Source organism: Epargyreus clarus, unplaced genomic scaffold, assembly GCF_041222505.1.
Source record: "Epargyreus clarus isolate Ecla_fem2 unplaced genomic scaffold, WU_Ecla_fem_2.2 ptg000027l, whole genome shotgun sequence".
NCBI lineage: Eukaryota > Metazoa > Arthropoda > Insecta > Lepidoptera > Hesperiidae > Epargyreus > Epargyreus clarus.
In genome coordinates, this window is record NW_027332234.1 from 7,062,364 (window position 1) to 7,206,542 (window position 144,179).

The 144,179-nt window shown below is 35.0% G+C and overlaps 8 protein-coding genes across 9 annotated transcripts; 5 read left to right on the forward strand and 3 right to left on the reverse strand.

Annotated features, from left to right (window-relative positions):
- Window positions 1-9,652: 9,652 nt before the first annotated feature.
- LOC140754080 (uncharacterized) lies at window positions 9,653-20,299 on the forward strand. Its single transcript, XM_073088993.1, has 10 exons — window positions 9,653-9,791; window positions 9,955-10,088; window positions 10,163-10,996; window positions 11,087-11,259; window positions 11,528-12,563; window positions 17,355-17,484; window positions 17,795-17,928; window positions 18,006-18,839; window positions 18,927-19,099; window positions 19,203-20,299. The coding sequence occupies exons 1-10, from the start codon at window positions 9,713-9,715 to the stop codon at window positions 20,239-20,241; spliced, it is 4,566 nt and encodes a 1,521-aa protein (XP_072945094.1). The 5' UTR covers window positions 9,653-9,712; the 3' UTR covers window positions 20,242-20,299.
- A 4,895-nt stretch (window positions 20,300-25,194) lies between these two features.
- LOC140753981 (basic juvenile hormone-suppressible protein 2-like) lies at window positions 25,195-28,881 on the forward strand. Its single transcript, XM_073088867.1, has 5 exons — window positions 25,195-25,305; window positions 26,040-26,173; window positions 26,255-27,088; window positions 27,175-27,347; window positions 27,759-28,881. The coding sequence occupies exons 1-5, from the start codon at window positions 25,227-25,229 to the stop codon at window positions 28,780-28,782; spliced, it is 2,244 nt and encodes a 747-aa protein (XP_072944968.1). The 5' UTR covers window positions 25,195-25,226; the 3' UTR covers window positions 28,783-28,881.
- Window positions 28,882-36,373: 7,492 nt separating this feature from the next.
- LOC140753989 (arylphorin subunit alpha) lies at window positions 36,374-40,395 on the forward strand. The gene is made up of 5 exons (XM_073088883.1): window positions 36,374-36,473; window positions 36,904-37,037; window positions 37,626-38,414; window positions 38,500-38,624; window positions 38,752-40,395. Exons 1-5 carry the CDS (start codon window positions 36,374-36,376, stop codon window positions 40,211-40,213), a joined length of 2,610 nt encoding a protein of 869 aa, XP_072944984.1. The 3' UTR covers window positions 40,214-40,395.
- An 8,625-nt stretch (window positions 40,396-49,020) lies between these two features.
- Window positions 49,021-56,053, forward strand: TpnC25D (Troponin C at 25D). The gene is made up of 5 exons (XM_073088882.1): window positions 49,021-49,177; window positions 49,605-49,776; window positions 52,636-52,738; window positions 54,417-54,565; window positions 55,699-56,053. The coding sequence occupies exons 1-5, from the start codon at window positions 49,175-49,177 to the stop codon at window positions 55,725-55,727; spliced, it is 456 nt and encodes a 151-aa protein (XP_072944983.1). The 5' UTR covers window positions 49,021-49,174; the 3' UTR covers window positions 55,728-56,053.
- Window positions 56,054-58,743: 2,690 nt separating this feature from the next.
- On the forward strand, window positions 58,744-61,861 carry LOC140753984 (arylphorin subunit alpha). 2 transcript variants are annotated; one of them, XM_073088877.1, is made up of 5 exons: window positions 58,746-58,937; window positions 59,289-59,401; window positions 59,694-60,506; window positions 60,591-60,736; window positions 60,891-61,861. In XM_073088877.1, the coding sequence occupies exons 1-5, from the start codon at window positions 58,841-58,843 to the stop codon at window positions 61,744-61,746; spliced, it is 2,025 nt and encodes a 674-aa protein (XP_072944978.1). In that variant the 5' UTR covers window positions 58,746-58,840; the 3' UTR covers window positions 61,747-61,861. The 2 variants fall into 2 exon arrangements, with proteins under 2 accessions (XP_072944979.1, XP_072944978.1); XM_073088878.1 differs by lacking the exon at window positions 59,289-59,401 and having other exon boundaries at window positions 58,744-58,937.
- A 187-nt stretch (window positions 61,862-62,048) lies between these two features.
- On the reverse strand, window positions 62,049-66,957 carry LOC140753983 (arylphorin subunit alpha-like). Its single transcript, XM_073088876.1, has 5 exons — window positions 66,798-66,957; window positions 65,534-65,667; window positions 63,801-64,628; window positions 63,127-63,290; window positions 62,049-63,036 (listed from the first exon to the last, which is right to left on the reverse strand). The coding sequence occupies exons 1-5, from the start codon at window positions 66,904-66,906 to the stop codon at window positions 62,145-62,147; spliced, it is 2,127 nt and encodes a 708-aa protein (XP_072944977.1). The 5' UTR covers window positions 66,907-66,957; the 3' UTR covers window positions 62,049-62,144.
- Window positions 66,958-74,718: 7,761 nt separating this feature from the next.
- Window positions 74,719-93,478, reverse strand: LOC140754081 (uncharacterized). The gene is made up of 13 exons (XM_073088994.1): window positions 93,320-93,478; window positions 92,451-92,584; window positions 91,075-91,896; window positions 90,687-90,856; window positions 90,359-90,612; window positions 90,062-90,274; window positions 89,799-89,981; window positions 89,439-89,698; window positions 77,468-77,603; window positions 76,973-77,106; window positions 76,057-76,884; window positions 75,809-75,972; window positions 74,719-75,722 (listed from the first exon to the last, which is right to left on the reverse strand). The coding sequence occupies exons 1-13, from the start codon at window positions 93,405-93,407 to the stop codon at window positions 74,828-74,830; spliced, it is 4,281 nt and encodes a 1,426-aa protein (XP_072945095.1). The 5' UTR covers window positions 93,408-93,478; the 3' UTR covers window positions 74,719-74,827.
- A 4,328-nt stretch (window positions 93,479-97,806) lies between these two features.
- On the reverse strand, window positions 97,807-102,845 carry LOC140753991 (acidic juvenile hormone-suppressible protein 1). The gene is made up of 8 exons (XM_073088886.1): window positions 102,713-102,845; window positions 100,967-101,103; window positions 100,044-100,865; window positions 99,618-99,787; window positions 99,285-99,538; window positions 98,992-99,204; window positions 98,723-98,905; window positions 97,807-98,640 (listed from the first exon to the last, which is right to left on the reverse strand). The coding sequence occupies exons 1-8, from the start codon at window positions 102,798-102,800 to the stop codon at window positions 98,360-98,362; spliced, it is 2,148 nt and encodes a 715-aa protein (XP_072944987.1). The 5' UTR covers window positions 102,801-102,845; the 3' UTR covers window positions 97,807-98,359.
- Window positions 102,846-144,179: the final 41,334 nt, after the last annotated feature.

Consider the following 144,179-nt stretch of genomic DNA (forward strand, 5'->3'; position numbering starts at 1 on the left):
ATCTCACAAATTAATTAGTCTTGCCAACCCTTGATTACTAATTAGAACATAATACAATCAATAACACAAATGGATGCTCCATTTCACGCTTATGTTCCTTAATGAATAAGTAATTACCGACACTCTCTATCAATTAATATCGGACTCCTCGTAAATGGGTTAAATCGAATTTGGAACATCTAATGAACGCTACAGTCAGCGAGAAATGAGATTAAGTACATCTTAGGTCTAGAATAAATGAATCTTGAAGGGTTATTAAATGTCATGAATTTTGAAATATTTATCAAAGGAACCTGTTATAAAAAGACAATACTCTAATTCTCCGTTCAAACTCGATAAATGTTTTGGTAGTAACCGAGTATGTTAGATCGAGCTATTAAGATAAATCTGTAGTAAGATTGTACAAATTAAGAAATAAAAACATTTTTAACATATTTAAGAATCTTTGATAGCGTGATGCAGGAAACCGTCTGGTGTCGCCATCTCTTGTCAAGTAGCTGAAGATCGCCGTATGAAGACAACCTAACCTAATTAATGCATAATTCCTACTCATTTACGTTTCATGCTTATATGTATTTCCGTAAAATTGTTCTGTTCCTAGATTCGTTGCGTTTGGAATTCTACCTACCTTTTTTATTTATCCTCGCTATTTGAAACCCCTAATACAACATTTGTGCACAATAAAGCACAAGGTATCCAATATTAATGCATACAGGACAGTCGTAAAATGTCTGTAAAAGTCTTCCAATTTGACGCGGAAATGAGAGGACGTGAGGGTAAGGGTACCCACTTTTCGGCACTATACGGTTTCATCGCATTGTTTATATTACATTGCGTGAAATTAAAAAACGTACCTTTGTTGCTCCACACCAAACCAGCATTGAATATGTCGCTCATGGATTTCGTCAGCTTAGGGTGTTTTTCCTACATATGTTTGTCAGCAGGCAATGAAAAACATTACCAACTATTTCAGCAATAAAACAAGGGTATTTGCACTGTAGGCTAAAAGTAATGTTACCGATGTTATCAACTACACAGGACACAGCCAAAAACATTTTACTAATATAAAAGTAACAGAAGTTTTTGTAGTAGCAGAAATAGTAAATGCAACTGATAAGCTAAATATAATAACCAAAGATAAGTTAAATAACCAAATCATGCTAAATGACGATGGTTTGAAAATAGTGTAGCATCGCCATTTTTTGAATTATATTCATGGGAGGAAAATATTAGAAATAAATGTTAGAAATTTTTAAACAAAATACTTTTGTTGTTGACGTTGTTCCAGATGTACATGTTAGGATATTACGAGCAAATTTATGGGCAAAATTCTCCCGAAAGCTTAGCAATTCATAACAGAAATGGCAGATCGTGAAACCACGTAGAGCCAGGAAGCTAATTTCACAAATATTCATATTACGTCAAACGTTTCGAAGAACTTCGAAAATGTTAGAAGTGCTTGAGAGAGTTATGATAATTTTATTAAATAGTACAGAATTATATATTTTTTTATATTTAAACGATGTTTTAAAGAGTATTTGAGGAAAAAAGCTTAAATCAAAGTACTTAATGATATTAATAACATTTCTGCCAATTAACAACGATGTAGTGTTAGAAATATATTCAAATTATTTAATAGTATTATTTCAATGTGTTATTTTTAAAATAACAAGTGCTAATTTATATAGTCACTGGCTGTATGCGTTACACGATTGTGGGCATTAGCATAAAAAAAAAAGAAAAATAACGCTCTTGACGTTAAAGTTGAATTTTACGCGGAAATAAAAAAGTTGTAAATTGGATCAAGAAATAGTTTAATTAGTAAAAACGCACCACTTACCATAAATATGGTGGACTGCTTGCTCGTTTGCTACTATTAACAATAAAGAAGAAAAATAAAAATACAAACTATGAACTCAAACTTTAGTGCTGAAGTTTATAATTTAATCAACTTGAAATGTACATAAAATTCAAGAGTCGACGAGCCGGAAGAATCAACTTTTCAGTTTGCAAACTTCTTGAATAACTACTTAACTTCATTTTCTAAATACCACAATAGTGAAAAGTTATAAGTGCCTTATAAAAAACTTTGAGACAACGGGTAATTAGGTAAAAAATATGATTTTTTAAAATTAATTATTTTAAATAGTAATTTTGAGGAATACTTATATTAAGAACACAAAGAAGCTATTGTATAGAATTGATATTCGGCCTATTACACTGATGATTCAAGATTCGAATTCCTGAAACACACATCTTTGAAATCATATGCATTGCCCGTATTAACAATCAATTATCTACCAATTATGAAGGTTCAGAAGTCTGCAAACAAAGTTCACGAAATTGGCCATATACAATCTCTTGTCAAATATGAAAGGATACCCGTGCCCAGCAATGGAACAATGGAATCCCAATGATAGTGATGTATCTGACTTCTTAACCAAATTAGAAATAACCAACCTTTACAGTAAAAGTAAAAACTTATATATTGGATTACATAGCAGGTAACACATAAAATCAATTTAACACATCAATCAATCAATTAAACCATTGACACGTTTGCAATGAACGTCAAAACTTTTCTCATCCTTTGTGACAGAAGATCTTTTATTACTTGCTTCGTTGGGTCTTGGAAATTGATTAACAACGTCTAGAAAATGTTTCATCGTTAAATATTTCTTTATAACCCAATTTTACCTTATAAATAAATTAAACGTGACACAACTAACTTTTTTTTATAATATAGGAGTAGCAGACGAGCATGCCGTCCACCTGATGGTACCGCCCATGGACATCTATAATCAACCCCAGATAGGATTAGATATTCCTCCGTGAGGTCGGCCTCAGATGCGCCGCTACCCCTGAGGACTAAGCTGGAACGCCTCGGAATAGTCCGTCTCCCTTACCACACCCTTCAAACCGGAACACAGCAGCGCCCAACACTGCTGTTATTAGGCAGAAATAGGTGTAGCGGTGATGCCGCCGGAGTCGAACCACAAAGGGTTATAAAGTTGTTGTTAACGATAAAATATAATGAATTGTAATTGAGAACAATTCACCTTATACTTCGGTGAATATACATTTTACATTTGAGTTTAATTTCGACCAATCTGCCAATTTATTTATTAACCACCTTCAGTTTAATCTAGTTTGATATATTCGTCTATTAATAATTTAAAAGCAAATATTCTGAATATAGGGTTGTATTCATTTATTATAATAAATTCTCTATGAGTTGTGGTCATGCGGTTTTAATCCTACAGACCATTCTCTATCAAATTACATTAACAAGTCTATTAAGAATACTGACATACAAAATTGGTTAACCCTTATTAAACAAGGTTTAGGTATAATCCTAGCCAAATACAATTAATATTGTAATGAGAATTATATTATGATTTAACTCTAAAGTTACAATCGCGAAAAATAAGAAACAATATTTTTTTACCAATTGTTCAGTACAATGATTTAAAATCTTTGGTAGATTCGTTTAATAATAACAAAACAATTAAAAAAGTCTATTTGCTTAATATAACTTAAGTACTATTTTGAAAATTCTAAATGAGGTGTCTAATTATAGTTATGTCAATAACCTTCTCTATATTGTGACATTGAACTTGTCGGTCTTGCGTGACTGTGTGACCACGCATATAAAATTTTCACTCCTATATTTTTTATAGCATACATTAAGTATGTATAATTTCAGTAATATACAAAGCATAGTGAAGATTTAAAAAAAAATAAACCCATCTTGAGACCTATTATTCAATGCCTTACAAAGACCTAGTGGATCAAATAAATGTCTGTTTTACGATCACAATGACCTTTCCACTTCAATATAATTCGGTTTAATGATACGGTGGGTTAAAGGTGAACATTATTTTTGCATTAACTACTGTGTTGCTAAGTACGTCACACTAGATGTGACCTCCGACCCGCGATATTGGCTCAACGATTTGCTGCAATTTTATCCACGTTTTTATCTCGAAACTATGCAAGTATCTGTACTGACCTTTTTTGAAGGTGCATGTTATTATTTACTCATAGATATGATGTTTTAATTATTATTTTATTTAATGGGAGTATGGTCGGATCTATCTTAAAATTTATTCTAAATTTTATTATTTTACGCATAGTTTTTAGAGGGGGGACACTTATTCGAGGCGTTCCAAGTTAGTCCTTAGGTATAGCAACGCATCTATCACCGATCTCAGGTAGGTCTCTAATCTTATCTGGAAATTATTACAGTCCATAGGCGACAGTTGCTACTTTAATTTTGAAAAAATGCATGATGGTCGTAAATACAGAAAGTCGTAAAATAAATATGCGTTATAGGCAGGATTACACTTGGCACATTTTCGTTGTCCAAAATTGTTTTTTTTTTATAATATAAGAGTAGCAGACGAGCATGCAGTCCACCTGATGGTAAGTGGCTACTGCCGCCCATGGACATCTGTAATCAACCCCAGATAGGATTAGATATTCCTACCTGAGGTCGGCCACAGATGCGCCGCTACCCCTGAGGACTAAGCTGGAACGCCTCGGAAAAGTCTGTCTCCCTTACCACACCCTTCAAACCGGAACACAGCAGCGCTTAACACTGCTGTTATTAGGTAGAAATAGGTGTGGCGGTGGTGCCGCCGGAGTCGAACCACAAAGGGTTCTACCACCTTTTAAAAATAATACTTCACGTTTTATGTAGTAAATGTCCAACTACTTAACATTTAGTAAAACGTTATAATTTAATGCGTTTTAATTTAATACGTGTTATAATTTAACATTATTATTTGTGTCATTATAAATTAACATTAACATTAACATTAAAATTAAATGTTAAAAATATAAGTCACACTATTTATATCATCACCGATATAAATAATAACATAGATATCGGATATAATTTAAATACTTTCAACTTTGACACTTCCCGAGAATCTAATTCGAAGTTTATAACTAAATTCAACTTGAAATATTTAATAGCCGAAGCCACGTAATTTCCAAGGCGTAACTCCTAAAATGTAAATGGCCAAATAATTACTTTGTTCCACAATTTGACGTCATTCAGGGACCACTGTTGAAATCGAGATAATTATTAATAGAGAGACTTTCGAATTTCAAAAATAGGTTATAATGTGGCTCAATTGTGTAAAATTATTGATTTACTGAATTCCGGTTATACTAACATAGAACTGAAACAAAATACGATGGTTCAAACGCTAACTTTTAATGTAATGTATTTAAATAAGTTTAATATTTCTTGAATGTCGAAGACAGTTTTACACCTCAAAACTCTTAAAAGTTTTAAAAAAATCCAGTTACTCTCTAATTTATATAAAGTTGTTGTGAAGAACGTAGAAAGTCAAACATAACAACAAAGTTCGAATAACGAGTGTATATTACACACATGTTCAAATTTACTTATTCGTAAATGAGGCATACGTTTTTCGCAATTTTTTCTTAGTGTCCCAAAAACAACCAAGAGGCGAAAATGCTTTGTTTTAGGAAAAACGGGAAAGGAAAATTATAGCAACAAAATTGCGGGGATAAACATTTCAGAGACTATTTAGTCTTCACGTCCGCACTTGTCGACTAATAGGGTATGGCTGACTATAAGGGACGGCGGAATTAAACTTCAATTTAGTAACAAACATGTCATGTGTAGTAGTGACCATTTAACATCAAACAAAAAGTACGTCATCTACTGCTCCCCTAATAATTTAATTAAATATATTGATATGAACTGAGTGTAAATTTATTAAATTAGTAAAGATGATTCGAATAAACCTTCATAGCTACCTATTTCCGATTCCGATTTGAACGGTCACGGGAAAACATGGCATTCCAACGTAAACATCAGAATTGGTAGCACATCTGTGACCACTCATAATAGGTAGAAGTCAAATCTCGTCTGGAGTTGATTATAGATGTCCATGGTGTGCACTAGTCCCTAGCAATGAGGCGGATTGCATGATCGTTAAGCACTTTTACATTATTATATAAAAATATAACTTTTCTGATAAATTCCAAATAACCTTATTGACATTAAGAAATTCGAGTTAAGTAATTAGTCCCCTTATCTCGTCTCCCCGGTTAACGAACGAATATCTTTTAATACCACGTATATAATGAGCCATTTATTGTCATTTGACTTTGCAGCAAAGGTACGCTTAATTATAACTGACAAGACCATAATTATTTGCGAAACTAGCTAAGCATTTTGTTCTGTTTAGGGTAAAATAAAGGCAATATATATTCATTAAGATCGCTATTCTATTAGTAATACTATCTTGCAGTCATTACTAAATTATTAAGAACCCATTGATTACCTTTATAAACCTTTAAGAACATTTTGTTTGATGATTTCCTTCGACGTTATGACGATTGATAATCATTTTTTACAACGTACATAACTTTGAAAAATCAGAGGCACCTGCCTGGGATTCGAACCTTGGTCGCCTCGACTGAGAGGTAAAGTTTCAATTACTGTAATGTTACAACAGTTACGGTTGATACCCTAGTAATTGAAACTGTTTTTTACAAGCTTTCATTATTATTTTTTTATATAATATAGGAGTAGCAGACGAGCATGCAGTTCACCTGATAGTAAGTGGCTACTGCCGCCCATGGACACCTGTAATCAACATCAGATAGGATTAGATATTCCTGGCTGAGGTCGGCCATAGATGCCCCGCTACGACTGAGGACTAAGCTGGAACGCCTCGGAGAAGTATGTCTCCCTTACCACACCCTTCAAACCAGAACACAGCAGCGTTAAACACTGCTGTTATGAGGCAGAAATAGGTGTACCGGTGGTGCCACTGGAGTCGAACCACAAACGGTTGTCACCTGCCTCAAAATTTTATTTGGTAAATAGAAATTAGATAGGATGATTTTAACAAAAGCAGTAAGCGTACTCACAAAACACCAATTATATTATTTGTACGTTTGCAATAAATTTTAAATAATAAGCACAGAAATACACTACAATTTTATCATACATACAAGTTCTTATCCAGCTCGCTTAACTTACAAGGGAACTACATAATAAATACCTAGTAACGTACCCATTTTGCATGCATAGTCGAGGTTTCCTTGCAGTTTATAAGGTTTTAAACTTTACGTGGTGCCATGTGCTTTTAAATCGGCTGTAATTTTATGCATGAGATGAGATGGCTCGGCTGATTCAACATATCTCTGAAGCACTCCAAATGCATTACTTCGCGCTCGTAATTCTGCCATTTTCTAAAAACATGATCTCGAGGGATATCACTTCGGTCTTATTTTGTGGGTTAAAGGAGTGAAGTTAATGTGTGGTCTTGACCTATTTTGTGCGTAATGGAATGATTGTACGAGTGTGATGTGTGCCTACTATTAAATATCCATGGGTGTCTGTAATCAACCTTAAATGCAATTGGAGTCCTAGCTGAGGCTGGTGCCAGTTGCTACTGAGGTTTTGTAGTGATGAGAAATCTTCAAAAGGTACCTGAGGCCGTGGGAGCGACGCCGGGTTATGTGGGTCTTTACCGCACTAAAACCCCCCCGTCCTCGGCGTTTGGTGGAGAACTCCGGGATCTCCAATGGAACACAACCGGAGTCTTCCTAACGCGATGCCCCTATCGGGCTAGCAGTGACAGCCTAGTGGTTTGAAATTCAGCCTCTAAATCTGGGATCAGGTTTGAATCCCTGGTATTTTTGATTTTTCAAAACTATGTGCGTATAAAAATAATTTATCTTTAATTATTTAAATAAAAAATGTTTACGTGAACCTACCCGCGTTTGGTCAGCGTCGTAGACTGTGGACTGAACCCCCTCACTCTCAGATGAAACCCGTGCCCAGCAATGGGACAATAATAGGTAAACAGAAATTACACATATGTAATGTTGTCATCTTATGCACATTGTTGTTATTTACTTACTGGTGGCGTATATTTACTTAATTTTCATACACTACAAATCTAAAAACTGTAGATCACATCAAATAATGCCTAAAATCATACCAATATTTTGTTTAAAAAATCGAACAACTGATAACTTTTATTGACATATTATTATTTTGATTATAAACACCTATTCTAGAAACATAACCTTTATCGCCATGTCGCTATCGCTACGAAAATATTTTCTGTTGATGTCATTGAGGTGATCGGTAACTTTTGATTCTTACATTGTTGCAATTGTTTATAATAAAGTTGTTTTATAATTATTGTGATTTGTTGCCAAGCGATTATTATCCCACTGCTGGGCACGGATCTCTCAAGTGATTAGGTCGTATTATCGCTGACCGAGTGCGTGTTATCTTCACATACCTTTCAGAACTTTTTTAAACTTTCGTGTGTGTGTTTTCTCACAAGGTTTTCCATCATTGTAGAGCAAGTAAAATAACAATCTATCAATTACACTATATCACAAATACATATATTAAAATTATTTTTACAATGACAGTCGCGTGTTGTAGATCTTTTGAGCACAAACAGACATACATACAATATCCACGTTTAAACATTATTCAGGTATCCTACTAGTGAAACAAACTTAGCAGTAGCAATAGTATTTCGTAGTAGTAGTAGTACTTTTCATTAACCACAAATGTATTGAGTACTCTATTCATTATCTCCCTACTGCTGCCATTTGTTGATATTGTTTTTATACGATACTATGATTCATAATGTTCCCGATAGATCTATATAATTACGTATGTTGCGAATCACGGGACGAACACTACTCAATACATTTGTGGGTAATGAAAACCACAAGACCAATTCTGTTGGATAATAATAGCCTTAAATTACACTTCTCCCACACATACAAATGGTGATTATGGTGTTTGACAAAACCATGTCTATGGGGAACGTATACGCAGGAATGTTGAAAGAACTGTTGAAAAACCCTGTGTCTATATTGTTTGGCATATTTAACCTTTTTCTTCTATTTTTTTACCTTCATTCATCTTCTACCTTCAAAAGGTACCCGGTGCCGCTGCGCGCTGCGTAAAGGATCCCGGGATCTCCAAAGGAGTCCTCTTAGCGCGTTGCCCTGTCGGGCTCCGCCCAGGTGAGCATCACGCTCGCCATATCGTCTGGTGTAAACGACGGTACGCGACCACACATAACGCAATATACGTACGCAGAATACGTAAACGAATACCAAAACAGTCATATTTGTCGAAACGTAAAAACTCCTGGTAAGGGTACTGGTCCCGAAACTACAGGGATAAGGCACATTTAACCTAAGATATTCGTTGTAAAAGTTTTGGTTCTTCTCAAATAATCGCAAACCATAGCGGTGGCAATTCATGGTAATATCGACTATGATCGAAACTAGATAAATAATAACTCTATACATTCACAGTAAAAAATAATAAGACTAACAACTCACGGAGCAGTTTTCAGCTACCTATGATCTCGCGCAACCACAAAACACGTAAATGATAAAACTGTAGGTAAATAATAGATATGTGAATAGTTATATGTGACTTCTATTATTCCGAGTCCACCCGCGGGTGAAAGCCGCTTCGTGAGTACTTAGCCTTATACACAATCTTTTCTTCAGTGCATCAAACTTATCAACTGACAATGTATGAGACCATTACCCTTGTTATAATTTAGATAAAAATATAAGTTTAATAAGGTCAGGAATAGTGCAACATTGCAAGTATAAATTGACCGGGCTCTCTTTGTAGGGCCAGTTGGGCTCTTCACTGGATGACGGCAACATGAAGGGAATACTATTGCTGGTGCTCGGCTTGGCGGCTATGGCCGCCGCACGGCCTGAATATGATGACCAATTCTTCAGTAAGATATTTTTTTATTTTAATTAATGATAATAATTGGATAAAAAACAATAACTAACTTGAAACTGGCAAGCTATTGTAAGAAGTCTACAAGCAACCAACAATAACGTAATTTATAGAAATTCAGTACGTACTTTACGAATAAAGTATTTTTCTTTCTTCAGTCAACATGGACGTGAAACAAAGGCAAATGTTCGTCATGAAACTGCTCAACCATGTCATAGAGCCCGTGATGTACAAAGATATCGAGGACATTGGCAAGAACTACAAGATCGAAGAAAACACCCACTTCTACACCGTAAGTTTTAAATGAGGAGTCGAACATGGGCTACATTGATATAAGCATTTCTTACGATATTTTTTTTCTTACAGAAAACCGATGTAGTGAAATCCTTCATCAATAACTTCAAGATGGGTATGTTGCCTCGTGGTGAGGTGTTTACTCTTCATGTTGACCGCCAGATGAAGGAAGTCATTACAATGTTCCACATGCTGTATTACGCTAAGGACTTCACCACCTTCATCAAGACCGCCTGCTGGATGCGTCTTTACATGAACGAAGGCATGTTTGTCTACGCTTTCACTGTAGCAGTCAGACACCGTGAAGATTGCAAAGGTCTCATTCTGCCTCCTCCCTACGAGATCTATCCATACTACTTCGTCCGTGCCGATGTCATTCAAAAGGCTTACTTATTGAAAATGAAGAAAGGTTTGCTTGATATTAAGCTCTGCGATTTCTATGGCATCAAGAAGACTGATAACAATGTATTCGTAATCGATGAGAACATTTTCGACCGCCGAGTTTACCTTAATGACGAAGACAGACTGAGGTACTTCACAGAAGATATTGATCTTAACACCTACTACTATTACTTCCATATTGACTATCCATTCTGGATGCGCGACGAGATGTTCGACAAGCTTAAGTTCAGGCGTTGGGAACTGAACATGTACATGTACCAACAAATCCTAGCCAGATATTACTTGGAGCGTCTTTCCAATGACATGGGTGAGATTGCAGACATTGCTTGGAACAAACCGATTCACCACGGATACTGGCCTTGGTTAATGCTGCACAACGGTGTGCATTTACCTGTGAGGTTCAACAATTATGTCATTACTGACAAGTACAATACCGGAGTTATTAATCTTATTCAAAGTTATGAATATATCATCAAGGAAGCTATCGTTAAAGGATATGTTGAGGTACACATATTCACCTGTATTTTTGTAGTATTGTTTTTAATGTATTACTTTTTATAATTAACAATAACATATTTTTTTTCATCCGAACAGATTAATGGCCTCAGACTGGAACTTTACAAACCAGAAGATGTGGAAACCCTTGGTAAACTGATTTATGGCACATTCGACAAGGTTGACATAACGAAATTCCGCTATGATGCCTACCGCTACCTTCTCGTTTTGATGAAATCAGTTTTGGGATTAAACACATTTACAAATGACAAGTAAGTTTTTATGATAGGATTAAGGTCCATAGGACATAAACAAATACAGCAAAAGGACGCTGCCAGCGTTGGGCACTATGCCATAAGAAAAATTTTGGACGACGTCTTTATTTTATAAGCTGAATTTTATTACTATTTATATTTTAATTTAATAATTATTATTATTTAAATTTAATTTCTTTTAGTATTATAAAAATATTTTTTTTTATAAATTTAAGTAAATAAGTACATAGTACGTCAATTAACTTTTTCATATTTTTTTTTTTAGATATTTCGTCGTACCTAGTGTGTTAGATAACTACCAGACAGCTCTTCGTGACCCAGTCTTCTACATGCTACAGAAACGTCTCTACTATTACTTCCTGCTCTTCCAATTCCGACTTCCTACCTACACTAAAGATGACTTCTATTTCCCCGGAGTCAAAATTGATAACATCGTAGTTGACAAGTTAGTTACTTACTTCGATGACTACCTGATGGACATGACCAATGCAGTGACACTTACTCAGGATGAACTTAAGAAGACGACGTCTGACATGCTCTTCTACGTTCGTAAACGCCGTCTGAATCACTATCCATTCAAAATCACACTTGATGTTACATCTGACAAGGCTGTTGACTGTGTTGTAAGAATCTTCTTGGGACCGAAATATGATAACTACCGTCGTTTGATCGACCTCCACGTTAACCGTGTCAACTTTGTTGAACTGGACTCCTTCCTTTACAAACTTAACACCGGAAAGAATACGATTATCAGAAACTCCATTGATATGCACAACTTAGTCCGCGATCGTATGATGACTCGTGACCTCTGGAAGAAGTTGAGCTCCGTAACCGACATGAAAGACATGTTATTCAAGGACTTAAGGAACTACCACACTGGTTTCCCTACAAGACTGCTGCTTCCTAAAGGTCGTGTTGGTGGTATGGACTTTATGATGTACTTCATTATTACTCCGCTGAAGTTAGTCGACAACGTTGACATGTCGATCCTGGACACGACTCGCAAAGATTTCTTAGTTGACTTTAGGTCCACTGTTCTCCTCGACAAGATGCCTCTCGGTTTTCCATTCGACCGTCCCATCAACTTCTCTTACTTCTTCACACCTAACATGAAATTTGTGGACGTGATGATCTACCACAAGTCACAAGTATGTGATATGAAGACTCGTTGGGACCGCTACGTAATGAAGAACTATTACAACTACATGTACAATATGACGCCCATCAGTACCGACATGAACTATATGGTGGATGTCGACATTAATGCCAAGGTTGACAGGGATGTCCATCTTTATGACTTCTAATAGTTAATCTTTGTAAATATTGTCTAATTACTTATTTGTGGACATAAAATACTCTTATTCCTATCGATGATCTAAGACAGACTCATGCATGAAAGTAAAACATGAATGTATTTATTAAAATGTTTACTTTTCTATTGCTTTGATTGCAATGATTGAATAGCATTAAATAAAATGATTCTACATATGACTTTTATGTACTTAACCCTTCTAAACGTGGTACTAGGATATTGTCCTATAAAAATGCTTATAACTGCAGTCCTAAAGACTGCTTCTGCTTCTTTAGACTTTTAGTCTTGTAATTTGAAAATGTATAATATGCATATTTGAAAAGTTATTTTCTTTTGACTCTACTCATACACGTTGTGATGTTTATACTTTTTGAAATATAATTTTTAATGTTCTTGAGAGTAATTAAATTATACAATGAAAATACCATCACAATTTGTTAAGATTACTTCTAAAGAATAGAAAACAATTATAAAAAAATACTTCAAATTTTCTTGCAGCGCCCACTTAAACAATTTAAAGAATATTTCATACAATTGAATTCCACAGATTAGTAAAGCTCACTCATTCCTAACAAAAAAATGTTACCAGTTTTGACAATTGAAATTGTCACTGTAATCTATTTTCGTGTTTGAATAATATTTAAAATATGTAGTTTTTAAATCATTTACGAATGAAACTATATTTCTCCGCACTTTTTCTTCAATTTCGTGTTTTTGCACCACCTATCGGCACATATCGGCATTGTTCCGCGTAAATTACACCATGACAGCCACTAAATGGCTAACACATTTGTCAGTCGTTTAAACCATTTAAAGGAAGCCATCCTTCAATTACAAGGCGATGAGATATCTATACTTATCTATGTAAATTCACATTTTTTTTTTTGAGAATAATATAATACCTATCTCCTTTTAATGGAATTTAGCAATCGAATAATAAAAAGTAATTAAACGAAAAAGTCTTTCTTGTTCCGTGGGCCTCCTCTTAAGTACGGTAGTACTCTTAAGTTAAGTTAAGTAAGTTAAGCACTTCTACCCTTTTATCACAACTACATAAATAACGACACACTACACTACACACAACAACGTGATCATCAGCAACCCATTACTGTTCCACTGCTGGGTACGGGTCTCCTCTCATAATGAGAAGGATTAGGCCATAGTCCACCGCGCTGGCCAAGTGCGTATTCCTCACGATGTTTTCCTTCACCGTTTAGCAAGTGATAAATAATTTATAATACGCACATAACTTTGAAAAACCAGAGGTCTGGGATTTGAACCTCGGTCCCCTCGATCGAGAGGCTGAGTTTCTTAGCCACTAGGCTATCACTGCTACGACGTGATACTATACCACAATTAATATTTGTATATTACAACGAGAAAAATAGTCTATTGTCTCGTAGTATAACAACGCAAGCGACTCTAAATAGAACAGATTAGTTTTAATTGAAATTTTATTAATAAGCGGTAATTTTAGTAACAAATGATTCTGTAATCTGTGTACTGCGCCCTTTTTTTTGTTCACGAGGGGGAAATCTTCAAAAGGTACCCGATGTACTGCGACCTACCATAGCATTAGAGTCCTACGTCAGCCACAGCGGCATCGCTAACTCTGGGGATTACGGAAGAACCGCACCGCCACACCTATTTCTGTCTAATAACGACAGTGCTAAACGCTACTGTGTTCCGTTTTGAAGTGTGTGGTAAGGGATACATACTTTTCCGAGGCGTTCCAGCTTAGTCCTCAGGGGTAGCGGCGCATGTGTGGCCGACTTCAGGTAGGAATATCTAATTCTATCTGGGGTTGATTACAGATGTCCATGGGCGGCAGTAGCCACTTACCATCAGGTGGACTGCATGCTCGTCTGCTACTCCTAAATTATGAAAAAGACGATATAGGTATTTATTCGAAGCGTCCCAAGTTAGTTCTAAGGGTGTGGTCGATGGCAGTAGTAGTAGTAGTAGAGGTCCATGGATTTATCATCAGGCGACTGCACGCTCGATTGCTACTTATGAATTAAAAATATACCTATGTAACTGCCTTACCTACTAGCGAATATAACAGAAATATCTTTTTTCCAAACACTTATGTAGTCTGAAAGCGATATAGCTACTGTAACTCCACAAACTTTGTAACGTATTTTTCTTTTACAAGTATGTTTTTCTTTTCAGTCAGTTCACACTGTTAGCGCGCTCCCGATTTACGCTTAGGTGGTTTTTGTTGTATTTTGTTGGTTTACTACCGAGTTTATACTAATATTCTAGTTTTACGCATACATGCAATCTTATATATAAAATTCTCGTGTCACAATGTTAGTAACCGTACTCCTCCGAAACGGCTTTACTGATTTTCACCAAATTGTATATGCATATTCAGTAGGTCTGAGAATCGGCTACTATCTATTTTTCATACCCCTAAGTTATAAGGGTTGTTCACCCTTTTAACATATTTTATATGTGGCAAAACAACGTTTGCCGGGTCAGCTAGTAATACGAGTAGCTATAATGGTTCAAAAGAAACAGCATTTCAAGAAAATACAACCGAGCGCCTTGTAATTGAAAGAAGCCACAAATAGCCGACACAGACATATAAAATGGAAGACTGTTTTCCATTACGTCTCCGACTGTCATGGTGTAATTTACACGGAACAATGCCGACATGTGCAGATAAGTGGTGCAAAAACAACACGAAATGGAAGGAAAAGTACGGAGAAATATCGTTTCAGTGGTAAATGCTCTTGAAACAAGATTTTTTTTTAATATTTATCAAACACGAAAATAGATGACAGTAACAATTCAATTGTCAAAGCTGGTTACATTTTTTTGTTAGGAGTGAGTAATCTTTACTAATCTATGCCTAACTATAGCAAATTTTATCTATGTAATAGCCCCTGTACTTCTCAAATCAAAGGAGATTATGTTCCAGCTGCGTCTTACAAACGAAGAGCGTCACACAACGGGGAGTTTTATCCCAAAATTATATAGGACTCCATCCTTAAGTACAGAAATGTTGCTACACTGGAGAACTAAGTTGAAACGTACAAGTGTCTACCACACCCAAATAACAGAATACAATAATTACTAACGCGACTTTTCTAAGGCACAAATATAAAATTGCGACGATGTTAGTTCCCGAGTCGAACCAGAAGGAAATATACCTCACATGCCTATAAATAATAAAATGTATATAATGTACCTACTTACAACACTCAATGAGATTTCCAATTAGTCCTCAGGGATGGTACTTTGCGATAAACTCTAGATCTTTATACCTAAATTTGAAAACTAACTTTTATTGTCAAAACATAGAAAATAACGGTCTTATAGGTAATAATAAATACCAATGCAATCATAAACATAACTTGTAAAAAAAAACTCGCGACTCAGTTCTTATACGGTAAAAACTTGTGAGATCCATGTTATACCAAGTCGTTGAATTTACTCCGTTCCTACTTAAAGGACCTTCTGTCTTAATTTATTACGTAAGTAGCTAACCTATAATCGTCACAATTTAATAGGCCCATTTTGACACATGCCATCCTAATGTCATAAAAATTTTGAACTAACTTTGTATGAACGTATAACACATAATTGGAAAGTCAAATACTTCTAAACATACTATTACGACATAATTTATTAGCAAGAATAATTAGTAAAATCTATAAATAAAACAATTTATCATACATCAAAAAGTATCATAGGGCATTGCAATGTTATATGAGTCGGGTAATTTAGCACTTTACAACAATTTACGGCTGCGGCTCAAACCATTCGGAAGAAGCCATAATCGATTAACTTTCAAATAATCGAGACTTAAAATTACCAATAATTGTTTTTTTATCGCTTTTTCATCATAACAACAATAACATAATAGAGACATTGTTTCTTAGTGAATGTTAAAATGAAAAAAATAAATACAGGTTACGATAGCACGGACATGCTTTATTTAATCTTCTGAATTTGATTAAATTTTTAAATTACGAAATAATTTATATTCATTTCCCTTTTTATTAAATCTTAAGATCATTTAAATAAATTCTAAACAAATATTCTGTTTACAAAATGTTAAGTAATCTATACAGTACGATATGGTGTTGTAATCGATTTGTAGTAAAAATCGGTTTCTTTGGTTATCGATTTGTGTGGCACATGCTTAGTGTCGTGGCGATGGCATGTGACAAAATGTGTATTAAATTGTGACGACTATAACAGCATGTAACGGCGACCATATCAAAATTGAAACTACTTTATGTAAATAGATTGACTTGGCAATTATACTTTTTGCACTGCCCAACAATTTTCTCGTTTGTTGTTTGAATTAAATCATCGTCATTAACCCCTGACATCGTCATAACCATGACATGGCTATGGGTATAAGTCTCCTATAACAATAAAAAGAATTTCGTTCATAATTCGACCTTAAGAACATTATTATATAGAAGTTGCACAGCTCACGAATTTTTTCTTTGCCGTTTATAATAATAGCAATTTATAATTATAGTTGAGGACCTGAGATTTGAAGCTAAGAGTACTTGAATGAGATATAAAATATAATTTAAAAAATCTCTTAAATTACTTACCTAGATAGTTGATTCGTTATTTTTAGTAACTAAAATACGTAGTCTTCTTCATATCAATAAAATGTAATCTATGAATGTACAATGTATCTATCATGCAACTATGTATAAAAACTTTGACCCTTATTACAATTTAATCAAAATAACAACATACTTTCGAAGAGGTCAAGCTAAATACCTTCAAGATTTCAGGTATAAATTAGGCGTCATTTCTTCACTGGAAGCAGTTGGGATCTTCACTGGATGACTGCAACATGAAGGCGATCCTATTCTTGGTGCTTGGCTTGGCGGCTTTCGCCGCTGCACGGCCTGAATATGACGATCACTTTATCGGTAAGAAAACATTAATTTTACTTGTCTTATGACCGTTATTAAAAACCAATCCATCCTATGTTAAAAGCTAAGTACTAGAAAATGTCTATTTTCGATTATTAGAGGGAAACACTTTTGATTTGTTATTTATAACGGGTCTAAGTACTCTCTATTTATTACCTTAGATTTGGATTTATAAGCATTTTAAAATAAAGGCTTTATTTCAAATTACTCTTAAGTGGAATAGGAATCATTTTATTATTTTTATATAACGAAATACACATACAGTACAGTAAGTAGCATAATTATAAATACCTTTTGCTATTTTTAGTCAACATGGACGTCAAACAAAGGCAGATTTTCATCTTAAAGCTGCTAAACCATGTGCTAGAACCTGTGATGTACAAGGACGTTGAGGAAATTGGCAAGAACTACAAGATTGAAGAGAACATGAATTATTACACTGTGAGTCAAAAATATCTAAAGCAGTACGTAATTCACTGTTACATGTCTTTGACAAAAACACTTTTTGTACTTTTCAGAAAACCGATGTAGTTAAAACTTTCATCAATTGCTTCAAGATTGGTATGTTACCTCGTGGTGAGGTGTTCACTCTCCATGTCGATCGCCAGCTGAGAGAAGTTGTTACCATATTCCACATGTTGTATTACGCAAAGGACTTCACCACCTTTATCAAAACAGCTTGCTGGATGCGCCTTTACGTGAACGAGGGCATGTTTGTCTATGCTCTCACTCTAGCAGTCAGGCACCGTGAAGATTGTAGAGGTATCATCCTGCCTCCTCCTTACGAAATCTACCCGTACTTCTTTGTCCGAGCCGACGTGATCAAAAAGGCCTACTTATTGAAAATGAAGAGAGGCCTCCTTGATGTAAAACTCTGTGACTTCTACGGAATCAAGAAGACCGAAAACAACGTTTATGTTATTGACGAAAACATCTACGATCGCCGTGTTTACCTTAACGACGAAGACAGGCTTAGGTACTTCACAGAAGATATTGATCTTAATACATACTACTATTACTTCCATGTTGATTATCCATTCTGGATGCACGATGACATGTTCGACAAGCTTAAGTACAGGCGCTGGGAACTGAATCTGTACGTGTACCAACAGATCCTTGCCAGATATTACTTGGAACGTCTTTCAAATGGAATGGGTGATATTCATAATATCGTTTGGGACAAACCTGTTCAAAAGGGATACTGGCCTTGGTTAATGTTGCACAACGGTGTCCATCTGCCCGTAAGGTTCAACAACTATGTTCTTGTTCGCGACAACAACGTTGGAATTATCAATCTCATTCATAGTTATGAGACAATAATCAGGGAAGCCATCGTTAAAGGATATGTTGAGGTAAAAAAAAATTTCGTTACTTCCTATTTTCAATAACTGTTTTATTCAAATTATAAATAATGACACAAATATATTTTATCCAAACAGATTAATGGTCTACGCCTGCAACTTTTTAAACCAGATGACGTTGAAGTACTTGGTAAATTAATTTATGGCGCAGTTGACAAAGTTGACATTACTAAGTTCCGCTACGATGCCTACCGCTACTTGCTGGTCTTGCTGAAATCTGTTCTTGGATTAAATACTTGGACTCATGATAAGTAAGTTTCTGCATTTATTAAATAAAATAATTTGGTCTCTAGTGGAATATTAGGGATTTTTTTCCATATAATATAATTAATATATTTTTTTGTTTTACCATAGGTACTTCGTCGTACCTTCTATTTTGGACAACTACCAGACTGCGCTCCGTGACCCCATCTTCTATCAACTGCAGAAACGACTTTGCTACATTTTGATGCTCTTCAAACTCCGCCTTCCTATGTACACGAGAGAGGAACTTTACTTCCCCGGAGTTAAGATCGATAATGTTGTAGTCGACAAACTTGTCACTTACTTCGACGACTACTTGATGGACATGACCAACGCTGTTATGCTTACTGATGATGAATTAAAGAAGACGACTTCTGATATGCTCTTCTTTGTACGCAAACGCCGTCTGAATCACTATCCATTCAAGATCAATATTGACGTTACATCGGACAAGACTCTTGATTGTGTAGTAAGATTGTTCTTAGGGCCAAAATACGATCACGTCGGTCGCTTAATTGACCTCAACCTTAATCGTGTCAACTTCGTGGAATTGGACTCCTTCCTTTATAAACTAAACACCGGAAAGAACACTATTGTGCGGGACTCGATTGACATGCACAACTTGGTTCGTGATCGCATCATGACTCGTGATCTCTGGAAGAAGGTTTCTTCTATTACTGATATGAAGGATCTGCTCAGTAAGGACTTGAGGAACTACCACACTGGTTTCCCCACTAGGCTGCTGCTGCCTAAGGGTCAGGTTGGTGGTATGAAGTTTATGCTGTACGTCATTGTCACGCCACTGAAATTAGTCGACAACGTTGATTTGTCGATTCTGGACACGACCCGCAAAGACTTCTTCGTCGATTTCAGATCTACCGTTCTGCTTGATAAGATGCCTCTCGGTTTTCCATTCGACCGTAAGATTGACGTTACTAAGTTCTTTACACCCAACATGAAATTCGTCGACGTGGTGATCTTCCACAAGAAACAAGTATGTGACATGAAGACTCGTTGGGACCGCTATGTACTAAAGAACTACAACTTAGTTAACGTGACTCCTATCGACGTTGACACAAACTACATGGTGGATGTTGACATTAACACCAAAATGGACAGGAATGTTAACCTTTACGATGTAAATTATTAACCTATGTTTTGACTTAACATTGTTATCTTTATTTTGATTGTTGACTTTAGGTAAATCATGCATGCAATAAAAAAATTAAAAAATAACACGATTTTTTTAATATCCCACTTACATGAATTTCTTTCTTTTGCAAGAATTTGCACAGTTACAGTAGCTTGGCAGCATTTTAAAATTATTTTTTTGTTAATAATCGCTAAGTATGTGCCATATTTGACTTTCCAATTATGCGTTATACGTTCATACAAAGTTAGTTCAAAAATTTTATGACATTAGGATGGCATGTGTCAAAATGGGCCTATTAAATTGTGACGATTTTAAACGAATTTCTTAGTTATCCAACCTTTAGCAAATAGATATACAAAAAAATAAAACCGGCTATGTCACTACAAAGAAAAATATAATTCAAGTAAATGTTGATTTCGTACACAGTTCTGAAGTCGCGTATTACCTGAGATGTTGTTGATGCTGCTGATGCTAGATTGGTTACAACTACATATTCTAATATTAAACCTTCTTCTGCCTTCTAATAACACTGTTAAGCGCCACTATGTTCTGTTTTAAAAGATGTGATAAGGGAGACACTTCAACTAGGCGTTTTAACTTAGTCCTTGGGGGAGCAATGAGCTGAATTAAGACTAATCCTATCTGGGGTTGATTACAGATTTGTATGCAATGGCCACTAACCATTAGATGGACTTCATGCTTGTTTGCCACTTCTTTATACCAAAAACAAATCTGCACCATACATCTACTATAGCGTAGACATTACTTGCAACACAACCTCATATCTATATACTTATCCGAATTAAGTGTTTCATTTCGATATTTTATCTAAAACTACTCGTATATAGTTTTACATACATACGTATTATGTACTTGCTCTAAATAAAAATATTATTACAGAGTAATACAAGGCGATAATTTTTTATTCGAATATACTAGTTATATATCTAAAGTTACTACTACTAAGTACTCAATAGTAGCATTTAGGCTTTAGCCTAACTACATAAGGACGATCATAATGACTCGCTTAGCATAAAAGTAAATTAAAAATTCTTATATTACTAAAGGAAAAGTTAAAATGAAACTACAGTAAAAGAAGCACTAAATGAAATTAAAAACTAGTTGCGATTAGAGCCTTCGGTGTATCAGATGAGCAGTCAACTTGATGGTAAGGGGTTGCTGCCGCCCATGAGCATCTATAATCAACCCCAGATAAAATTTCTACCTGAGGTCGATCATGGACGCGCCGCTACCTCTAAGAAAAAAGCTAGAACGCCTCGGAAAAGTATGTCTCCCTTACCACACCCTTGAAACCAAACCTCAACATTGCCTAACACTGATGTTATTATGTGTGTGTTATATTAATATGTTATAGCTGTGGTGGTCATATCGCCGGAGTCGAACCAGCATACTCAGATAGCAAAGTTATGTAGTAGACTTAGTTCTGCAGCCTATGCGGTAAAGAAGATTAGACATCTTACCGATATACCAACCGCTAGGCTTGTTTACTTTACTTTCATAGCATTATGTCTTACGGTATTCTGCTGTGGGGTAATGCTGCTAGTATAGATGTCATTTTTATACTACAAAAAACGCGCAATTAGAGCCATTTATAGTCTTCTCCCCCGTGAGTCCTTACGGGAACTGTTTAAATCTATAAATATTTTGACAGTGCCTAGTCAATATATTTATAAAATATCTTATATGCTCGTAAAAATTATTCTTCTTTGGAAAAAAAATATAATAGGCATAGTCATAATACTAGAAATAAAGATAAATTGGCCATACCTCAATTTAGATTAAGCAAGGTGTGTAATTATTTTATGGGGAACTGTATTCGTTTCTACAATAAAATACCAAAAGACATTATGGATATATCCGAGAAAAGGTTTAAATCTACTATAAAATTAACTTTATGTAAAAAAGCTTATTATAATGTAAATCAGTACTTAAATGATAAATCCGTATGGTATGACAACTCCAGCTCTAACATCAATAATTAATTATATGTACCACTATGTAAAATTGTATATTATTTACCCTTTAAAAGATGCAAAAATGCACACGTATGGAGTTTCTTGCGCCGCTTCTTCACCATAGCGAAATACCTTCCGAAGCGGTGGTAGTTTGTTGACTTTCAAATAGTATTCTATATGAATCAATTTTGAATAAATGAGATTAAAATTTGAATTGAATTTGAATTCATTTTTTACAAGTCAATCAAGCAGTCATTTCAGAAATTGTGGAGATTATTAAAACAATCACAAGGTAAATTGCTTAAATATATTTATACGGAAAAGATTTTTGTCATAGTGACATAATTAACATTAGTACGTATAGGTTAAAATTATGCATTACTCTTACTCTGGTTCCTTGTTTTCGGAGATAGATTGCCTTATACCATCCATTTCAATGGACTAATGTAGGTAGAAGTAGGTTAATATTGTCCGTAGGGTACAATGAGTAATAAAAAGTTTGACAGTAAAATCATTTGAGGCACATAAGAGCTTTTTCTCCTACTAAAAGTAAAAACATTGATGGTCGTTTAACTCGGCTTTTTATTCTGAGGATAAGAGATATTCCAGCCATCCTTCTATGAATGTCTAAAGTTATTTGTCAATTAGAAACTAAGTGTATCTGAAACTAAGTATATGATGAAGTCAACCGGTTTACATTTCATCGTGTGGTTTCAATGGCATAAACCCGTCTTACCTAAGAGGAGACCCTTGCCCATATGTGGGTTTGATAATCTGGTAATTATGGATACTTAAAAACCCAAATATAAAGTTTTACCCAAAATATATTAATGATATCAAGCTACAAGAACATAGTAATAATTTTAATAGATTGTGGATCATTTCTCGAATAGAGAGTCAGAACAGTGTAAGTAAAATTATGTGTGGTACGTATACACTTTACGACGTTACGTCGACACCTTAAGTTCGAATAATTAGCATTTATAATTGAATGGGCTGCATCTTTAGGGAGCCTTTCCACCGAAGATGAATGGTGTGGCGAGGTCAAAGCTTAAAGCTAAGTAAGATGTGCTATGAATATACTTATGTACCGGTCGCGGTCTTTACCTTGCATCCGTAGCCCAAATTCTTAACTCACATTCAATTTACTCCGTACAAAAATACAGCTTAACTATCAAGGCTAAGCTAAGCTAAAATATGTAAATAGCAATCATATTGGTGTATTTGAAACACATCCATAGCTGAAGGTGGTAGAGGCCTTTGTGGTATTCGACTCCGGCGACACCATCGGCACACCTATTTATACTTTATAACAGCAGTTTTAAGCGCTACTGCGTTCTGGTTTAAACAGTGTGTAAGGGAGACATATTTTCTGGAGGCATACAAACTTAGTCCTCAGGGGTGGCGGCGTATCTGTGGCCGACGTTGGATAGGAATCTAATCATATCTGGAGTTGATTACAGTTGTCCATGGGCAGCAGCAGTCACTTACTATCAGGTGGACTACATGCTCGTCTACTACCCTTATATTACAAAAAGCCTTGCTACTTCGCACATCTCTGGTGGAAAGGCTTCCTTAATATCACACACTACCCAGCTGTAGCGCAGAACAAGAGCTTATATCATATCTCCAGGGAATTTATACTACACAAACAATAAACACACTAAACAAACCTAGACGTGGCTGCGTGGGTGTTATATCTCTTGAGGGAAAATTATTATTATAGTGGGAAATCCTTGTATAATGTGTATTGTAGACACTGTTAACGTTAAATAAAATTTCGGTTTACATCGTGATTATTTTCGTTTATATGGCTTGAATAAATTTGAGACTATTTGTATTAGTGGGAATCGAACTCGGATCGCAATAAGCGCAGTCTTATATGGTGAATGCTGCTACAGGGGTAGAGAAATATGATAGTAAAAGATATATACTAGTACTTATATAATAAAATATAGTAGAATTCTTTGACGGCTTTTTTACGATTCCATACCCAGAGGGTAAAAACGGATTACTGTCCGTCCATTTGACACAGGACTCTATCACTTAAACCGATAGACAGACACTTGATTTTTTTACAGGGCTTAGCGTCTAAAATATATTCGTATGGTATAGTGGTAATAATAAAAATAAACATAAATGAAGCTCCTCATACAGGAAACTGTATTTTGTATTTTTCGGTTTAGCTATTGTACCACAAGAAGCAGTCGATTTAAATTTTCACATCACCATAAACCCATTTCAGTCCCTATTGGATGATTCTCCTCTCTGATTGATAAGGGTTTACCTAGTTAACCTCATATTTGCCTTTAACCACATTGTTTAGACTGTTTCGTTATGCCTTAAATGATGGAATCGTAATAGGAAGACAGTTTATACAGGGTATTCAAATTCAAATTCATGTTCTTTATTGCTCGTGCTTATTATCATAGGTCTTACAAATTAAATATAGTGCAAGCATGCATCCTGCTAGGGTATTGCAATATAATATTTACAATTTTATTTTTTAACACCGAAATATCTTTATCATTATTAAACAAATATTTTTAAATTAATAGTAATAATTATATCAATTGTAACAGAGTTAAGATAGTATAGCAACTTAGCCTTAGAACTTGATTCTATGACTGCCATTACTCTAGTTTTGCCCGCTTATTTCTTTATTATAGCATATAGACGTTCAAACTATACCTTTTTGATATTTCTAGAAACAATTTAATTGTTTAAGAGATAAGATTGATTAATCAATGACAGGTCAATAACAAAAATTGGCTAATTGGATGTTATTACAATTAAAAATAATATGTAACTATCAAAGGTGATAGCCAGATAGCATACAGTGTAAGCTCGTTATGATTGCAACAATGTATTTTTGCCCTTGCATTATGTATTTTAGCTTATCGTTAAAAGAAAATAATTTCGCTGGGGTCAATTAGGGTCAATATTTCGTGTATATAAGGCCAGTTATGAGTGGAGAAAATAGTTTGACTCTGGCTGGCTGGCAAGATGAAGGCGATTCTGTTCTTGGTCCTCGGCTTAGCGGCCTTCGCTGCCGCTATTCCCGAGTATGACGATAATTTTATCGGTAAGACTTTTAATTTTATTTACATTTACTTGTATTGAATAGTCATTTCTTTGTTAAAATTTCCGATGTTTTCTTTTCAGCTAAGTAATATAGCAAAGTCATTTATTTATTTATTAAATATATATTGTATACGTCACTTAAAAAACAATCAATATACAAATTGTATCGAATTAGGCATTTTGCTTCAGAAAATTAAATAATTTTATTTTGTGTTTATTGTTATCGTTAATAATTTAAACTTTAAGCCCCCTCCGAATTTTAACTCCTGATCAAAGTTCGCTCATACTTTATCGTATTTGGAAGTGCATAGTGACAAAAGGAGTACAAAAAATATCTTTAAAAGGTGCAATGCAGTTTCTATTTAAAGACTTAATTTAGTGCAGTGGTTGGCAACCGACGGCCTGCAAATTCTACTAAATTATGTATAATAATATTTTAAATATCCGCTCATATTATTTCCAATTATGAAAATCTTGCCGACCCTCTTTTCGGTCAACCAGTTTACCACAATTAGATAATTATGTAGTCATTTTGCCGAAATTGGTGCAACAAGTTCGTTACATAAAATGTAAACACCAAATAAAATAATGGCCAGGGATAATTTCTTTTTGTAGTAATTAATTCAATTAATTTTGACTTATTAAATGTTCGTTCGTTATCCTTATTATAACTTCTATCATTATTTTGTATAGCAATATATTACACTTGTATTAAGAATAACTTTTAATCCATAGTCAACATGGACGTGAAGCAAAGGCAAATTTTCATCCTGAAACTGCTGAATCACGTCATGGAACCGGTGATGTACAAAGAGATTGAAGAAATCGGCAAGAACTTCAATATTGAAAACCATCTTGACTTCTACACCGTAAGTTTGAAATGACAAATGCAAATACACCTATATAAAATGTAATGTATTGTATTATACCTATATATTTTTTCTTTTCAGAAAACCGATGTAGTCAAGACCTTCATCAATTGGTTCAAGATAGGTTTCTTGCCTCGTGGTGAGGTGTTCACTCTCAATGTTGATCGTCAGCTGAAGGAAGTAATTACGGTGTTCCACATGCTGTATTATGCCAAGGACTTCACCACCTTCATCAAAACCGCCTGCTGGATGCGTCTTTACTTGAACGAAGGCATGTTTGTCTACGCTCTCACTGTAGCAGTCAGACACCGCGAAGATTGCAAAGGTATCATTCTGCCTCCTCCCTATGAAATCTATCCATACTACTTCGTCCGCGCCGATGTTATCCAAAGGGCGTATTTATTGAAAATGAAGAGAGGTCTCCTTGATGTGAAACTCTGTGACTTCTACGGAATCAAGAAGACAGACAACAATGTATTTATCATTGATGAAAACATTTACGATCGTCGAGTTTATCTTAATGACGAGGACAGACTTAGATACTTCACCGAAGATATTGATCTCAACACGTACTACTACTACTTCCACGTCGACTATCCATTCTGGATGCGCGATGACATCTTTGGCAAGCTTAAGATGAGACGTTGGGAACTGAACCTGTACATGTACCAGCAAATTCTTGCCAGGTATTACTTGGAGCGTCTCTCCGTCGGCTTGGGCGATATTAATTACTTCACCTGGAACAAACCTGTACGCAAGGGATACTGGCCCTGGTTAATGCTGCATAATGGTGTCTATCTGCCTGTAAGACTCAACAACTACGTCGTAGTACGTGACCAAAATGTTGGAATTATTAACCTTATTGAAACTTACGAAACTATCATCAGAGACGCTATCATTAAGGGATACGTTGAGGTAAGTTATTGCGATAAGTGTATTTTCCCTTCAGGTTTTTGCCATTTTTTGATAATGATTTAATAAATTCTTTTCACTTTCAACAGATTAACGGACTCAGACTGGAACTATTCAAACCAGAGGACGTGGAAGTTTTGGGTAAACTGATTTACGGCAAAGTTGACAAGTTCGACTTAAACAAGGTCCACGTCGATTCCTACCGTTACCTGCTTATCCTTCTGAAGTCAGTTGTTGGATTGAATACATGGTTGTCAGATAAGTAAGTTTGAAACAGCAAAATATTTAGTTTAACTGTATGACAATTACGTATTAAAATCATAACAAAATTACGATCAACAATGGACTTGCATTATTCGATATAACTTAATTTTATTCTATTAATACTTATTTTATATATTATTACTAGCTGACCCGGCAAACGTTGTGTTGCCATATAAATAAAAATGTTAAGGGTGAACAACCCTTATTACTTAGGGGTATGAAAAATAGATAGTAGCCGATCCATACACCTACTGAATACGCATATAAAAGTTGGTGAAAATCGGTAAAGTCGTTTCGGAGGAGTACGGTAACTAACATTGTGACGCGAGAATTTTATATATAAGAGATTAATGCTTTTTGTATATATCTGTATTAGGCATTGAGTTTATTTTACGTTCTTCGTCCACAGATACTTCGTTGCACCCACAGTTTTGGACAGCTACCAGACTGCTCTTCGTGACCCCATCTTCTACCAATTGCAGAAACGTTTATGCTACATGTTCTTCCTCTTCAAGCTTCGTCTTCCTAGCTACACCAGGGAGGAACTGTACTTCCCAGGAGTCAAGATCGACAATGTTGTTGTTGACAAGCTTGTCACTTACTTCGATGACTACCTGATGGACATGACCAACGCGATTACGCTAACTGAGGATGAACATAAGAAGACAACTTCCGACATGATCTTCTTTGTACGCAAACGCCGTCTGAATCACCAACCATTCAAGGTCACGTTTGACATCGTTTCTGACAAGACCGTCGACTGTGTAGTGAGAGTATTCTTGGGACCGAAATATGACTACCTTGGCCGCTTACTCGATATCAACATCAACCGTGTCAACTTTGTTGAATTGGACTCCTTCTTATACAAACTGAATACTGGAAAGAACACTATTGTGAGGAATTCCATTGACATGCACAACTTAGTCCGCGACCGCATGATGACCAGGGATCTCTGGAAGAAGTTTGATTCCATTACCGACATGAGAGACCTGTGGTTTAAGGACTTGAGGAACTATCACACTGGTTTCCCCACAAGACTGCTGTTGCCTAGAGGTCGCGTTGGTGGTATGAACTTCATGATGTATGTCATTGTCACCCCTCTGAAGTTAGTCGACAACGTTGACATTTCAATCCTGGACACGACCCGCAAAGATTTCTTCGTCGACTTCAGGCACACTGTTCTTCTGGACAAGATGCCTCTCGGCTTCCCCTTCGACCGTACCATTGACGTTACCAAGTTCTTCACCCCGAACATGAAGTTCTTCGATGTGATGATCTTCCACAAGACCCAGGTGTGTGATATGAAGACGCGTTGGGACCGCTACGTGCTGAAGAACTACAACGTGCTCAACATGACCCCAATCGGGAACTATATGATGGATGTGGATATCAACTCGAAAGTTGATAGAGACGTCAATGTGTTCGACATGTAAACCAAGGATTAATTAGTTTATTGATAATATGAGTAAGGTTTAAGGTTCATTATGTTCAAGCAATAATCTTTTTTTTTTAAATAAATGAATTTATATTTATTTTTGTATTTTCATTTAAACCGAATGATCTGTTATGACTATATAACATTCCATACAATTAGATTTCATCTACTAAAAAAATATTAAATTTATAAAATTAAACGTACTATGATACATAATTAACTCGTTAGTTTATTTACATTTAATGTTTTATAAGCTAATATTACATTCTAATTAACCTTGCAGTAGATTATCTAATAAAATATTAGTCAAAACTTCATATACCATAGGTAGTCATACCACACCATACTTCACAGCGCATATCATAACATTATTAAAATTAGACAATACATTTGAAAAAAATAATAAAATATATTATTAAACAGCATCAAATTTCAATTACAAGAATAATACCAAACGGAGTAATAATATGCCAAGTATTTTTAACAGCCAGCCAACCTCTTATTTTGTTCACTGTTTTTATTCTCTTATTATTTTCTCTATTATAATTATTATTAACTTTTATTGAAAATGTAAGTGTAGAACCCGCTGTGGTTCACCTCCGGCGGCACCACTTCCTTTACCATGTCCATGGGCGGCAGTAACAACTTACCAAGAGGTGGACTGCATGCTCCTCGGCTACTCCTATATTATTAAACAAAAAAAAAACAATAAAAAGTCATCTAAAATCATGAGACGCTCAAAAATATCGTTACAAATATTATTAATTAAAGTTAGACACCTAACATTTACTTTAATTGCTTTTTGGAGTTTATTGGAGTTTACTCCTTAAGAAACGATTTGAGTTATAAGGCCCGGTACGGAAATTTTATGAGGAGTAAAATCAAGTGTAACACGAAAAGTTGAGGCGTAACGTAGAAAGAGACAAACATATATATCCACACTGTTCGAATTCGGAGAGAGGTGAGGGGGCTGAGGGGTTGTTACTAACCACACTTGAATAAAAAACACACTTACATGTTCCACTGAATATACAGGGTGAATTTTTAAAACGGGCCTTCAGGGCCAAATCCAAAACTATAAGGATTAGCGAAAAATGCTGAAAGGAGTTACGAGGCCGATTTTGATTAAAACTATAACTGCATCATTATTTTTTTTAAATAACTTTTTCCCTAGCCGGGAATCGAACGAGTTCATTTTGAAAAAAAAATGCACCTCTATATTATTCCACTATCTGATAGTGTTGCTTATAAGGATCAAAATCTGGAAAGTAATGATAAATGACAAACTAAAGGAAAAGCCTCAATTTTAAGAAAATACATATTTTTTCATATTAATTTGGCAGTTAAGTTCCCGCCATTCATTAATTTAAACATTTCGTGTATTAACATTTTTTTTGGCTCAATGTTTCTAATCATTCGATATGGACGTTTTGTTTCCCAATAATTTATATTTTTATGTTCGACTTAGCTAAGGTTATTTTTAGGACCATTAAAATAGATTTACTTGCTATGGGCGGGGTTTCGTTTAATACAGATGTAAAGTTGACAATTTGCGAGAATTACTTTTTAAAGTCAAATTCGAGTGATTCAAAGCCGAGTGATTGCTAAAAAAAGAGATATAGAAAATCATATTTAACGTTGAAACGAAGTTGTAAACAACAAACAATAAGAATTTACTATTTATTCAGTTATCTATTTTCATTAAAAAAATAAATCCTAAAAACGGCGGTAACTTATTTGCCAAACTATTACTTTCTTATACTAAGCCGTATGTCATAGTCATAACATCGAATAATTAGTTGATTAACCAACAAATTCTTCAATGGTATGACTTATGTCTGTTTCTAAAGAATTATACATAAATCATTTGTTATGTATAATCCTTAAGGATTAGTATGCCAATGTATGGAAAAATACGTATTTTCTTCAAAACTTTCCTTTTCCTTTAATTTGTCACAAAAATTACTTCTCAGAATTTGATCCTTATAAGCGACACTATCAGATAGTGGAATAATATAGAGGTGTCATTTTTTTCAAAATGAACTCGTTCGATTCCCGGCTAAGGAAAAAAATATTTTAAAAAACTAATGATGTAGTTTTAGTTTTTATCAAAATCGGTCTCGTAACTCCTTTCAGCATTTTTCGCTAATCCTTATAGTTTCGGATTTGGACCTGAAGGCCCGTTTTAAAAATTCACCCTGTATATTAATAAATTTACAAGGGGCCTCTTATAGTATCTACGAAAGGTTCTCAACAGCGTGATTCAACGGCTGTTTTAGCAGCGCCATCTAGTTTAATATTACGGAACTATCATATACAAATTATTTGAATATTGAACACACACTTTACGCGCAACACCAGTGAAGTCACTGAATAGAAATGTCATAATTTTATTTTTTTGTACTAGTGACGTGAAGGAATGCGTTGTATCGGTAAAATAGGTTCATAGACTACATATTAAAAGTATTTTTAGCCACAAATAAAACATAGATAATTTAAAATAAGCCAAATACGAATATATTAATGATCCATTACAATCCCTCCTTTTTATTACAATCATCATATCCTCTCAAAAAGGAAGTAGCGTTTTTAACCAAAATATGAATCAAGAGTGCTTTTATTAATGTAAAATACAGTAAGTTCAAATCCCATATGAAAGTAATTATTACAATAAAAATAATTAGCAATATATAAACCATTAAAACCTCATTAACTAATTTGTTTACATTTTTGCATAAATTAAGTTATAGGTTTGATCATTTATAAACACTGTGAAAAATATGAACATTGGCGCCATAATATGATTAACAATCTTTTAAGAACGTTTTTAAAGAAGAGTAACATATAAAATCAGTAAGCAATTGAATAAGATATAATATTAGCAAAATAAGTTTTTAACATAAAGAGGCTTTTGTAAGTTACTGATATATTAATTTAACTTATAAAAATGGATGCATTATTGATCAGCACCATCTATCAACGATAAACGGGCAAAATTAAAACAGTATTATTTAATATTTATTACAGAATTATTGCTAATGAATTATGTTCAAAATAAGTTATATAAAATTAGCAATACGTTTTAAATGAATTCTAGAATTATAAAACATTCAGATACAATCCAAATTACATATAATAACATGTTTATTGAGTCTCATATAAATTGCATCCGTAAATTGCAACAAGGATATTTTATAGATGGCAAAGAAATTATAATTATTAAGTTTTAAGTTATAAAACGTTTAACATTGTTTTAAATATAAATAATTATATTATATTAAAATTTACTTTAATATAAACAATTATATTAAGTTACCATTATAATATTTGGAACCAAAATACATAGATTGATAAACTTGCAAACTTAAAATTTATAAAACTTGCCACTAGATGGCGCTATTATACCCATGCGCCCATATATACATCTATATACAACGTACATAAACAGCAACCTAACCATCAAGTTTTAATGTTTTGATTTTAAAGTTTTCTTGTACTTCTATGCATTGATACGTGTATTTTTTATGTACTATTAAACAAATCATCAAGTGATTAAAGTTGAAAAAATATTTGAAAATATTCAAGAAATTGATTTAGATGATAATGAAGAAGAATCCAAAAAACACATGGATGCGGTTAATTGGTATTTTCTATTCGATATATATCATAATCATCGTTCGTAAGGAGTAAACTCCAATCGTGCGTCGTAGCTGACACACACACACTTTTTTTATTTATTTTCTTATTTTATTTTTAATAATAAATTAAATGATGAAACCACTGATATACCTAATTAAGAAGTAGACAAATATTTTACTTTATTTACGAGTGATCCATCCTCATTATTTATTACTTTTAAGAAATGTATTACACACGTAATACGTCAAAAACTATTTACTTTAAGCCATAGATTAGTAAAGATACTTCGCCGCCTTGAAATAGAATGTAGCCGCAAATGGCTTATTATAGTAAGTTCTTTTTTTGAATTCTTGACAAATAAAAACATTTTTAGAGAAAATTTACGAATCAATAACTAATACTGCGTAATTTTCATGATAATTAAATAATTTATAATAATAATTTCAAAGATTTTAGGGACATTTTAGCACGGAGACGTGGCAAAACTTTTTTACGCAACTGTTTCAATTCTCAAAACTGGGCACATTTTCTTGTTAGGATTGAGTAATCTTTACTAATCTATGCTTTAAGCTTAGTGAGGTGATTATCCAGCAGCATACTCTGGAATGATTGTTATTTTATAAATATATTGTTAACTAGATTTATTTTAAATATATTTTTGTAATTATTTGATTAAATTATTACCTACAGACATTGTTTTATTATTTTAATCGTAAATAAATATATATAACTCAAAGGTGACCTATCAACGCACAGTTCAAACCACTGGACGGATCAAGCTGAAATTTGCCATGCAGGTAGATGTTATGAATTAGGCATCCGCTAAGAAAGAATTTTGATCAATTCTACCCCCAAGGGGATAAAATAGGGGATGAAAGTTTGTATAAATCTTCTTAGTTAATAATATTACTTCGTAACGCGAGCGAAGCCGCGGGCAAAAGCTCGTCGTGAATAAATTTAATAAAAGAAAAATGAGGCCATTAACTATTGGCTGCAATTGTTTTTGCTGCAAAATAACTGTCGGTAAAACCCTTCGTGATACATCCTCTACAATATCTATTATTGTTGTAACTGATGTCATAGGCGCTGCTTCTTGCTGCAGCTATTCAACTAACTCTGCAAGGGTTACAAAGTTTTCTAGCGGAACTCTAATAAAGCGTCAATCCTATTACAATTTTATTGTTCACGGGCGACAGTGACCACTTAGGAACCTGCTCCTGGAAGTATATTTTATGATCATTTGAATCTATGATTGTTTTACAATAGGATAAGAATAGGATCTTTGAAAAGCGACTTCGAATTTCAGTAAAGGCGGCAGTTCATAGCGCTCTCTCAAGTCAAAGTCACTGGCTGAAGTTTCACGCCGTAGATGGCAGATGTGAACAGATACAAATTCCCTTCGCCAAATTATTTGGCAAACTACATTGTTTGTCGACGGCGTCAGACTACCTAATATAAACGAGTCCTTATACTATATAATTTAATGTTCAAAAGGAAACACAGATGGCGCTTCTAACAAGTTTGCAAAAATAATCCGCCAGAGGGCACCCGTTTCACACTTTTAATTGAAAGTGAAGAGAAGTGATGGTTTGATAATCGAATAAAAAACACTTCTAAATACTTATATATACATGCAGAAACTAAGTCATACTGTAAAATAACTCCCATTGGTCCAACTTAGTAATAAGAATGAGAATCATAGCGCCATCTATTGCACGTTTAATAAAGTGCACACGTAGGCACCAAGCTAAACAATATCTCAGGGATTGTACAGATGGCAGTTGTAACAATAATATAATCTAACATACTGATGTACGGTTTCCTTTTTGTATTCGCAGTAATTCTTATAAAATATTATATATTTTTATTATCAAAACTAGAATTATAAGGCTTTTTATTTTATTTTATTTATTTATTATTGACAAAACAGAATCAATTGCATTCGCGGTAGGTATACACTAAAAATACTATAGCGATAGCGGTACTATAGCGGTATACACTAAATAATAGGTAGAAACTGATATAGCCGACTGATAACATACCATCTCTACATCTTTTTAAAGTATGAAGAAGTTCTTGTGTTTAGGTAGCAGGTATGGAATATGGATGCCTGGCTTATGCGACCAAGTTAGTCCATAGGTGTTGCAATGTATCTGTGATTGGGTTTAGGTGACACCCTGTTCTAGGTATATGGTTGTTGTGTGATATGTTGGTTGATTACAGATGTGTTTACTATCCTATAAAAAAGGATTGTAGTTATTTACTTCTAGCTATAATAATTAAAGTGGCTCAAATATTCAAAATCTGAGGACAATAAAAGCAGTGATAGCCTAAGTGCCTAATGGTTTAGAGACTCGGCCTCTCGAACGAGGGGTCCGAGTTTCAAAACCTAGGCCTCTAGACCTAGACCTCTGATTTGTCAACGTTATGTGCGTATTAGAAATTAATTATCACTTACTTTTAACGTTGAAGGAAAACATCGTAAGGAAAACTGCATACCTGAGAGATTCTCAAATGTATGTGAAGTCTACCAATACGCATTTGGCCAGTACGGTAGACTATGACCTAATCCTTCTCATTCTGAGAAGAAACCTTTACCCAATAGTGGGACAATAATGGGTTGATTACATGACGAGGACAATAGTTAGTGCCGGTATTATTATGTTCTGTATACTTTTCCAAGGCGTTCCAACTTACTTCTCAGGAGTAGCGGCGAATCTGTTGTCGACGTCGGATAGGAATATCTAATATTATCTGGAGTTGATTACAGACGTCCATGGGCGGCAGTAGCCACCTACCATCAGGTGCACTGTATGCTCGTCTGCTACTCCTATATTGTAAAAAGAAAAAAACGCCTAAGACATCTTAAGGCATAATTGGTGTCGTAATGCATATGTTGTTATGTCTTTCAATGCTCATAGCTCATTAACCTTTTAAGTAAACAATTAGGTATGATATGGTATGGTACCTAATTATTTACAAGTGAATTTTTACTTAATCAATCGCAATAATTCAAATTACAATAACAACAATGTCAGCCAAATATATATTTATCTATAAAAATAATTGTTTTAAACTGTATTGTGTATTACAATATACATGAACTATAGAGTCGTACCTACTAAATAAGATCTAGACTTTAGATAAATGTTGTAAGTTTCCGTTTGTAACTACTATCTAATAAAATGAAATATATTAGGTTAAAACAGTTCCTAGCGATTGAAACTCAGCTAGTCGAATCCAAGGTTCGAATCCCAGCCACATATTATTACTTAAGTATCAGTATATAACGGTGATGGAAATCATTGTGAGGAAAGCTACATGCCAGAGGTACCTTTAGAAAAAGTTGCTCAAAGACGATTGACGTATACGAATTCGCACTTGACTAGTGCTGTGGACCATGGCCCTCTCTGAGAGGAGACCCGTGCTCAGCAGTGGGATAGTAATTACAGTCGAAAACCTACAGTTCTCCATTTAATAAATTCGACGTAATCTTCTATATATTATAAAAAAATGAATGTTTGTCTATTACCTTTATAGAATTGTAAACTATGCATATGATTATGTTATGATCTTTAGCAATGTGCATGAGCCCATGAAGATTTCTTACTTGGTACGACCAATTCTCGGCAGATGATGCCAATGTAATTCCAATTTTTCAGTTACACTTACATGTAGTTATGTTATTTTTATTATTGCGAGCGAAGCCGCGGTCACTTCTAGTTCTTAAAACACAAAGGAATATTATTAGGAATGAGGATGATTGACCGAATAAACTTGTGTCATTTCACATGTAACAGTTGTGTCACAGAATCATAACAAAGTAATAAATGGGCGTTCAACTGTTTTATCTGCTACCGAATAGCATAATTATAATGGCTTTGAACTTGCTACCAAAAATTATATAAATTGCAGTATTTTCTACCAAATTTTGCAGTTAGTGTGCAGAAATGAAGACGTTAACACTTCTATTGCTTACGGCGTTAGCCGCAGGCGCTAAGGGATACCTCATTAAGGTTCCCACTTCACCCGTGATTCAACCAAGGATTGGTAAATATTTTTTCTAACATATTTAAGTATTTACTGTTTATCCTCAAAATGTGTTTTACTGTATTTTTTCGCGATTTAACTTTAAATTTAATGGTTATGGGAAAGCATACCTTAGGTTACAAATTAATCGAGATAGCATTCGTTTGAGCAATTTTTAATGAACCAAATAGAATTATATTAGAGTAGAAATATTTCTATCCAATAATGTTTAATCTCAAGTTGTACCTACCTTTTAAAATACACTCTCATTTTACTAAGGAAAATAAAACGGAATAAATGTACTTCCCAATTAACTACTTACCCATTTTGTTTGTCTTTAATACCAAATATTGAGAATAAAAACAAAAATTGGTTAGGTGTTCTATTTTAACATATTAATTGTTGTAGTATTGTAACATATTAATTGTTCTTGTAATGTAATTTTTTACAGCTCCAGTAGGTTGGGTTCATGTACAGAAGTTAATTTTACCACTTTTTGAAAATGTGTGCGAAGAGAGTAAGAACCCCATAGTTGTCAGACTAAGTCAGGAATTCAAGCTGGACATGTCAAATGGCAATTATTTGGTAATATTTATACTGTTATATTATTTACTTTTATAACACCTGAAGCATATAATAAAAAATCACTAATCGTGATTCACTGAACTCTCATTTAATCATTTACAACAGTATCCAACGATAATAGTTCTACTTAAGCTGATTATGTATAAGTTTCTAATAGCTATGTTGGAAAATTGTATGTTTGGTTGATTATATCCGTTTAGTTATGTCGGCTCCATTTCTTGTTGCCTATTACCATCAAGTGGATTCCATCTTCAACTCATTACGGGGCTTCTCTCAGAAAAAAATGACCTTTGAATATTTCTTGGGTATGCAGGTTATCTCACGATGTTATCCTTCGCTGCTTAAGCAACTGATAATTAATTTCTAATACGCACATAACTGAAAAATTAGAGGTGTGTGCCTGGGATTTGAACCTAGGACCCCTCGATAAAGAAGCCCAGCTTCTTAACCACTAGGCTATCACTGCCATCAGTTGGATTATATATTGCAATCAATATACATGTATTATAATATTTGCCCAAATGTCTCCTAATTATTATGAAATACATTACACACATATAATATTTACTCATATATTACCTTTTTCAGAAGCCAGAAGTCATCACGAATTTACAAGCTTTGAAAACTGGTAAAGGATTACTCCCTAAGGGTGAAATATTTACTGAATATAACATGGATCACGTAAACGAGCTAAGAATAATATATGAATTGTTTTACAACGCAAAAGATTTTGATACATTTTACAAAGCAGCGTGTTGGGCTCGGCAGAATATTAATTGTGGTTTGTTCGTCGATGCTTTGTACTCAGCAATTCTGAGCAGAAAAGATATGGAAAGAGTATCTGTACCTGCACCGTATGAAATACTACCTAATTATTTCATACGAAAAGATTTTATTATCAAAGCCTCTACGTTAATTGCCGGTGACGAAGTCAGTCCATCTGATTACATCCGCAACGACGGAAATTCATATATTCTAGATGTCAATTACACTACCAACGTTTACGATAATACTGATGAATCGAAATTGGTTTATTTCTACGAAGATATTGGCCTTAACTCCTATTACTACTTAACAAAGCTCAAAATGTCTTCCTGGATTAATACAAACCCTATAAATAATAAGTATGGCGAATATTTATACTTCCTCATAAAACAACTCATGGCAAGATATAATTTAGAGAGATATTCATATGGATTACCAGAATTAGAGGGTATTAATTGGGACTATATAAATACACTTCCCTATGACCCAATGCTAGTTTATTCTGATGGAAATGACTTCAGCCATCGGGAATTCACGCATTTAGAAGGAAACGAGAAATTGACATTATTACAAAATATTGAAAACAATATTGCAACCATTGTTGCACATATGGTATGTATGGTAAACAACTACAATTTAATATAATACAAGTGAAAACATAAAAATGATAACTATTTTTAAGTTCAAATATTTTCAGAGAGATGGTGGATACAACAAATCAGAAATACTTAAACATTTAATGGAAATACTGATTACAAGTGACAAAAGTTACGAGAACTTAGCTCTGCAAATCTTGAGTGAAGATACCATCGTTAATAAAAGGTATCACTAATACTTTTAATAATAATAGTAAAACTTTTTTTATACAAATTTTAAGTATATTTTGTGCCTTTGAATGGCAGTTGATATTATTATAAATACTTATATTTATACTATCTGTTTATTGCAGACCACCAACAGTATTGGGACATTATATGACGATTCTTCGAGATCCAGTATTTTGGGCCATAAATAAAAAAATGGTAGATATAGTAGATAATGCTCTGAAAGTATTACCTGGTTATACAAGAAATGAGCTGTATTTCCCTGGAGTCGAAGTTTTAAATGTTGACGTGAAGAAAATGATGACGGCATTTGAGAGTTTTGATTTTGACGTTACGGATGCGTTGGAAACAGGCGAAAATGACACAAAGTTCAAAGTCAAAATAAGTCAGTCAAGGCTTAATCATAAACCATTTTCAATCAAAGTTAATATTTCATCGTTAGTAACTCAAAAAGGATTATTGAAGATATATTTAGGACCGAAAGTATTGCCTGGTGAACATGTAGTTAAGAAAAATTTGTTCATGCTACTAGACTGCTCTGAAGTTAACCTTAAAGTCGGAGGTAACATAATCACAAGGACATCAGCCGATATGGGTGATAGTTCAGACGATTTATTATCACTATATACAATTAAAAAGAAAATAGAAGATGCTGAGTTTGGGCTTAATGCTCTAACCCTCAAACTGATTGATGAACAGATCAAATTCCCATCGCGATTGGTAATACCAAAAGGTTTACCCGAGGGACTACCATTACAAATATTTGTTTTTATTGTGCCTTTTGTTAAAGCTATCGGAGGACGTATGATAAACGCTGAAGTTAATAAGGATGCATTACTCTCTCCTGGTTATCCTCTTGATTTAGACATTGAAGTTCGGGAGCTATTTGACTTACCAAATGCGTTAGTCAAAGATATTGTCGTAACACATAAAGGTAGTAACGATAAAACAAATTACGCAAACACGTACGGACCTAAGTCATGGCAAAATAGTGAGTATAATACTCCCAATGAACCTGTTATTTTATCTTTAGCAGCTCGTCCTGATTTTACGTTAAGAAAAGAACCGATTGATTACAAATCTAAAAAAGGCCAGTATGGAAAAAAAGAAGATTATGCGGCTAAAAGAGACTTCAAGTACAAGAAAGATTATACAAAAGAAGTAGATAAAACCGTAGCAACTAATAATGATAATTATATTACAAAGGTAACTACCGATAAAGTAATTACAATTATCCCCGATGACAATATCAATACAAATAAAGACAATTTTGAATATGTAGTAAATACTGATATGCATATAGATGGCAGCAACACGTTTTCGTTAGATAAAAAAATACAGGATAAAGACAATAATGAAGAATTTTCTATTGATATCACAAGGGATAAGAAAATAGTTCCAGATGAGTCGTTAGAAAATTCTAACGAAATAAATTATTATAACAAAGTTGATAAAGAAAAACACATTGATATATCTAAACCTACCAATTGGCCCACAACCACGAAGCCTACGACAATAAAACGGTTTTTTAGTATTTATGATATTCTTCCTGATTATTTCGAATCCAACGAAAAAGTCTATGAATAAAACTAATTATTAAAAGTAGAATGCTAATTAAATTAAGTGTAGTTAATTTGTTGATTAATTTTGTTATAAGTTAAAGTTAATAACACTTTTTAAACTATTGTTAAATAATATATTACAACTGTTATTATTTTTAATGTAATTAACCTAAGAAGTAAAAAGAATAAACAGATGAGGAGAAATAATTGTATTATTTATTAAATTTAAAAACAATAAAAGGTTTTAAGCCAAACAGTTCCGGTATTGCAGCATCGTTCATTCAAAGTCAATTGGGATTTCATTGATCTTAAAACATTAACGTTAATACGAAATCCACCACCGATGGATCTTATTGCTATTTCACTCGATTTTCTATCATTATTTTTGGAACAGTTCCAAATATTTTACAACGATGTTACGCTTTCCCTATTTTCATCGTGGAAAATTTAAAAACCATCGCTCACTACTGTGACAACGGCTAGAATACAAACAGAAATATTTTTACAGCTGATTACAAGGTTCCTCTCAGTATACCCGTCATTACCATATAAAATAGTCGTAAACTTCTTTTGTTCTAATATTTACCTGTTTCGTGTTGCTTTTATGTTGTCTTTGTTTGTTTTATCTCGACAGGCTCATAAAGTTTACTCCAAATAAATAATAATAATCTTAGCTTTAGTCACATATTTCATCCTGCTATTAACTATTCACCTCTACTTTCATATTTTGTATTAATTACAAAAATCAAATATAGAAACTGATGCATAAAGTACAATGCGAACACTATAGTGTTAAGGATTATTATAAATTTAGTTCACAAGCAGAGTCACAATTAAATCAAACCAGTATTGCATTACCGTTTCATTATTTCATTTACTCACAAGAAAGTGCGCAAATTATAACTTTTCATAGTATGCCTCGTATAATAAACCGTGATCCTAATACCGTAGAAACTTTAGTAGGAAAATAACTAAGTAAATTAACATTAAACTAATTTTATCTGAACCCTACTACTACTACTACTACTACTACTACTACTACTACTACTACTACTACTACTACTACTACTACTACTACTACTACTACTACTACTACTACTACTACTACTACTACTACTACTACTACTACTACTACCCAGCACTGGGACAATAATGGGTTGATGATGATGAACTTTATCATGAAAGTAACATTAAAATAATTATTAATTGAAGACCTTTTGCACAATTACACGATGTAAACACAACTTCATAATCATTAGCAACTCCACTATTCAAATCGTAAGCCACGTGCTTCAACTCAAATTAATTTATCTTTATGATAAGTCTGTTATGTGTGAGGCGTGTATTTCGTTAGTAAACGGATGTATAAATCGACATGAAATATGAAAACAATCTAGTATCTATAGAATCGACATAATTTATTTATTATTTACGGGTAACATCGAATTTAAAGAGGTTAATAGTTTTATAGGATTATAGGTCACTATAGGGATCTTGGATACGCCATCATAAATTTCATAGTTAAATTTGGCATCCAGGCTATATTCCGTTAGAAATAAGTACATTAAATACTTTTATTTAAGCTGTGCGGATAGATTACTTATTCGCAAGAAACAAATCACTTGATTTAATCAAATGAGAGGGTGTTATATCACAAATTTGTGATAGATATATGTTATTATGGACATAGTAATAATGCATGAGAAATGGACGATGACTTAGATGTGATTGCAACGACTTGAGATATTCTTAACATTTGAGGTAATACCGTGTGTCATTTGTTTATAATTTGAAAGATAGTTGGCTCCTCAAACTGAACGCAACACGCATATTTTGTATTAATTAGGATAGCTAGGAAGCAATAATTCATATTGTCGTCAGAATTCTTGTAATCTGGTCCAAAATTCACATTCCGTCTGAAGCTAGTTACGAGGCTACGACAGGCAGATGGACGGATGTCAAAAATGTGGGAATATAACGAAATAAAATCAATTTCAAACTAAGAATTGTATCATTTCTCAGAAATGATAACAGTATTTCAGCTGTTTTAACTGTAATCGAAATAAATGTACGTCACGTCTGCCGAAGATTTTGTAAACAGTAATTTCTTATTTCCTGGACGAGTTTATAAAATATTTATAATGTATTGAAATATTTCATCAGAAGGAGTAGTGCGGTTACGGTTTTACGTCTTTGAAAACTAGTTTTAACATTCATCTAGAAGTTAATTTTTATAATAGAACATAATAACTACTCATGTTACGAGGTTTAATTTTACTGGAACTATATTTAGACTATTGATAAAATAATATAAGTAAATCAATCCAGTAAGTTTCTGTGATTGAATAAAAACACGTTTTACTTTTATTATTTTTCTTAAGCGTTAAATTTACTTGATATTTCATTGTGTCTAAGTGTAATGTTTAGTTTTCACCCAAAGTTAGTATGAAGTGTTTATAATATCGTTAATACTTTTTTACTTTAATACGTCTTAGCTTTAAGACTTTTTTGTATAAAAAGTCCAACTTATGGTTGGATTTATAATAATGTATAAGTAAATATTCAAATGTAATTCCACGTGAATCATGGATAAGGCATTATACATATGTCATGTTTAAATGGTGTATTATTTACATACCAAGTACGTCTAAATAGAAAACAATTTTTGCCTTAGAACGAAGTTTGAATATTGCCTTGTGTAATTATCTCTGTTACCACACTCTCCATACCACTAAAAGTCAACTCTACGCTATTATTAGCATATGGACAGTTTTACTACCTTACTCTAACTAAATATTGATTCTAACATCAATACTGATTCAATTATTTCCACAAAACTATCTTTATAAATTAATAATTCACTATAAACCCAATGAAAATCATATATACGTGAAATGAAATTTAATCGGTCATTTCATAAACCTCTTAAGTCACATTTTTTCCAACATGCTTTTTTGGCTGAAAATGGTTCCTTAAAGGGAGATGCGTATTCTGGGTAAAAACTACGTAAGACGATGTATTCCTTCCTCTTTTAACAATAATAAAAAAGACGATTTAAAAGAAGTTCAAGATAGCATTCTGGAAGAGCATATGCCATTTAATAACAACATTTTTAGCTGGTCAACTGCAAATGTTTAAGATAATCCAGATGAAAATGATGGAGAATATGACTACCTATGTACCATAAAGGCATTAAAACATGAAAAATTAATACATGTAAAATGTTAACCAGATTATTTTTAAGTGTAATGTTCCATTATAAGCATAAAAATATGATTACTACGATTGTTTTGGTTAAATTTTATACCAGTATCCCTATTTCTCGCTAAAGCAACTTAAGCCACGAACTATTTTTCATTATTTCTATTAAAAACTGTAAAGGGTATTCGCTATTTTAATACTAAATTAAACATAAAAAAGTCCTTTAAAACTCATTTGTTTGAGTATGAAACACTTTTTATTGATTCCTAAAAAATTCAAATTGTATGACTTAAGAGATTTTTAAAATGACCGATTCAATTATATTTCCACTTCATTGACAACGATGATTCAGAGTATGCAGAAAACATTACTTTTGGCTATGAAAGCCAATTATTTTCGGTTTTGGAATGGAATATCGCTGTAAATTACTCAGCTGTCGGTTATGCATCGTCTAATAGATTTAATAAGCTCCGGTGTCTAGTGGAGACTGGCTAAAATGTATTATGCACTAGATCTAAACTAGCTACTCCACCCGAAGTCCATTCCTATTTATCAATGGTATAAATATAAGTATTACAAAATTATTCTTGGATGTACTTTACGCCCAGTGGTCGAAATTCCATAATTATAAAATTTGTATTTTTATTGATAACACAAAAAAGTTCTTGTCTTCACTCTATATTCAATTCTAATTTTTTGTAGAGAATTTAATTTCCTACAAGATTATGAAAACAGAAATTAGAAAAAAAATCGAGATTTACATTGAAAATTAAAAAAAGGTTTTTTTTTCATTTTTTTGCAATGCATTTTAAATGGGAAAGGGGACCCCCCCCCCCCCTAATGCGCCAGCTCAATTTTAAGATATCAAGCTCAAATTTTAGGTTTTTTTTGGCTATCAAAGTAACTTTGTACATGTATTTACTCAAATAGAAACTTTTTTTTCTGACTCAGTCTAGTGCACAAATGACTTTAACCCATAAGGAAATTACCGTCCATCTGCAATGCCCATCAATATCTAGACATCTTGAAAGCCGATTCTGTCTTCAGTAAACAAACATATAGACGAGCCCAAATGCATTGTTAAATATAAACATTTCAGCTGCGATATTTTGGATTCAGGGCCAATCGCTGCATTGACCCACACCTTGATGGCCAGCGTTTGATGGCGACCATTTGATATGATATATAGCGATAGAGTCATCAACTGATTATAAGATCATACTCTTGAACGAATTTATTAATAAAATCTGACTTTATTGTAATGAATAGCCTATTAAATGAAATGTTGCCAATATTAGCTACTTATTTAATTTTCCTTTTGACTTACTCCTTACTAACGTATACAATTAACTTAAAATGTCCAGTTTAGCTTTACCATACTTTGATATAATGTATGAAAACTGTAAGCCTTTGTCGATGTCGTTATCTGATTAATTTTTCAAGCACACGACTTATAGTGACAAAGTTTTTAATGGCTTTGATTTCTTCAAAAACAAACCCCAATCGAACAGCAAGAGAATTGCATTTTTTTCAACATAGTTGGTATTCGATAAGATATCCCCTTAACTTTACGTTTAAAAAGTAATTGAGCGTTATTCTTAATTCGAAAAGCGTAATAATTCGCTTTATATAATTTAATTATTCAAAAAAATAATTAAATAATTCAAAAATCAAGTGTTATGCAATTAATCTTAACAGTCACAATATTTTAATTACAATTCCGCTAGAAATCATTGAAGGTGCGCCAATATAGATAAATGTATGTAATTTTTATTTATTGCTAATTTATTTTTATATATGCGTCCGTTTTTAAATTATTTTGCTTATTGACAACATCCTATTGTTAACACTGTCATGGTTACCGATTTGTAGTTGTCCAGTATAATGGACTATACCTACCTAATCTCATTATTAGTGGCAACCCATGGCCAATAGTGACGTTTTAATTCATTTAGTTAGTCTAAATCAGTTAAAATTAGTCGAATTTTAGTTGAAGAAATGTATAACGCCTCGCATACACTTTTTCAACTATAATTACTAAAAGTTTACACAATGGCAAAATACTCTCAAAATAACTGAAGGGATTCTGTACATAACTATCGTGTGACCGTTACAACAAGTGCCAACAATTTTACGGCCGATCGTGAAGGAGACTGGCATAAATTAGGAATAGAGTAATTACTGACTTATTACTACTTATTTCCATTTATATTTTATTAAATTTTCCTTTATTTGTCAATTTGAACAGCAAACAGAACTTTACGGTATGATGTCTTGAGACGTGTATGGTCATTATTAATCTTTAACTGATGATTGGTATTGCCTGGACGTTTGGTGATACAGTACTTTCCTGTACAATCGAGGCAGTATTATCGTCACGTCTATCCTTATAGCCCAATGGGATCGGGAATAGCTGTTTATTACCTGTATCTGGATTAGATACTCTGAGCTTGATTTAAGCAACATTGCAATCATTTATTTCAAAGCGCAAGTGAGAAATTTTTGTTCATTATTTGTTTATAAATTTATTTTTATAAAAGTGAGTTTTTTCCTAAGTTCCAAGTGTTGCAAAAGTACCTACTTACTTTTGAATGCGACAATTTTATCTATATAACCAAATATAATAGCTGCCAACGTGTCACATTTTAAAACAGAATAAAATTTTAATAATATAATTAAACAAAGAACTTAAAAACCAAATAAAACTGACATTTATAACTCAATAAAATTCAAAATTACTCTACATACAGCGTAGGTAATAGGCAATTAACAGAACATCTTAAACATTCAATCACATTAGAAATGGACGTCAAATTAATAAAACCTCACAAACAGTTACAAGATGCTCCGACGAATCGATATAAATAACATATAACTCATAGTCTTCATGAGTGTAAATCAGAAATAGTTTTAGGATGTGAGAAGCCAAGGTATTCCGCATATCAACTGTAATGGCCGCTGGATTAAGCACCTTACACATAACGTGCTGGATCTGATAGTAAATGTCGTATTAAAAGTAAAAAGACATTCGCATCAATAATGTTATTAGATGTTCTCTATATCTCTGTTTTTCTTTTCAGATTATTTTACAACTGACTTATTTCAAAACTGACTTTTAAGGAAATATCAGCTTAAAGAATCCTTTCACTCCGTAAATACAATTTTATTGTTTAATTTTGATTAGTTAACGGGCGGTAGAATTTACTCACTATACATTTTTTTAGTTTTTACCGCCTGTTAACTAATCAAAATTTAACACTAAGTAGAATTTACTTACTATACCGCCCGGTAACTCTTGTAGTCTCAATGTAAATATTTCTTGAAGTCTTTGATATACCAACTAAGTTAGAACACCTAGTGTATTCTGTCTTACCATAGCCCCTAAACCAGATCACTAAACCGCTTATATTGCGTGACTGTACAAAGCCTATGATGGCTTCTACTACCCTTGGCTTTTTATTTAAATAAATTCTAGTCACTTTTTAATAAAAATAATGAACGACAATAAATTGGCTGCTGTGGCAAACTTCATTCTTTATTTATGCACATATCCCTCATTTTATTTTTTCAATGTACAATATTTATTCTCAAATTTTCCTCTCTGCTTATTTGATCAAATACGTAACGAACATAGCTCCAACATACACATTCAGAAAAAGTCCTTTGAGTACCTACTGTAACAAAAGAGTTAATAAATTATAGTTTACCCTTAATAAAAGCAAAACATAAAAATGGTAACTATCCTCTAAAATGTATATATGAAATAGAATGTCAGAATTTGAAATAAATAATACTTTCCACTGTAGTTTTTTTCGAAACTCAAAGAACGTTAACACAACGAATCTGCAGATATACGAAAAACAAAACACAAAAACAACTGCAAATAAAAAGTGACCTACTTCCCGTAACTTATCCCACGTGAGACTGGAACGCGACGGCATATCACTCATTGTGGCGTTCGCATAGAACACAAAAATTATAGCCGATCACATTCTATATCCGAGGCTCGGAACGTATAACCCGTTTCACGCGCTCAGTTGCTAGTTAATGACGCATACCAAAAACAGTTTCCGAATGCTTCCCTAATCCGCGATAAGCTTGTCGTCTATAAGCGATTGTTTGGTCGCTTTACAAATCAGCAGCTAGTATTTATGGCTGTTATTATTTATCAATTTACCCAATGTTGTGCCTAACAAAGTCGATAAAGTCTACCGGGTTTTGACAATTCCTGAGTACTAGAAATAATATGCTTTGAATATAATAGTCTCAAAAAGAAAATTATTTTTGATTGAAAATTAATGTCATTATAAACCACACTTGATCTCTCGCAATACCTTTCTACACCAATTAAGGTCCAATCAGTTTGTATACTCTAGACAAAATATGCTATGTGAGAAGTGTAATATTAAAGAACAATCTAAAAATCTCAAGCGATTTTTAGAGATAACTTTGACAATATCTTCTAGATTATTTTCTCTGTTTTATAAAACCCCGATCTGGCGTCTATTTCATTAATACATAAAATAAAAGACGCAATCTTAATTATAATTAAGACAAATTTTACGTCGTTCTAAATATTATTACCTAAAACTTCAAATAAAAACATTCCCAACTCTATTGTTAGGTAGGTATTAAATTTAATTAAAGTAAATGAAAATTGCGTACTAAACTAAATGTTCCCTTACTAACTGATTACAAATAAGACTCCTGTGACACTTAAATATAGTACCAATTCATTCATCGAAATGAATACTAGATCTTATGACTATGACTAATTAGATATAGTTTCGCTACGTCGATATCTGTCTGTTCTGGACGGTGGCATCGTAATATTTTTGTTGGATTGTCGTGTGACGACTTCAAAGGAATTTCCTGTTCTCAATCTGGATATTGCTTAATATGCTCATGCGCTTCTGCTTTTGATATTTATTTTCGACACCAAAACATGTTTCATTTCAGTTGTAATCAAGGATTCGATTAACTATGATTAAACGTTGCACTTGTAAACGGCCTTACATGTATCATTGTTTTAATTACGTAAACGGCCATGTCTAAATAAAACGACAACAATAATAATAAATAGACATTTTGTCGACTATTAATAGTTTTAAACACATTATTCTGTGTTTAACCGTATTCTAGGGACAACTTTGCTATGATTATTACACTTAAGCTTAGCTATTTCAGAGTTTCAGGTGAACAATATTGTTTTATATGATAAAAAAAACCAAGGATAGTTTCATAATTAAACATAAAATATAGAAGATAAGAAAAAAAAATTTCAAGTATGAAGCAGGTACATAATTATGCATGTAATTATACTAGGGAAATTGAAGATTGACGATCTAAAGAGGACCGCTGAAAACCACTGAACTTTTGGTACAAGGTTAGGTATCCAACAGTAGACGTTAAAAGGCATTAAAACAAACAGATAAATAAAAGAAAATTAAACCTTACATACGAAGCACTTACAAAAACCATGGATTGTATATAAAAAATGTAATATTGCGTATAAGAAATCTAAAAAAAAAGAGGCGATAAAACTGACACAGTGCTTCCTACATCGTTTATATTTCGAACGATTGACGTTTCAAATGACGACGCCCGTGAAACGTCACGACACGTGGCGGGAAAAAGCTTAGTTGTGGTTTTTGCTTATTTTCGTATTTCGTTTCGTGCGAGGAATGCTCTATAAATAAGGGTGGCTCGGGAATATCGGATCCAGTGTAACAACACTCGCACTCCGATTCGGTTCTTGTTACAACAGAAAACTTCAACAAACAACATGGTGAGAATGCTTCTAGTGCTATTAAAGTGTGAAGTGACGTGGAAGTGACGGAAATCTATGTTCGATTATGTGCTACATACAAGGACTTCGCGTTACATTTAAGAACATGCGGATTTTTTAAGAAAAATATAAATAGTTTCATAAAGTGACGAAAAATTAATTTGTTATAGATTTCTTTAAAAATACGGCAGCTATTTCAATAGATCACATTCGTTATTTCAAGATAAGAATTTAAAAAAAATGTAATATTAATAAATATAAGTTTTAAATTAACATTTGATTGAGATAATTTAATTATCGTAAAAAAATGCATTTTTTTCTTCATATATACAATACATATTATATATTAATCATCGCTTATTTATCATTAAATTAAGATCAGTAATTATCTTAAAACATCGAGTTTAAATCATTTTTTGACTTCTAGGACTCTGATGATGAACAGAAGATGGCCATGCTCCGCAAGGCCTTCCAGATGTTCGACACCACCAAGTGTGGTTACATCGACGTCCTCAAAATCTCAACCATCCTGAACACCATGGGTCAGCTGTTTGATGACTCTGAACTTCAGGCCCTTATTGATGAAAATGACCCAGAAGGTAATTGAGAATTTACGTAACGTTAGACATACATATTTCAAAACGGAGGGAAAAAGTACGAACTGAGTTGTGTTGGCTCAAACTTGCTAATTTTTATATATTTTTTTATAATATAGGGGTAGCAGACAGGCATGCAGTCCACCTGATGGTAAGTGGCTACCGCCGCCCATGGACATCCGTAATCAACCCCAAATAGGATGAGATATTCGTACCTAAGGTCGGCAACAGATGCACTGCGTCACCTGAGAACTTAACTGGAACGACTTCGAAAAGTATGTCTCCCTTACCACACTCTTCAAACAAGAACACAACAGCGTTTAATACTGCTGTAACGAAACAGACATAGGTGTGACGGTGGTGCCGCCGGAGTCGAATCACAAGGAGGTTCCGTATTCGACTGCTATGTATAAATATATGGAAATTTGTATACTCGCGAACTTCTCAAAATCTGAACCAATTTGGATGTTTTGTTATGTTATGATTTTCATGATACTGCATTTTAATTTGGAGTTAAAAATGAATAGCTGACGTAGTTCTAGATAATGGTTTAGATTCTCATAAGTTTCGCCCCCCCTCTCTCTCTCTCTCTCATAAGATTACATGAGCAAATGAAGCGTTTGCTCATGTGTCGCGTATGTTTATGAAACTAAAAGACAAAAAAAAAATTCTCAAGTAGGACTAGAACACTGATTCAAATTATATATGCAGTAGCCATAATTTGCCATATATAACCTTTATTGCCAATATGTACTTTATTACCAATCACCACAATATTTTTCTCTTCATCAATTGATGTTTGATTATTTATTAACTCAAGACCTAATTACCTCAAGTTGTTTACTGGTAAAATATCATATTAAATTACTTAGATAATTGGCACCACTAACTACATTCTGTAGTATCTTATAACTTATTTTACTTTTAATGTTTCCTATTTCTTTTGGTCTACGAAAAAACTGGAATGTGAATTTTCGTTATAATTTCGCAACATTTTCTTGGCACAAACATGAACTCGTTTGTCATCATCACTTACATTTCGGAAACCGGGACGTTGAAATATTGACATCTTGTGTAGGTTCTAACAAGTGTTTTCATTATTATTTAAACAAACAGTGATAAGAACATTAAAACTTAAAATTTCTACCACTACGTACGATTTATCTTTCTGGTAGTGATAAACAACTGGTTGCTGTTCCACTGCTGGGCACAGGTCTTCTCTCAGACTGAAAAGTATTAGTCCATAATCTATCGCGCCGGCCAAGTGCGTATTGGTAGACTTCACATTCCTTTGAAAACTTGTTTTTTAAGATTTCTCAGGTATGCAGGTTCCTCACGATGTTTTACTTCATCGTTTAAACAAGTGATAATTAATTTCTAAAACTCAAATAATTTTGAAAAATCAGAGGTGTATCTGAGATATGAACCTCGTTCTCCTCGATCAAGAGGCCGAGTTTCTTAACCACTATGCTATCACTGCTTGGAGCAATATGATTATTTAAATCCATATTGCATTTGAATCCTCCATCGCGTATTTGGTATACATCTTTATTAAGAATGCTGTTATAGGGGCAATGTGCGTATTCTTTTACCCATATTACTTTGTACTGACGTGTATCTGATGTCACTTTTTATTAGTAATGACGTTACACGAAGAACAAAAAATCGTCATTCTAAGACTGAATTCATGACGTGATCTACTATAAACCGTGAACATTATCATTCTGATTAAAGATCGTGCTAACCACTAGGACAGTAATATTAAGTATCTACGAACAAACATTTAAATCTTATAGTTTTGAATGTATACCGCTTCATGAAAACATCAAAAAATATCCCGTATAAAAACCGCTTACAAAATGCAAATGAACATCAATAAAATTAACCTCAAACTGCGGAACGTACCATAAAATCTCGTCCTCGTAAATTTGAGTAGACGCATTAATCATCAAATTTAACAGAAAACACACGTGGCAAACCGAAGACACTCGAGATATGTGAGAATATTTTTACACGTCGCGCTTGGCATAATGAGGCTATTTCTGTTCGACTCCCTCGGATTCCAACTCTGAAATATTGTCCTATCCTTGTTTTGCATTTCTAGTTAAAATATTATTTCAATACAAGAACTGCTCATCTTGCATCTGATTATAAATCGTAGTTTTTAAATAGTTCAAGAACGTCCCAGAAAACTATTGTGTTAGATATAATTATAATCATATTCTTCAACATTTTAATGTTAATCTTTAATTATAAAAATAAATAAGAACATTAGCACAGATTGTGTTAAATGGCAGTTATAATATTTTTATACCAAAATACAACGAAATATAATTAAGTACAATAAAAACTTACAAATGGCAAAATTCCAGACTGTAGATTAGATCAAATCTATTAAGAACTCAACTCGTTTTTTCTGATATGTCATGGAATACCAAATACATAATTATGCCATACCATCTTTCAGACCAAAAACCTACCTCATAACAGCAGTGTTAAACGCTGCTGAGTCCTGGTTTGAAGGGTGTGGTAAGGGAGACATACTTTACCGAGGCGTTCCAGCTTAATCCTCAGGGTAGCGGCACATTTGGCCGACCTCAGATAGGAATATCTTATCTTATTGGAGTTGATTACGAATGTCCATGGTCGGCAATAGTCACTTATCATTAGATGGTCCGCATGCTCGTCTGCTACTCCTGTATTATAAAAAAAACAACGGCAAGAGCAAGTAATAGGTTATATTGTATTAACTCAACAATTACATTGTCATGTTCATCGCAAATACCTGGAGAAACCCCATTTTCCTTGTCTTAATACTTACAAAAACTAACTTTAGTAAAACACTTTCATTCTCATTTTTAGGTACCGGCAAAATCAACTTCGATGGATTCTGCAATATCGCGTCTCACTTCTTGGAGGAGGAAGATGCTGAAGCCATGCAACAGGAACTGAAGGAAGCTTTTAGGTACGAGATTTTTTTAAGATTTAAATTTGTAGTTGCATAAGTACGTATTTCAAATAGTTTGTTGTGTATCTTAAACGAATGCACCTAAGATTATAAATGCTTGGCTAGCAATTGTAACAAAAATAAGTATTGTTGTGCAAAGAAGATTTATTTTTGTAATATATCAGACGAGCTTGCAGTCCACCTGATGGTAAGTGGCTCCTGCCGCCCATGGACATCTGTAATCAACATCAAATCGGATTATCACTGCTTTTATGAGGCAGAAATAGGTGTGGCGGTAGTTTCGCCGGATTCGAACCACATAGGGTTCAACCACCTTTGAAACACAGACAACATAAAACTGCTGCTTTCAAACGATATAGAACGTTAATTGAACTGGAAATAGCGTCAATGGGGGGTCAATAAATTTAATTGTTATCCATATATTGGCTCCCCGTGCCGCTTCAGAGAGTTGCAAATTAAAGTTTGTAGAACATCTAATTGACAATAGATCAAAGTTAAACATCATTAGAAATAAAAAGAAAAGTGACCTACTCATGTTTGAATATAAATAATAAAATAAATATGCATCGAAATTCTTCATTTAGTAACGTATTCATCCAATGACTCACACCAAAAATCTGCATTATACATCTATATGATATCGTCATTTATATGTAGTCACATTCTTCGTTGCTTCAAATATAAGTCACTTAGCAATGTTACTCCGTAGATACTAAATCTCAATATGGAAAACGACGTAATCGCGAATATGTGCAATGTAAACTTATATGATAAATGTCATCCCGCTAGTGATAAATGTGGTCCACAACGCCACATTGATCCCGCATGCAATATCGCACATCGCCGGGAAACCATTACAGCTGCTATAATTTATCATTAGCGAAATCCCACATACTACAATTTTGCTAGAATTCGCAACATTTTCTTCATTTGATTTATATTAAATGAACATGTTAATGCAAAAATTAATTACCTTGTTCGTGGGAGTGTGCAATAAACAGACTATAATTTAGAATGTTTTCCAAAAATACTGATTTGATAGTTGAAGTTCAGAATTACGTCTACGCTTATTAGTGCTTTACAGCAGCAGCGGTAGTGTTGCGTTGTAAGGTTTGAAGTGTGCTGACTATAACTTAGCCCATAAATTAGTATGATATCCATAACGTACCTAAGAGATGTTAATGATACGTGTGTATTTTTTTCACTTACAAAAGATTCAACTCTTGAGATCTCCCTGGATTGAATACTAAATATAACGGTATATTTGGATACATTTTTTTTAACTTTCTCATTCTTTATAAAGGTGGTAGAACCCTTTGTAGTTCGACTCCGGCGGCACCACCGCCACACCTATTTCCGCCTCATAATAGCAGTATTAAGCGCTGCTGTATTCTGGTTTGAAGGATGTGGTAAGGGAGACATACTTTTCTAAGGCGTTCCAGCCTAGTCCTCAGGGGTAGCGCATCTGTGGCCGACGTCAGACTATCTGACCCTATCTGGGGTTGATTAGGGATGTCAATGGGCGCCAGTAGCCACTTACTATTAGGTGGACTACATGCTCGTCTACCATTCCTATAATATAAAAAAAAGAAAACCCCTTCCCGAGCCCACTATTGTATTGTCCATATATCTGTATGATACTTACGGTTCTCTAACGTTACAAATATATTTCCAGATTATACGATCGTGAAGGCAACGGCTACATCACCACCTCGACCCTGAAGGAGATCCTCGCGGCCCTTGACGACAAGCTCAGCAACTCCGATCTGGACGGCATCATCGCTGAGATCGATACCGACGGCTCCGGAACCGTCGACTTCGATGGTATGTACCATGCTTACAATATACAGGGTGAATTTTTCAAATTAGCCTTCAGGGCCTAATCCGAATTTATTAGAATTAGCGAAAAGTGCTGAAAAGAGTTACGAGGCCAAAAATATTTTGATAAATACTAAAACTGCATCATTTGTTTTTTAAAATCTGGAGGCACGGCAGTGCCTCCGCCAAGTCGAGCCAAAGCCAAAAATAGCGGCACGGCCGTAGCATTCTTTTCTCGAAGCAATTCGGCCCATTTTTGACCCCTATCTTTTTCCCTAGCCAGGTATCGAATGACTTCATTTAAAAAAAAATCCCATATTATTTCAGAAACGTTAGTAACGTTGGAATTTTACCTTATTTTACAATTATTTAGTGATCAATATTTTGTGCGAAAAACATTTTGTTACACAGAAGCTATAAAATTACATTACAATTTTAATGTTAAGAAACAATCAAGTTTTACAAATGATTTCTTTTACACAAACAATAATTATGTGCTGCCTTTCTTAATCTCCCTGTTCTTCATAGTTGAATGGAAAAACTCTCTAAATATTTTCAGCTGCCTCAACACACATAGAAAAACGACGTTTACGAAATAGAAAGAGGGGTGTTATAAGTTTGTAGCGACTTCCCACTACTCGTCAATAGATGGCGCTGTTGAATCACGCTATCGAAGTTTTCTAAACATATGGCATATATACAAGCTCCGAACTGAGACTATTGGAGCACGGCCGCTCCCCGGGCATGATCACCTAGCCCGGCGGGAGATTATACTATATTAACATGTATTGTATACCAGTATCTGTATATCTATGGTTTGACGACCCGCGTGGCGGAGCGGTCACCATACCGGTCTGACGCGAAAAGAGTTCCAGGTTCGATCCCCGGCCAGACAGATATCTGAATGATGAATTAAGATATCTGCTGTGGGCCCAGGTATTTGTGTATTAGTCTTTGTGTGTGTCCATGGTACCCACGATACGGGGAATCCTAGTGTGGGCCTGTGAGTGTAGAAAGCGTTTATTTAAATATTTATGGATATGTGTATCTATATGTCATCGTAGTTCTCAAACCAATGAACGGATTTGATTTTTTTTTATTATTTACAAATAGTGAAATACATTTTCTCTTTGTTTCAGAATTCATGGAAATGATGACTGGCGACTAAACCAAATAATGTCTATAATATAGTATTATACTTAATTACATTTAGAAACTATTTTTTTGTATACATTTAGGAGTTGTAAGACTTCGTTAGTACAAAATCAGTGCGGTATTAGCATGGTTGTTAGAATATGTTAACTTTATATACTAATATACTATCTTATAGATAGATACTTAATAACAATGTGAAATCCGTTCCATTGAATTATTTCCGGAATAATTCAGAAGCAACGAATTATAGACAATTATATGCTAATATTTATAACGCATTGTATTATATTTGGGAAGTATTATTTCAATACAATATTATATACGTTACATCCGTTATCATTTTGTTTAGTTTTTATTTATTCTCCATTCTATTGATGTGAAAAATAATGTACCTTTTTTATAATTTAGGAGTAGCAGACGAGCATGCAGTCCACCTGATGGTAAGTAGCTACTGCCGCCCATAGACATCTGTAATGAACCCCAGATAGGCTAATCCTATATATTCTTACCTGAGGTCGGTCACAGATGCGCCGCTACCCCTGAGAACTAAGCTGGAACGCCTCAGAAAAGAATGTCTCTCTTACCACACCCTTCAAAACGGAACACAGCAGCGCCGAACAATGCTGTTATTAGGCAGAAATAGGTGTGGCGGTGATGCCGCCTGAGTCGAACCACCAAGAGTTCTACCACCTTCAACCTACACAAGAATATTTTATATTTCTATTGATACCTACGACAAGAATATTTTATATTTCTATTGATACCTACGACAAGAATATTTTATATTTCTATTGATACCTACTACAAGAATATTTTATATTTCTATTGATACCACTGATGGCTGAGTTCAAAAGCCTCATATGAAGGGTCTCTATTTTACTACACGTGCCAAAGAACAACATATCAGAACTACAAAAAAGATATGATTATTTTTGGTGTATTGAAACCACTCTAAATATCTTATTTTAAAAATTAGCATATCCTCTCTAATATTTCGTCATATTTCAACTAATTACCAATTATATTCGAAAGATACGAAGCTTTACCAGGCGATCTTTGTAATAGACTCCTTTGTACGGAACTCTAAAAACAAAGAGATTAACTTCATATTAGTCGTGTGCATTAACCCGACTGTGTGTGCTGCTTGGTCAGTGGCCTGTAATGAGATGAATTAGTTCAAACTAGATTTGCTTTGTCTTCAAGGCAAAGGAAACGCAATTTGAGACAAATGGTTAAAACATACGTGCATACTTCATAAACATATAGATACAAACACATTCACGCCTAACAACATTAGTGCAGTCTTCATCAAATTAGGACTAGTTAGAGATGATTAAAAATTAAGCTACGACGCTATCCACGCAAGTTTTAATACATTGACATGAATATGTCTAACAGAGTATTGTAAATATGCATCTCAATTTTGAAATTAAAAAGTTTGGAAAACCCAAAAGTGCACGACTCATAATGCTCATTTAATTATGAAATATAAAAAAAAAAAAAAAAAAAACTTAAGTCGTTCAAAATTAATTGCCGAAAAAACAGCTGTAGGAAGAAGGTACTGCACAAGCGCCCCTGGTGGAATAAATGTACATAATATCTATAGATATACATACAGTCTTGTAGTTTTCGTTTTTTATTAATTGCAATTAAACGACACTGAATTAATTAATCATTCGCATTCAGTGACCTACAATCGTCGATAAGAATTTTTTTAAATTTTTTTTAACTTAAATGATGAATTTTTTCACAAGTTACAATGTTTTCAGGTTTCACACATGACGGACAGGAAAATTTTTTGACCTATTTTGGTGTTTTTTTCCAATTCTATTGCAGTAAATCAATTTTTAAAAAGTATGGAATTAATCTCCATTAAATTATCTCGACAATAGTATGCAAAATATCTTGATTCCGTGAACTATCAAGGCTATAATAATAAAAATAGCCACCAAAATGAAGCGAAAAAAATTTTTCGATCGTAAAGCACTCTTTGATGCTTCGCATCATGAGTCGTACAATAAAATACATTTTTAGGAAGTTGATTCAAGTTGAATGTCAACATCTCCAACCGCTTTCAAGGGTGTTTCGCTAGGGAGAAGAAGCGGCGCAAGAACCTCCATATTCATTTTACAAAATTTAATTTCACTGGTTGAAAATAAGTTAAATATGCTGAAAATAAATATTTCTTACTCTTATTATTAACGAGCGATAGTAATCACTCAGAACAAACGTGAATATTGAGTGAACAAATAATCCTCTAACAATCTATTTGTATGTAATAGATCAGATCCTCTAAGCTGAGCAACAGAAATGCAAGGCGCAGTTACAAAACCCGGTAGTGCAATGTATTTTTAGTTCCATCAATCTATTACAGTAGGTACATCGCTGACGTTATTGTATGATTTATTAAATGTAGTATGTATTTCTAGGATGACTCCTGTAACGACTAAATTACCTCCCGACCAAAATTAGCCGTGTTCTGGAGTTACAATTGGAAAATTATCCAATTGCATTTTGCTTCCCGTGAAGAATGTACTAGTAGCAAAAAAAATGTTTATATTTTTTATTAATCTTGATGAAGTTACTATTTCACTCTAAAATTTTGAATTACACATATCATAAAATATTTACATACCATACCTAATAACTAGCATTTTTTGTTTCTTATAGCAATCCTATATCATCAAAATTAAATAAAAGTAACCTTCGTAAACCAAATTAAATGAGTTAATTCATTTTGGTCAAGTGTGATCTGTCTCATCGTTTAACAATCCTAGATCTATGTCATTGACGTTAAAATTAGTTGATTTTATTATCATGCATTCCATTTACTTAAAAATACCGAATCTTTTTCAATACAAAAGTATAAATAATAATACAATACTTTTATTTTAAAAAATGAGAGTACACACATGTATTTCATAAAAATATATAAAACCTTCAATAGTGAAATAAAAAATGAACTGACTGTACGTGAATATACAAGTACATTGAAGATTATTCCCATTAAAGCGACCCCAGGATCTCAATTGAACGGAGAGAAACAGAGACACGTTGAGGTACATAAATGCGTCTTTACTATAACTTTATTTAGTTTGTCATAGCATATGCGTATGTTATGACGTTATGAAATTGTGCTCAAAAATGTTTTTGTATTTATTGTTCCTGGGAAGTGCTCTTTCTGCACCCGGGGATGAGTTTCGTGGTTTTACCAATGAGGAAGGTAGGTTAATCACTATTAAAGTTTTACCGTCTTCAGTATTAGCAATAAATTCATAAGTTCGTTCATTTAATTCAGTCAAAACTTACTTATTATATTTGTGAAAGACATCGTCCTTAATACCTGACACTCCTGCTGGAAATATTGTGAAATTTTTAAATCATACTTATCTATTATCAAAGTCTCTCTTCACTAGCACGTTTCTATTGTTTTCTAACCGACGGCTGCTTATAATGAAAATTAAATACTGCTGAATTGAATTTAATAATACCAGAGTATTTTGGAGTTTCTGTTCGCGCTGTTGAATATGTAATGAATTGTTACATGCTTAATTATATTATGTTAACTTTCCAGCAATATCGTTCACCGATGAAGCTCATGTTAGATATATAGTTCCTGGATATTCATCACTGAAGATGCAAAATCAAGCTAAATTTGGCAATTACTTACCAGATTTATCAAACACGGTATTATAAAGTATTATTATGCATGTCATTGGCTGCGTTTGCTCAAAATTAGCAAATTAATAGTGAAAATAATCTTATTTTTTAATCTTAAATAAGATACTATATTGCTACCATACTGGATTTTACTAAATAGGAAATTAATAAATTGTTGTTAAAATAATAAGTATTACGTAACTAAAATGACGGTGGGATGTTTTTTGTCATATGTTAGATGTTTTCAAACCTTCATTTTGACTGTATACGTCGTTCTAGTTCCATTAAGGATCATTTAATTTAGTGTTGAATTTTACAGAACAAAATTGACTACAGGCGTCTCAATAAGCTCATAGAAGAAGGTCATATAATCAAGCAACTCACATTTAACATATATGACGACAATATGAGAAATGCTGCAATTTCCTTATTTCGTTTACTGAACGACTATGACGATAATGATTTCATGAAGCTACGGGAATGGGCTATTGAAAACGTCAACACTCACATGTTTGACTACGTATGGCGTTTAATTAATTTGTATAAAAATGATATAACAATTAAGGAACAAGAACCTCCTTTTGTCACAAAACCTAACTATTTCATAAATACCGAAACGATCAGAAAAGCTCTTCAACTGAAACTCAAAGATGGACAATTTAGCAGTCTAGAAGGAAAAGTAAATCAATACTTCAAGATAAATGATAATATTGCTATCAATACAAACTATTCTGGATGGAATTTACCTAGCAATGGTTGTGAAGAACAACTTGACTATTTTAGAGAAGACATTGCACTCAACAGTTATAATTATGGAGTGCATTTCATGCATCCGTTTTGGATGAGTAATGATGAATTAGACGTATTCAACGGTAGACACGCTGAACATTATTATTACATCCATCAGCAGCTCTTAGCTAGATACAATTTAGAAAAACAACATTTGAAAGAGAAAAATGTCAGCATGACTCCAAATTGTGTGAGCGATTACAATCCTTACTTGACGTACGATAATGGCCTTCCATTTCCTATAAGATCTTCAGTGCTGGGTGATTGGAATGACAACCAAGCTCGTATTAAATCTATAGATATTGCGATTAAGGAATGTATTTCTAGGGGAGTGATATTTATGGTAAGCATAAACTTATATACATATTATGTACACATGAATACTGTATGTAATACTTTTTACGTAACTCTTGTTTTATTTTTAAAGGAGAATGGAACTAAGATATCAATGACTGAAGACAACTATGTAGATCTTCTAACAAAACTCATACGAGCAAATTTTGATGGAGTTAGAAATGCTAAAATGATTAAATCTGTTTTTGGTTATGGTGGCAATGGCTACACAATTGAAGGGTAAGAAGATTATATTTTGTACAATATTCATATTTTGTGACAAAGTGTAACAAATATATTGTGTTAATTTTACTTTTAATATCTTTAATAATAACTTTGTAAGATAATAGTTATATCGGTCATAATATGTATTAAATAAACTTATATTTTTCAGCTACAACCCTGCACCTTCATTGCTTCATCACCCAGAAACATCTCTCCGGGATCCAATTTATTGGTATCTGATTCAGTTTCTTCTCAATTACTTTACTGAATATTCTACCTCTCTAAAACCATTCGACCTATCACCACATCTGACGACTGAATTCAAGATAATTGAAAGCGATTTTACAAAGATTACAACATATTTTGATTATTACCAAGTGAATATAAATAAAGCAATTGAAGACGAACAATTTAATTATAAAGGAACACCATTAACTTTCACCGCAAGACAGAAGAGACTCAAACATTTGCCTTTCACTTTAAACTTTACCGTGGAATCTAAAACTACTAGAAACTCTATTGTAAGGTTATTCCTGGGACCACCGTGTAGTGAAGCAAATTGTTGGAATCAGTCACACAGATTCTTTGAACTAGACTCTTTTATGTATGGACTTGTTGAGGGCATAAATATTATATCTTGGTCTCCTGAAACATCACCGAGATTCTCTTTTGACGACTATTTTAATTTGGAATTAAAAACAACAAAGAAAAACAAGTTCAACTTATTCAAGTTTCCAGAAAATATGCTGATTCCGCGTGGTTCTGAAAACGGCATGCATCTGACTTTGTTTATAATGATTACACCTGCTGATAATATTAGTCAAACTGATTTTATCGTAGACAGAATTATGTACAGACATTTCTCCAACGAAGTGGATACTAAACCACTTGGATTTCCATTCCATAGAAAAGTTAACTTTCCTGAAGGGGCCGATTATAACAATTGTAATTTTTTCAACATTACTATCTTCCATAAGAAAGGTACTGTTGATAACAGTGGCTTTTTCTCTCCCCATTTGTATTAGTTAATTTATTAAAAGTAGATGATATTATGTAGTTAAATTAGAATTGATGTATTTCAATGCGAAATGTTAATTTGATATTTGTTATTTTTTAATAAAATGTATATTAAATATTTTATTTATCGATATTTCTTATAACGTAACACATTTTCTTATAATATTTTCTTGACTGACACAAATAACTATTAAATTATATACTGAATTTTACTTCAAATCAATGAAATGTAATAATTTCTATTTACTCTTATATAAATACCTGTTGTGCATGAAGTATTGAGGGTATAAATATTTATAAACCAAAGAAATATTATATTAATAAATATTTATTTTGCTTCATGTTATACATTGACATTCTAAAATAGATACTATACATTATACAGTGGCATTTGATCGCTCTTTACTTAATGCTTATTAACTTCATTTTGATGAGAAATGTAAGTATAATCATTGTATTTATAGATGTGGTCTTGACCTTCATAGAAGATCTTTACGTCCTCGTAGAACATATTCGGTTGCCTAAAGTGAGGCTCATAAATCGGACGGTCAAATGGATAGCCCAAAGGTTTGTTGTCAGTGAAGTAATCCCTGGCGTAATCTTGTTTCTCCGTCGGTGGCACATATGGGTAGACCACAACGAACAGCTGGTATGGGAAACCATCCTTGGTACCTCTTGGCAACATAAGCCTTCTGGGCATGTAATCATGCTTCTTGGACATGTCGATGGGGATTTTACCTTCTTCAACATACTTCATAACCTCAAGTACCGGCAGGGAGTCTTCCTTGTAGATGTAGAAGTCAGTAGAGGCACGTTCAATCTTGTTCTGACCAGGAGTAAGCTTATGTACAGACCAGTCAAGTTCGACGAAGTACTTCCAGCTTTCCTCGATGCTAATGGGGTAACCATTGCTGTCATATTTAGGTCCCAAGAACAGTTTGACTACGGCTTCACCTTCAATATCAGATTTGACGTCAACAGTAACAGTGAAAGTTTTGTGGTTCAGACGTGGTTGACGGATCTTGTATATTGGGAATTTGTTAGATTTGTATTCATCCACCGTGTAGTAGATACCGTTCGACACGTCAAAGTCGAAGTAATCGAAGTAGGTCACCATTTTATCAACATGTACATTATTGATCTTCACTCCTGTGTAATGAAGTTCCTCGTAAGGATGAGGTGTAACATATTGTTTGTATTCATAAATGTAGGTCATAATCTTATTGTAAATCTGGTAGAAGAGAGGATCGCGCAACGAAGTTTGGTAGAAGCTGAGAGCAGTTGATTGGAACATGTACCTGTAAGATAAATAAATTAAAATTAGTGACTTTACCTTAAAAACTGTAGGCTCAGAATGTTTTTATTACGGTATCTTATTAAGTACGTACTTATCAACTGGTTCACTGGCAGCGCCTAAAACGTGACGGGCTGTAACTTCGTATGAATGATGGTACTTCTTAGGATGGACCTTGTAAATGTCATAGTTCGCTTGCCAATAATCACCAACAAAGTTGATAGACTTGTAGTCACGGAAATCTACATCTTGATTATACTGAAAGGAAAGAACAAAATATTAATATTTGATTTTCATAATATAAATTTATTATTGTATATCACTTTTAAATATTATATCTAATAACAGCAGTGTTAGCTGCTGCTGTGTTCCGTTTTTAAGGGTGTGGTAAGAGAGACAGACTTTTCCGAGGCGTTCCAACTTAGTCCTCAGGGGTAGCAGCGCATCTGTGGCCGACCTCAGATAGGAATATCTGATCGTATCTGGGGTTGATTACAGATTTTCATGGGCGGTACTAGCCACTTACCATCAGGTGGACTGCATGCTCGTCTGCTACTGATATATTATAAAAAAAAATCTATAAATGAAATTGGTAGAATAAGAGTAATTTATGGGAGGCATTTTAACTAAGTCCTCAGGAGTAGCAATGAATTTGTGCTCGACCTCAGGTAATACTCTAGTCTTATCTATGCTGTATTACGTATTTCCGTGGGCGGCAATATTCACTTACCTATTCTTCTATAATATAAGAAATAAGTTTTTACTTACTGCCTTGAAGTGACTCTTTTCAAGATACTGGATGAAAGTCTTCTCATACGTGTCTAAGAACTGTAACTCGTTGATGTGCTTTTTGTATGGGATTTGGTAGTCATTAGGCCTTTGTGCTAATGGATAATGGTAAACTAATGGAGGATAGTACCCAGTCTTAATCGGATACCTCCAAGAGAATTCAGGGATTTCACCCAATCCATTGGAAAGACGCTCCAGGTAGTAGCGGGCCAAGAGTTGCTGATAGAAGTAGTAGTAAGCCTCTCCACGACGCTCCTTCATTACTGGGTATTCGTCGCCGTCCATCCAGAATGGGAAGTAGGCATGGAAGTAGTAGTAGTAAGCGTTTAATCCAACATCTTCAGTGAAGTACGAAAGTTTGTATTCGTCATTGGGGTAACTAAGAGCATCAGAGTAGTTAGCGTAAAATACGTAAGCGTTAGATTCTTCAATAACACCATGTCGGCGAGCATTCTCTTTGTCGAAAAGACTGTTCTGCATTCTTGCGCGGAAAATTTTAAACCACTCTGGTGAGTTGACAAAGAATTGGGGATAAAGTTCATATGGTGCTGGAAGAACGATGCCCTGTGTATCTGGGCGGTGGATCACGGCAATGTAGTAAGCGTATAAGAATGTGCCTTCATTCATATAGACGCGGGCAGCTGCAGCAGTTTTGTAGAAGGTTTCGAAGTCCTTAGCATAGAAGAACAGGTGGAACAGAGCAATTGCTTCCTGCTTGTGCTTCTCATAGAAGATGGTGAACGGATAGTTCCTGGGAAGGAATCCAGTCTTCTTTAATGTAAAGAACTCTTCTACGGCCTTTTTGTTCTGTAAATTAAATATTAGTGTAAAATTATAATTTCTTTACTAACATTACACAACATAAGCAAATAATGGGTTGCTGAAAATCGACATCTCAACCTAAGAATGCAATACTCGACTCCTAGGCTGTCTATTCTTTTTTAATTATTTGCGTAAGTATTATAAATTTATTATTATGGGCTTTAGCGGTAAAGGTAAAAATCGTAAGTGAAGCTTCTTTATTTTATGAGGATTAGGTATCTGAAATCTACCAATCCACGATTAGCCAATGTGGTAATCTATATTCCTATCATTCTGAAAGGAGACCCGTGCGCAATAGTGGCAGTTATGAATTAATGATAGTACATTTAGTGTACCTGCTTAAATAAAAGTTGGCTTTTATGATCTCTTATTGCTACACTGAACTATTGCGTACTTTAATAAACTCAGCAACCGAAGCCCCAGTACAAGTGATTATATTTTAACCCCCGACGTAAAAAGAGCGGTATTATAAAGTTTAATGTGTGTATGTGTGACTCTGTGTATCTATTTGTATTCTCTCAAAGGGGTGGACGGATTTAAATGCGGTTTTTATTTCAAATCGTGTGTAATCGCGAGTGTTACGAGCTATGCTTGAAAAGAACTTGATCAGCCATTTGAAGATTATCAGCTTTTTTCATGTAAATCCGGGAATATCGTTCGCATGAAATGATTTTTAAAACGCTTATCTAGTTCCTTTAAACATTTCTTGTATATATAATCTGAATCTAGTAAAGGGTTTAAACGATTTTCATAAAATTTAATATTAAGGAGGTTTTTGGGACGATAAATTAATCAAGCTAGGTTTCATCTTTAGAAAACGTCATTTTACATTTTTAAACAAATACCGAGCAAATATAGGTCATCCATGTGCTATGTACCTAATTACTTACGGTATAATTGTCAATGTGAGCTTCAACGTCATACTCCGTGGCAATTTTGTAATATTCTGCATTGTGGTCTACTTGCGTAGGAACGTGGAAGAGAGAGAAGACTTTTTTCTGTTTCAGCACAAAATCGGCATCAACTGAAAACAATTAATTATATATGTAACTATTTACTCTAACGATAAATCAAATTACTGTAGTGTCATTTTATAAATGTAATAATTTTCAAATAGAACTTTGAGTTGACATGTCTTTCTTTTAGGAGACCTTTCAATTTGGTCCTCAAGGGATCCTACACGTCAATACGACTTCAGGTAGGACTTCAGTGCTATCTGGGGTTATATACAAACGTCCACTGGGCGGCAGTGACCTCTTAGAATCAGGTGGACTGCACGCTCCTTTACAATTTTATTATGAAACTAGTAGTGCCCGCGGCTTCGCCCGCGTTTTAATAAAAGTAACATGACATACGTATAACTGAAAATTTGCGCCACTGTCGAAAATTAGTTGTACCAATTCAGAAACCTTCAGAACCTCAGAAAGCTCATACACAAAAACCTTAACTAACAAGGACTAAATTGTGAATCTAAACCATTCTCAAGTCCCCTTGAACACACACAACAAATTTTATCAAAATCAGTCCAATCGTTTAGGAGGAGTTCAGTGACATACACACGCACATAAGAAATATATATATAAAGATATACATACATACACAGGACACTATACCAAGCACCAGCGCTAAGACTGTGCTCATCTTTATCTCCGGACAGTATACCTTCATCAACCCACACACAACTAGTAACCTATCTGTGGTTGACCCAAAATAAGTTTCCAATGCCGTTACAAATGTCTATGGCAGTGGTCGTTAACCATCAGGTGGTTACACACTTCACACTCGTCATCTCTATCTTCATCATCAGCTCATCATCTACTATATACATAAAAAATGAATGTTTGTCCGTATGTCCTTTATATAATCGTAAACTATGTATATGATCTTATGCAAAGTTGTTATGCATGAGCTCACGAAGGTTTATGAGTTGGTACGACCAATTTTCGACAGATGGTGCCACTGTCATTGCAAAGAATGTACAAATTTTCAGTTATATGTGTGTCATGTATTTTTTTTTTTGAAACGCGTTCGAAGCCGCGGGCGTTACTAGTTATAAATATAAAAAATATGACAGCATTCCGAAATGGAGATTTATAATTTCAGAACTCACCCATTTCCGATGTCATTATAAAAAAAAAAGATGTTTAAACTCACCAGTCTTAGTTTGATATGTGTGCGTGTGGGGCACCGCCGTAGCGAGCGCCACGAGGCCGGCCAGCACCAAGACAGCCCTCATCTTCACCTCCGGACAGTAACTGTACATCTATCAACCCCGCCCTCACTTTTATACAATCCTTATCACCTTATCAGTCTTCTGGAAGATTTACAGCTATAGGTATATTTTGAAATTTCTCTGTATCAACGTTTTTGACCTTTCACACAATTAAAAATGTTTTTAGTGGTCTAATTGATCAACATAAATTATCTAGCCTATCAACGTGTTATCTCCTACCTCATTAAAAAGTTTAAACAAACAAACGGGATTATTATTTAGTAGACTTTGTAGGTGATATAACTTATCGAGGTTTGATAACGGTGGCAACTGCCTACCTGTTTTTAACTTATTTATTTGCGAATAATAAATATACCTACTTAAGGTCCGAGAAAATTTGAGTAATTTATTAGTTACAAAATACAAACTTCACAATATTTATTGCCTTATTATTTTGATAAATTGAAAAATATATAATACTGGTAGTAATATTTAAATAAATAAAACTATTAATTCATCAATTAACAATACACAAACACAATATTTAGTTATAAGAAACAATTCAATAATTCGTACATATTATAATAAATATATATATATATATATATTAAAAATATATTTAAAAATATAATTATTTAATTAATTATAATAACAAGCTTTTTAAGGTTCCATACCAAAGCGTAAAAAGTTTTAAGAACAAGCTTTTTAAAATTCCGTACCAAAACGTAAAAAGTTATAATAACAATCTTTTTAAGGTTCTGTAGCAAAGCGTAAAAAGTTTTAAGAACAAGCTTTTTAAGGTTCCGTACCAAAGCGTAAAAGTTTCAATAACAAGCTTTTTAATGTTCCGTACCAAAGCGTAAAAAGTCTAAATAACAAGCTTTTTAAAGTTCCGTACCAAAGCATATAAAGTTTTAATAACAAGCTTGTAAGGTCCCGTACCAAAACGTGTATCTACACACTAGATTTTTTTCCATACTATGCAGTATAATGATAAAAAAATTTAAATATCAATTTAGGGGTGATCCCATAAAATAAAGCGGTATTTTTAAACCGTAATACGAGTAGATAGTAAGTGTATGTATAATACCTAGTTTAAGAGCTACTCTAATAAGTAATAACAAACGAACAATACGAAGGAATAACAAACAAAAAAGCAGTAATAGCCTAGTGATTAAGGAACTCGGCCTCTTGATCGAGGGGCCCGAGTTTCAAATCCCGAGCACGCACCTCAGACTTTTCAAAAGATATGTGCGTATTAGTAATTAATTATCACTCACCTTAATGGTGAATGAAAACACGTGAGGAAACCCGCACAGTTACCTGAGAAATCTTAAAAAAAAGTTTTTGAAGGTGTGTGAAGCCTGCCAAATCGCACTTGGCCAGCGCGGTGGACTATGGCCTAATCCTTCACATTCTTAGAGAAAACCCATGCCCAATAGTGGGACAGTAATGGTTTTATAATGATAATGATGATGATGATAATGATGATGATGATGATAATAAAAAACACTCTAAAAAAATTTTAAAAATATACAGCGATAAATATTTAATGGTGGTTCGAAACAGACGGGAGATAGTACGAATACTTCCCAGAATTTGATCCTTATAAGCGACACTATCAGATAGCGGAATAATATAGAGGGTGTATTTTTTTCAAAATGAACTCGTTCGATTCCCGGCTAAGGAAAAAGTTATTTTAAAAAACTAATGATTCAGTTTTAGTTTTTATCAAAATCGGCCTCGTAACTTTCAGCATTTTTCGCCAATCCTTATAGTTTCGGATTTGGCCCTGAAGGCCTTGAAAAATTCACCCCGTATATTCCTAATTGAGATTAGCCATAGATACACCCCTGAGGACTAAGCTGGAACGCATACTGTATATATATATGTACGAGTATAATGATTAACAACTTATTTCTGCCCAATAAAAATAGTGTTAGGGGCTGCTGTGGTCTGGTTGGAAGGGTATGATAAAGGAGACATACTTTCAGTAGTCAGGTAGGTACTCAAATCACTACTCAGGTAGGAATTCAATCTTATCTGAGGTTGATTACAGATGTCAATGCATTGATGGATCAAGCAGGAATATAAGAATTTCGCTTTAAGTCTTGTACGTCCTGTAAAATCACAAGTGAAATTACTTGGAATTATCGAAATGATTTTAGTCGGTGTGACCGCATCCATATGCGATATTAGCACGTACTAATCAATCCTATGTTAAAACAAAACGTTTTGTATCAATGCTGGACACTTGTCATTGCTACACCTGGATTTAGTTGGAACCTTGGAACGGAATTAATACGGCCGATATTATGCTTAAAGAGGTATGGCAGTATAATCATTAGGTTAGTCTGTACGAAGAAATAAAGGACGAAATCCTTATATGATCATTAACATTAACAATCCTATCAGGGTCCGGAGACAGACACATGTCTCTCCGTGCGTCTGTCACAGCCAAATGCACCTAAACCTAAACAACTGGACCAAACGAGCTGAAATTTGGTGTTCATAGTAAATGAAAACCGTTAAGAAGGCTACGTTCTTAAAAGAAAACTCATAAACTTACATTATCCGTTAGTTTTGGGAACTGAGCGTCGAGGAAAGAATCGAAAAGACTACTTACGCGACCGGATTAATAATTTAATTTAATTTTTTCACAAACTTGTAACAAAATATATATGACAGGTAGAGTCACTTTCCGCGATGGGGGTGAACTGTTCCCATGGCGGACGACCACTTGCACAAGCGACGCGCCTCGTCAGCGTTGACCGTTCCGCGAAGGCACGATGCAGCATAAGCACCGTGTAGGGCTGCACGATGCAGCCTTAACGTGTAGGGCTGTCCTTTACACGTAACTAGTTGGTAAAAGTGTTTTCCTACACATTACTTATAGAAGAAATGTTTATATAGTGTTAATTTTGTATGGAACCCTATTCCACGTGGGATAACTCGCTACTTCCCCTACATTTTTCTCCTTAATGGACCCACTCAATTAATCTGAGCATTTAACAAAATATCTGACTAACTGTCTAGTGTCTACAGTTTTATTTAGTAGCACATTGTAGCGCACCTACGTTGATAGTTATACCACAGTATAACTATCAACTATCAGGATCAGTAGGACTACCATGAGTTTACAAAAGTATTACTCGCTAGCGACTGCGTAAAATAAATGTATGAAAAATTGTACAGCGCCTCTGGTGGTTACTCATAGAACTAAAATCCGTAGTGACGTAACTCGATACGTAAAAAACCTATCGAAATCAAATCGCTAGCGAATGTCATTATGATCTATTGCCATACAAATTCGGTCCCATGAGTCATTAATTTGACAGATGTTGTCAAGAAATACCGTAACGATAGTTATGTTATTCACTAGCAAAATGACAATAGTTTTCTATTAACCATTTCTATAGTGGCGTTTCTATGCCAACTCATGGTAATGCTACAGGATCTATACAGTATTTTAACTCGGCCCTGTCCTTGAATCATATACCTACAGGAGCGCTGGGCAAGGTTACGCGTTAGGGCTGCCCGCCTATAATATTTTAATTACATCTGCATACTGGACTTTCTTTTTAATTTTTTTATTGTAAATGTTGTATTTATTATTTAAACAAATTAATATTATGGTAAATTATATAGGAAGTGTAGAATGAAAATGCTTGTTATGTTTTTTTAAATTGTATATATTACGTAATAAAAAAGTATTCTTATAATTGGGTACTTGACAGTTATATCAATAAAATATAAAATATGTTCAGTATGATAGCTTAAAAGTAAACATAAATTATGCAATAAATAGTTTAATTTTAATACATTCTAAGTATTTTAATTTTCATAAAAGAAATTTTCATATTTTTATCTGTAGATTGCAAATTCCAAAACGGCGAAGGTGCTGCTTCAAATGTCATGTGACGTCACCTCACTAATACAAAACCCGACAAATAATAATTAATTCATTTGCTGTTACAACTTCATTTTACTTTTTATTAAGATAGTGAAAATAATATTTATTGTGAATTTAAAAAATCGTTTTGAACTGTTCAGTAGATTAGTTGTTTACATTGCATTTATAATCGCAACAATACTAGTCTCCTTAAATAATGCAGTCGTTAAAATTTAGTAAATAATTTGGTGTCTTATTAAGTATTTTGTACAATTTACTGTTAATATTTATTAACTGAAAAATATTTACAATTATAATTAAATTTACAGAAAATTAAAAATAATAAATTAAACTATAAATATAAAATAAATTTGCTGTTAGTTAGTAAATTTATGTTGTGAACCGAAATGAAGCCACACTATATTAAAGCTATATAAAAAACTAACATTAGCAAATCTGCATTAAAGAAAAATAACTTTTCCGAATTTCTGAAAAATCAAGGTAATTGTTATCTAAACTTTTATTATTTCGTTAACTACGATGACGTATTTGTGGTAACTTTGAATATGATATGCAAATATGCAACTGTCATTACCTATATTTCTATTATTATTCATACAACCTGTACAGTACACAACCATTTTATAAGTGAGATCTAATTATTTACACTTTTATGAATATCTATTTACAGATTACTTCACTTAAAACAATTAAATAAAAACATAAATACGACGCGTGCGTTATGTAATATTTAGTGCGAGAGTAATAGAAGCTGTAATTTGGTCAAAGAAATCGTTTTTTTCCTATTAATTCAGAAGAGGGATAACCTCAAATAATAAACACTAACACCTATCTACTGAACCAAATTTACAACAATCATACGTATTTTTTTGTAATATCAAATTATATTAATTTAAACTAATCTAATTTAGACTTTATCACTCATAAGGTAAAGAACAATCATCTTAACGGTATAGCAACGTAGCAGGTAGATTTCGAACGCGGCGCGCGAACGCCACTGTCAACGCTATTTTATCACTAAATTATTCACATTTAACATGATACGAGTATATGTGGGTCCCTAGTAGGTGACAGGTTGACTGACATTTTATTTTAGTTGAAATTTACCTACCTAGTAGTAGTAGTACCTAGTAGATTACGTATCTAGAATTAACATAAAAATTTAAAAAAATACGTGTGGCACTCGGAGATTGCCGCGGTAAAGCTATTGCATTGCATTTTTTATCAACTTATGCAAATTGCAAGCGTGATATTTCAAAAAGTCATTAACCCGTCAACTGGGGTGTGCGCCCGGGGCGCACAGATCGCTACCAAAAAGTATTACCGCTGTGCCGGTCGGAGTGGGGGGTGTTAGGTTTTTTTCGTTACGGAATTTCTGGATTCGGTCTCCACGCTCAAGGCCCGCGATGGAAGCTATGCAATAGCTTAAAAACATCAACATTTAAATTCCTTAAACGTAAGTTAAGCAACGGTGGGTGCGGACGAAAATTGGAAAGGTGACCAAGGCAAGTGGCAAAAACATATTAAAATATCAGTCGTAATGTACATTAAAATTATTAAAACGTACGTAAAGCAATGGTAGGCTCGGTCGAAAGTCGGATGACAAAAATGTATTAAAATAACAGTTGTAATCAACATTCAAATTACTAAAACGTAAGTTAAGCAACGTTGGTCGAGGTCGGATGTTGGATGGGTGACCGCTAGTGACAAAAACATTAAAATAACAGTTGTAATCAACATTCAAATTACTAAAACGTAAGTTAAGCAACGTTGGTCGAGGTCGGATGTTGGATGGGTGACCGCTAGTGACAAAAACATTAAAATAACAGTTGTAATCAACATTCAAATTACTAAAACGTAAGTTAAGCAACGTTGGTCGAGGTCGGATGTTGGATGGGTGACCGCTAGTGACAAAAACATTAAAATAACAGTTGTAATCAACATTCAAATTACTAAAACGTAAGTTAAGCAACGTTGGTCGAGGTCGGATGTTGGATGGGTGACCGCTAGTGACAAAAACATTAAAATAACAGTTGTAATCAACATTCAAATTACTAAAACGTAAGTTAAGCAACGTTGGTCGAGGTCGGATGTTGGATGGGTGACCGCTTGTGACAAAAAACATTAATATAACAGTTGTAATCAACATTTAAATTACTAAAACGTAAGTTAAGCAATGGAGGGCACGGCCGACAGTAGGATGGGTGACCGCTAGTGGCATAAACATATTAAACATCAGTCTTAATCAACATTGTTGTTAAAAATAAAATTTAAAAAAAATGTGTATTACTGCCATCTGTTTTCAAGTTGACGAATTAAGGTGTTAGGAATTTTCGTTACGGAATTTCTCGATTCGGTCGCCGCACTCAAAGCCCGGAGATCCCGGAGTTCTCCAACAAGCGTTGAGGACGGCCACCGGGGGGGTTTTAGTGCGGTAAAAATCCCACACAACCCGGCGTCGCTCCCACGTCGTCGGGTACCTTGCGTTTCGTGCGTTTGTATGAAGATAGAATCCTGTATAGATATTTGTACCGTGGTTATACATTGCCATTTAAATTTTTTATTGTTTCTCTAAATTTGACTTTCTTTCTGTAATAGTCCTTAATTTCTCATTTCCTAAATACTTTTTCTTAATATTATTCATTCAGAGTATCTACTGTGATTGGTAATTGCAAATGAGTATGCAGTCCGCCTAATCCAAGTGGCTACTGCCATAGACATGTGTAACTAATCAAGATTAGATTCGTACCTGACGTTGACAACGTTGCGTTGCTACCCCAGACGACTAGGTTGAAACGCTTGTCCCGGGACTAGAATAGGGCTACTGTATCACCTGCTTGTCATAAAAGGCGACTAAAAGGGAGCTTTCGGGGTTGCGGGCGACAAGAGTGGGTGCAAAAACCGTCCAGCTAACAACCCCGGGTTGGACGGCGGTGTGTGTGGCCGCATAGTGTCGTAAAAGCCAGGTGTGCGGGAGGAGCGTAAACTGCTCCCCCCAGGGAAAAGCCCGATAGGGGTCGCGCTCGGAAGACTCCCGTTGTATTACATCGGAGATCCCGGAGTTCTCCAACAAGCGCTGAGGACGGCCACCCTGGGGTTTTAGTGCGGTAAAAATCCCACATAACCCGGCGTCGCTCCCACGTCGTCGGGTACCTTTTGAAGGTTTCCCCTCGTAAAAAGAAAAGTTTGAAACGCTTCGGATAAGTATGTGTCCCTTACTACACTACATTATTAGGCAGAAGTAGGTATTTTCTTAATAATATTGAGTCGACGAGCAGACGAGCATGCAGTCCTCCAGATGGTAAGTGGCTACTGCCGTCCATGGTAATTTGTAATCAATCCCAGATAGGATAGATATTCCTACCTCAGGTTGGCCACAAATGCGCCGCTACCCTTGAAGACTAAGCGTGAACGCCTTGGTAAAGTATGTCTTTCTTACCACACCCTTCGAATCAGAACACAGGAGCGCTTAACCCTACTGTTAATAGACAGAAATAGGTGTGGCGGTGGTGCTGGAGTCGAACCGCAAAGGGTGCTACCACCTTTAACACACATTTATACCATTTTTACATTTTGTGGTTTGTTGAAAGATGCAATGTAAATGGTTCCAACATCTGGAGGTGGTGGCTGACTTAATAAAAAATATTTTATAATATTCAGGAATAAATTATGTGTTTACTTAGGCAATACTTTGGTAGTTTACAGATGATATAATTAACCAAGCATTCATTTAATGATTTATCTTCTATTTCTATGAATAAATGAATTTAAATCTAAACTTTCAAACGTAAATTATCAGTTTATCATTATGAAGTATTGCTTAAATAACATGTAAATAACTGTAATGATTTGCTTTGTGAAATAAATAATTCTGTACGAGATACGATTAATCAAGACAGTTCTGAGTATTATTAAACTCAACAAGTAACGGGGTATAGAATAAAAATAAGTTGTTTAATAAATTATTAATTTATTTATTTAAATATATATAAGCAATATAACATTTAAACTGAGAATCATAATATACAAGTTATGTCCGTTAATTATTTCTCTCTCCTCTTAATGTTTAGTGACTTCATTGTAGTGAGGAGTGTAGTTAGGAACGTTGTATTTGTACACGAACTCCTCGCCCTCATGGTGAACCAAAACATCTTCGAAGAACATGTTAGGCTGCTTGAAGTAAGGCTCGTATACAGGGCGGTCGAACGGATAGCCCAAAGGCCTGTTGTCTACGAAGTAGTCCCTCACATATGTCACCTGTTTCTCAGGCGCCGGCTGGTATGGGTACACAATAACGAACAGCTGGTATGGGAAACCATCCTTGGTACCTCTTGGCAACATAAGCCTTCTGGGCATGAAGTCGTGCTTTTTAGACATGTCGATGGGGATCTTGCCTTGCTCAACATACTTCAGAACTTCAACTGTTGGCATTGAGTCCTCCTTGTAAACGAAGAAGTCAGTGGAATGACGATCGACCTTGTTTTGGCCAGGAGTCAGCTTGTGTACGAACCAGTCTAGTTCAACGAAGTACTTCCAGTTCTCCTCGAGGCTGATAGGGTAGCCATTGCTGTCGTATTTAGGACCCAAGAAGAACTTGAATACGGCTTCACATTCAATGTCGGACTTAACATCAACAGTCACAGTGAAAGGCCTGTGGTTAAGACGTGGTTGACGGACCTTGAAGAATGGGAAGTTGCTAGACTTGTATTGTTCTTCTCTGTAGTAAATACCGTTTGAAATATCGAAGTCGTAGTGTTCGAAGTAAGTCACCAGCTTTTCGACTTTAACGTCGTTGATCTTAACTCCAACGAAATGAAGAGTATCCTGAGTGTAAGGTGTAACATACTGTTTGTACTCATACAAGTATCCAAGAATCTTGTTGTACAGTTGGTAGAAGACTGGGTCACGCAGTGAGGTTTGGTAGAAGCTGAGTGCGGTGGGCATGAAGGTGTATCTGAGATATAAGAATTTATGATTAATTATAAGATTCTTACCTCCAGCAATATAGTACGAATATTCTATTTATTTTTAAATACTTACGTGTCAACTGGTTCGGGGGCAGCACCAAGAACGTGACGGGCAGTGACTTCGTAGGAGTGGTGGTACTTCTTGGGGTGGACCTTGTATAAGTCATAGTTCGCTTGCCAGTAGTCACCGACGAAGTTGATGGACTTGGAGTTATGTAGGTCAACTTCCTGGTTGTACTGAAAAATGAATATACGCAAATTAGTATTACATGTATAAGTGTCAAAGAGTAACATAACTTTAACTTATTTGATAATACTTACAGCCTTGAAGTGGCCCTTCTCGAGGTATTGGATGAAAGTCTTCTCATAAGTGTCCAGGAACTGTAATTCCATGATGTGCTTCTTGTATGGAATTTGGAAGTCATTTGGCCTCTGAGCGAAGGGGTATCGGTAAACCATAGGTGGGTAGTAACCAGTCTTGATCGGGTATCTCCAAGAGAATTCAGGGATTTCACCAACGCTATTGGAAAGACGTTCCAGGTAGTAGCGAGCCAAAAGTTGTTGGTAGAAGTAGTAGTACGCCTCTCCACGACGCTCCTTCATTACGGGGTATTCGTCGCCGTCCATCCAGAATGGGAAGTAAGCATGGAAGTAATAGTAGTAGGCGTTCAAACCAATGTCCTCCGTGAAGTATGAAAGTTTGTACTCTTCGTTGGGGTAAACAAGGGCGTCAGAGTAGTTGGAGTAGTATACGAAGTAGTTATCTTCCGTTACAATACCGAATTGTTTAGCTTGATCCTTGTCGAATATACCACCTTGCATTTGGCCACGGTATGCCCTGTGCCATACTTGTGCGTTGGCGAATAACTCTGGGTAAATTTCGTAAGGAGCTGGGAGGACAATACCCTGGGTGTCTGGACGATGAACGACGGCAATGTAGTACGCATACAGGAAAACACCTTCGTTGATGTGTACTCGGGCATACGCAGCTGTCTTGTAGAAGGTTTCAAAGTCCTTAGCATAGAAGAACAAGTGGAACAAGGCGATGGCTTCTTGCTTTTGCTTCTCGTAGAAGATGGAGAAAGGATAGTTCTTTGGCATGAAACCAAGCTTGTACAGAGTAAAGAACTCCTGGACTGCTTTCTGGTTCTGTAATGAAATGTGATTTGGTTAATTTGCTAACAAACAGATCTCCAAATTCGTTATTTAAGTTTATTTAGAACGCAGTATAACTTACAGTGTAGTTCTCAATGTGAGCTTCAATGTTGTACTCTGTGCCAATCTTGTAGTATTCCGCGTGCACGTTCACTTGAGTAGGGACGAAGAAGAGAGATAGAACTTTCTTCTGCTTCGTTACGAACTCAGGCTCAACTGTGAACAAAACGGTTTTTTAAAGATAGATCATTTTAATAGAAATTTTTGTTATTTAATAATTGAGGAAACAGTACACTAAATTTTATGGTGGTAAAGATTTTCCCAGGCACTTCGACTGCAGGGACACCACCGCCATTATGATTGCCTGTTAAGCGGTACTTTGCGGTTAAGAGCATGTCTTTTAGCATGAACAATGAGGCATTCCAACTTGTTTCTCAAGAGTAGCATCGCTACTATGGCCGAGTTGAGAACGCCAGTACGAAAAGATTATACACGTCAACCATGTGACCATCAGGTGGATTGTAAGTCATTTGCACTTTTTAATAAAAGACAATAAAAATGGTCTAAAGTTACTTACCAGGCTTCGTTTTGTGGGTGTACTCGGTGTGAGTGGGCACCGCCGCGGCGAGAGCCACCAGGCTCGCCAAAATCAAGACAGTCTTCATCGTGGCCAGACTAGACAGTAACTGTACCTTTTTGGACTCCCAACCCGACTATTTATACTATACCGTTGCACCTTATCACTTGAACATTTCTTAATAATATTATAAGATTTCTTTGTATCAGCGTGACCTTTCGTATCACGTTGTCTATAGGTTAATTAATCGAATCTGTTATCTCAGAGTCACCTTACTTAAAAATATTCCTATATCTTACGATCTGTTTCGAATCTTTTATATTTTCGGAATGTTTCTACGTATCAGTCTCTTATTTTTTCTTTCTAAGTTCCTTCATAATACTATTATTTTTTATGTTGATTACAATGTAATGAAATAAATAAGATAATGTGTGGTAAGGGAGACATACTTTTCCGAGGCGTTCCAGCTTAGTTCAAGGGCAGCGAAGCATCTTTGACCGACCTCAGGAAATAATTTAATCTGGGGTTAATTTAAAATGTACTGCATGCTCGTCTGCTACTCCTGTATTAAAAAAATCTCTATATTTTCTTTGAGCCCTTAAATTCCACAATAAACTTCACTTTACCCGTTTTTTATACGAAATTGCCGAAACACACACACGAACGAGCACACAGTCTAACCACGAAAGGTTCTCACTTTTCACAGTGGTACACATTGGTGCACATGATTGCATAGGATATAGGTATATCAACATCAACAGTTTCTATATGTTATGTTATGTAAACAACCACTTGGTATTTTTTTTTTTAAATTCCACCCAAAACGGAATAACATACCTAGATGTAAGGTTTTGTGTACATCCGCTATAAAGTTATACATGACTTTTGATTAGAAATAAAATTAATGTGTTCTATCGTGTTTGGAAATTCCACTTTCTAAAATGGGGGTTGGTGAACCTTTGTATTATTTATTATTTATTTTACAAATTTACGTCTAAGAAGAAGCGGATAAATGCTAGTAAGTTTATTAAATGCTGCCGTCCACCTCCTTGATTGAACCCAACATCATACAAAAAACCCTTTGAGAGCAACATAAATACTGATTTTAAGGATGTTACCCCTACTTACAAGAGGTATCCCGACTTAGTCATCGGGAGTAACGGGAATACCAAAACATATGTAGCTAAGCTCAATTCTGTTTGAAGTTTTTTAGACTTGTCGATAGACAGTGACCATCTATCACATATTTACATAATATAATTGAACCACTAAGATTTAAAGCAGTGATAACCTAGGGGTTGGAACTCGACATCTCAATCTAATGGTACGAGGTTTAATTATCTAATTACAAAATATGAGTCACTTTCTATTATCTAATTAAAAATATCTATGTAATTAGAAAAAAAAACCTTTGATATCACATTTGTGGTTAAAGATCATTTATTCTCAAAAGAATTGGTTACAATTCACTTAAATGAGAACTTAAGATTAAATACATTCATAAGTAATGAGCATGAGGGTAGACTGCAAAAATTATGTGGATTTTACTTATAAACAACACTGCGACGGCGGTATAGACGGAATCTGTTAACAAAAGGTAACGTAGCGATAGTGCCGGCTGGATGCGACTTCATGTTAAAGTTAGAAAGGTGAGCGTAGTCGTTTATTTTTGTTTGTTTTATTTTAATTTAATTTTAATTTTAATGCATTTTAATTTGTTATTTGTACAGAAGTGTTATTAAATGTTATGTTATGTTTATTTTAATGTATCATTATTATTATTTTATTTAAATTATTTCAGGTAAGTTAGGTTAGTGTTCAGGTAAGAGGTAAGTGTATTTTTTTTTTTTTATTTAGTTTATTGACGGTGGATGTTCATTGACACTTCTACATAATATTGTATATAGTTTTATTACATTTATGTGTTCTTTAATATATTTTATTTTATGTATTCGTTTTTATTTTTTTTATGTTATTGATTGTTTTTAGCTTTTTAAAATTGTATGATATTTGATTAGAAAATATTTATCAACTTCTTAAAGGGTGAAGGATAATGTGGTGAGGAAAATAACATGCATATGAGTTCTTTATACAATTAAATTCTCAAGTCTGAAGCCTGTTTTTCTTATAACGAGGGGGAACCCTTCAAATGGTACCCGGTGCCGCGGGAACAACACAGGATTACGTGGGATTCTTAGCTGCACTAAAACCCCCCGGTAGCTGATGCTCTGCGTAAAGGACTCCAAGACGTCCAAAGGAACGCAACCGTTGTCCTCTTAGCGCGTTGCCCCGTCGGTCTCCGCCCAAGTGAGCTTGACGCTCGCCACATCGTCTAGTGTACACGACGGTACGCAACCACACCTACTGCCTTCCTTCGCGGGGTCGCTGGTAAAGCGATTCCAGCCACTATTGCCGCTCGCAACCCCAGAATTGGAAAGTCTACCAATCCGCACTCATCTACTGGACTATGGACTGTGGACTATGGCCTAGAAAAGAGGTAGCAGTGTGTTGTCGACGGTATATATAGAACTAGCAGGTATTGTGTTAGTTTTATTATTTAAATCAGTATTCAATCTATTTGTACTATGCAACATAGCTTACGATTACATTTATTTTATCGTAGAAGCTTTCACTGTAATAATACAATGAGTTTGTACCGATGAGTTTATTAAACATCAAAGTTAATTGTGCTGTCTGAGTTGCAATTATGTCCCCCTGCTGGGCATGGATGTCTTTCCTCTATTGTTAGAGGCGTGGAACATTCTGCCCGTGAGGCCTCCGATAAGGTTTAACGACTGCTATCCAATGACAGCAACCGGGACCGATGACTCAACGTACCCTGGAAAGCACTGAAATACACAGGAAACGTAGCTACGTTTCCTAGCGGTCACCCATCCAACTCCCGACCGCGCCTGATGTCATTTAACTTTGTAAATGGGTTGGGACAAGCCTCTGGACCATGCGCACTATCACGTTGCTGTAATAATGTAATATAAATTGAATGTAACATTGTATAATGTATGTCACATTCAATTTTATAAATTAAATATTTATTAGTATATATCATTAAATAGGTTAGTAACGAAATAAATAACGCTTTTTATACTCATAAACCAAAACTGGTATTTTTCCAGTGTCGTTGATATAAAGACGAATACACGAGAAAGAAGAAAGAAAAGAAAAATCGTCATTTCGATATCTGGCCGGGGATCGAACCCGGAACCTATTGCGTATCAGACCGGTAAAATGACCGTTTCGCCACGCGCGTTGGCAATAGTTATCACACCGAACACTATCATACATTGAAACAAACTGTGCGAGTTAACTTTTAACGTTTACGATTAATGTCTATTTTGTACGTTTACGTTGTACGTTTTTCGTTGTACTTTTACGATTTACGTTTACGTTGAACAACCATCAATGTGCCCCTGCTAACCAGCAATCACCTCTTGAAGTAAGGACTTATAGTCGTCACAATTTAATAGGCTTATTTTGACATATGCCATCGCTAGGCACTAAGCAAGTGATATAAATCGATAACCAAAAAAAAAAAACGATTTTTACGACAAATCGATTACAACCCCACGTCGTATATATTGTAAAGTAAGAATATTTATTAAATATTTTTTCTAAATCATCTAAATATTTAATAAAAAGGAGAAAAGAAAATAAACTCTAGTGTAATTTAAAAATTTAATCATGTTATAAGATTAAATAAAGCATCGCTCGTAAACTGTATTTTTTTCGTTTTATCATACACTAAGAAACACAGTCTTGATTATTTTATTCTTTTTATAGTGAAAAAGGGATAAATAATTCATTATTGGTAATTCTAAGTTTCGATTATAACAAAGTTAATCGATTATGGTATCTTCCGAATGCTTTGAAGCCGCAAGCTCTAGCCTAGGTCTAGCCGTCACGTGGTCGTGGTCTAGCCGTCACGTGGTCGTAAACTGCCTACTACAAAGTTACTTTAAAAAATTAATGACATTAGGATGGCATGTGTCCAAAATAGGCCTATTAAATTGTGACAACTGGTTGTAGTACAATTGGTTGTAGTCCAAGAAGTTGGCTAAGCGTGGATTGCATCTGTTTAAAGAACTGAATCTTAAGCGTGTAGCTGCAATGAAAGAATAAGTGTTTTTTTTTTTTATAATAGTACCAGACGAGCGTGCAGTCCACCGATGGTAAGTGGCTACTGCCGTCCATGGAAATCTGTAAACAACCTCAGATAATATTCGATTTTGATCTGAGGTCAGCCACACCCCTCGCCGCTAACCCTGAGGACTAAGTCGGTATGCCTGGGGAAAGTATATTACGCTTGCCACACCTACAAAACAGAATACAGCAGGGTTTAACAATGTAGTTATTAGGCAGAAATAAGTGTAAGTGATGCGGTGGAGTCGCCGGTTTTAAATCAAAAATAATTCTACCACTTTTAAAATAATTTCTATTTTTTTTTACTTATATTTATAATGATAGACCGATACTACAGTGTCATTTGTAACGTTTATATTGTAAGGTCACATTTATTATTTATACGTTATTGCGTAAGTTTAACATTATAAAAATAAATAAAATTAAAATAAGTTTAAAACCTTTCACTCGAAAAATAATGCTGGCCACATATTGAAATTGGCTGTAACGCTGTATTCGTGATTTAAAAAAAAAACAAAAGTGGATTATGGCGAGAAACGGCAGATGTCAAGGACGATGTTTGTGGAGGTCATGGAATTAATTAAAAATAACTAGCTGGATTCAAGTCTGGATTGGAGATACCCCCAACAATATATATTTTTTATCATATAGGAGTAGCAGACGTGCATGCAGTCCACATGATGGTAAGGGGCTACCGCTATCCATGGACCCTGTATCTGTATCTGTAATTAACCCTAGATAGGATTAGATATTCCTACCTGGCAGTGTAGGGCGTAGTTAACTACAATTTGTAATCTGGTTACTAACTACGATTGAAAGTAGTTAACTACAATGTAATCATAACTACATGTAGTTAACTACTTTTAATCGTAGCATAACTTTAGTTAAGTAATCAAACTACATGATGTAATTATTAATTTGCTTGCTGCAATTTAGTAGTTATCACTACTGATTATTTGAATTCTGTGGACTTATATTTTGCAATGAAATAAAACATGGAATAAGAGTACAGCCTGTACACTGTACAACCACCCGAATTAAAACCCGAAGGTGTAGGTTCGATTCCCGCCTATGATCTGTTTGGTAGTAGAACTTAGCGCTGCACTCTCGCTCTAACAGGCTCTTAACTAACTACCTAGCAAACGACAAGTAGATACCTACATGAATGGCTCGCGCACGTGTATGGGATTTTTAAAGACCCAACATCATTTTAAATATGTATTTGTGAAAAGTAATAATGTAATCGTGATTACAACTACAATTAGTAGTTAGTAATCAAAATGTTTAACTACTTTTTACGATTACTTTTTGGAATATGTAGTTATAATTACTGATTACTATATGTAATCGTAGTTAGTAATCAGTAGTTAGATTTCATATTGCCCAACACTCCTGAGGTCAGCCACTGACGCGCCGCTACCCCTGACGACAAAGCTGGAACGCCTCGAAAAAGTACCCTTGCCACACCTTTCAAACCAGAACACAGCAGCGCTTAACACTGCTGTTAGGCAGAAATAGGTGTGGCGATGGTGCCATTGGAGTCAAACCACAAGAAACCTTTAGTTGTATAATTTTAGAAGGGAAGCGAATAATGAAAATGATTTTACTCCCTAAAAAAAATTGATAATTGAATTATTTCATTACGGTACCTCATTAGATTCCTAAGCCATTTTATTATTATATTACCAAAAATGAAATATCAAACACATCAACAATTCGTACATAGCGACAGACAATAACATCTAAAATTTCCAGTAGGAATTATTATTTTTTTATAGAGATAACCTCTTATCGTAACCAAGCACGGGGTATTGGGTTATCATGGTCAGTCATGGTCACGGCCAAACTTTCTGTTTATATATGTCTGGGTGACATTGAATATTATCGATATTTTATTTTTATATCACTGACATTTAATTATCAAATATGGTACTGGATGTCCGGAATGCTATCAATTTTATTCATATTTCATGACCTCAAAATGCATTTTGTCTATATTTTTGCCTGAACGCGAACAAAATTGTTATTCGAGCGTATTTATGTATGTACCTACTGTACATGGATGCATGTCTCAATCTTTTGCTTGCCCAATCACAATCGGCTTGACGGATTGAATGTCCCAGCGGACGCTTCCTAGGGAGCACCGCTAGCAACTTTTTTCCCCACTAAGAGGTCGCCATCCGACGAAGGTTGTGGAGTTCCCGAGGACTTAAGCCAACACCCACTGTGTTTAGTTCTTTTTTTTATAATATAGGAGTAGCAGACGAGCATACAGACCTCCTGATGGTAAGTGGCTACTGCTGCCCATGGACATCTGTTACCAATCCCAGATAGGATTAGTTATTCCTACCTGAGGTAGGCCACAGATGCGCTACCCCTGAGGACTAAACTGGAACGTCTCGGAAAAATCTGTCTCCCTTACCACACCCTTGAAAGCGGAACACAGCATTGCCGAATACTGCTGTTATAAGAAAGAAATAGGTGTGGCGGTGGTGCCGCCAGAGTCGAACTACAAAGGATTCTACCACATTCAAGGTTTAGGTTTAGTGGGTTAGACATTCCTTAAGGATGAGTCCCGGTCACCCGTCGGGGCGCTAGTGTAAGTGCATGAACATTAACTCCCTTTTCGTTATCAGGGTAGTCTTTTTATTGTCTGGGTGCAAAAAATGACAAATTGTAACACATCGGTGTCGATGAATTCGCATAAATTGTGGAAGTGGCACAGGCCACATTTCTTTCCTTTTCTATTTATTATCTTTACACGTTTTGTAAAGCCACAATCATTCCCATACAAGAATTTATCTCATTTACACACCGAAGTTATATCGCCATTTCCAATATTCATTTTTGAACAAGAGAGTTATAATAAAAACAAAAACCTGAATGCTTAAAAATATAGGCTACGTCCAATGCATCCTCATAAGTTAAATTCCCAAAAGTTATGTCGTGCAAAAGTATAACATATTTAACATGTCATGCATACATAGGTTACATACATACGTTCGAAAAATATTTCCCATCGCAGTGGGGTAATGAAGGTACAAATTTCGTATTTATTTCGTTGTGAATTCTACTTTCGAAATTATAAAACGATCTTTGAACTCATTGAAGGAAAAAGTTAAAACTGCGTATTCTCAGCAATGATATATTGTACTAGTTTATTATGTCTGTGATTCTCAGATAGTTTCGTTTTATCCTATTATGCAATATAATTTTTTTGAGTAGACTTGGATCGACAAATCGGACAATAGAAATAGGGGGAAGTGCTAAGAAGTAGGCTCATAAGCAGCTATAGCTTTGTGGTTAAGAAACTCTGGCTCTCATTCCGCCCAGATTCAAATACAAAGCACGCGCCTCTGAATTTTTAAGCGACTTCAAAAAGTCGTCAAAAGGTTATCAATTCGGCCGGGATCTTTTTTTTTATGAAATTACGACGAATACTCCGCCGTTAGTGGACCGATTTTAATAATTCTTTTTTTATTGTATAGAGACGAGCTGGAAGTTGGTACCATTTAAATATGGTTAGGATCCATCGATGGGTTCTGGAGAAAATGAGGGGAAGTCCTTCACCAATGTAAATATAACAGCCATAACTTCGTCGTCTATGAACATATTTTAATGCCTTTAATTTCGTGTGTGTACAATTGCTACAAGTTGGTCCCATTTAAATATGATGAGGATCAGAGTGGGTTCTGGAGACTAAATATGTAACTCCTCAGTCGATGGGTATAATTGAGTTTTGTTTGAAGATATTTGGTGTAGGTTCTAATGAAATTGCAAAACCAGTTTATCATTGACTATTTAAGGGTCTGATAATGTGGCTCGGAGACAAAATATGTAACTCCTCAACCGATGGGAATAATTGAGTTTTGTTTGAAGATATCAATGTTAACTCAGACCTTACCTTCATTCATGATCACGTTTTTACAATTTTATATTGCATTCATATAAATGTTAGTATGTCATCACTAAAAAGGGTGAAAAATTTTTTTAACAAAAATACAACCGACTTCTATGTCACTACAAAGTAAAAAATAATTCAAATAAATGTTGATTTAGTACATATTTCTGAAGTCGGCACTCATATTAGACACGCTGTTTACATCATTATCCAACGAATTATATTGAACAAAGTAAGTAATTATACATTACAAAGAAAACGTAATGGCATTTTCTTACACTTTATTAATATAGGTTTAAAATGGGTATTAACAATTTAAAAAACTTATAAACTACTAGCTGACCCGGCAAACGTTGTGTTGCCATATAAATAAAAAAATGTTAAGGGTGAGCAACCCTTATCACTTAGGGGTATGAAAAATAGATAGTAGCCGATTCTCAGACTTACTGAATATGCATATAAAATTTGGTGAAAATCGGTAAAGCTGTTTCGGAGAAGTACGGTAACTAACATTGTGACACGAGAATTTTATATAGGTATAAGATTTTTATGTGTATTTTTATTGCAGACTTGATTAATCGGCATGCTTCGTAAATATGTGCATCATAATAAATATTGAGGATTTTTCTTATTTGAAGAAATAAGTAGTCTTGAATTTCGATTCTAAAATCGAACTAAGTAGTATTTTTATAGCAGGTACTTATTATAATTCATTGTAAAATACACAATTTTACACGTCTTGTTATCTAACAAAATATGAAATGTCTTTAGAAATTCTCCTATAAGACCTATAAGATGTTTTATAATATAGAAGACCATTACGTTAGAAAATAAATTACCAATTGGTAAGTTTTAGTTCTAATACGACCAATGATAGAAAATATATTTTGTCAACGGCAGACACGTTTAATTATTATCATAGTTATCAAAACATAATATATTAATAAAATAAAACAAACATTTAACCTGATTTTATCAAATCAACTGAATAAACGAAGTTACTGTATTTCGACAAAATTACATTATTCAACAGCTTAAACTTGCGCCATCTATCGCTTGGCAGAGGAACCATTCAATAGTAGTAGTGTTGTAAGCTCCTTGTAATTTGGTTGCAGTATTACAGATGTCGCTGTAGGTCTCCATCAAAGATTATCGCTAGTTTTATATTAACTTTATTGAAAATTTAATTAATATATTCATACAACTATACTTATTATAAGACTGAAATAAGCTTCTCTAAACATACAAGAAACTATTGAACAAGCATGATAAATTTAGTTTGAAAATTACTTCATAGATGGCGCAACGTGTCTTAAATGAAAGACCATTTACTGAAACCCGTTTGTCTATGCGCCTTTAAACACAAAACTCTACGGTAAACCACTTTTGACTCACGTGAAGTTTTACTGTATCAAATAATATGAAATAAACAGAGCACAGAGCACACTATTATTATACACATAAACTACAACTACACTACAAATTTGCAGTCAGTTGAAGGTGTTCAACTCAGGTTCGAAATCAAGATTTTTAATTTTCAAGTAACACGAACTTATGGTATCCCTCTTATTTTTTATTTTTCGAAGATCATTTTAGGCGCTACTTTATTTTTAATGTAGGTACGTGCCTACATTAAATATAAAGTAGGTCCATGATTGAAGTTGGTAGAGCCCTTTGTGGTTCGATTCCGGTGGCACCACCGCCACACCTATTTCTGCGTCACGACAGCAGTGTTAAACAGCTTAGTCCTCACGTGAAGCGGCGCATTTGTGCCCGACCTCAGGTAGGAATACCTGATCCTATCTGGGATTGGTAACAGATGTCCATGGGCAGCAGTAGCCACTAATCATCAGGTGGATTGTATGCTCGTCTGCTCCTCCTATATTATAATAAAATGACATCCTTGCCTTATCATTTATCCCAGTAAAAACACCCTAATTACTAAATTGCATCCCTTATTTATGTATTTTCAATATTAATGACTAATGGTAACATTTTCTCCTGGTATGAAATGACAGTCTCCAGATTCAACATTCGTTCCTGTTGCCAACTCATTTTTTTTTTTTATAATATAAGAATAGCTGACGAGCATGCAGTGATGGTAAGTGGCTACTGCCGCCCATGGACATCTATAATCAACCCCATATAGGATCAGATATTCCTACCGGAGTTCGGCCACAGAAGCGCCGCAACCCCTGAGGACTAAGCTGGAACGCCTCGGAAAAGTCTGTCTCCCTTACCTAGCGCCTAACACTGCTGTTATTGGGTAGAAATAGGTGTGGCGGTGGCGCCGCCGGAGTCGAACCACAAAGGGTTCTGCCACCTTAAAAATACATTATTTATAAGTTGATTAGGTATATTATATTATGCGTTGTTACGATTGTTATGACGGTCTTCATACCTTTGAAGACTAAGATGCGGCACACGACGCTTTGTTACACATTTTAAATAATAATTACGCCACCGTAAAAGCTTCTATGCCTTTGGGTAGAAATAGGTGAAAGTAGTGATATCGCAAAAAAACAGAAATCGTTGCGCCTTAAATAAACATACTTGTAAATTACGTTTATCCGTGTTTATTTTTATTAATATTTGCAATAATGCATTTTGCTAACTTAAAAATGAACCATAAAGTAAGTAGGTATATATAAGTAAGAGACATACATACATAAATACAAACATACATAATTAACGCACTTTAATAATAAGTATACCTATTGGATTTGGAGACAGCTCTTCTTTAATAATAAGGTAAAACTTTCTTTATAATCGTGACAGTCAATATGAAAACTACTTAAAATCAGGTGATGAAATGTATCCTGAAGATATTTTTCTTGGACAAAGGAGTATCAGATGTGCATGCAATCCACCTGATGGTATGTGGCTACTCCCGCCCATGGACATCTGAAATTAACCCCAGATAGGTTTAGATTCCTATCTGAGGTCGGCCACAGATACGCCTGAGGACTAAGCTGGAACGAATGTATTTATTTCCTTTACCAGCTTTTTCGTTAAACTAACGTAAATAACTACAATCATGTATCTAAATACATAATAACTATATGTAAATAACCGCCTTCTTAAGCGGTAATCAAATAAGTACAATAAGCTTTACAATCGACCTTTTACTATGTTCTACTAAAAATATTTTAATTAGGTATGCAAAGCAACTTAAATATAATCCTTACGTTTCCATAATAAGGTATAATATTATTATGTGAATTGTGAAATTCAACCCATACCATTAAAAATAGTCTTAAATTATTAAGGTAAAATTTAGACATTTCAAGAAAAAAAAACAGATTTATCATGAAATATATTTATTTATTAAATATCATATAATAACATATATCATATAATAATATATAGTAGAGTAACTTTACAGGTGTATCGACGTGAGATCTATGTAGCTGATTGATGTGTGGTTGTTCACAAACTATTTAACATTTGGTTTTGCAAACAGACACAAGGCAATGAATAAAAACTGTGATCAGGTACTAACTAAAGTTTGATATACAATACAGACAATACATAACTGTTTTAAATGATCGTGGAAGATAAATCACTTAGAATATATAGTATAATAATGAAATTACAACAAAATTAAAATTTTGTCGTCAAAAGTTTCCCTTTTTTTCGTTATATGGAATGGTTATTTAAAGAATAGTTATTACAAATGTGAAATAAGCTGCGAGCTTTATTAGTTAATCTACTGTTGTAATGCGAAGGAAAGATTGCTGTATATATTATATTCTATACGTAAGTTAAATATGAAATACTACGTAATATATGGCACATAACAACAATGAAATAGATACAATGCTAACATACATATTCTTGGATAGACTACATAACACTTAGAATAGCAATATCTGGTAACACTTTTAAGCAGTCAGGGTCACTAGCCTATTAATGGAAGGGGTTGTACATCTCAGGAATAGGCTTGTGGTAAATGGTGACATCCTGGAAGTGGATGTTGTCGAGTTTGTCCACCTGCCATTGGTAAAGGGGTCTGTCGAGTGGGAAGTCAAGTGGATAGTTGGTCATACGACGAGCGCCGGTGCCAAGGCCGAAGGTGTTCTCTGGGTTAGCACCAGTACCATAGGGACCCTCAGGAGCAACATACTCGTGGATATAAGACATCAATACGAAGGGCATACCACCAACACGACCTACAAATAAAATTTGTAATTAGACACCAATCGAAAAACATATTTTTAGAACTTCCCTTACCAGATTTAAATTAGAGATCTATATCAATTCTTAACATACCCTTAGGAAGCATAAGATGACGAGGATATCCAAGCATGGTTTCAGATCTATCCCAAACGAACTCTCCATGTCCGTGGTACGCATCGAAAGCTTTTTGGTATACTTTGACAGCTGGGGTCCATTTGTCAATCATGAACTCATTCTCGTTGGATTCACGCTTGATTACGCACTCTCCTGCTGACACTGAAATTAGTATTACACATTTATTCATCACATTATTCGGCTAATATTCAATTATCAGAATTATTGTATGTGTTCCTTACATTCATAGACAAATTCGTCTAACTGGAAGAAGTTATCCGTGTTCAAGTGAAGAGGAATTTCAACGCCATTGCTGTCGTACTTAGGGGCCAAGAAGTACCTAACAACAACGGTCTTAGCAACGTTGCTCTTGACGTGCATACGGATATTGAAAGGCTTGTGGTTTAGCACTGGTTGTTGTACTAAAACTCTGACGTCGTCAGTCACGGTCTTTGCTGCGAAAGATGACAAATAAGGTAAGTCGTAGACAAATTCGATAATACTAATAAATCAATTAAGAGTAACAAACATTTGCTTACTTTCTTCTAAAGTCAAATGAAGGTGATTTGTAACGTTGACATAAACGTTCTCGAAGTAAGTGACCAGCTTGTCAACCTCAACCTTTTCAATTTTTACAGAAGGCAACGCTAATTCCTCGTGTTTGTAACTGGGAAGGTAAGATGCCCACAACTTGAAGAGTTTCATCACATGTTTACATATCATGTAGAAAGCGGGATCACGGAGGGTGCTCTGGTAATGTTCCAGAACTGAAGGTACTACGAGCGGAACTTGCCTGTAAAATAAAAAAAAATGAAACATACACAACAGTAAGATATGGCATTATTTTTGAGAATTTACTATAAGTACCCGTTTATGTAGCGTTGAGATGGTCCTAAGGAATTTCCTAGTACAGTTTTCCACAGTCCAATGAAGTCAGGGTAATATTGTGGGTTCGGAGAGTCAACATTGGCATCGATTAACAACCCAAGGATATCTATAGACTCAGGAGTACGGATGTTGATAAATTTACCTGATTTCTGAAAACAAAAATACTTATAAGTAAGTCGTTCCTTAATATAAAAAATATATGGTTACAAAATAATGATATTCCATATATAATTTAATGCTAATTTGTACAATACCAATATTTAAATAGTTGAATCAATAATTTGTTCCACACATAGAGAAATACAATTATTTAATTATTCAATGGATAATATAAAGTGTTTCACATGAAAATAAATTAAATACTTACGTCAATTATGTAACCTAAGTCAATAGCATTACGAATACGACGCTCGACATCTTTAATCTTGGTCATATAATCGATGAAAATGGGCTGACGCAGGCTGAAGTGATTTGGTCTGCTCGGGAACGGTATTCCATTGTGGTACACTAAGCCACCTCTGTATCCTTGCTGGACTAGATCATAATCAAGTTCAGGGATCTCACCGAGACCATTAGACAGTCTATCCATGTAATAATGACTCAAGATTTGCTTGTGAAGGTACCACCAGTTTTCTCCACGTTTATACTTAGCAAGTGGGCCCGTAGCACCATTGAGCCAGAAGGGGTAAGTGAGGTGGAAGTTGTAGTAAGCAGTGTTTAGATGGAAGTCGTGGGTGAAGTATGAGACAGGGAATTCTTTGTTGTAGTAAGGCCAGACAGTTTCATTCCACTTGATGACAATGTTATCTTCCCAAACGTAAGTGTTTGGGTAGTGTTCTAACATACGTGGTCCGTGAGTGTTAAGTCTTTGCGCTGTGTTCATAATTTCACCATTGAAGAAGAACGAGGGGAAGACCTCGTAAATAGGTGGGATGACAATTCCTTGCGTTTCAGGGTGGAAGAGAGTAACGATAGCTAACACGTAGACAAAAAGACCCTCGTTGACACGGTTCCTCAAATATACAACGGTTTTGTATAACGTATCATAGTCCTTAATAGAATATAACACTTTGAAAAGGGTCACAGCTTCAAATTGCTGTTCTGGCTGGAATAGCGCGAAAGGAACTCCTCGCGGTAAAAGCCGACCACGTAACATCAGGTCCAAGTAAGTCTTGACAGCCTCCAAGTTCTGTAATAAATTCATAATTCATTACTATTCATTATTGTTTGTACTTCCATACTGATATATGAAGTACTGATTTTTCTGACGTCTTGATAGACACGGAAAGATACCCATACTTGGCAATTACCACACTCTATTGTAGTAAATTGGATAAGTAACGATAGAAAAGTAATAGATATGTGATAAATGTCACTAAATGTAAACGTCATCAACCCATTATTGTCCCAATATTGTGCACGGGCTCCTCTCAGAATAAGATGGGTTAGGCCATAGTCCAGCGTGCTGGCCAAGTGCGGGCCAAGCGCGTACTTCATATACCTTGAGATTTTTTTTCACATAAAAATCTCTCAGGTATGCAGGTTTCCTCACGATGTTTTCCTTCACCGTTTTAAGCAAGTTATAATTAATTTCTTATACGCACATAACTTTGAAAAATCAGTAGTGCGTGCCTAGGATTTGAACCTCGAACCCCTCGTTCGAGAGGCCGAGTTTTTGAACCATTAGGCTCTCATTGCATTTAAAACACAGATAACAAAACTAAGAACAAATTTAAAACGTACATTGCAGTGATCGTAAATCTTGTCGAGGCTCCATGTTTCCGAGATTTGTTTGTATTCAGGCTCATGAGTTGGCTCGTGGATGTGGTAGTAGAGACCAAGAATGTCCATCTGCTTCTTAAGGAACACCTTGTCCGCTGTAAAATAATGTGAATTATTAAAGTGAACATATTGTCATTATTATATACAATTAAAGAAGTAGCAGACGAGCCCGCCTGTGTTAAGTGGCTGCTGCCCATGGACATCTGCAATCAAACCCAGGCAAGTAGATTCCCACCTGAGGTGGGCTACACTACTTCTGGGGTATAAGCTAGAATGCCTCGGAAAAGTACGTTTCCCTTACCACACCCTTCAAACCTAACACAGAAACGCTTAACACCGGTGTTATTAGGTAGAAAGAAGTGTAACGCTTCTAAGGTCGAAGCAAGGATTTTAATCCTTTTTAGGCGCTGATAACAAATGTATACCTCTAGCGGTGGCCGAGTGTCAACTCCCAGGCAAGGCGAGTGTCAAATCCCTCCTCAGATTTACATTATTATTCATAATTATATATCTTATATATATATAATTCTCAAGTCACAATGTTAGTTACCGTATTCCTCCGAAACGGCTTTACCGATTTTCACCAAAATATGCAAATTCAGTAGGTCTGTGTATCGGCTACTATCAATTTTTCATACCCCTAAGTGATAAGGTTTGTTCACCCTTAACATTTTTTTATTTATATGACAACACAACGTTTGCCGGGTCAGCTTGTAATTATGTATGATGATGACATACATAATTAATATTAATATATAATTACGTAAAACTGCTATACATATATATACTCAAAAAAAACTAGTTTAAAGCAATAGATAAATGAAACTTACCAACTATTGTGCGGGGAACATATTTGATGGGGTCTGCGAACCCGCCCACGGCGAGTAGGGCCAGGGCTACCAACACCACCCGAGTCATGGTCACTAGTAGCCATATGTTGTGAATAACGCTCTATTTATACCTGAATTTAGGGCCAAAACAATCAATAAGTTATCTTAGGTCAGCGAAAGGCACACAACTATTGTGATAATTTCTTTATTTTTTTATTAATTAATGAATTCTAGATGTATTAAGTACATAATTGGATAGGGTTTAAAGATAACGCATTTAAACATGTAGGTTAACAAACAAAACAAACGCTTTCTACACTCACAGCCCCACACTAGGATTCCCTGTGTCGTGGGTGCCATGGACACACATAGACAAATACACAAACACCCAGACCCAGAAACAGAAATCTAAAATCATCATTCAGATATCTGTCTGGCCGGGGATCGAACCCGGGATCCTTTGCGCGTCAGACCGGTATGGTGACCGCTCCGCCACGCGGGTCGTCGGTTAAGTTTATAATGTCCCTGTAGCACTACCATGAGTTTACAAAAGTATTACTCGCTAGCGACTGCGTAAAATAAATGTATGAAAAATTGTACAGCGCCTCTGGTGGTTACTCGTAGAACTAAATTCCGTAGTGTGAGCCACTCGTAACGTAAAAAACCTATCGAAATCAAATCGCTAGCGAATGTCATTATGATCTATTGCCATACAAATTCGGTCCCATGAGTCATTAATTTGACAGACGTTGTCAAGAAATACCGTAACGATAGTAGTTATGTTATTCACTAGCAAAATGACAATAGTTTTCTATTTACAATTTCTATAGTGGCGTTTCTATGCCAACTCATGGTAGTGCTACTGTAGTACCGGGACCAGAATAGTAGGGCTACGGTATCCTCTGCCTGTCGTAAGAGGCGACTAAAAGGGGCTTCCGGGGTTGCGGGCGGCAAGAGTGGGAGCTCAAACCGTCCAGCAAGTTACCCCGAGAAGGACAGCGATTTGTGTGGTCGCATATAGCTGTACCTAGTACCTACATAGACCTCGACCAACGTTGCTTAACTTACGTTTTAGTAATTTGAATGTTGATTACAACTGCTATTTTAATGTTTTTGTCACTAGCGGTCACTCATCCAACATCCGACCTCGACCAACGTTGCTTTACTTACGTTTTAGTAATTTGAATGTTGATTACAACCGTTATTTTAATGTTTTTGTCACTACCGGTCACCCATCCAACATCCGACCTCGACCAACGTTGCTTAACTTACGTTTTAGTAATTTGAATGTTGATTACAACTGTTATTTTAATGTTTTTGTCACTACCGGTCACCCATCCAACATCCGACCTCGACCAACGTTGCTTAACTTACGTTTTAGTAATTTGAATGTTGATTACAACTGTTATTTTAATATATTTTTGTCACTAGCGGTCACCCATCCGACTTTCGACCGAGCCCACCATTGCTTAACGTACGTTTTAATAATTTTAATGTACATTACGACTGATAGGTTAATATGTTTTTGCCACTGGCGGTCACCCATCCAATTTTCGTCCGCACCCACCGTTGCTTAACTTACGTTTAAGGAATTTAATTTTTTTGAAATATCACGCTTGCAATTTGCATAAGTTGATAAAAAATACTATGCAATAGCTTTACCGCGGCAGTCTCCGAGTGCCACAAGTATTTTTTTTATAATAGTTTTTTTATAATATAGGAATAGCAGAAGGGCATGCATTCCACCTGATGGTAAGTGGGTACTGCCGCCCATGGACATCCGTAATCAACCCGAGATAGGATTAGATATACCTACCTGAGGTCGGATAGAGATACGCCACTACCCCTGAGGACTAAGGTTGAATGCCTCGGAAAAGTATGTCTCCCTTTCCCCTACCACACCCTTTAAACCCGAACACAGCAGCGCTTAACACTGCTGTTATAAGCCAGAAATAGATGTGACGGTGGTGTCGCCGGAGTCGAACCACAAAGGGTTCTACCACCTTTAAACATTTCACATAGGTACCATTGAGATTTTTTAAGATTCTCTCGGGTATGCAGGTTAAACGAGTGATAATTATTTTCTAAGACGCAAATAACTTTGAAAAGTCAGAAACTTGCCTGTGATATGAACCTCGGACCCATCGATCGAATTCAACCACTAGGCTATCACTATTTACACTACTCGTATTATTTTATTATACTATACAAACAAGACGGTATCGATATCACAATATAATATGCGTACATGATTATTATTATTCTATAAAAATCAACTGTAAATGGATACAACCATTACATACACAATATTTTATGTACCTTACACAAATAAGCTCCTCCTCCGTAACGAAACACCTTGTGAAGTAGCAGTATATTAGAAGGTAGTAGAAAATAAATGTGTAAATATCTACTTTGAATATGTTTGACTAATTTTTGCCCGCGGCTTCGCCCGCGTTTAAAAGAAAATAATATAAAATACTAACATACATAAAACTGAAAATTCGTACCTTCATTGGAATTATAGTGGCGCCATCTGGCGAAACTTGGTCGTACCAACTCTGGAACCTTCGCGGGCTCATGGACAACAACTTTGCTAAAGATCATCACTTGATCAAATACATAGTTTACGAATCAATCCTTCCTAATATCGATTAAAATAATCGATTTTTTTGGTCCAAAATTTGGATGTTAGTTCGCCATCCCTAGTTCCCGTGGGATTTCCGGGATAAAACCTATCCTATGTCCTTTCTCGGGTCGCAGACTACCTTTGTACAAAATTTCATTAAAATCGGTTTAAGTGGTTTAGGCGTGAAGAAGAGACAACCAGACAGACAGACAGACAGAGTTACTATCGGATTTATAATATTAAAGTAAGGATTTGAGTTATTGACTTGGTTGTATAGTATAATATAATATGTAAAGGCAGTAGAACCTTTCAGGGATCGACTCCAGGGGTACCCTCGCCATACTTAAAGCGGTAGTGTTCAAAGCTCCTGTATTCTGATCAAAATTCTTTCTTAATTTTGAATTACTAAAGTCAATCGTAATTTTTAGAGTTCCGTACTCAAAGGGTAAAAACGGAACCCTGTTACGAAGACTCCATTGTCTGTCCGTCTGGTATAGGGCTCTACCTCTTGAAACGTAATATAGACACATGAAATTTTTATAGAGGATGCATAACGGTGGCCGCTTTAACAACAAGTACTAAAAATAAAATAAAGTCAATATCTATAATGATAGATACAATGTCAGAAAATAGTTATAGATGGCATATCTATCGGTAGTGGTAGACTTGACTAGATGCGTTGTTTTATACAACTAAGTATTGTTGGAAATAATAAAATGAATAAAATAAGAACAAAATAATGAACATTTGGTGGTACGGAAGCCTCCATGTGCGAGTTTGACTCATACTTAGCCAATTATTTCGTTATTTTTGTCACTACAATTTTCTTTTATTGCGTTGGGTAAACAAAATTACGCACTATTTATCTGTAAATCGATAAAACTGTGAAAAATACCAACAATATTGTCCCTTGCTACCGCCATATTGAAAAATACAAATATAATGCATAATCTGTGACTTACAAGGAGTGTTCAACAACAAGAATAATGAGTTTCCGTACCTACAGGGTAGGACAAAAAGGAACTAAATTTAAGTAATTTGCCTTAATATTATTAATATAATTAAGTAAGTCGAGTGACACCGTTTAGTCTACTAAACTGCTACTACTAAATTTAACTAGTTGGCTGCCACATATACACCAATAATACGTTCACTCAACAGCAACAGACAGCCTAGGAACTGGTTAAAATTCAGCCTCTCATCAAGTGGTCAGAGGTACAAATCCCAGCTTCAATTTTTCAAAGTTGTCCTTATTATAAATTAATTATTACCGGTTTATTATATATATTAGGCCATCGATTTGCATCGATCGGTGGCGGATTTCAGCCTAATCCCTTTCATTTTGAAAGGAGATCTACAACTATAATCTTTTATTTTATATTATAACGATACCAACTAAATAAAATATTATCCTTTTTATGTGAAATTCTTAAAACCTTGGATTAAAAGATAATAGAACTCTCCCTAGATCCATTTCTGCGTCTTGACTATAATACATGTATTTATAACACTGTTGTTGTATTCGATGCTTATATTGTTAGCATACAATTTTTGAACAGTGTTAGAAAATATAATACGTATTATATTTTGTAAGGGTAACAAGTTGAAGCATCGACTTCAAAATAAATCCTGGGTGTACGAAATGTAGAGGTAATCATTTCTGATTTTAATGCTGACGCTAATATTCATTTAGGTACTCATATGTATCCATAATACTATATGGCTTCGACTTCTTATGAAACAATTGTGATATCTAAAGCTTCTTCAACCATCCTGTCGGATTCCACTAATTTCAATTACCATTGAATTCATTAGTTTAAAACTTTTATTAAAATATTCAGGACTGAATGAAAGATTTAAATATATCATAAAATATTTATTAAATATTACACATAATAACGCACAGATAGTTGAAATAAGGATCATGTATGTGAGATATTACTGACATATGGTTTCGAATTATTTAGTTTGGTCTTAGGTGCAGAAGTTAACATACTGAGAACATAATTATATTGAAGGTAATTGAAAACAATACCATGGACTGTCTTTAAATCTACACAACCCGGAAACTAGTTTCGTGAAAGAAACGTAAATCACTATGAATAAATACACACACAATTAAAATACATACTCTTTGGTAGGCTACAAAAATCTCTTGAGACAATAATAGTATATGTTTTTCAAATTCAATATTTATTATTTATTCAAGGTTGATTCATATACATATAACTCTTCGTGAACGTCAAGAAACTAACACCGCTTCGGAAGGTTTTTTGCTATGGAGAAGAAGCGGTGAAAGAAACTCCACATGACTTTAATATTGTACATAATAATACATATATGTTGTAAGCTATATACAATTTACTATTATACGATTACACCATTACTGAAGGTTATTAGAAAATCGCAGAATATCAGGCTCTTGAGCTTAATAATTGAAAGGGATACTTCATCTCAGGAATAGGCTTGTGGAAAATGTTCACATCCTGGATGTGCATGTTTTCGAGGTTGTCGACCTGCCATTGTCCAAGAGGCCGATCAAGTGGGAAGCCAAGTGGATAGTTGGTCATACGGCGAGAACCGGTGCCTAAGCCGAAAACGTTCTTTGGGTTAAGACCTGTGCCGTATGGGTCCTTGGGAGCAACGTACTCGTGAATGTAAGCCATCAACACGAAGGGCATACCACCAACGCGACCTATGAATAAAATATTTCATTACAAGTTATTCAATAACAATAATTTCAATACCAATAGATTAATATTATATCTTAAACTAACCCTTAGGAAGCAAGAGACGGCGTGGATATCCAATGAAGAATTCAGATCCATCCAAAACGAAGTCTCGCTTTCCGTTGTATGCATCTAAAGCCCTTTGGTAGACTTGAGTAAATGTTCTCCATCCATCAACCATGTATATATTCTCGTTGGATTGTCGCTTGATTACGCATTCACCTGCAGGCACTGTAATAGACAGTAACAGTTAGCATTATAGATGTTATGAAAATACTAAAGTTCGTTACGTATAAATAATTATTATATTTCCTTACATTCATAGGTGAATTGATCTAACTGGAAGAAGTTGTGTGTGTTCAGGTGAAGAGGAATTTCAACTCCATTGCCATCGTACTTAGGGGCCAAGAAGTACCTAACAACGACATTCTTAGCAACGTTACTCTTAACGTGCATACGGATTTCGAAAGGCTTGTGGTTCAGGACTGCTTGCTGTACAAGAACTTTGACGTCGCCAGTCTTAATGTTTGCTGCAAGAGATGTAATTGATAGGTTTAATACAATCCGTTCATATGCAAAGCACATAAAGTTATAAACATCATTAGCTTACTTTGTTCTGATGTCGTGTAAACGTGATTCGAAACGTTCACAAAAACGTTTTCGAAGTAAGTGACCAGCTTGTCAACCTCAACCTTTTCAATTTTAACAGAAGGCACCGCTAAGTCCTCGTGTTTGTAACGGGGAAGGTAAGATGACCACATGTTAAAGAGTTTCATCACACGCTTCCAAATCATATAGAAAGCGGGATCACGAAGGGCGGTTTGGTAATTTTCCAAAACAGAAGGAACGACGAGCGGAACGTGGCTGCAAATTATAAAATTGACATGAAATATACACAAAAATAAGACAACAGCATTTTGTTTTGAGAATTCACTATAAGTACCCATTTATGTATCTTTGCGATGGCACTAAGGAGTTTCCTAATACGGTTTTCCATAGTCCAATGAAGTCGTGGTAGAATTGTGGGTTAGGAGAGTCAACATTGGCTTCAATTAACCTTCCGAAAAGATCAAAGGAATCTACGTTACGAATATCAATACGTTCGCCATTGGTCTGAAAACAAAAAATAAACACTTGAAATCAATAACAATATTTAATAAGATTACGCAAAATACAACAAGAAATGTACTTTTGAAAGTACTTTTAGCCTACATATATTTAGGTTCCTACTTAAAAAAATTCAAAAACTTATTTAAGTAGGTTCTATATTTGTAACAAAATGTCTTTCCAAGAACTAGTAATTTGTATAACAATAAGGGAATATATTTTACAACAAGAGCTTTAAATAAAGATATAAAAAAATACTTACACCTAAAACGTAACCCAAGTCAATAGCAGCACGAATGCGGCTCTCAACATCCTTAATCCTGTTCATGTAATCAACAAACATTGGCTGATCAACACTGAAGTGGTTTGGCCTGCTTGGGAATGGTATGCCATTGTGGTACAATAAGCCACTTGTGTAGCCTTGCTCAACCGTATTGTAATCCAGGTCAGGGATCTCACCTAGACCGTTTGATAGTCTCTCCATGTAGTAACGAGTCATGATCTGCTTGTGGAGGTACCAGAAGTATTCGCCACGCCTGTACTTGGAAAGTGGGCCAGAAGTACTGCTGAGCCAGAAGGGGTTGCTGACATGGTGATTGTAGTAAGCTGTGTTAAGTTGGTAGTCGTTCGTGAAGTACGAAATGAGGAAATTTTTGTAGTAGTAAGGCCATGTAGTTTCATTCCACTTGATGACAAAATTGTCTTCCCAAAGGTAAGTGTTTGGGTAGTTTTCGAGCATTCGTGGTCCGTGAGCACTAAATCTTTGTGCCGCAGTCATAACTTCTCCAGTGTGGAAGAAGGAAGGGAAGACTTCATAAATAGGTGGTAGGACAATTCCTTGCGTTAAAGGATGGTTAAGAGTAACGACACCCAACACGTAGACAAAAAGGCCCTCGTTAATACGGTCCCTCAAGTATACAACGGTTTTGTATAACTTATCATATTCCGTAATAGAGTACAATAAGTTGAAGAGGGTGACGGCTTCAAACTGTTGTTGTGGTTGGTATACTGCGAAAGGAACTCCACGAGGTAAAATCCGACCCGTTTTCATCAGGTCCGCGTAAATGTTCAGGGCTGTCTCATTCTGCAAAATGGAAATATTTTTGATTTCAAGTAGATTGGATAGAATGAAGATGACAGGTTTATAAAGGCGTGTTATAATGAAGTGTTATAAAAAATACGTACAACGCCGTGGCAAGCCCTCGTATTCTGGAAGGTCCATGTTACCGAAATGCTATGCAGTTCAGGGTCGTGGACTGGCTCATGGATATGGTGGTAGAGTTGCAAAAGCTCCGTCTGTTTCTTAAGGAACTCCTTGTCCCCTAAAATATCAAATTACTAAAATTAATAATTGTTTTAAACTTAACGATACATATAAGATATTTCAACTTCGTTCTCAATCGTATTCAGACATTTGTGATATCCTTTAGATGAAAGTCACTTTTCGTAGTATTTTGTTTATTATATTACACAGAATAAATCATTTTTGCTTTTCTTTCTCTAGCCAAAGGAAGTTGAATAAAATACTGTTTTTTTTAAATAGGCTTATATAAAAAAAAACAAGAAAATGTTTTAATGAAATTTGCTGAGCAACTTATTGCCAAAATTACCATTTTCAAAACATAATGTTACTTACTGACAAATTAAACAATCAATAAAATACAAACGAAAAGCTTTTAAGGGTTCCGTACGCAAAGGGTAAAAACGGAACCCTATTACTAAGACTCCGCTATCTGTTCGTCAGTCACAGGGCTCTATCCATGAGATAAACCGTAATAGATATCCACTTGTTTTTTTACTGAATATGTATAGAGTGGCCGCTTTAACAACAAATATTAAAACCAAAAACTTTCAAAATAAATAGGGGTCGCCATACAGAAATACAGCGAGAATTAATAATATTTTTCTGCGTTTTTCATATATCTACTCGTATTAAACGGCCTACCAAGGCAGACCTCTGTTTTTTAAATTTGTGCGTATTTGAAATTAATTGTCACTTGATATGACGGTAAATATAAACACCGCGAGGAATCCCGCACACCCAAGACAGACATATATATAAATGTTCTCAAAGGTATGTGAAGTTAACCAATTCGCACTAGGCCAACGCGGTGAGTTATGGCTTAATCCTTCCCATTCTGAGAGGACACCCATGCACATGACGGTAATGGGATGATGATGACTTATCCAAGACCTTTCAACTTAGTTTTCAGTGTCACAAAGATCTGTGTACAACTACAAGTTGAAAGCTAATTTTATCTGGGAATGATTACGGGTGTCTATGGGCGGCAGCCACTTACCAATTCAAATTTAAATGTTATAAAAATGTCTAGAAAGCGTCAACGTGTACTTGGATAGATTGGTTTTAATAACAGATTAAAATATAAATGATACCCTTTGTGGTTCGACTCCGGCGGCACCACCGCCACACCTATTTCTACCTAATAACTGCAGTGTTAGGTGCTGCTGTGTTCCGGTTTGAAGGTTGTGGTAAGGGAGAAAGACTTTTCCGAGGCATTCCAGCTTAGTCCTCAGGGGTAGCGGCGCATCTGTGGCCGACCTCAGGTAGGAATATCTAATCCTATCTGGGGTTATTACAGATGTCCATGGGCGGCAGTAGCCACTTACCATCAGGTGGACTGCATGCTCGTCTGCTACTCTTATATTATAAAAAAATAAAAAAAATAAAAATAAAAAAAAATAACGACAGTGCTAAACGCTGCTGTGTTCTGACTTATTGGATGTGGTAAGGGAGACATATGTCCGACGCATTCCAGCTTAGTCCTCAGGGATAGCGGCGCATTTGTGGGTGAAGTCAGGTAGGAATCTAATTTTATGTGGGGTTAGTAACAGATGTCCATGTGCGGTAATAGCCACTTACTATCAAGACTGCATGCTCGTCTGCTATTCTAATATTATAAAATAACTTACCAGTTATCTTATGGCGAACAAATTTGATGGGTTCTGCAAAGGCGCCCACGGCGACCAAGGCCAGCGCTACCAACAGCACGCGCATCATGGCTACTAATGACTACTTACCGTTCTTTAGCACTTTTATATACATATGCCTCTAAGGTGATAAGGCTAAATAGGTTATCACAGGTCGAATATCATACTGGTCCGTTTATGATAACTATCACTCTCTTGTTACCAGCCTTCATTTTTCATTATTTCATACACTCACTATTCATTTAAGTGTGATATATAGATAACTCGATGTATGTGTTTGTTAATGCACTAACAGACTTGATGGTATGGATTTCCTACTTTATTTGAGAGTTACAGGTTCGAATCCCAGGCAGGTGCCCCCGATTTTTTTTATGTTACGTGCATTTTTGTATTTAATTATCATGTTTAACGCTGATCAACCTATATGCCTGAAACTTGACTAAAATTTTCTAATAATGGGTGACGTCACTAATCCACCTTTGACGGGTGTGGGAGACTATCACTAGAACTAATTTTGGAATAGCAGACGAGCATGCAGTCCACCTGATGATAATTGGCTACTGCCGCCCATGGACATCTGTAATCTACCCCAGATAGAATTAGATATTCTGAGGTCGGCCACAAATGCGCCGCTACCTCTGAGGACTAAGCTGGAACGCCTCTGAACAGTATGTCTCCCTTACCACACCTTCAAATCAGAACACAGAAGCGTTTAACACTGTTGTTATGAGGCAGAAATATTGTGAAAAATATTTTTTAATATTTATAATTAATAGAATAGTTTAAGAAGATTGTCATATCGGAAATCTTTTTAACAACTGCAAACGTAGCCCGGGACTAAATCTAGTTAAATTTAAATCGGCATAAAAACTTTATTGTGGCGACGGATCTTATTTCTTTTTTTCCTTAACAGTTATCTAAATAGCAATAAAGATATAAAAAATCATACTCGGACTTTTGCACCTTTTCTATAGATACATATATTGTATGTTTTTATTTAACGTTCGCAAGCAAGAACTTATTAACATAAATAATATTTTAAATTGACAATACGATATTGGAATACTTACCTCAAATACTATGTTACCTAATGTATTATAGGATTGTATGTATTTAAATTTTATAATAATGAGGCAATATTAAAAAATGTTATTAGTATTTTTAACAGCATAATACAAAATTAAAAGTAATGCAAATTATAGGTAAACTAAAATAAATGTCTAAATCCGAGGTTTGGAACCAATATTTCCGAACTTTTTACAAATAAATGTACAGTCAGCACCAAAAGTAGATGAACAAATTAGACAAGCGTTCAAGCGTTCATAAGAAGCAAATCACGACTAGCTCCATAATTAGTTGAACATCATAAAGTTTCAAAAGTAGATGAACACTACAATGTCAAAAGTAGCTGAACAGTGACATATCATATAATTGAAGTGAACTATTATGCACATACGGTGTTCAGCTGCTTTTGAAACATCAGTGCTCATCTAATTTTTACGCTTTACGATGTTTATCTCATTATGATGCTAGGGATATTAAGATACTTATGACCGTTCGGGTGAATATTTTTGTGATTTTGATCTGCTCATCTATTAATGAAGCTGACTGTACATGAAAGCGCATATTAGTGGCGGTATAAGTTATAATTATTAACAGTGCCTCTTTGAGCTGATATCGGTCTCGTTATTGCAGTTCATCCACATCTATTAAAAAACTATTACGCCACTATATAAGATAGTTTTATGAATTTCTTAGGTATACATTTTTTAAAAGCAGCGATAGCCTAGTGGTTAATAAACTCGGCCTCTCACTCGAGGGGTCCGAGGCTCAAATCCCAGGCACGCACCTCTGTTTTTTCGAAGTTATGTGCGTATTAGAAATTAATTATCACTTGCTTAAACGGTGAAGGAAAAGATCGTGAGGAAACCTTCATACCTGAAAGATTATATAAAAAACAATCTCAAAGGTATGTGAAGTCTACCAATACGCCCTTGGCCAGCGCGGTGAACTATGGCCTAATCCTTCTCATTCTGAGAGGGGACACGTGCCCAGCAGTGGGGCAGTAATGGGTTGATGATGATGATGATGATGATGATGATGACGACAATTTTTAAAAGACTAGGTGTGCCCGTGTCTTCGCCTGCGTTTTAAAACATAACATTAAAAATGACATGTCACGCATAATATAACTGAAAAATTGTACCATCATTGAATGAATGATTGGATGAAATGCCATGTGTCGGAAATATAGTAATGAAGTATTCTTCTTATTGCCGATCAATCACGGTCCTGAAACACAGGTAAATAATACTATTCCGTCGTGTTTAGGGTTCTTTGTATAATCTCCGATCAAATAAATCTTTACCATATCTGGGTATTGAAGTATTTATGTGTCCTTGAAAATACAATTCAATAATTCATACGAGTAGCGTAAGTAGAAAGCCAGCCGAAAAGATTTCAGCCCATTTCTAAAATAATGCAATTCTGTTTAGGAAAAAATGTGTGGATGCCAGCTGTTCTATATGAAGTCGGTAATAGGTGTCCATAGGTGTAGTGACTTACAATCTGATGTGCAAGTTCGTTTACTACTATAAAAAATGTAACAATTTCTATTAATCAAGATTTTATTAAAATTATAATCCAAGACATCCACGTGACTGATAGGAGGTCTCATTAGGATAAACGGTCCTACCACAACGAACAATTAATTAATCGGGAAGCGTATTAAAATTGGTAGAAAAAGGTACAATGCTGTGACAAGGCCCAATATATCACTTGATGCCGCGCGGGCACGTCCGAAGTTTTGACATATGAGTAATTTATTGGCTAAAAAAACAAATTACAGGATTGCCCACACATTTGTTGTGCTCAAGGTGGTTGATTCGGGTGCAGCAAAAAACAAGGCCTGAGGCCCGATATTAACTTGCTACTTGCAACCTAAAACAGCTAATAAAGCCGCTCGTTTACCAAACCTCGGCCTGAGTTCGTACGTGCATTTGATTACGTTGGATCGATAGTTAAAACTTTTTATACGATTATGGCGAAGCAAAAAAGTGTGTAACGATTTTATAACTTAAATATAGTTCATATACATTTGCGTATGTGTGCTGATAGTCTTGTTAGCCTATGTTTTTTTGTCCAATTCAAATAGTATTATAATTGTGGGCACGTGTTATCAACTGCAGATAGAACTAGAGTAGTACCAGTCGATTACACGCAGTGTTTGAGAACCACTTTTGGGCTTGTAATTTGCAATAACACAATTTAACTAATACTAAATTATGTGCGAAAGCTTCCAATCAGCAAACATTGCCGTGAAGAGCAAGGGCAGCCCATTAATCACGGAATCAATCTTAACGAAGCTCTATTTAAGCGGTAAATTAAAATGACTATTTAAAATAATAACAAATCAGTGGAGAGGAATAATATCCCGTTTAATATTCATATATTTGTTTTCGACGCCATTTCGCCCTGACACTTAACGGATGGCTATATATTAATTATTCCAATGCATGAGCTCGCATTCATTGAACCGCGCCACTCAACGCTTTTAAATAACGACATTCTTGTTTGTTTAACGATTCTGGGCTGAATATATTCATTGTAAAATGAATTAACATTTTAATTTTTGTACCTATAATATTTTTATATATGTATTAGGTACGCCCGTAGGTAACAGTTTCAAATCAAACGATTACTCAAGATTAACTGTTAATTGAATCTATGAGACTTAAAGCGGTAGTTCTAAAAATAAATTTTAAATCCACTCACGTCAATATTTAGATATAAACAATGGATAAACTTAAAACTAATCATGTTAACCCAATAGGCAGATATTTCGCCTTTCCCAGAAACACTCATTTTGGAGTACCTTGTCAAACAAATCAGTGAAATGACCAAAGAAAGTTAATCCCTCGCAAGCCGAGATTAGCGGAATAACAACAAACAAAATCTGTTAAATATTTTGTCAATTTCGTGCCACAAGTGGTGGTCTTATCTCGAAAACTCATTGTTGCGTGTTGTGTTATTGTCAACATTACTTGTACTTTCGGGGTGGCAAGTGAAAATTGGATGTCAACATGACGCCTTCGGAGCGGCTTATCCTATGATCCTATCGTATTAGAGTACAATGCCACACCTTTGTTTCCAACAAATCGCTTTCACTCGGTTGGACGAAGACATTTGAAGAATCTTTTCAAAATTGGAAACAAACAAAATATTTGACAACATAATGAAATATCTACCCGGATGTACTTTCGACTGACATTCTTATTACATTACTTCCACAGTAATCTATATAAATAATAATAAAGTGTCTGTTTGTAACATAAAATAATAGAATTTTATAAAATTCATATATAATTATGTACTACTAGCTGACCCGGCAAACTTTGTACCGTCTCAAAATCTATTTATCAAATATATTTCATATAAAATATAGCCTATGTTACTCGTAGATGATGTAGCTTTCAAATGGTGAAAGAATTTTCTATTCATTACAACCAAACAAACAAACAAAGTTTTCCTCTTTATAATATTAGTGTAGATGATATGAATACAGTAGGTAGCTACTTTCATTGTGTTCATTATTCGAGACGTCCTAACTTAGTCCTCAGGGCAACGCATCTATGGCAGACCTCAGGCCACTAATCTTATCAGGGGTTGATTACAGTTTTGCATGGGTGGCAGTTGCCACTTACCATCAGATGGGCTGCATGGTTGTTAGCACAAAAAAATACTATTTGTATACATAGATTAGTAAAGATTAGTAAAGAAGTCCTAACAAGAAAATGTACCCAGTTTTGAGAATTGAAATAGTTGCGTAAAAAAGTTTTTCCACGTCTCCTATGCTAAAATATCCCTAAAATATTTGAAATAATTATTTATTTATTATGTAAATTACGCAGTATTAGTTATTTATTCGTAATTTTTCTCTAAAAATGTTTTTATTTGTCAAGAATTCAAAAAAAGAACTTACTAATAAGCCGTTTGTGGCTTCATTCAATTTCAAGGCGGCGAAGTATCTTTACTAATGTATGCTTGTATATTTAAAAGAAATATAAATTTTCTACGAATTTAACATTTGGTATCTTATTCATTATCAGATTTATCCAACTTATTTATCTAAAAATATGTTTTGAGTGTACACGTTTTATCTAAAAGTGTTTTATTCATGAAGGAGCTGGCTTTGAGCCACCGTTATTTCGTTTTTGAAACGGAATTCAGCCAGAATTCGGTTCAATACCTCGCTTCGCGTGGTAAAACAGAAAAGCGTTTTAGAGCCAAAAATCTTCGAAAGTGTTCTAAAAATAGCAACTGAATAACAATTGCTTGCTATAAATTGAGATTTTCCTTCTAAGCAAACAATTTTGCTAAAGAACCCTTAGGAAGGTGGTAGAACCCTTTGTGGTTTGACTCCGGCGGCACCACCGCTACGCCTATTTCTACCTAATAACAGCAGTGTTAGTGAGACAGACTTTTCCGAGGCGTTGCAGCTTAGTCATTAGGGGTAGCGGCGCATCTGTGGCCGACCTCAGGTAGGAATATCTAATCCTATCTGGGGTTGATTGCAGATGTCCATGGGCGGCAGTAGCCACTTACCGTCAGGTGGACTGCACGCACGTCTGCTACTCCTATATTATATATATAAAAAAAAATTTGAATATTTGTTCTGGGTCTGGGTCTGGGTCTGGGTCTTTATGTGTGTCCATGGCACTCACGAAACAGGGAATTAACGTGGGGCTGTGAGTGAAGCAAACATCTTTTAAAGAACTATCAATGCTATGATGAACATATTCGATTAATTAAATATTTGTGAAAGTGCTGGCAGATAACTTTTCACGTTGCACCGATTGTTATAAATAAGAATTAAAACATCACTTTATCACATGACCCCATTCGAAGTATATCATCACTTTCATTAGGTATTAAGAAAATATATGTAGTTTAAAAAATGATACTTATATACTTAATCAAACTAAAAACCTAAATCTAAAAAGTAATATTTGTTGCAGTCTAATAACTTTGCCATGAACTTTGTCCCAATAATTACGGCATGTAGCGATTTGATGGTGAACTTTGTAGATCGATAACAGCATCACTTGGCTAATTACTTATTATCTAGTCCGCACCACATAGCCGCGGCAGCATCTACCTCGAACACCGCATCGAAAATCGTTAATCCTACTGTTCCCGATAAGGACAATAAGACAAAATTATTAAAATAGTGTACTGTCATCGGTTCTTGATAATAGTTCAAAAATTTCAATTAAACTGACCATTCAATGTGTACAGATACATTACAGATAGATGTGAAAAGGTGGTAGTACCAATGGATTGGGATAGGATTGAACCCGAGAGACACATCCATCATACCTTTTCTATCGTGAAGCAGTTCCACTTCGATGGAAGGCGTTATATATGTGGCATCCATCCTAGGCCACTGGAGAGGCAGCTCATCTGCACAGGGTACCTATATCTAGGGTCTATATCAGGGTCTATATCAGGGTATCTATACGGATTTGGTTACAGATGTCTTTGGGCTATGACCTTTTATCACCATGGACTGCATGTTTTGCTATTGTAATAAAATGTATTATAATAAAGGTATTCTATACCTTCCATAAGAATATAGTACATTCTTAGGTCCTAACTACCGCTATGCATACTGATTTTGGTACCTACTCCTGTATTATGAAGGGCAGGCACTTCTGGGTACTAATTTACATCAAGTCTAAAATTATATTATTATTATAACGAATTCATTTAAATTTCTATCTTCTTTCATTATTCATTTTATTTATATCACCCAATTATTCTTTATATATATACACATATATATATATATATATATATATATATATATATATATATATATATATATATATATATATATATATATATATATTTCCATTCCCAATTATATATAAGTATGTTTATTATTTTTATTCTAGTCCAAATATTGAAATTTATAAATGAAGTCTTTTAATAATAAATAATTAATAAATAATAATCAATATTGTTGTAGATACCTTTAACAATCGTTTGATCACTGTATCCTCTTAATCTTTTGTCGGAATTTCTTTCAACAGACAAAAACTAATTCAGAAATTTCGATCGTGTCGACCACACATTAAGAATGGTCGTAAAATCAACGGGAACCATAGAACCATTCCATCTCATCCCGACGTTCGTGCAATATGACCATAACTATTACAACTCGTTTATTACTCAAATTAACTATTATAAAGAGACGAATCGCGTATGTGCTCCAAAAGTCGGTGTTTTGTAAAGCCTATGACTTATTATATGTGTACGACATCGTATCGGTATTGTCACGGTCGAGCGGTATAGTCACGTGGGTATAGAAAATAATCGCTGATGTTTTATACATTGTTGTTTTAATTTTTATGTTTAATCAACATTTTAAACATTAAATTAGTTTTTAAAAATCACATTGATGACCTAATTAAAGTAAGACCTAAGACTAATTCGCGTACATACATTTTATTATTTAACCGCATTTATTTAATCCGCATTGGAGCAAGGTGAACGGCGCTCCAGGCATCACATATTTGAACCGACTCGTGCCTTTTTTTGCTCTACCGGTGAGCTCCGCCCAGGTGAGCATGGTGCTCGCCAGACCGTCTGGTGTGTACGACACACACCGCAATCCTTCCTGAGGTTGCATGTTAGGCGATTCGAGCACCCACTCTTCCCGTCGCAAGCCCGGAATCCACCAATTAGTCGCCTCTTACGACAGGCAGAAGATATCGTAGCGCTATTCTGGTCCCGGAAATGCAGGGCAATAAGCGAGTAACAATGAACATAAAAAAATAAATATGAAATAGTAATTTACCTGCTGCATATATGCCTACTACACATTTACCGCTTCTATACCGTATCGTAATTTATCGAGCCAATAAGTAAGCAGTTTACTTAATATGTTTTGGAACAGTCACCTTTGCAATGTGGAGATCATTTAAATAAAAACATTGTAGATAGTTTGTCACGTTGAACATATTATTGTTTGTTATCGAATTGATACCGTGTGCCAACTGGGCGATAAACAGTTTTAACGGCGACATAGCAACGGTAATAAGTTGCACAATATTTACTTTTAAATTGGCGTGTTTTAATTTTTCTATAAAGAAGTAAACTGTCACCACTGTCGTCCATAGATACCTGTAATAAATCTCAAATACGATTCGAGTTCTACTGAGGCCGCCTAATACATTGTTACCCCTGAGGAATACGCATGTCTATCTTACCACGCCATTTAAAGTTTTTTTTTATAATATAGGAGTAGCAGACGAGCATGCAGTTCACCTGATGTTAAAAGGCTACTGCCGACCATGGACGTCTGTAATCAACCCCTGGTAGGATTAGATGTTATAACCTGAGATCCGCCCCACATGCGCCGCTACCCCTGAGGACTAAGCTGGAACGTCTGGGAAAAGTATATTTTTCTTACCACACCCTTCAAACCAGAACACGACAGCAGAACACTACTGTTAGTAGGCAGATATAGGTGTTAATTTTCTTTGTCACACCATCCATCCATCTAAAAATTGGCCGTCCCTAACTATCGCAACTCAACAATACAACGGTTACCTGCTGTCTTCTTCAGGTCATCGGTACAGATGTACCGACTTTTGACTAGATAGTCAAAATTGCGTTAGTATTTGAGTTGCGCCCCTGGCATTTGAACCCCCGATTGAAAAGCAACGTTTCAACCACCAGGTTATCTATTTAAAAATATAGTGAATTAATGAAACAAAAAATAATTATTTAAATAATCTAATTTAAATAAAAATATTTTGACTTAGGTTTTAAAGTAACTACATAGTATAAAGGCCTATATACCGCATCGACTAACACACCTGCGGTCGCCATGCGCATCACACGAGCCGACACATCACACACTCATGGGAAGTTAACGCTGAACCATGATATAACGAAACTAGATGTGGTAAGGGAGACATACTTTTCTGAGGCGTTCCAGCTTAACACGGAACATCTGTGGCCGACCTCAATATCTAATCCTATCGGGGGTCGATAACAGATGTCCATTGGCTGCAGTAGTCACTTACAATCAGGTGGATTGCATGCTCGTCTGCTACTCCTATATTTTAATCGAGCAGCCTGACTATAGCGAAATCTAAAAGTAATCCTTCTAAAATGAGCTGAGAAAAACTAATAGCAAATACGAGATTAGTTTGCTTATCTACCACTCACAGGATTATTATTATAAGTATAAATGTTGATATTTTAATAATGTCTTCGATGTACGCTGACACATAAACAGTCGTCCGTAAAAAAACGATAACTACTCAGATAAAACATACAACATACTCGTAAACAAAATCCGAACATGTGAATTTAATTTTACATTACACGTAGGTACATGTACATCCAATATAAGATATAATCGTTTATTAAATACGAATCTCACAAATAGTCAGGCACATCCAGTCAAACTATGTGATTATAACCATCCAATAATAACGACCTTTTCAGATTTTATTGATTTGAAATACCTAATCCACTGATTGATTTCTTTATTGCCGTTCGAAGCGGCGGAGTTATAATTTGTTGATCCTATTGACTCGTCTAGGTATTAATTGAGTTAATTGCCCCGCGATTAATAGTGTTCACGCGCGTATAAGACTCGTTTTCGTACCTTATTGAACCCTGTGGGAATATTGGTGTCGGAACAAAATTGTGAGAAGGTTTTGTTGTGCTATAAAAATGTTTTACGTTTATAACTTATTTTTCAACATAAGTGTGATTTGTTATTGTCTGTAGTAGGTATACAAGATCTCGAAGTAGCTAAGGAACATACATGCAGTCAGTCCACCAGTACCCTTACCATGAGTTTTCAAAACGTCCCACAGTTTTCCGTTACGTTTACTCAATCCATTATTCTGTTCCGTTTGCTTCAGTAGCCTGAGTAAACGTAACAATAAGTAAGTGCTCAAGTCTTTTTGTCTGCCTCACATGTTCGCAAAAAAGAGAGACAAAACATTAAGCGCCATTTAGTCAATTTAGACATTTAATGCTACGTTACTGACACTATAACTCTCAAAGGTGGTAGAACCCTTTGTGGTTCGATTCCGGCGGCACCACCGCCACACCTATTTCTACCTAATAACAGCAGTGTTAGGCGCTGCTGTGTTCCGGTTTGAAGGGTGTGGTAAGGGAGACAGACTTTTCCGAGGCGTTCCAGCTTAGTCCTCAGGTGTAGCGGCGCATCTGTGGCCGACCTCAGGAAGGAATATCTAATCCTATCTGGGGTTGATTACAGATGTCTATGGGCGGCAGTAGGCACTTAACATCAGGTGGACTGCATGCTCATCTGCTACTCCTATATTATATAAAAAAAAAAACTATAGTTCTGAAACAATCCGCTAGGGGCGCTGATTGGAATTTGTATGGGCTCATACGCAAACAAATACCAAAACTGTCATATTTGACAAAACGTCAAAACTCTTACACGCCCATGGACATTTGTAATCAACCCAACATAAGGTAAGTAGTACTTGAGTTAGGCTATAAATGCGTTGCTTCCCCTTAGAAATAAGTCGGAACGTCTCGGATAAGCATGTTTCCCATGCCACACCTTTCAAACAGAACAGATTTAGTTTTTTTACATAAAATGAAATTGAAGTGTCTGCCTATTACTTTATGTAAGTTAAGCTTTTTTAAAGTACCTACATAACATTACATATTTAAACGATATAATCAACAACCGAATTGAATTTGATACGACTTTTACAAAATTCTTTGATCTTGTATAATTATTTTTTTTTGCAAATTATTCCTTTGAACAATTAAACGAAGGTGATTTGAAGAAAATGAACCACTACGAATTGTTCTTTACATGTTTTTTTAATTTTAGTATAGTGTACAAAAGGTGGCCGGGAACCCATATATTTTGATACATCTCCTTTAAGGGAGAATAAAAACGCGTGTATGCAAGCAGAACCACATGACATGCCTGTAAATGCTTGTAATATTCAAAATACGTGTTTAAGTGTACACGAAAATGTAAAAACAATACTTTAGTACATTTCAACTAGACAAATAAATAAAGCCTAAGTAATATTGGATTTTCTTGAAGATCCAGACGGTTTTGTGTTTACTGTTTGTAAATAGTAAAAGAGCCTATTACCAGTAAGAACTTATGAATATATTTTATAGTAAGGTGCAGTCCACATTGATGAAAATAATGATACGTATTAAATAAACGACATTTTACTTACAATCCAAAATTCTAGAATTAGATGTGGCAAAGATTAATACCATAAAGTGGTAGAAATCTTTGTTCGACTCCAGCGGCACCGCTGCCACAACTATTTCTGCATAACAACAGCAGTGTTAAGCGCTGCTGTATTCTTATTTTAAGGATGGGGTAAGGGCGACATACATTTCCGAGACGTTCCAGCTTAGTCCTCAGAGATAGCGGTGTATCTGTGACCGCCCTCCGGTAGAAATCTAATCCTATCTGGGGTTGATTATAGATGTGCATGGGCAGCTGTAGCCACCTAACATGAGGTCGACTACATGCTCGTCTGCTACTCCTATACTATAAAAAGATGTCCATGGGCGGCAGTAACCAGTTACCATGGTGCACAGTATACTCCTTTGATACTACTATAAAAGGAACCTTTTTAATCGCAAAAATGATAAATACGGACAATCTGATGATTTGTGACTTACGGTTACTTTGATGTTTAAAATTTCATTTTTCTAATACCCTTTTAATATTTTGAAACAGCTCTTACATAAATCAACAAAGGGTTTTGTGGATCACTTTTAAGATGTTGAATCTGGATTAATATAGATGGGCGATCCTTTCATCCCGAGCTCAACTCACATTTTAATAAAAGGTTTTTGCTTTACTTGTTTGGAAAGTATCTTAAGTGATTTATGCCATTTAAATACATAATGGACTGACCAATATAATTCACCATCATCATCATCAACCCATTACTGTCCCACTGCTGGGCACGGGGCTCCTCTCAAAATGAGAAGGATTAGGCCATAGTCCACTTGTGCCATGTAGCCATTGTGCCATGTAGCCATGGCATGTGCCAAGTGCCATGGTCCTTTACCATGGTAAACTTTACATATCTTTGAGATTTTTTTTATAAATCTCTCAGGTATGCAGGTTTCCTCACGATGTTTTTCTTCACCATTTTAATCAAGTGATAATTAATTTCTAATACGCACATAACTATGAAAAATCAGAAGTGCGTGCCTGGGATCTGAACCTCGGATCCCTCGATCGAAAGGTCGAGTTTCTTAACCACTAGCTATCACTGCTATTATCAACCTGACCAATATGATTGCAAACAGAAAATTAAATTCATATTATTGCGATCTGTAAAAAATACATGAATACAATCAATCAATTGTACAACAAATATTTGTTCTGATGCTGTAGAGGTTGCGAAAGTTGAAATAACAGTTGAACCAAGGACAAATGAAACGAGCCAAGTGAACCGAAATGTGCTGAAAAGTGATCTCAACATAACTGTTCGAGATTTGTTACGGGTGATAAAAAGTAATGGACTAAATATGTGCTAACTTTGTATTCGCTTAGTGCTAAAATTTGAAAGTAGAAGATCCCTTTGTGATTCGACTCCGGAGACACCACCTCCAAATCTATTTCTATCTAATAACAACAGTATTAAATACGATATCAGTGATAGGCGAGTGGTTAAGAAACTCGGCGTATTAATCGAGGGGCCCGAGGTTTAAATCCCAGACACATTAATTATTTATCAATTAATTAATTATCACTTTCTTAAACGGTGAAGAAAAACATCGTGAGGAAAATTATTGCAAATCTGAGAAATTTAAAAAAAAATGCTTTTAAAGGTATATGAAATCTATCAATATGCACTTGGCCAGCGCGGTGGACTATGGCCTAATCCTTCTCATTCAGAGAGGAGACCCGTGCAGCATTAGGACAGTAATTGGTTGATGATGATGAATAATATCAGATGAACTGACACTCTTCTCACATTCTTTTATTTTGACACACGTTTAGAATTGACGAGCACGTGACTGAGCGGGCGCTACACCAGGTTCTGGGTTCAATCCCCGGTCAGCCATACATATTAATGACTATATCCGTATCCGAATTTGTAAGTCCTAGTAGCTATGAGCGTAAGAAACAACGTTTTAAAGAAACTATGTAGTTAATTGTATCAGGCGTAAGTTTTCGGAAATCCATGCTATTAAGTTAAGATTAAAACTACTTCGCCACAATCCGCTACAAATATGTATGATGGTATATATTTTAAACCATGCAGTATGTACCACCCTCCCTCCCTCAAAGGATGCGTGCAGATGCAAAATATTAAAAATATACACCACCATACATACCACCACCAACACGTGTTTCGCTCCAAAACGAAGCATCATCAGGGTAAGTTGACTCTACGACGGTTAATCGTTAGTTTGTTAGTTATGCACTACCAAAGTGGAATCCGTAATAGTACCCTTTAAGCCCTGTGTAGAGTTTTAGGTCGCTGGTTTCTAATCCGAAATATAATTTGGAACCCTTGTGCGCTAGTGACGATAGTGTAGGTGAATAAATGTATAAATACCGTAGAACTGTGCGGTGCTCCCTTCGGCGACCGATCGACCGTGATGCACACACACTCGCGACTCCCAAATAGGTCCCCAGGACCCCCGTAATAAATATAAATTATATTATACGTCCCGTGACGAAATCTGAATACCGACTGTCTGTACAATGTGTGTTATGACAGAAACGTCAACCTTTAAAATTTTGAATTTACTCCTTTTATTTATAATCAGTATTTCGACCCGTTCTAAATACTGAACATACCCCCGCCCGAGAAAGGCCAAGCCTTTATCAACCAAAATCAAAAAAATAAAAGCTTTCACCGAACATATAATAAACATGAAATAAGTGAAATAAGTTTGTGACAACCCTATTCCGAAAGTAGCCCACAAATCTTAACCATAGGCCAAATAAATATAACCGATGTTATTTTCAGTTTAACTATCCGAATAATACAATCTTTCTCAGGCAGTAACTCCAAAAACCGATCTATTTTCCATTTTAAAGAAAGCAAGTTTTCTTCTTTTAAAAAACTAAATCTCCAATTTTAGGTGATCCTCCAGGTTAAGTCCATTTACTTCTAGTTTGAAGCAAGTGAAGATATATACTACTCCGTCTTCTCCGAAATCTTTAATAAAGAGCTTGCGCCAATTAACATCTCTTCAATCTATTGTTTGGTAAATCCGCCAAGTTATATTCCAGTTCCAATAATAAGATTTACCTATTAAAAATGAGCTGGCGTTAATACGTCAAACCCAAAGAATCTTCCGTAACCACACGCAATAGTCTAGAGTTGAGAACTGCTTCCATCCTGGTAAATACAGTTTCGAGCTCTTCATAAATTAAAACAAGTTCACCGATTACCCGTTTCAACAAAGTTATTGCCGACTTTACATCTTGTTCTTCATCAAAATGTCGTCTTGCATATGTATCATTTGTCCCACATTCAAACGTAATGACATGTGAAAGACCCCGCCGAGAAGTAAATGTAGTTAATGCTACAAGAAAAGCTTCCGTTGTCAAATCGTTGACACTTAATGTTCATTGTACAACCTTTGCACAAGAACAAAGAAAAACTCAAAAAGATATACACCATAAGGCTTTAGGATTCCTTAACCGCGAAACCCCAATAATAAAAGAAAATCTTTAAAATAAAGAAAAGCAAAATCCGTTTGAAATAGCCCGGTGGCATTCACCCTATCCGTAGGTAACGAAACCATTAAATATGTCAGTGATCTACCAATTGACCAAAAACTAAATATCCTACAATGAAAACAATAGACCTTACCAATAAAAAGAACTGAATTAATTAACAACATAAAAAATATATCTAAAACCGTAAAACCGCTAAATAAAATTTACAACCTTTTTCCGAAACTTATTTACGGCACGTCGTTTTTCCATATTAGAGAACCGTTTTCTCACCGATGAAAAAGAACTATTTACCGTAAACGTATCTGGTAAATATGACGAACCTACCGCATATCGCCGTGTATCATCCCGGTGATGATAATTTTTATTATAAATTTTATGATCCAAATGTCTTGGATCCGCAATGGCACTAGGATTGTCGTTAGTGTCCCTAACCTTATGTACAAAATTATCCGATTTAACGTTTGTGAATGTTTGGCAAACATTAATATTCTGGGCACCTTTATGATTATTTACCGCGTATGAAAAAGGCCCCGACAATACATAACCGAAGATAGTTTCCATAGCACAAGGCAAATCATTGTTTATTTTAATAATATCCCCGAGCATAACCTCTCCTAATAAATCCGCACCGATTAAAATATCAACCTCCCGACTAAGGTAAAAATATTCATCCGCAAGAGGTAGTCCTTTGTAATGACTACAAATCTCTTGAGGTAAATTGAAACTAGGCAACTGATTAGTTATTTTATTTAAAATAGTAGCGGTAGATACCAATAACGGTCGACGTGAAAACCGCGACCGAATCGTTAAATTAACCCTATTTCTACCACTATCCACTGGTATGCCACTCAGTCCCGTGACTGTAGAAGCATTCGTCCTAAACCGCCTTAAACCTAATCTATTGGCACAACTCTCCGAAATAAAACTGCCTTGACTACCGTTGTCTAATAACGCACGCGCTTCTTGATATTGACCATGTTCATCCTTAATATGCACCATGGCCGTAGACAAAAGAACCGTACGATTAAACATGTTACCTTCAATCATGTTAGAAGTCAACGAAGCACCACCTTGATTCGAAACCGTAATATTTGCCCTGTTAGATCCGCTAACAGATGCAGTACATCGATTATCCTCCACCCTATCCGTGACAACATTAGAGGCATGTGCCCTACTGTTACCGGTCACAGAAGGTGTCGCCGCCGACCTTGCACTGCCCGATGCTGTCTGGTAGTGAGGTAAATCCATGTGAATGAGATGATGATGCTTAGGTGACTTACACTTAAAGCAAACCCATGAAGATTGACAGTCCGCTATCTTATGAGAGTTAAAACATCTAAAACATAGTTTATTTTCTTTAATAAAGTCTTTCCTAAGACCCACCCTTAAAGATAAAAATTTATTACATTTGGAAAGATGATGTATTCCCTTTTTACAACATTTGCAGCCTACCTGCCTATTTTCCTGAAATGCCGCATGAGTTTTAGTAGTGCCATATGCCCGATGTGAATCACCACTTGACTCTAAAATCCTAACTTCATTTTCCAAAAACCTTATTAAATCCTTAAATTCCGGAAAGTCCTTTCCTGTAAACCGTTCTTCAAAACCTTTTTTTAGACTATTATCTAATTTTTGAAAATTAATATAAAACAATAAATGAGTCCACTGATCAACCGGAAAATTCATCTTTTCTAGCGCTTTCGTATTTTCTAATAATGTATTTAAAAATAATTTAATAGAACTTAAATGTTTGGTGACATGTGAAATATAAAACAAATTATAAAATAGTTTATCTGCTAACAATCTTTTATTATTATATCTATTGTTCAATAGATCCATAGCAACCGAAAAATTATCTCCCGAAATAGATAAGTGTTGCAATAAAACCTTTGGTTCTCCAGCCAATGAACCTAATAAGTAATACATTTTCTCCGAATCAGATAAAGCATTATCTTCACATATCAAAGAATTAAATAAATCCATAAATGAAACAAATTCTTCTATTTTTCCCGAAAATGTAGGAATCTGTATCCGTGGTAAAACCACCCGCTTCCGCTTGTCACCATCATCCATTGATCTGAACTCCGAACCATGTTCAGTCTCCGAAGATGATATTTCTAAAAACTTCCTCTTGATATCATAATATATTCCATTATATTTTTTAAAATCGTCCGAATAATCCACATCAGAGCCTTCGTCCAATTCCGATTGCAGTTCCAAAAACATCGACGTAAACTCTTCATAATTACGATCCAAATCATGATACCGTATTTTAAAATTATTTTTATCTATTTCAGATTTAGGTTCCCGCTGAGAAAGATCGTAAATAGAATCCAAATTATGGATTGCTAAATCGTATTTTAATTTATTCAACCTTTGTTTAGATTTAGGAGCCATTTCAAAAAAATTGAAATAAGAAAAAATAAAATAAAATTTAAACCGATAGAACGCTGTCACAAAATTATATGTCAACCGACTTGACAAATATGAAAGCACAAAATATTACCGAATGTAAATTATAATCCGCAGTAATAAAATCCAAACCGAAATAAAACCGACCGAAATAATAGAGTAGACAACGACCATGCAGTCCACCTCCACCTGGTGTAAATGACCACACGTGCGCTGTTACTCTTGAGGACTAAGTTGGAACGCCTCGATTAAGTATATCTCCCTTACCACACCTTTTTCAAACCAAAATACAGCAGCTCCAAGCACTGCTGTAATGGCAGAAATAGATTTGGCGGTGGTGCTGCCGGAGTCGAACCACGTAGAGTTCTACCACCTTCAACCGACACAACCCGAAACAGGAGAATGCTCAATACAAGCCCGACCGAAACACTTATAATAATCCGAAAAAAACGCCTAAAACCGTTGACGTTTCTTGTAGTACCCGATGTACATAAATAAAATAGTAACCGAAATAAATACGTGTATCCCTACGTAATAATTGTAGAGTACACCCGTTTTTTGATGTTGTCCAGCCGCTGTAAATACTTATAATCCGGCAAAGTATTTACAAACGACGTGGACGTGTGCCGATGTCTACACTACTGTTCACCAACACACAAGAATATACTTGCGAGCACGGAAACCCGAATCCCGACTCGAAGTGACCAAAATGTAGGATTTTAGGTCGCTGGTTTCTAATCCGAAATATAATTTGGAACCCTTGTGCGCTAGTGACAATAATGTAGGTGAATAAATGTATAAATACCGTAGAACTGTGCGGTGCTCCCTTCGGCGACCGATCGACCGTGATGCACACACACTCGCGACTCCCAAATAGGTCCCCAGGACCCCCGTAATAAATATAAATTATATTATACGTCCCGTGACGAAATCTGAATACCGACTGTCTGTACAATGTGTGTTATGACAGAAACGTCAACCTTTAAAATTTTGAATTTACTCCTTTTATTTATAATCAGTATTTCGACCCGTTCTAAATACTGAACACCCTGTATTATTAAATCTAGACCCTATTATCTTAATTCATCTTCCAATAATAGATTCTTCTCCCAATCTAATTGTATGTCAACCTATCTCGTATGGATATCTCTCTGAGGTATAATTAATGTTACTTGGGCTGACCTAAGTAACATATTACATTACTAAAGTATATATTATTAATGTATGTATATATATTTCGATTAAAAGATTGGAGTATCAAAAGAGCTAGGATATGTCTGATGATAAGTTGTCGATGCTTACGGACATCCCTGACCAACTCCACGTTTTTTTCTTATAATATAGGAGTAGCAGACGAGCATGCTGTCCACCTGATTGTAAATTGCTACTGCCGCCCATGGACATCTGTAATCAACCACAGATAGGATTAGATATTCCTACCTGAGGTTGGCCACAGATGCGCCGCTACCCCTGACGACTAAGCTATACGAGTTACCACACCCTTACCACACCCTTCGGACCAGAATACAGGAGAGCTTGCTCTGCTTGCACTGCTGTTATTAGTCAGAATTAAAAAGGGTTAAATTAAATCATCTTCAAATCCGTAATCAATAATTTTACCAACTACTTGTATTATACACTATTTGTATGCCTTATAAATAAAACCAGGTAAGAGACGAAGGGCGTTTACCTCAAATTTAAACCGCAAATTATTTACTTAAACTTTCTGTAGTTAATGGGGAAATAATAGCAATAATTAGAGCCACAATTTCGCATATCATTAAGGTTTACAAGAGCGGTTATGAGTGCACGTGCCGATGCATGTAATGAGGCTGGATAACTTCATTTCGTTTCGTGAACAGAATATTAAACACGAAAGCTTGTAAATATGGGAAACATGAATTTATTGCTGTAACGTGTGTTACAAAGATTTATTTGAATAACGGGAGGGCTGCGGTATCATAATTGCATTTTAACTTAAAAGTTAAATTGCTGGTAACCAAGCGTATCGGTAGCTTCCTGTTACTCTGTTTGTCCACCGCCACCGTCACCGAGCCGATACCCATAATTACCTAATGACGGTGCCGAAATAGCGTACGTACATTTACTAGAGTCGCTTGTCCACCGCACGTCCGTCACCCGAGCACCGTCATCCCGGCCGCCGATATTTCGAGTAGATCGGGTTGACCGCTAGATCGGCACCGAGTTTTTGGCATGCCAATGTGCTGGTAATATAAAACACGTTGGAACTTGTCCATACATTGTCGTCACACGCCGATATCGATCGTGATGGACAAACTATCGCTATCAGGACATATTAAAATCAGCCCGAAATAAACCTCGTTCTCGGTATCGGCTCGGTGACGGAGCGGTGGACAAACCCTACTCGTTTGGGGCTCGATTTCCGACTAGGTAGACATAAGTGCCCTTAGAATGAGTGTTTACATTTTAACAAAAATGGCTGTTTTTGTTTTTGTTTACGTATTTCCCACATATTTCCAATCAAATCTGATACAATCCGCTGGGGGCGCTGATAGGAAATGTATGGGCAAATACGTAAAGAAATACTAAAACAGTCATTTTTGTTAAAACGTAAAATCTCATACTATGGGTACCTACAGATCTAAGTCTGGGTCATTATTGACCTTTGTTTATGTCTCCATACAAAATTGTTTGTAGTACTACTACTACTATTGTAGTTGTGTAGTGTAGTGTTGTGTAGTGTATTGTAGTACTGTAGTTGTGTTATTGAACACAATTCAATAATAATGTGACTTGTTAATTGAAATTGTTGAAAATTTTCACGTGGAATATTTATTTAATACAATTGAATATAAATTCAGAAGTCTCCATAATAATCTTAAAGGTAAGGTAATGTTATAACATTTAGCAGGAGGGTGACCTATTGCTTATTTTGCACTGAACACGTACCCAGTCATAAGAGAGACAAATAAGTTGATAATTATCTGTATTTTAGCAAACAAATGTAATCGTTACACGCGTAATAAATGTTTATAAACATGGACAATCGCCAAATATTGATAAAATAATAAGCTCGTAAAATAATTTCATAAATGTAGGTATTTTTAATTACCTTTAACATTAATAATATTTATTTATTTATTTATTCATTCTTAATATACCTAAAATATGGTATAAAGGCGGACTTAATGCTATGAGCGTTCTCTACCACTCAACCTTTAGGTCAAACAGAGATCAGCGAGGACGGTATTGATAGAATTAAATATAAATAAATTTACTAAATAAAATATTCAACAAAATAAGATATATATTGTACGTATAGATGTATATAAACGATAATTTAATAAACATATAAATGCAGAAATAGTGAAAAAAGAAAAAAAAATAAAAGAAAAAAGTAAAAATTAAAAACAAATACAATTAATTGTAATATCAATAGTAGTAAGAATTGTAATCACATCGTTAATAGATGAAAAGTATTTTTCTGTAATTTGTGTAATTTTATATTAAAATAAATACTAGACTATATTTTGACAACCCGCGTGGCGGAGCGGTCGCCATACCGGTCTGACGCGCAAAGGGCTCCAGGTTCGATCCCCGGCCAGACAGATATCTGAATGATGTATTTAGATATCTTTGCTGGGTCTGGGTGTTTGGTTAATTGTCTATGTGTGTGTCCATTGTACCTACGTTCCAAGGAATCTTAGTGTGAGTGTAGAGAGCGTTTTATTTATTTTGTTATTATATATTGTACCAAAGATCTGTTTCTGTATTGGTTTAAAAGTAACTTTATAGATATTTCTTTCCCGCGCAATAATTTCCGCGAATCCACCTCACTGAACAATGTGAGAATAACTTATACCTCACATTTAGGCTCGAAACTTAGTCAGCAGCCTTCGGGGAGCAGTAAAACGTTCTGAAGCCGAACAAAGACATCAATCCGGTCACATTTCATGTCAAATTACACGTGTTGCAACATGCATGGGATCCAGTACAAAAAAGATTACAACGACGTATTCAAAATTTGGTACAAGTTTCATTCAAGTAGCCGTAGGCTATCCTTAAAAGTCTGCGAAATCGTCGAAAGTTTTCGCAATATTTTGTTAATATTTGTATTTTTGAGATGCTTATACTCGTAATACATGTACTTCACTACTATTATTTTCTTTGTAATTATTTTTAAAATCATGTTTAAAAATCTTTAGACGTTCATTTATATCTTTTTTCTGTATTAAAATTCAATAAGGCAATAGAAACACAATCCTATATAACTTGGCCACGAATGCATTGCTACAACTAATTTATAATCGTATTTATAATCATATCTATCCCCAGTAGTACCTACTTGACACTTCTATTACAAAGCACAAATAGGTGTGACGGTGGTGCCTCCGAAGTCACCTGTATTCAATGTAGTATAAAACAAGCAATATTTGACTAATATTTAATTTTTTATTATTGAGATTGAGGAAAAATGGTAATGGTAAATCACGTTTTCCCACGGATATTAATAACATGTTAAGCGAATCGACGTCCAAATCGATTATGCGTCCAAAAAAAACATATTTTAGTATTATGGAAGAAACGACACGAGCACAAACGAACATGAATTTCACTTGATGGTAAATTTCCACTTATTATTTTTAATTTACCACTTTATCGCTCATTGACTGTTTTGATGTCTGATTTGGAAACCCAGAAGTCCAAGATGTGTTTCTACATCTGATGACAATAAAAAACGCATTCTACTATGTCGTGGGTGCAATGAATACACACACACACTAATCCTTCATTCAGATATCTGTCTGGCCAGGAATGTAACCCGGAACCCTTTGCGCGTCATACCGCTATGGTGACAGCCCCGCCATGTGGGTCGTCGGAACACAGCGCTTGACAGTGTTTTTATAGGAAAGAAATAGATCAGCGATAGGTACCACTGGAGTCGAACTATGACTGTTACAGGTACAGGGATGAGTTATAGAATGTGGTAGCCTTTGTGGTTCGACTCCGGCGGCACCACTGCCACAACTATTTCTGCCTAATAACAGCAGGGCTAGGCGCTGCTGTGACACAAAATCATACTTTTCCGAGGTGTTCGAACTTAGTCCTCAGGGTTGCGGCGCATCTGTGGCCGACCTCAGGCAGGAATGTCTAATCCTATCTGGGGTTGATTACAGATGTCCATGGGCAGCAGTAGCCACTTAACATCAGGTGGACTGCATGCTCATCTGCTTCTTCTATATTATAAAAAAAAATTGTCAGATTCTACAATCTTTATTCAGTCACTTTGTTTGCACGACCCTGTATCTAAAGTCACCAAAAAACAAGTGAAACAATTAACTTATGTAAAATCTTCTAAACCTCATTTATAGGATTGAAAGTACTTATCTTGAGGGAAAACGACAATAGTTAGTCACGATTCCCCACGGATATTAACACCTGATCCCGAGGTACGGATCGTCGAATTCGTCCGGAGATAAACAATTAGCCAAGCATTTCACTGAGGTCAACCGACAGGTGATGTACCGTTTTTCATCTAAATTCGCAGCTTTTTAGATACAAATTTTTAGAAATTCGGTAGTCAATCGCAATCATATTTCGGAAGCAGTTTATCAAGTTGATGTAAAAAGTTATTTAAATTCTGTGTTTTATATCGATGTATAGTGCAATTTTGAGGTACACCTTAATAACTCATAAATCTAATCAATACTAATACTTCTATTGGGAGAACGTTCAATAAGTCTTAAGGTTTGTAACATGACGATGACTACATCAAACTGAATCATTCCTTGAAGTTACATTGTCATTGTATGAGTCACTGTTACATTTGTAACTAAGCATCATAACATACTAATTATTAGTACTTTTAACGTCCAATATATATAAACAACTTGCTATATCTTTAACTCCAATATTATGCGGTAAGCATTCAATAAATTCATGGATGGCCAGCGATCAGTTTTTGGGCCACACATCGCAAGTTTTTGAGCTAGTAACAATTGACAAAATATTCAACAGATTACGCAATCCTTAGTCTTTAACAAGTAGCGTTACATAACAAAGCTCCCCCTCCCATCTCAACATATAATAAAACTCCTAATTAGACAAATGATCCCTGCTCATCCCTAAAATATCTCACCTTGTCCCGTAAATCAGCGCAGATCACCAATAAAAAGTGCGAAGAGGAGTGTGGACATGTTTTAGACGGATATGGTTATAATTTCCATAACAATAAATTCTCTATTACTTAGTAAGTAAATGAAAAAATCTCATTAATTTTTATCATACCGATTAATCTATTTAATTACTGCTAATTAAAAATTAACAAATGAACACCTACGATTATTTTGATAGTCTGTATAATTAGAAGCCTCAAACAAAAGCGTCACAAAGGAAACAAACTTGAATGTAAAGGGACGAAGGATTGGCATTAATCACGATGAATTAACAGAACTGTAACACAATCAGTAATTAATAGCCCGTATTTATCGGCCTCAACATAAATACGAGTGCTCTATAACATCAAGACAACAACTCAAAATAAAATACTCAAAATAGACCTCCAGGTGTGAGTGCATAAATATAATACACGGGCGACCCGCTGGCTTGCTCATGCCCGCTGTCATATTAACTGTTACATTAAATTACTGCTACGAAACCGATCGACCTTTCGTACTTATTGTCTTAGATACACTCAACATAATTCAAACCCTAACTTTTGAAACCCAGAGCACGTATTACATTGGTATTATCGAAGTAGATATACCTTTTGGAAACTGACGCATCAACACCAGCAACGTACCGAAGCTCGCACATTGATTTCGGCTCTTTGGAAAAGATATCTTTTTTGTCCATTTGTTTGTTTTAATAATATTTTATCCGATGTGATGGAGCGGACGCATTTGTCAGTTTCTTGAAATATAGCCGCGTCCTGACTGAAGCCAGTCCAGCTTAATTAATTGGTAAGATTGTAAGTATGTTAATGAAGGTATAAATTACTGCGGGTAACTAACTTTCCTTGAAAAGTGAGCGCAATAATATTGACGCAAAAACACGGCTCGTCGATAATCAAGAAATGATACATAAGGATGTTAGCTCTAGATAAGTGAGTTTACTACAGGCCATTCATCATCCTGACAAAGTGACGAAATCGCGCGATGAAAATGAATACTATGTGCCTTTTAGAAGCAAGAGCAAAGTCGCGTCAGCGAAAATTGGCTAGCGATTTTATCTTTTCTGCTTAACAACTTTAATTACTTTATAACTTGACTTTCGTAGTATTTAAGACATTTTACATTTACAATGTGTTGTGCTCGTGTTTTACTTTTGCGTACAATCTTTACCTGTAATTGTAACGACACTTACATTTATATCTATTGTATACCATGTTTTTCGCTCTATTTAATGAGTAATAATCATGTTGTTGATCTAAGCATAAATGATTTTTTATTCTATAAGAAATGTCATACCGCCTTTAAATTGTCGGACACACTTCATCTAGTCACTCAAGATCGCTTCAACGTAGTGAACGCTCGCCCGTTTTCTGACATTTACGCCATCACATCCTAGCAATTGCCAAATGACATCCACTAAAGGCTTAATCATCTTATATTGATAGAAAAGTTCCTAACGCAGCATGGCGAATTCGTTTCGTCGGTTCGTTCTGTGTCGTTTGCCTAACAACTCGTAATAGGCGACCATCATTAAGTGTATTAACCCTTGTCGTACGAATAGCAAATGTGCAAGTCATACCACGGTTTGGGACAATCGCCCCTTATTATGATCCCACTTCCCGATTATGAGATATGATACAAACGTCGGCGCCTCTGAACTCTTAGGGTTCCGTAAGATCGTATGTCACACATATATAAGTTTAGTTTTTACGAGCTCGTATTATAGCTTTAAAATTAAGTAAGTTTAGGAAACTGTCTCCAATCTTTCTTATTTTCGAAATTTTGCACCAAATATTTTTTAGGTTGTGGAAATTAAAAAATAAAAGCTGTTTAACTGGCACACTTTGTTGATTTTTATTGACCATCAAGATAAAGAGAACACCATTTTCTTTACGCAGTATTTCCAGTTAATTTTGAACTGGAAAAGTCTAGAACCCATCTGTAGCTAAACAAACAAATTGAGCCTGCAATATATCCTAGTCTGTATAAGTACAGAATGAGGCTACATTCCTTAGACGTGCAAATATATGTTTAGCGGTGTAAAGTATCTGTTAAGCTAAACACCACAAAATATCGTTACGGCGACCAGAAAAGGTCAAGCTTCAGAACAATCTTTTAAGCAAAACTTAGTGAAGCTCAATGTACCGTTAAGGATTCGCATCGACCGAGGCGACAAGATCACGTAACGGATAAAAGGCGGTTGGATAGCGAATAACAGCACATTACATCCAATTACATTATTATATTCACTTGGAGTTTGTCACGAGGTACTGACGACATGTTCGGTCGTCGTACGAGTACATAGGAACGTTTTGCACCTTAATGAAAATTATCCAGCGTCTACGTAATGTTATGACGTACTTTAAGGAAAATGTCCAACGAAAACTCCTCGAACGCTCTTTTACTCGTACTTTGTCCGTAATTATCGCGAAAGGGCGACAAATGCTAATAAAGTGTATTTTTAAACTCCTCAAAAACGGAAGAACCATCATCACACTTAAGCCTGTTTTTTACGAGAAACTGTTCAGTTACATTTGTATTTTCATTCCACAGAATACTTAATTAAGAGAGTTCACAGTATGGTTGACTTTAAGTAATACATTTTTCGTTTTTATTCGATTCGTGTAACCTTTTGTAAAAAAAACTGCTTTAATTATTTTATCATTATAACTATAATTCGTTTACTATTATGAACATTATTACTTTTGAATGTCCAAAAAAGTATATGAGTAACATAAAATATATTTGTATTATCCTTGTAATTTAGCGGCAAAGACGTTAGTCACTACAATGCGAATAAGTTAGTATTTTATTTGACAAATCGCCTTAAACCCGCTCGTAAGTATTTCCAGATTTTTCTTTAGCGTTCTCGCTACTCAAACAAGCACAAGGTGAGGTACGTGTAATAAGTTTTATCGATGTATTGTTGCCCACCGACAGACGTTTCTTCCCGCGAACAGTGCGTCATAACACCTCCTCAATCCCTTTGAAATTTGCTTCACCTATTCCTGACTTTCAAAGGTTTCAAGGAAGGTTCGCTCAGACCACCTGGACAATGCATAAACTGGGCAAAATATTAATGATAAACGTCAGAAATATTGGTGGTTATTTTTTATAAAACTGAAGTGCCAAAAGAGTTTGTTGTCCAGACAGTGAATAGTCACCGCAGCACATAGCACCTTCAGTTTAAACCTATTTTATAACTCCATATAAAATAGGTTTAAACTGAAGCTACAACTAGCAACAAGGTCCATTCTATATATCAGTCAAATCAGAATCAAATTCTTTTACCGAGAACTGCTTCACAATAGAAACGGGTGTTTTTTTAGAATATGGGAGTAGCAGACGAGCATGCAGTCCACCTGATGATAAGCGGCTACTGCCGCCCATGGACATCTGTAATCAACCCTAGATAGGATTGGATATTCCTACCTGAAGTCAGCCACAGATGCGCTGCTACTCCTGAGGACTAAGGTGGTACGCCTCGAAAAAGTATGCCTCCCTTACCTTCAAACACCGGAAAACAGCAGTGCTTAACACTGCTGTTATGAGGCAGAAATAGGTGTGGCGGTGGTACCTCCCCACTTACTCATACGAGCTCTACTACCAATAAAGCAAGTTAGAATTACCCTAAAGAAATCTGGACCAAGATTTGCGTAGGGGCAAATTGTAGGCAGCAAAATGTTTAGCAATTTGGAGCAGTAAAGAGCTATTAACCGAGAAACAACGCACTGTAATCACAATAATCATAAATAATGACTTCTTTACAAGTAGCAAAGGCTGATTCGATTAGACTGGTAATGGTCGTTATTAATTCTGTAATATATAATAAAATAAATAACGTTTTAAATGTCAGGAGACACGGATTTGCTCAATATAAATTCTAAAAAATAATTTAATACTAAAACAATAATATATCAAAAATTATTATTACATACAGTAAGGAGAGTAGATTTTAAACAAACAAACATACGCTTTCTTCACTCACAACCCCACACAAGGATTCCCTGTGTCGTGGGTGCCATGGACACACACATAGACAAATACACAAACACCCAGACCCAGAAACAGAAATCTAAATTCATCATTTAGATATCCGTCTGGCCGGAGATCGAACCCGGGACCCTCTGCGCGTCAGACCGGTATGGTGACCGCCCGCCACGCGGGTCGTCAATTTAACTATCATTTTAATTATCCTAGTCACTCTTTACTAGGTGATTTAACACAATTTTTCCCAAACTATGGACGGTAATGTTATTCGTGCACGTCCTGTACCCTGCGAAGTTTTGTTAAATATGTTTAAATTATGTGAGTACTTATAAGCTATTTTTAAGTGATCGGGTTTTTATTTCTATAGTAATCGCTTTCCATACTAATCTACCATTCAAAAATAGGTTTTCAAAACAATAGAAGAGAAATTATTTTAATTAATATAACCTAGATATGAAAAGCTAAAGAAAAATCTAATTAATTCTTTATTGCAGTATTCCCAAAAGCGCAGAATGATTGCTCCGTCTACCGAATCCGTTGCAAAAAAATCGCTCATAAACTTACCAAAATGAAAAAATAAGCGCTCCTTTCCCACGGTTACCCGAGAATTAGAACTAAAAACGTATATTCATTATTCGGTCGATAAGAATTCGTTGACCGTTCGGGTAACTAAACGTTAAATTTAAATGACTATTATTTTTTGAAACTGTAAACATAGATTGAGGAGTTATTTGAGAAATTTTCCCAATATTGTTCTCACAGATGAATGAATCATACAGCAAACTGATTGATACTCGTAAGAATTCACGATGCGATTCGGCTCTTAATTTGGTAAGGTTTAGTTTTAAACTCTTCATTCAGTTCGGTTTTACTATTCTCTGGGAAGTTAGCAAACTTTGCATATCTTACTAAATACGTACAAATTAGAAGCTGTTCAAACTTTAAGCAATTCATTATCTTCCAAAGGAATGATATTATAATCGGGTATTGCGATTAAAATTGTGACCCCCTAAAAAGTTTAAATGATACCTCGTTGTCAACTTACTTGCGTTTTAGTGGTCTTCAACGACTTCAAACTCAGATCACCCGAATGAGAGGCCAAGTTTCAATCAGTAAGCTATTACTGTTTTCCAAATAATATGTAATATTATTTTTTATTAACCAGAGATAGTATGTCCCCATAATATCGGCATTTGAAGTTCTAAACTGGACCTTCTAAACAAAAAGCAAAATCCTGGTTCACTGATAGTTTCTTGTACCTAGATCATTTTCTCTATAACTTCCTATTACTCCATAAATATAATGCTAGCTAGATTATAATTAGAACTCTATGTAATAATAGTACAGGATCCCTAGTATAGTTTTCATCATTTATTTCATCATTAATAACAAGCTGATTTTTCGTGAGTAGCTTCGTTTCGACAAGACGCCCAACATTTTTCCTTACAGCAATGTTGGTAAATGGTAGCTTGATGGGGCAGCAAGGATAAAATATGTTGACCGGACGAATTCTAAAAATTTATTACTAACCAAATTTTTCTTTGTTAATTATCAAGATAATTATTTAAATAACGTGAAAAAATATTTGTCCTACAAAATATAAGGTTTTTATTAAGGCGTCCCCCCTCTCCAACATGTATCATAAACAAGGCCATGAAAAATAATTACTAACCAGCTGATTTTTTTTTTATTGGCTGTCTACCATTTACATAGTCTACCATGCACATTGTCCTACAAATTACATGGTATGTCATCTCGGACCTACACTTAAAAGTTGTAGTACTAATATTTAATGTAAAAATAATTAGTATCAAGCTGAGTGTTCCAGAATAGCTTCGTTTCAATGAGACGCCCAACAAATTCTCGTACGAAAGTTCTCGATTGTGGTTTATAACTAAAATAATAGGGATGAAATATGTTGATTTGACGAATCAAAAAAAAATATTACTAACCGAATTTTTTTTTATTAATTATCGAGACAATTATCTAAATAACGTGAAAAAATATTTGTCCTACAAAATATAAGGTTTTTTTTAAGGCGTCCCCCCTCTCCAACATGTATCATAAACAAGGTCATGAAAAATAATTACTAACCAGCTGATTTTTTTTTATTAGCTGTCTAACATTTACACAGCTTACTACCCACATTGTCCTACAAATTGCGAAGTACGTTATTCCAGTCCGCCAGTTTTATAGTTTATTTATATTATATTATAGTTAAATTACAAATCTTGTAGGATTAATGAAAGTTACCCTTTTTTTTGTAGGACATTGTTTTATTTAGATAAAAATTATATTATCCTATCACGTGATACCTTTGTCCTACAGTTACTAATAAAAAAAATAATCCTGCGGAATTAACATCTTTTCAGCGTAGGTCCGAGATGACATACCATGCAATTTGTAGGACAATGTGCATGGTAGACTATGTAAATGGTAGACAGCCAATAAAAAAAAAATCAGCTGGTTAGTAATTATTTTTCATGGCCTTGTTTATGATACATGTTGGAGAGGGGCCTTAATAAAAACCTTATATTTTGTAGGACAAATATTTTTTCACGTTATTTAAATAATTATCTTGATAATTAACAAAGAAAAATTTGGTTAGTAATAATTTTTTAGAATTCGTCCGGTCAACATATTTTATCCTTGCTGCCCCATCAAGCTACCATTTACCAACATTGCTGTAAGGAAAAATGTTGGGCGTCTTGTCGAAACGAAGCTACTCACGAAAAATCAGCTTGTTATTAATAAATGATGAAAACTATACTAGGGATCCTGTACCATAAATAACTAGCTATAAAATTTACAAATTACTAGATTAATATTATTACTCCTACAACATGATACAAAGTTATTAAGCCACCGTATTCACATAGGGGCCTTGGGTCAGGAAAATAATTTCATGGCTTCAAAAAATAAAAAGCTATACATTTTTAACGAAAGCCTGATCGATCAAATGAGAACATCTGCTGAAAATTACTTTAAAAACACAAAAAATGCCCACGTCTACTCAAATAGAACTTTTCATTCAACAACGTAACAATGGTTCTTCCTTCATTGGCATACTGACGGTTGATTATAGAAAAAGTACCGTCAACAAATAAATCCGAAAATTTATAAATTAATGATCCACATTATATATATTTTTTTACATATAATAAAAAAAAATAACACAAGGTCATTCGCATATGAAAATTATAATATATTTTTCCTTTGGAAACTTGTTTAAAAAGTACCGTTTTTGTTTGTGGTTCGCCTCTACAGATACCAATAGGTATACCATTGGTATCTGTGGAGGCGAACCACAAACTTGTTTATGGTCTAGAAATAACAAACGAGCGGCAGGTCCATCTAATAGTAAGCCATCAATGTCGTCCATAACTAGTAAACATAGCTAGTATGTATATCCATAATATGTATTGCAAAGGTACCTCCGGGATCGAACGGCAAAGGGCAATGTTCGAACAGGTTGTCAATGTACTTGTTGTATCCACGATCTAACTAAATTAACTATTAATGGTGGTTGTAGAATCCTCAGTGGTTTGACTCATCCGACACCATCACCACCTATTTCTTCATAATAACAGCAGTGTTAAACGCTACTGAGTTTTGGTTTGTAGGGTGTAGAAAGGGATACTTTGCCGAGGCATTCTAGCGTAATCCTCGGGGGTAGCGGCGCATCTGTGGCCGATCTTGCGTAGGGATCTAATCTTATGTGGAATTGATTACAAATGTCCGTGGGTGGCAGTAGGTTTACCTGGTGGACTGCATGCTCATCGACTAATCTATTATTATATAAAAAGTAACTAAGTAGGAGTAGTATGTAAGTACGTTTTCTGCGGACGGTACCCACGTACTGACAAACAACACGCACACGGGCGCGCTGTTAATTTCCTTTGTGACAAAGCGGCGCGGGATAGATGCGTGAAAATCGCGATGCGTCACGCCGAGCGGGTGCGTCCTGCAGCTCCGCTTCTGATACGATGTGATGTTAATGGGAACTTTCGTTGCCTTTTAAACGTGTAATGATGGTTTGGTTAATTTTGTGAAGTTAGGTACTGGTCGAATATTAAACTTACTCCTTCAAATTAGGTTAATTAATACGATAAAAGTCTGAATAAAATCGCATATCGAAATATTCAGTCGTGAATCTATAACTGTTCCACTGCTGGGAACGGGGATCTTCTCAAAGTGAGAGGTAATTAGGCTATAGTTCACCGCGCTTGCCAAGTGCGGATTGGTAGAGTTCACACACCTTGAGAGCTTCTTTCTTAAGCAATCTCAGGCATGCAGGTCCTCACATTTCTTGTACCGTTTAAACAAGTAATCATTAATTTCTAATCTCCACATAAGTTTGAAAATTCAAAGGTGCCTGGCATGCCTGGGATTTAAACCTCGGACCCCCCGTTTCGAGGGAGAGTTCTAAACACTAGGATTTCCTAGAGCTCGCTACATCGTCCATTGCATATGGGTTATCTATTTTTGTTTATTTGAATTTAACCCACCGTAACAAAAATACTATAGATACCCAAAAAACTAAAACAGTATAAGTCTGCCAGTTCGTCTGCCGCATAAGAACCTCCGTACAGGTTGTTCCCAAAATACACGGAATTAATAGCGACACAAACTATTTCCGGTAAAGCGAGACCAATCATAATTACTCCTTCGGGCTTGCGCATACGCACCCCCTTTGATGTTTTTATTTAAAATTAGCGGGTTACGGCTCGCTTGAAACAAATAGAACGAACGATTATATGTTTGCGTTAAAACGATTCGCAACGGTGATATGTAGCGACGATTTCGTCTCCAGCCCATGTGTGGTCTTCACTACTGTTTTTGTTTGTGTGACGCGGTCAGTGATTTGACGTATCGCTAATAGATCGGAACGCTCCTGTCAATTATGATAGCCTGGTAGTGATCAGTGATCTCTAATGATGTCTTAACTGGACATTCCTAAATCAAGTTGTCATTAGATGTAATGATTAGGTATTATGTTACGAATATGTTATACTTTTTGAAGTAAAACGATTTTTGTAACGGAAACCGTTACACTGAAGCTTTACGTTATAGGAATATTTAATTATTATTGTACTTACTTAAATTAGAATTGGTTTTAATAAAATCCTTATTTTTTAAATCTCATAATTTAAATTAGGTTCATTAGGCCTATTTTATTTGCTTCAGTATAACGATTCAGTGTAAATGAAAAAAAAACTAATATTGCTAAATAAAAATTATTAAAAAACGCTGACACCTATTTATGAGCGCTCATTACCGTTTATTACAACTAAAGCCAGTATAATAGTCCCATATGATTTCCCTTCGGTGGTCGAGTATTTTCGGTGCAGAGTACACTCGCGCAGATGCGACATCCGCCGGGCCACGTGAAAATCGATTTTCCACGGTACGCCAGCTGGCTCGAGCGACAACTATAAACCGCGTACTATTTACATTCACTCAGAATTGGAACAACCCTATGTCGTTGACACAAAGTTGTAATACACGCAACGTTTTGTTACAATCCGCAAAGTTAGCGTTGTCGTAAAGTATGTACTATGAACGTCAAAAGTTCCTTTGTTGATATTTTTAATGTTTGGCACATTGTTGTCGGACCTACCGCGTTTGATCCGATTCCACTGGTAATTTATGTTTATTAGAATAGCGTGAGGATTGCACATAATTAATTGTTACGTTCACTTTATTGTTATGTCACGAAATTTATGGTGCAAAATTAATTTTGGCTCAATTTCGTTCCCATAATTATTATATTACGATGCCAATGATGTTACTTACTACCATTTTGGAATTTTTATTTGTTTCCTAATAAAAAACTGGTTTATCGACATACTTAATATAAGTTTAGTTGGCCATTGGCTATTTTATTTTTTAGATGAATCTTGCTTAGATATAATATAACGAATATATTAATATTATTAAGATTAAAAAAAAGAAACAATAACTCCTAACCAACATTATTTGATAAGTGTTATAAAATGGATTAAATATTTTAAAATATTTAATTTAAATAATACAATAGTATAGTCTTATTAATTACATAAATTTGATATAAATTACATAACTTTTTAAAACATAATAAATGTAATTTAAAAAAACTAAAAAACACGCATTTATGATATAATCAACTAAAAAGTAGAAAATAATTTTCAATCTAGGAATCAATTAACTATTTACTGTTAAATAGTATAATTGTGAAAAAAGAGTGGGGTGCTCCATTTATCAGTTTCCGAAAAGCGCCCTCGAAATTGTTAATCCTGAGGATGTTGATAAGGACAATGGTACAAAATTATTAAAATCGTGTATTGTCATCGGTTTTTGATATTTCTTCAAAATTTTGAATTAAAAAGAAAGTTTAAAGTGGATAGAAATCGGTACATAGTTACATACATACAACTCAAACTAATAAAAGCGTGTTAAAAGTAAAGCTTATAATTCGTTAAGTTTATCCCATACAAGGTTTTAGTTTGGTAGTATACGTAAATAGGAATGCCTGTCGAATGTAAATATATACAAATATCAACAAAACATATAAATGAATACATCAACAGAAACAGAAATTAATGAATCGGTAAGCCCATGTAACGAACGTTAGATGAAATTCACAATATTTTGCATCACCCACGTATTATTGAATATCGCCCACGTTATCTATACTAATAAATGAAATTGAATTGTCTGTACGTAATTTCCAAAACTACTATTTTATAAGTTATAAATAAACTTATCTATAGTATCAAAATATGAAAAAAACGCATTATAACATTTTTCTGTATATTCAGCCAGGCTAATAATAAGTGTTTTGTGTTTAGTGATAATGTCCGGAAATTCAAAGCCACAATTGTTAAAGTCTTGACTACGTCCCAAACGGCGTAGCCATACTTAAAGTGTCACAAATAATAAGATTGTTAAAGTTGAAAATTTTCTAAATCTTACCAAATATTATAGTTAGTTATCGTACTTTTGTTAAACATCGCATGCTGTGACTATTTATAAATGGAATTACATGTAAGCACTAGATATTTAAGGACACATATTGTTAAATCATAATATAACATGTATTTCCGTTAATAGTTCAATAAAATAAATAAATAATAATAAAAATTACCACATTGATTTGGACGAACTTTCCCTTCGACGAACCTTCCCTCAGGACTAAGATGACGTGCATCTTAGTCCTGAGGGATAACAACAACAAGGCATTTGAAATCTATCAGGTCAGTAATATATCGTTTGCCACTATATGATAAAAAGACATTAGGAATTGCAATGCATGCGATGACTTCAGGTAGGTATGACTTCAATCCTATCTGGGGTCGATTACAGATGTTCCAGAGTGGCTTACAGATGGTCATTTCAAAACTACATGGTAATTTCCTATTTATATATCATAAGAAAATATTCCTTTTATTGTATTTTTTTTTTCAAATAAGTGGGTACGCGAGTGGAGCCGTGGGGAGAAACTTGTATCGAATACAGCGAGTCTTTATCAAGTACCGCGCTAATCTAAGCCGCTTCACTGCACGCCTGCTGCCGGATTAATATTTTATCAAAAATTTAATGCTCCGAGCGAGGCATAATCCGCATTATTTATAGAATCGCCATCTCTGTTTATCTGATTTCCATCAGGTTTGCGACCCCTACGTCAATACAAAACTTGTTTATTTCGTCAAACAAAGTGACGATTTTTAGTTAGCACATAATTAGCGTATTTAAAATAATGCTATTTGAAGGTGGTGTTTTATGTGTAACGAAGATTCTCTAAAAATAACATATGATCAAAGTTTTCGTATTCTTGTGACAAATTGATAAATCGTTAAAACGCTTTTATGATTTCAATCCGTTTTAAACATAGTGCACCTACTCTACAAAATTGGTATCGTGCGACACACAGCTTTTAATAATATGCAAACACTTTTTTTATCAGCATCACCAAAATAAGTGTAATTTTTTCGACACTTATAACGTTAAACATAGATATTTACGTAAATGTAAAACTTTGTAACCAAATTGACATTACAATATTGCTACTTAAACTGTAATCTGTAAACCTGATTTGCCCAGCAGTGGGTATCAATTATATACATTTATGAATGATGTAACAATATAACAAAATTAATTTAGCATTAATTTATTCACACCATAGGCACCAACATACTTTATAGATAAACTACTTTCAATCCACGTTATTAGAACTGCATTAATGATTAATATTACTCCGCTGATCTGAGATCTAAGGAATTTTAATTAAATTTCAATATTCTTCAAATGGAAAAAGAAAAAGTAGTAGCAGGTATCAGAATAAGGCTTGCCGCCACTTGATTGACGAGTCCACAAAGAGTCCAGTTCAAAGCGCAGAAAGACTGATTACGACCGTCCGTTCCTACGAACACGTCAGTTTGATTGGTGATTCCCATGTGTAATACTAGTAGCCTCTTAACAAAGTAAAGTGTCTTCTTTTATGCGTTATAATGAGTGGCGAGCGTGATCCATCATCGCGACAAGGCCGTGTAACAATGCACTGACAAAAAATGTTTGACGAAATCGATTTCCCAAAATAAAAGTTAAGTAAACCTTAAATGCCAATGTGATGGACTAGTGGTTGAAACTTGATATCTCAATCGAGCGGTCCGAGGTTTGATACCAGGCACGCAAATTTATTGTTTCAAAATGTGTGTTTTTTTAAATTAATTATTTGCTGCTACAGTGGTTAAAGAAAATAACGTAAAGAAACCAACTCCCCAAGAGTTCTTTAAAAAAAAATTCAAAGGTTAAGTCCACAAATGCGTACTTAGCAAGCGCGATAGACTATAGCTTAATCCTTTCTCAATTTGAAAGAGGACCTGTTCCCATCAGTGGTACAATACTAAGTTAACGACTTAATACGAACCGTTCTATTTATAAAATCGATTGAGCATAGTTAATATTAGTGCGATATAATTAGGCATATGACACGATTTCACCGTCAATCATAATGGTGAAAACGAAGCATGGAATCGTGATATGATGGCGTGTCATATGCGTGTCGGTTGTGCTGTATGGTGAGATGTGACCGCTCAATCGAGCCACCGCTACCGCTAAATACCTGAATCTAATCACCATTTCTACACTCATTTTTAACACTTAATTTTACACGTATCTTAGCATTACGTGTACGATTTTACGGGTGACCCGCTGGCGTGGAATTTAATAAAGGAATTATACGAGTAAAGGAGTACGGATTAATACGAGTAGAAAGTAAAGCGAGTTTGAAGTAAAACTATAATAGTTTCATACCATTAATGTAAAGTAAAGTAAACTAGTTTAATGGTATGTAAACTATTAATTTTATGATATGAATTTTAGCCGCTTAGACAAGGGAGTCCAGGGTTCAAACCCAAGCACATATTTGTGAGTTTTCGCTGTTAGCGTATTATAAAAGTGAAGAAAATCATTGTTAGGAAATGTCGGTTTTCTATTTTTTTTAATCTTGATGTGTGAACTACCGATTTGCACTTAACCACCGAAGTGGACTTTGACTAAAATTCGTCTTTTCCTAATAGAACCCAGACTCGATCCCAGCAGTGGGACAATAACGGATTAGTGTAAAGGTGTAAGTCATATTTGTATATTATTATTGTAAGCAAAACTGGTTTAAACCCCTTAAAACGCGAAACAAATTTAAGCAACGAATATAAATAAACCAGCAATTTCGTTTTCTATTATATAAGCAATGGAACAGATTAATTTGGTGTATTATGGAGGCAACTGAACAAATTAAACGTCGATTAGTAATCGTAATTTATTTCTGTTTACATAAGTTCCTGAAACTCTAAAAGTGGATCAAGTTCATTCACCTTCTAATCTTGGGTTGATTGATTTTCCCAAATAATTGATATCTTTAGAAAGATATTACCTTTTAATTATAAAGTAGTTATAGTAACCACCATAACTTTAATACTAGAAATAGAAATAAATTAGCAATTCCTACACATAGATTATGCAAGGTGGCTAGATCTTTCATGGGCAACTGTATTTGCTACTAAAATAAAATACCTGACCACATTTTAAATCTCACAGAAAAAAGTTCAAACATGTCGTTAAACAAACGCTATGTAAAAAAGCATACTTACTAAGTGATTATTTGACTGACAAAACGGTGTGGTCTGAAGTAGTTCCAGCTCCACATGTACCATTAGGTTAAGTTTAACATTGTAAAAAAACATTTTTTTAAAAGATGTATGTTATGGAGTTTCTTTCGCCGCTTCTTCTCCATAACGAAACACCTTGTGAAGTGGTGGTAGTTGTATTGACATTCAAAAGGTGCTCTGTAAAGAACCTATTTTGATAAAATTAAAAAAAAAATGATTTGATGTGAGTTAACAGAAGTATGTTTTGACGAAACAAAGTGTGTAATCAATTGACGAAGGTAAGCTACTCCATTGAAAATACAGCGAGGTAATTCATTTGCAACCCCTCTTAAGTGCAGTAACTTGCAGGTGTACGAGTGTAAGGGTGCTAATAAAGCGTTGTGTTATATTATAAGAAGTAGCAAGTTACGAGTGAAATCGAATCGTATTTTAAAATATAATTTTATAATACCTACCACATATTGAAATAACTGAAATATAATATCTGTGTTTTCTCGTTACAAACATTACACCGTATATGGTTTATGCATAAAAATAACGTGGAGGATTGAAGGGAAATGTGCCCCAGCAGTGGGATATAATGGGTAATCAACCCCAGATAGGATTAGATATTCCTACCTGAGGTCGGCCACAGATGCGCCGCTACCCCTGCGGACTGAGCTGGAACGCCTCGGAAAACTATGTCTCCCTTACCATACCCTTCAAACCAGATTACAGCAGCGCTTAACACTGTTGTTATGAGGCAGAAATAGGTGTGGCGGTGGTGCCGCCGGAGTAGAACCACAAACGGTTCTACCACCTAAAAGGTACAGTAAAGACAAGATTTTTATTTATTTTATAGTAACTATTGATATATTTTCTATTTCACTATCATATCAAAGATAACAAAAATCAAATTACAACGCCTTTTACAGATTTTACAAACCCCCCATCGCTTCAATTCTAATATACTATTTCATTACTTAACAAAGTTGAGTTACATTTTGGTATAATGAAATCTATTTACACTCTCACTAGCAACAAGAAGTGAAGCTACAAAAACCAACAAAAACCGCTCAAATATTACCTAGATACAGTCAGTTTTAACTTTCAAACACGATTTCTTAAAATGACCTTAGTGGTAACGTAAATCGTGTCAGTGAATGAAGTTTTTATGTCAAATGATAGTATTCGGTGTAATTAATTATAGAACAGGCGTTTTTAAACCCTTTATTTTGGTAAGGTACACGAGGCATTAGAACACAGGGTAGAAACACATCTGTAAGCAACCTAATGTATCTTACACGGGTTTTTGTTTTTCATTGTTCACAAGTACAGCCAGCAGGAATTTATAACAGAACAGGCGTTTTTGAACACTTCATTTTGGTGAGGTACACGAGGCATTAGAAGCCCACAGGATAGAAACACATCTGTAAGCAGCCTACTGTTTCTTACACGGGCTTTTGTTTTTCATTGTTCACAAGTAGGTATAACTAGCAGGAATATCCAAATTTTGTTTTTACTCGTACTTTTGCATGACTCGTGTTATACAAAATCACAAGCGAAACATTAAAAACAGATCGGGAAGATCTAAGTAGTGACCGTATACATTTGCAGCCTTACGACGCAATAATGAGTCGATATTGAAATCAACGCCACCCCATATAGAAATAATAACAAAATATTTTTTTTCGGCTCGATTCGTATATGGAATACTTAAAGTACTTTAGTTCAGTTACATATTAGGTCGGGTACGGTTACATTAAACCTCTCATTATGTATCTCTTACCATCAGGTGGCTTTTACGTTCATTTCTTATTTCAATCTCATAATAAAAGCCCTCGTAGGTAGTTCTATGTAGAGAAATATAACAATGTAAATGGCGACCCGTGTGGCACAGATACAGGGATTTACCCCGAACTACCACATTTGATACGGAAATTCTCTTTTCATATCTATTACTCATATCTGTTGTTGGTTAAAGATGTGCATGGGTGGCAGTTACCACTTACCATTGGAAGAAATCTATGCTTATTTACTACTTCTATAACGCAGAATTGGATTGCAAAGCGTGTCAAATAATGTGAAATACCATTATTTTTATATTTTATATATAAAATTCTCGTGTCACAATGAAGTTACCGTACTCCTCCGAAACGGCTTTACCGATTTTCACCAAATTTTATATGCAAATTCAGTAGGTGTGAGAATCGGCTACTATTTATTTTTCATACCCCTAAGTGATAGGGTTGTTCAACCTTAATATTTTTTTATTTATATGGCAACCCAACGTTTGCCGGGTCAGCTAGTAATATAGGAGTAGCAGTCGAGCATGCAGTCCACCTAATGGTAAGTGGTTGCTACCGCCCATAGACATATGTAACCAACCACAATAAGAATAGTTACCTTCCCGAGGCCGGTCACTAAAACGCCGCTACACTGAGGACTAAGCTGGAACGTCTCGGAAAAGTATGTCTCCCTTACCACACCCTTCAAACCAGAACACGGCAGCGCTTGGCACTTCTGTTAATAGGCAGAAACAGGTGTGTCCATGTTTATATTCATACATACGCACGAAAACATTACCTTCCACAGTCAAGTAAAAATAAGGTGAACTATTTAATCACTCCATTTGTTGCAAAGTACCTTGAAAGATATTATTGAACATAAACTTTAGATAGTCTAGAATATATTCTCTCCATTTTCAGTCCATTTTCCATTGTTCCTTGCATAAGTGGTTTTAAGTGAACAAAGTTGAGGGCAAAGCCGCTTACCGTTGCCCATACAGCCTTCGCAACTGGTTGCCTCGTTACAGCGTAATAGGATCTATCTTCTGTATTCTATTAATAATACCTGGTTGAATTTTCAGCCAATTGTACGTATATTTACTAGCAATATTATATTATGTAGATTTTTTATAAGTAGCGAATAAGCTGGATATACCTGCTGGTAAGTGGTTACTGATTGCCATTGGTATCTGTAACCGACTCCATTTAGAAAAGGGGGAAAACTTAAAGTCAATGACCGATGCGTTATCACTCCTTAGGACTATGATGCCCTTATATGACAGAGCCGGCATCTACACCCTTCCATCGAAATGCAAGAGCTGCTTCATATTACGACGTGGTAATTCCCCGGTTGATACATAGTTGATACATACATACCACCTTTCAAAATCACTTAAATTACATTTATATTTCAAGTAAAGCAACTATAAAGTATATGTTCCTGCAGCAATCTATCTTATACACGTTTTACATAATGGAAACTTTTTATGTATACTGATCTTTCTATCAATACGAGCTTATTTTGAAAACGGTTAAACCAATTTTCATAATGCCATAACACAAAAAGAGCTGTTTATAAGAGATACCATGATATGTGAGACGACATACCGTGACATAGTGAATCATACTACAAAATTATTTTGGGATTTTTGAAAGTTAGTTTATGAAATGACATTCATTTGAAACGTAGTTTAGTAGAGTATTTTTTTCATAATTACGACAAAAATCTAGGTTTATTTTTTTTTAAACTTTAAGTTTTCCGTTCCGGTAACAAAATTGCTTTACAGGGAGCTTATTGCGTACTTCAGCATTTTCTCTAAGTACCATTTTCTAACTTCGTTCAAGTAGGTTAATAATGTAACGTGTCTTATAAATGTAATAGAGATTAAGAATAAAACTGTTAACGTTAGATCACTTTAAGCTTTAATTATAACACATTATTTGAACTATATTTATTTTATTTATTTATTATAAGTAACATTTTGATTCGCTATAGAGTTGAATTGTTTGAAATTTCATCCATTTATACACTTACATAATGCATTAATAAGATATTAAAAAAAAGGTGGTTTATTAACTTAAATTTTAGGTTATATTATAATTATTACAGATTTATTTTATACGTATTTTATACGAAGTATGTCGAAAAGTCTTATTATTTAATCAACACAATAATTAGCATGTGCATATTGGCACTACGCACTGTAAATATTTACGAGT

Bases quoted from the DNA above. Each gene is read 5' to 3' on its own strand.
- LOC140754081 (XM_073088994.1), bottom strand. From the start codon at position 93,407: ATGACTCGGGTGGTGTTGGTAGCCCTGGCCCTACTCGCCGTGGGCGGG. The intron at 90,857-91,074 runs GTAAGTATTTAA...TTTTGTTTTCAG, and splicing joins ACTTAGGTTACATAATTGAC to AAATCAGGTAAATTTATCAA. The intron at 89,982-90,061 runs GTAAGGAACACA...TACTAATTTCAG, and splicing joins AGACGAATTTGTCTATGAAT to TGTCAGCAGGAGAGTGCGTA.
- LOC140753989 (XM_073088883.1), top strand. From the start codon at position 36,374: ATGAAGACGTTAACACTTCTATTGCTTACGGCGTTAGCCGCAGGCGCT. The intron at 37,038-37,625 runs GTAATATTTATA...TACCTTTTTCAG, and splicing joins TGTCAAATGGCAATTATTTG to AAGCCAGAAGTCATCACGAA. The intron at 38,625-38,751 runs GTATCACTAATA...TGTTTATTGCAG, and splicing joins GATACCATCGTTAATAAAAG to ACCACCAACAGTATTGGGAC.
- LOC140754080 (XM_073088993.1), top strand. From the start codon at position 9,713: ATGAAGGGAATACTATTGCTGGTGCTCGGCTTGGCGGCTATGGCCGCC. The intron at 12,564-17,354 runs TAATAGTTAATC...GGTATAAATTAG, and splicing joins ATGTCCATCTTTATGACTTC to GCGTCATTTCTTCACTGGAA. The intron at 19,100-19,202 runs GTAAGTTTCTGC...GTTTTACCATAG, and splicing joins AATACTTGGACTCATGATAA to GTACTTCGTCGTACCTTCTA.
- LOC140753983 (XM_073088876.1), bottom strand. From the start codon at position 66,906: ATGTACAGTTACTGTCCGGAGGTGAAGATGAGGGCTGTCTTGGTGCTG. The intron at 64,629-65,533 runs GTAAGTAATTAG...TTTAATTTACAG, and splicing joins CTCACATTGACAATTATACC to AACAAAAAGGCCGTAGAAGA. The intron at 63,291-63,800 runs GTAAGTAAAAAC...CTTTCCTTTCAG, and splicing joins AAAAGAGTCACTTCAAGGCA to TATAATCAAGATGTAGATTT.
- TpnC25D (XM_073088882.1), top strand. The intron at 52,739-54,416 runs GTACGAGATTTT...ATATATTTCCAG, and splicing joins GAACTGAAGGAAGCTTTTAG to ATTATACGATCGTGAAGGCA. The intron at 54,566-55,698 runs GTATGTACCATG...TCTTTGTTTCAG, and splicing joins CGGAACCGTCGACTTCGATG to AATTCATGGAAATGATGACT.
- LOC140753991 (XM_073088886.1), bottom strand. From the start codon at position 102,800: ATGATGCGCGTGCTGTTGGTAGCGCTGGCCTTGGTCGCCGTGGGCGCC. The intron at 99,205-99,284 runs GTAAGCTAATGA...CATCTCTTGCAG, and splicing joins TTACACGACATCAGAACAAA to CAAACATTAAGACTGGCGAC. The intron at 98,641-98,722 runs GTTAGTTTAAGA...TTTTATTCATAG, and splicing joins CCGTCTCTTGCTTCCTAAGG to GTCGCGTTGGTGGTATGCCC.
- LOC140753984 (XM_073088877.1), top strand. From the start codon at position 58,841: ATGAAATTGTGCTCAAAAATGTTTTTGTATTTATTGTTCCTGGGAAGT. The intron at 59,402-59,693 runs GTATTATAAAGT...TGAATTTTACAG, and splicing joins TACCAGATTTATCAAACACG to AACAAAATTGACTACAGGCG. The intron at 60,737-60,890 runs GTAAGAAGATTA...TATATTTTTCAG, and splicing joins AATGGCTACACAATTGAAGG to CTACAACCCTGCACCTTCAT.
- LOC140753981 (XM_073088867.1), top strand. From the start codon at position 25,227: ATGAAGGCGATTCTGTTCTTGGTCCTCGGCTTAGCGGCCTTCGCTGCC. The intron at 27,089-27,174 runs GTAAGTTATTGC...CACTTTCAACAG, and splicing joins TCATTAAGGGATACGTTGAG to ATTAACGGACTCAGACTGGA. The intron at 27,348-27,758 runs GTAAGTTTGAAA...CTTCGTCCACAG, and splicing joins AATACATGGTTGTCAGATAA to ATACTTCGTTGCACCCACAG.